Consider the following 139,633-nt stretch of genomic DNA (forward strand, 5'->3'; position numbering starts at 1 on the left):
CATCTCCAACCTCCCTCCTAAGTTTCTGTCCCCCGGCTACTCCACCAAAGTCCTCCTTCTATATAGACAAAGGGAGCTTTCTAGAACTGTCTGGCAATGGCCGTCCAAGCTCCAACCACTTCCTCCAGGGCTGTCAGCCCCTCCCAGAAGGGCCTCTCGTCCTGGCATTCAAGGCCCCACCAACTTCACCTGCCTCATCACCTCGGCAACACCAACTCCCATCTCCCACAGTTGATAACACCTGCCAAAAGTGTTGTAATTCACCACACCCAGGCGGAAACACTGCACTGTTTGCCTGGAATTCAAATGTAACTGGGTGTCGTATATTTCATCTGGCAACCCTAGGCGCAGTGAAAACAACTCAGCCACTGTGAAGCTTTAGTAGAGCTTCTTTAGCATGAGGATGTTCTGAGGACCGGGCAAGGTGGCTCATGCCTGTAGTCCCAGCACTTTGGGAGGTAAAGCGGATGGATCTCTTGAGCTTACGAGTTTGAGAACAGTCTGAGCAGCATGACATAAACCCCATCTCTAGAAAAATTAGCTGGGCGTGGTTGCATGTGCCCGTAGCCCCAGCAACTATGGAGGCTAAGGTGAGAGGATCGCTTGAGCCCAGGAGGCAGGGGTTGCAGTGAGCTGAGATTGCGCCACTACAATCCAGCCTGGGTGAGAGGGCCACACCCTGTCTGAAAAAAAAAAAAGGCCGGGCGCAGTGGCTCACGCCTGTAATCCCAACACTTTGGGAGGCCTAGGTGGGCAGATCATGAGGTCAAGAGATCGAGACCATCCTGGTCAACATGGTGAAACCTCATCTCTACTAAAGATACAAAAAATCAGCTGGGCGTGGTGGCTCGTGCCTGTAATCCCAGGAGGCTGAGGCAGGAGAATTGCCTGAACCCAGGAGGCGGAGGTTGCGGTGAGCTGAGATTGCAACATTGCACTCCAGCCTGGGTAACAAGAGTGAAACTCCGTCAAAAAAAAAAAAAAAAGTTATGTTCTGAGCAATATTCAGAGCAATATTCGGGACATGCTTATACCAAAACATGATTCTTTGTTTATCTGAAATTCAGATTGAACTATGTGCCCTGTATTTTTATGCACTCCATCTGGCGACCTAGTTCCTGTACTCCTGCCAGGGACTTAGGAAACTGCCTGGGTGGGACAACTCCAACCCCGGCCCAAAACTCCGCCCTTGAATCTGCCTGGGAGCCTCCTTCCCAAACTCCCCATCTTGGGCATGGAAGGGCTGGAGCTCAGAGACTCCTGGGGAGTTCCTCCACTACCTTCCTGACTCTCTGCTCTCTATTTATTTAGAGATGGAGTCTCCCTCTGTCTCCCAGGCTGGAGTGCAGTGGTGCGATCTCAGTTCACTGCATTCTTCACCTCGAGGGTTGAAGTGGTTCTCCTGCCTCAGCCTCCCAGGTAGACTATAGGCAAGCACCACCACACCCAGCTAATTTTTTTTTTTTTTTAATAAAGACGGGGTTTCACCATGTTGGTCAGGACGGTCTTGAACTCCCAACCTCAGGTGATCCACCCACCTTGGCCTCCAAAGTGCTTGGCTTACAGGCGTGAGCCACCACAGCCTAATTTTTTGTATTTTTAGTAGAGATATGTTTTCACCATGTTAGCCAGGCTGGTCTCAAACTCCTGACCTCAGACAACATACCTGCCTTGGCCTGCCAAAGTGCTGGGATTACAGGCCTGAGATGCTGCACCCAGCAGACATTCTGCTCTCTGTTGAGCCTCATTTTCCTCCTCTAGAAAATGACTGTTTCAGGCCGGGCGCGGTGGCTCACACCTATAATCCCAGCACTTTGGGAGGCCAAGGCAGGTGGATCACGAGGTCAAGAGATTGAAACCATCCTGGTCAACAAGGTGAAACCCAGTCTCTACTAAAAATACAAAAAATTAGCTGGGCATGGTGGTGCGCGCCTGTAGTCCCAGGTACTCGGGAGGCTGAGGCAGGAGAATTGTTTGAACCCAGAAGGTGGAGGTTGCGGTGAGCCGAGATCGTGCCATTGCACCCCAGTCTGGGTAACAACAGCGAAACTCCGTCTAAAAAGAAAAAAAGAAAATGACAGTTTCTATGTCTTGTCTACCTGCCAGCCTTTCCCAAGGATTAAACTCCTGAGTGGGGTGGGTCAGGGATCCTCAGCCAGCATGCTGGAAGGAAAAGGGGTTTGCAGGGTTTTTTTTTTTTTTGAGACGGAGTTTTGCTCTTGTTACCCAGGCTGGAGTGCAATGGTGCGATCTCGGCTCACCGCGACCTCCGCTTCCTGGGTTCAGGCAATTCTCCTGCCTCAGCCTCCAGAGTAGCTGGGATTACAGGCACGCGCCACCATGCCCAGCTAATTTTTTTTTTTTGTATTTTTAGTAGAGACAGGGTTTCACCATGTTGACCAGGATGGTCTCGATCTCTTGACCTTGTGATCCACCCGCCTCGGCCTCCCAAAGTGCTGGGATTACAGGCGTGAGCCACTTCGACCGGCCAGCAGGGGTCTTTTTTTTTTTTTCCTCCCCCAAAGCAGTTTGTAAACCGGTTAAACCACTTCAATGATAATTGATGCAGGCCAGGATCCTGGATAGATGCAGAAACTATTACAGGAAGTCTACTGGGGATCAGGGCATTCACAGGTTAGCAGAGTAAAAGGTTATCTTACAATGGGAAGGCCTGGCAGGCGCCACCAACAATGGGGCAAGCTGACATCAGATACCTGTACCTCCTGATTCCATCTGTCTCCAGAGTAAAGGAGGCTAAAGAGACTTTCCAAGTAAGTGCAATGCTTGACCTGGGAGTAGAACCTGTATCAGAAAAAAAAGAATAGCTAGAAAGGTTGTAATGGGGTAAACGGGAAGACGGACAGATTTCAGCATCGTGTCCATGTCACGTTTCTTGAATTCAATGATCACACAATGAGACAACGTAGGAGAGCGACCCTGTTCTTGGGAGAAGTGTGGGAAAGTGTTTAGGGGTAAAGGGTCAAGTATCTGCAACTAATTGTCACGTGGTTCACAAAACCAAATGGAGAGATAGGGAGACAGAAAAGCAGAGAGAGAGAAAGAGCTGAAATGATAAACACTGGGGAATCTGATTGTTGTATTTATACTGTTCTTGCAACTACTCTGTACATTAACTATTTTTTCAAAACAGAAGTCTGTGGGAGAATAAATATAAAATATCAGAAGCAGAAAGGGCTTTAAAGACCTCACAGTCAGCCCACCCTCTCTCAGACAGCACCCTGGGAAGGAAAGGTCTTGGCCCATGGTCACTCCGTGAGCCACAGTAGGGCTGGCCAGACCCAAGCTTCCTGACTGCAAACACAAGGCCCCAGCCCTGGGTCTGAGGACCCCCAAGAACAGCAGGGTGGCATCATTCAATGTCATTCCTGTTTCCTCTCCCTGCTCCCCCAGGCTGCCCCACAGTTAGCACCTTGCAAGAGGTGAGCAGCTCCCATGGGGTTCAGGGGAGAAACCTACCCCTCCCTTTCCAACGAAACTGAACCCCTAGCTTCCCTCAGCATGCTCTGCTGACTACACTGGGGAGACAACCCCACCTCCCTGGGTGCAGGCAGGATCAGACCTCAGGGTAAAAAGGAGGGTTCAGAGTAAAAAGGACATTTTCTTTTTTTTTGAGACAGGAGTTTTGCTCTTGTTGCCCAGGCTGGAGTGCAATGGTATGATCTCGGCTCATTGCAACCTCTGCCTCCCAGGTTCAAGTGATTCTCCTGCCTCAGCCTCCTGAATAGCTGGGATTACAGGCATGTGCCACCATGCCCAGCTAACTTTGTATTTTTTTTTGTTTATATAGAGACGGGGTTTCACCATGTTGACCAGGATGGTCTTGATCTGTTGACCTCGTGATCCACCCGCCTCGGCCTCCCAAAGTGCTGGGATTACAAATTTGAGCCACCGCAACTGGCCTCTAACTTTGTATTTTTAGGAGAGACAGGGTTGCTCTATGTTGGCCAGGCTGGTTTCGAACCCGCCCACCCCCCCCCCCCAATCTCAAGTGATCTGCCTACCTCGGCCTCCCAAAGTGCTGGGATTACTGGCGTGAGCCATGGCACCTGGCCTTAGGGAATCTTTTAAAGACAAAGAGAACTCCTGACCTGGTGATCTGCCCACCTCGGCCTCCCAAAGGGCTGGTATTACAGGCATGAGCCACCATGCCTGGCTAATTTTTATATTTTTTAGTAGAGACAGCGTTTCACCATGTTGGCCAGGCTGGTATCAAACTCCTGGCCTCAAGTGGTCCACCTGCCTTGGCTACCACACTGAGCCAACAAATATATATAATAATTTAAATGATGGGCTGGGTGTGGTGTTTCATGCCTGTAATCCCAGCACTTTGAAAAGCCGAGGCGGGCAGATCACGAGGTCAGGAGTTCCCTTTGTCTTTAAAAGATTCCCTAAGGCTGGGCCCCATGGTTCATGCCTGTAATCCCAGCACTTCGGGAGGCAGAGGCGGGCAGATCACTTGAGGTCAGGAGTTGGAGATCAGCCTGGCTGACATGATGATACCCCATCTCTACTAAAAATACAAAAAATTAGCTGGACAGGCATGCATCCCAGCTACTTGGAGGCTGAGGCAGGAGGATCCCTTGAACCCGGGAAGTTGCAGTGAGCTGAGATTGCACCGCTGCACTCCAGCCTGGGTGACAGAGCGAGATTCTGTCTCAAAAATAAAAAAATAGCCGAGTACAGTGGCTCAGGCCAGTTACCCCAGCACTTTGGGAGGCCAAGGTGAGTGGATCACAAGGGCAGGAGCTCAAGACCAGCCTGGCCAACATGGTGAAACCCCATCTCTACTAAAAATACAAAAAATTAGCCAGGCGTGGTAGTGCATGTCTGTAATCCCAGCTACTTGGGAGACTGAGGCAGGAGAATCGCTTGAACCTGGGAGGCAGAGGTTGTAGAGAGCGAAGATCGCACCATTTTACTCCAGCCTGGGTGACAGTGTAGAGCGCCAGAGTAGCTCACCCCCTCTGGGGGAATCAGCAGCAAGGCTGCTGTGAACTTTGAACTCCAGAGAAGTGAAACCCTAATAGGGGAATGTGTATGTCTCAGAGAAGAGCAGAGAAGCCTAGAAAAAGATAACCAGCTCTCACTGATCTTGCTGCAAGATAGTTGTTAGCTGAAGTATGTTAGCTAAAGTTTGAGAATTATAATCACAGGATGGGCCGGGCTCACGCCTATAATCCCAGCACTTTGGGAGGCCGAGGTGGGTGGATCACGAGGTCAAGAGATCGAGACCATCCTGGTCAACAAGGTGAAACTCCGTCTCTATTAAAAATACAAAAATTAGCTGGGCATAGTGGCGCGTGCCTGTAGTCCCAGCTACTCGGGAGGCTGAGGCAGGAGGATTTCTTGAACCCAGGAGGCGGAGGTCGTGGTGAGCTGAGATCGCGCCATTGCACTCCAGTCTGGGTAACAACAGCGAAACTCCGTCTCAAAAAACAAAAAAATTAGCTGGACGTGGTGGTACGTGCCTGTAGCCCTTGGTACTCAGGAGGCTGAGGCAGGAGGAATACTTAAGCCTGGGAGGTTAAGGCTAAAGTGAGCTGTGATCAGGCTCCTGCATTCCAGCCAGGGCAAGACTGAGACCCTGTTGTTGTTTAAAGTATTTATTTAGCACCTACTATAGGCTAGGCTCCAGGCATGTAAGGGACTTCAAATCAGACAGGGCCCTGCCCTCAGGGAGCCCACAGTCCACTGGGATGGGGTGGGAGTGGGGGAAACACGCAGGAGGCACTCAGCTAAGTGGGACAAAGACCACTCCACAGTGGGACCATAGGGTGGGGAGGAGGCTCCGCGCGGGCCGTGCTGAGGCCGCAGCATTTGACCTGGGACGTGAGCAATCAGCACGGGCCAGCCCGACAGGGCTACCCAGGGAACTGCAAGTTCAAAGGCCAGGGGAAGGGCTGCACTGAGCAGCCGCAGGCACAGGCCAGGCCAGGCGGGACGGCCCCGCGGGCTCCGAGGCCTCTTACTCTCGCTCCCATCTGGGGGGCGCCATCTTGCTTCCTTTACGGCTGCAAACGAGGCCCAGAAAGACCCGCGTCCCGCGTGGGGCCGCACACCGGCGGAAGAGCTCCGAGCGCCGAGGGCCGCGGCCTCGGCAGAAGCCGGCGGAGCGACCCGGTCCCCGCCCCCGCGCCCGCCCCCCGCGCGCGCCTGGGCCCTCGGCCCCGCCCCCGCTCCGGGGTGACGCTAGCCGGGGCGCCACGATCAAGGCGGCGGCGGCAGCGTAGCGAGCGCAGCGCGGGACCACCATGGGGGCCCAGCTGAGCACGGTAGGTGGGGAGGGGGCGCCGGGGCCGCGGGGCGTCGCGAGGGACAGGGATCCGGCGGCGAGGGGCGGGCCGGCCTGCGGGAGGGGGTGCGGGACCCCGGCCGCACCTAGCCCCACCCCACCGGGCCGCACCCACTCCGCCCGCCCGACCCGCCGCGCCCTACCTCACCCCACCCCGCCCACCCCTCCCGGCCCGGGCGAGCAGTGGTGACCGCGACTCACGCCCCGACCGTCGGTGGCAGGAACCCAGTCGTCCTGCCCGGGGCCGGGCGGGGGGGGGGGGGCGGGCGCCAGGCCCTGCCCTGGCCGCCGCGGAGTCTTTGCTGCCGGAGGGACCCGTAGTGTGAGTGTGTGCGCCGCTGTGAGTGTGAGCGAGGGTGTGAGTGACTGTGGCTTCAGTGTGAGTCCACAGGACTGTGAGGGTAGAAGTGTGAGTGTGACGGTGGGTGTGAAGGGCGGGCGTGGAAGCCTGTGATGGTATGTAAGTGTGCACGGGAGTATGTGAATGGGCAATGCGACTGGGTCAGAGGGTTTTGCACGTTTTAGCAACAAGGAGCAGAAACCCTATGACACTGGGGCGTCCTCCCAATGTGCAGCAGGCCAGGCTCCCACTCACCCTGCAAGTTTTGCTGGGGACCTCACACTTTGTGGTGTCAGCGCTGTTCACCCCATTTCCCAGATGGGGATTTGCAAGTTAGGCTTGGCCACTGTCTGAAAGTGCCGCCGCCCTAGGGAGCCAGCTCCGTGGGGTTTCAAAGTCCACTTTGGTGCTGTCACTTCGGGGCTGGCCTTAGAGAAACTTTCCCTCCGGGTCAAGCCACCTCTCTCCAGTTTCTCAAAAGTGGACCCTTATGGGGCTGGAGGCTTGTGTTTCTGTGGTCACATGGAGGCTGCAGCTGCAGAGGGCAGCTCCCCCGTCAACCGTGACCTGATGGGCATGGGGAGGCTGGCACAGGAGGAATCAGCCCAGCATTCCACCTCCATACCTGGCATCTGCCACTTGGAGGGCACCTGGGTCCTCCCTCAGGCGCTGGAGGCTCCTCCTTGGGGAGCCAGGCAAAAGGCCTCTTGGCTTTGGCGGTTGTTCAGTAAAGTGTGGCCCAACCCGGAACTTGAGGATGTTCAGGCCCCCGGTGAACCCGTGGGCACTATGCTAGCCTCCATGCACCACCCTGCCCATTTTTCCCCAGAAAGCACCTGCCTCCTTTTTTGAAATGTCCTGTGTCTCTCCACCCCACTCTTCCCTGCTGTTTTTGGTGGTGCTCCTAACCTCCCAGCTGGGGCTTGGATTTATGGCCATGGTGTGCTCAGCACCTGGCTGCTCCATACATTTCTTTTTGAGACAGGATCTCTCACCCAGACTGTAGTGCACTGGCTCTATCGTACATCTTGGGTACAAGTAAGTGATCCTTCTACCTCAGCCTCCTGAGTAGCTGGGACTATAGGATGCACCAACATCTCCAGGTGATTTTTTTTTTTTTTTTGAGACAGAATCTTACTCTGTCACCCAGATTGGAGTGCAGTGGGGTGATCTCAGCTCACCACAATCTCCACTTCCTGGGCTCAGGCGATTCTCCTGCCTCAGCCTCCCAAGTAGCTGGGATTAATATGCACTCACCACCACACGCAGCTGATTTTTGTACTTGTAGTAGACACAGGGCTTTGCCATGTTTGCCAGTCTGGTCTGGAACTGCTGACCTCAGGTGATCCACCTGCCTCAGCCTCCCAAAGTGCTGGGAGTGAGCCACTATGCCTGGCCTAATTTTTTGGATTTTTAATAGTGACAAGGTCTCACTATGTTGCCCAGGCTTGTCACAAACTCCTGAGCTCAAGTGATCCTCCTGCCTCGGCCCCTCAAAGTGCTGGGATTACACGTCTGAACCACTGTACCTCGTTCCATACCTTTCTGTTGAATAGCCGAGCCATCCCCTGTGAGGGGCAGAACCCTGTTTGGGAGTCAGGAGACCTTCACCAACTCCCCATCCCCATCTTTCCAAGGGTGGGTGGGGATTCCCTTTGTGGGTGCTGCTGGGATCCCTGTTTGGCCCAGAATGTCCCCAGCACACTCTGAGCCAGGCCTCCTTGCTCAAGGGCTCCCTACAGTCTGCAGGAGGCTGGCTGGGCGCCCGGTGTACTAGGTATCTTATCTGGGACGTGCAGGCCCTGTGGGAGGCCTCTCCCAACACTTTGAGGGATCCAGGCCTGGGTTTGGCTCTGGACTCTTGTCAGCCACACTGGGAGAACACTGGGGCTTGGCCTGCCATCCTGGACTGTGGTTCCCGTGCCTCCCTGCCCTGCCATGAGTGCTCAGTGACCCTGATAGACTGACAGGTAGAGTCTGCTGGGCTTCCCTACTGTCCATGGCAGCCCCACGCTTAGTTGGTGGCCCAGATCCTAGCTCTGGGTCCAACTGCTCCTCCTCCTGGGTTCCCTTCCCTCACAGTTCCCAGCCCAGCCAGAGCCCCCCACTGCAGGACTTCCTGTACTCCCGCCCACTTCCTCCCACTTAGAACAGGACTAGGAGGGAGGTGCCACTCAGATTCTGGTGGGACCACTGGTGGGCAGGCGGGGGACAGGTAAGCAAGTCACTTGACTGGCTTGTCTAAGCTCCAGGGCAGGGAGCTGACACCTGGGGAGAACTGGGCCTGCCAGGTTGGGGGTCCTGGCAGCTCTCTCTGCCCACCCCAAACCTGGCCTGGGCAGAGTGGAGGCTGGGGTCCCAGTGGGGAATTCCAGAGGTGGGCAGCTGAGCAGGGCATTCTGAGAGTAGGGAGCAGAGCTATGCAGCCCCTCAGCTATGGTGGATGAGGTGGGGGCTCCTTAAAACTCTGGCACCCCATGTCCCTCTTCCACTCTGTGTTATTAGAGCCAAGGAGAGCCAGGGGTGGTGGGTTCCCTGGTGGGGCAGAGCATGGCTTCTGGGCATTAGGTGAGGTCCTGGGAGGCAGCTGTCCCCTGGGCCCCCAGGGTGGCTGGGGTGAGGTGATATCTGTGTGTGTGTGTGTGTGTGTGTGTGTAAGTGTGCACACAGCACAGCTGAGGAGGCACAGGGGCGGGACCTTGGGCTCAGCCATCTGCCTCCTGTTTACTTGGCCCACTGCTGGTGGAGGTGGGGGTGGTGCCGGTGATGGGGGTTGGGGCAGAGCCTCTATCAACCCATGCTGGTGGGAAGAGAGTACATCCCACCATGTGAGTCTGGCAGGGCCTGTAGCTTTCTGGAGGTGAACCCTTTGTCCCCCTACTGCTCCTGGCCGTGGTGCACCTTCTCTGCCGGCATCTGTCTCCCTCATTGGCTTGAACTTGGGTGGGGCCTCCTGGCTTGTGTCCCCTGCATTGGGCATGGGACCTGCCACCTGAGTGCCCACTGGGGTTTGTGGACTAAATGATTGATAGATGGTGATGGTCTGCCCTTCACTGCCTCCCCAGATAAGAGCTTTTACCTATAAAAAGCCCATCCTGGAACTGAAGAATTTACTGGGCAAAGTAACTTGCCATACTGTGTTACAATTTGCTTCATTTCCTTACTATTTGATACATAGTGTGCATTTCTCTGTTACTGTAACTATTGCGAATGACAAATTTTTATCTTACTGCACAGTCAAAAATGATATTGATGGGAATGAACTTCAGAGGCTGGGCCTGAACCGGGAGGTGGTTGTTCAGGCCTGGCGCTCAGCTGCGCGAACTGTGCCACTCAACTTTTGCCCTGTCTGTTAACTATATGCTATATCATTGCCCTGTCTGTTAACTATATGCTATGTCATTAAGTGCTCTTAAATCTAAAACAAACAAATAGCCCACCCTATCACGAGGTCAGGAGTTAAAGACCAGTCTGGCCAATATGGTGAAACCCTGTCTCTACTAAAAATACAAAAATTAGCCATGTATAGTGGCAGTGGCGGGCGCCTGTAATCCCAGCTACTTGGGAGGCTGAGGCTGGAGAATTGCTTGAACCTGGGAGGTGGAGGTTGCAGTGAGCCGAGATCAGGCCACTGCACTCCATCCGGAGCAACAGAGCAAGACTCACTTAAAAAAAATAAAGAAATAAAAATAAATCAGAAGATTGCGACCATCCTGGCCAAGAGGGTGAAACCCCATCTCTACTAAAAACACAAAAAGTTAGCTGGGCATGGTGGCGCATGCCTGTGATCCCAGCTACTTGGGACGCTAGGGCAGGAGAATTGCTTGAACCCAGGAGGTGGAGGTTGGGGTGAGCCGAGATCACACCACTGCACTCCAGTCTGGCAACAGAGCAAGACTCCGTCTCAAAAAAAAAAAAAAAAAGCCCATCCCCTCTCTTTAGTGGCCAGGAGGTGTCCCCAGGCTCAGGTCTGTACCCTGAGACTTGGTTTCCTCACCTGAAGTGGGAGGAGTCAGGAACAGGATTGAGGACTGAAGGAGGTGACAGGAGCCTGGCTGGGGCAGCTCCTGTTGTTGGGAGGTGACACAGGAAGGAAGGCCCCTGACACTCCTCCGCTGCCCACAGCTAGCCGGGCCTTCTGAGCAGTGCCTGACTCCTACCCGGCTCAGCCCCGGAAGCTGTGCATGGCCTCTCCCGGTGCGGGACAGGCCTCGAAACTGCTTGCAAGCGGATCCTAAGCCCACTTCTGAGGCCTGTGCTCTTGGAGGGCAAGCAGGGTTTTCTGACAAACAGGATAGGCTGTGCCCCACCCTCACCCAGGAGTCTGGGCTCTTGTCTTGGTTCTGGAAACTTCTAAACAAAATAAAAAGGTTGGGAGTCTGTTGTCCCGTCATGAATTCATTCCATGAATATTTCTTGAGTGCTTTCTGCGTGGAGTTTGGGGATACAGTGGTGACGACAGATCTCAGGGTCTACTCCAGGGCCACCTCTGGATATTCATGGGGAGCTGGCGCCTGGGGTTGGAGGAAGGTCTTTGCAAGGGCTGAGGCCCACACTCGGGGACTTGCTGTTGGAGCCACTAACACATGGGTGTCTTTTTCTTGGCCCAGCACTCCCCCAGGCTCACGTCCGTGGGTTTAGGTTTAGGGCAAGTGAGGGATGTGGGATACCAATGGAAAATCAGAAACTAAAGCCCAGGCTCCATGCTGGGCCTCCCTGAGCTGTGTTTGTCCCCTCATTTGTCACATGGGGAACATGGTTGTTCCTACCTTGTGCCACTGTGGGAGGGCCAGGGAGGAAAAGGGGGAAGGTGCTTGGCAGCCTGTGAAGCCAGCTGCCCTCCGAGGGGCCTTGAGCTGGGCTGTGCACCGACACAGCTGCGCTGGGAAAATAGAACTCCAGGGAGCACCAAACACAGCTCCAGCTCCTCATGTCATTCAAGTTTGTTTCCAGGGCTCCCAACAGTGGTCATTTCCTGCAAATGTAACTTGGGCCAACTTTTCCCCTAGACTCTGTTCCCCATGGGTGTGGTTTCTGTGACTGAGGGAGGAGTTGAAAGCACAGGAATCATCGGAATGGCCCTCACCCCAGGGAGATTCCAGAGGGGACCAGTGGCTGTGAAAAGTCTACCAAAGGGCCTGGTTAGCTAGGGAAGGGCTCATTCCGGAAGATTTGATGTTTGAGCTGGGCTCTGATGGATGAATAGGAGTTTGCTGTTGGATGAGCGCAATGGAAGGGCTGAGAAGAGAGAGAGGCAAACACCTAAAGCAAGGTGAGCTTGATATTGAGAGAGCAGAGAGCTGGGAGGAGGTGAGTCCAGAGTTGGGGCCATAGAGAGGGTGCCTTCAGGTAGGCAGTGGGGAGCTATAGTGGGTATTTGAGGAGGGGGTGGAGCCGCCTGTTGGTTTGGGGCCCCCTGGCGCTAGAGGCAGGTGCTCATGCCTCACTGGGAGGTAGGATATTAGACTTGGGCTGTGGGCTCTGTGACTGGAACACAGAGAGGGCACCTGCCCTGGGAAGAGCAGGGCTTTGGGCTAGACAGACCTGGAGTCCAATCCTGACCCACCCCGTGTGGCTGCATGACCTTGGCAAATCACTTAATCTATCTGAGGGACAGATAACAGTGTCATGTGCTGAGCGGTTCTTGGAGGGCCGGCTTTGGTGTAACTCGGGGTAGGTCACTCCCCTTTCCTGGCCTTGGTTTCACGTGTGCTGCTGCTGATCACTGGCCTCAGCCTAGGGTTGAGGTGGGGAATGTCCCGGGAAACCCACGGCCCCTACTCGGAGCAGTGCCAGCTCAAGGGCTTTGGTCGCTGTGTGCCTCGTTCCTCCCACCCTCTTCATCCTCCAGGTGGGCCTGGGGAGGTGAAGCGACTCTCTTGCCGTCCTGAGCTGGGACTCAAACCCTGGTATCAAACGCAAGTCCACAGCTGTCAGGCAGGGCCTTAAAGGAGGCCCAGGATGGGTGACACACCTGGGCCAGGCTGATTAAATGGGTGGTGGCCAGAGACCCTAACTGGGTGGCCCTGGGCATGGGTGGGGGTGGGCTCGGCACCCACAGCCCTTCCTTTAGACCAATGGGCCAAATACCAAGGGCCCCATGGAGGGTGGCCTTAGCTGCACCCAGCGTGGAGGCCCTGCCTGGGAGAGAGGCATTTTGTTTTGAGTCCAACAAAGGGCCTGTAACTGTAGCCGGGCAGCTTGGAGCTGCTGGGCTGGTTTGGGGGCAGGGGCCAGGCCTGGCGTGAGGTTGTAGCACCCCTGCCCTTCCTTCACTTGGCTATTCCACCTCTCAGGTGTGAGAGGCCCCATGAGGGTAGCAGGGAAAGCTCCTGAGTGTGAGCCGGCACTTCCCAGGTTATAGGCCCTACATGACGTGGGCACCCCCATCTCATCTCACAGCTCCTGAGAGAGAGATGGGCCAGACAGTGGCCCTTGCCTTCTACAAACAGGACACAGGGTTCCTCCAGAGCACCCTCCCAGAGTTGTTGGAGAGTAGGGAGTCCTGGTAGGGTTCCAGAAGGGGAGGGGCGATGGGGCTAGGCCTTGAGAGGTAAGGAGCATCTTACCTGTCCCCGGATGGAGCAGGGGCACTTCTAGTCTGTGTTCTGCAGGATACACTACCTCAAGAGGCCCATAGCAGATCCCACAAAGGAAGCAGAGCAACCTGCACGAATGCAAGAAACTTGTTTCTGAGCTTCCTGGCAGTCAAGGAGAAAAGGGAACTTGTAGGGCAATGATAAGAAGAGAACACACATGCACGTTGACCGAGAGAACTGTAGTTGGGGAGGTATACCTTGATGTTCAGAGGGTGTGTAAACAAGCGGTGCAAAGCTCTCCTGAGAGCCTGTGTTTTCTGGGAACTTGGGGTTCTCAGTCTCTCTAGTTGAAATACTAGTATGGGCTTCACACACTTTTTTATTTTGAAATAATTTCAGAGTTACTGTAAAAGAGCTTTTATGGGCTGGACACGGTGGCTTAACACCTGTAATTCTAGCACTTGGAAGACTGAGGCTGGCGGATCACTTGAGCTCAGGAGTCTGAGACTAGCCCGGGCAACATGGTGAAATTGCATCTCTACACATAATACAAAACAATTGGCAAGGCCTGGTGGCACGTGCCTGTAGCCCTAGTGACTTCGGGGAGTGAGGTTGGAGGTTTGCTTGAGTACAAGAGGTCAAGGCTACAGTGAACCGAGATGACGCCACTGCAGTCCAGCCTGGGTGACAAAGTGAGACCCTGACTAAAAAAACAAAGCTCTTTTTTTTTTTTTTTTTTTGGAGACGGAGTTTCGCTCTTGTTACCCAGGCTGGAGTGCAATAGCGTGATCTCGGCTCACTGCAACCTCCGCCTTCTGGGTTCAGGCAATTCTCCTGCCTCAGCCTCCTGAGTAGCTGGGATTACAGGCACGTGCCACCATGCCCACCTCCTGAGTGCTGGGATTACAGGTGTGAGCCACTGTGCCTGGCAAAAAACAAAGCTCTTTTGTATGCTTTACCCAGATGTACCTAATGTTATCATTTGCTACATTTGCTTTATTTCTCTCTATACAGCATGTATCTAATATATATTAGATATACTAGATACTACATGTGTGCATATGCATTCAGTGGATGCTTGAATGACACGGGGGTTAGGGGCTGACCTGTGCAGTTGAAAAGGCTGGCACGAAGGCTGGGTGCGGTGGCTCAAGCCTGTAATCCCAGCACTTTGGAAGGCCGAGGTGGGTGGATCACGAGGTCAAGAGATCGAGACCATCCTGGTCAACATGGTGAAACCCCATCTCTACTAAAAATACAAAAAATTAACTGGGCATGGTGGCTTGTGCCTGTAATCCCAGCTACTCAGGAGGCTGAGGCAGAATTGCCTGAACCCAGGAGGCGGAGGTTGCGGTGAGCCGAGATCACGCCATTGCTCCAGCCTGGGTAGCAAGAGCGAAACTCCGCCTCAAAAAAAAAAAGAAAAGAAAAGGCAGGCACGGAGGCTTTTGCGGGTAATCCCAGCACTGTGGGAGGCCAAGGCGGGGGGGGGGGGGGGGATCACTTCAGGTCAGGAGTTCGTGACCAGCCTGGCCAATGTCGTGAAACCCTGGATCTACTAAAAATACAAAAATTGGCCGGGCAAGGTGGCTCACGCCAGCACTGCAGAAGGCTGAGGTGGGCAGATCACCTGAGGTCAGAAGTTCGAGACCAGCCTGGCTAATGTGGTGAAACCCCATCTCTACTAATCAAAAATTAGCCCAGCTAATTTTTGATTAGTAGAGATGGGGTTTCACCACATTAGCCAGGTGCCTGTAATTCCAGCTACTCCGGAGGCCAAGGCAGGAGAATTGATTGAGCCCAGGAGGGGGGGTTGTAGTGAACTGAATTCTTGCCATTGCATTCCAGCCTGGGTGACAGAGCCAGACTCTGTCTCAAAAAGAACAATACAAAAATTGGCTGTGTGTGGTGATGTGCGCCTGTAATCTCAGCTACTTGGGAGGTAGAGGCAGGAGAATCACCTGAGCCCAGTAGGTGTAGGTTGCAGTGAGCCAAGATCATGCCACTGTACTGCACTCCATCCTGGGCTAGACCTGTCAAAAAAAAAAAAAATCCATGTATAACTTCTGATTTCCCCAAAACTTCACTACTAATATACTATTGACTAGAAGCCTCACCAATAACATGTTTGTATATTGTATGTTTTATGTATGTAAATATATATATAATTTTTTTCTTTTTTCTTTTTTTATTGAGACGGAGTCTCGCTCTGTTGCCCAGCCTGGAAATGGCATAATCTCGGCTCACTGCAACCTTCACCTCCTGGGTTCAAACCATTCTCCTGCCTCGGCCTCCCAAGTAGCTGGGATTACAGGCGCACGCCACGATGCTCAGCTAATTTTTTTGTATTTTTAGTAGAGACAATGGTTTCCCCATGTTGGCCAGGCTGGTCTCTAACTACTGACCTTAGGTGACCCTAAAGTGCTGGGATTACAGGTGTGTGCCACCACGCCTGGTATATATATAACATTTTTATGGTAGAGTAAGCTAGAGAAAAATGTAATTTTAAAAATCATAAAGGGGCCAGGCGCGGTGGCTCAAGCCTGTAATACCAGCACTTTGGGAGGCTGAGGCGGGTGGATCACGAGGTCAAGAGATCAAAACCATACTGGTCAACATGGTGAAACCCCATCTCTACTAAAAATACAAAAAATTAGCTGGGCATGGTGGTGCGTGCCTGTAGTCCCAGCTACTCAGGAGGCTGAGGCAGGAGAATTGTTTGAACCCAGGAGGCGGAGGTTGCGGTGAGCCGAGATCGCGCCATGGCACTCCAGCCTGGGTAACAACAGCGAAACTCCATCTCAAAAAAAAAAAAAGAGGAAGCAGATCCTCATAAAGGTCTTCATCCTTGTTCTCACGTTGAGTAAGTAGGCTGAGGAGGAGGGAGGGGTGGTCTTGCTGTCTCTGGTGGCAGAGGCGGAAGAAGATCCTCATGTAAGTGAACTCACACTTCCAACCCATGTTGTTCAAGGGTCAGCTGTGTCTATCTTTTCAACCATTGGAGAGTAAGTTGCCCCTTTGCCCCTAAATATTTCAGTGTGTATATTCCAAGAACAAGGACATTATTTCGTGTAACCATAGGATAATTATCAGGAAAGTAACATTAATATAGCGCTATTATCGAATCCACAAGCCTTATTCAAATGCCTTTTTTTTTTGAGACAGAGTCTTGCTATTGTTGCCCAGGCTGGAGTGCAGTGGCGTGATCTAGTCTCACTGCAACCTCCGCTTCCTGGGTTGAAGCGATTCTCCTGCCTCAGCCCCCCAACTAGCTGGGATTACAGATGTGTGCCACCACACCCAGCTAATTTTGGAGTTTTAGTAGAGATGGGGTTTCACCCTGTTGGCCACACTGGCCAACTTTCATCATTTGTCTCAGTATTGTCCTTTGTAACAATTTTTTCATGGCCGGGTGCTAATCACTGGGAGTGATCACTCCACGTGCTGGAGCCAGTCATTCTGTCTGGCCTCTGTACTAGTTTACCAGGGCTGCCTTAACAAATTTTAAGCACCCTGGGCAGCTGAAGACAACAGAACGTTACTCTCTTACAGTTCTGGAGGCCAGAAGTCTGAGATCCAGGTGTCTGCAGGGCAGGGCTTTGCTCCCTCTGCACTGTAGGGGAGGATCCTTCTACCTCCTTCAGGTCCTAGAGGCTGGCAGCAGTTTTTGTGTTTTTTGCGGGGTGCAGAGGTTTTTGAGATGAAGTCTTGCTCTGTCTCCCAGGCAGGAGTGAAGTGGTATGATCTCAGCCCACTGCAACCGCTGCCTCCGGGGTCCAAGTGATTCTCATGCCTCAGCCTCCTTAGTAGCTGAGATTACAGGCGCCTACCACCACGCCTGGCTAATTTTTATGTTTGTATATATTTATTTATTTTTTGATGTGGAGTCTCACTCTGTCACCCAGGCTGGAGTGCAGTGGTGTGATCTCTGCTCATTACAATGTCCACCTCACGGGTTCAAGCGATTCTCCTGTCTCAGCCTCCTGAGTAGCTGAGGTTATGGGCACCTGCCACCACGCCCAGGTAATTTTTTGTATTTTTTAGTAGAGACAGGGTTTCTCCATGTTGGTCAGGCTGGTCTCCATCTCCTGACCTCAGGTGATCTACCCGCCTCAGACTCCTAAAGTGCTGAGATTACAGATGTGAGCCACCGCCCCTGCCCCGCCCCCCCTTTTTTTGAGACGAGTCTTGCTCTGTCGCCTAGGATAGAGTGCAGTGGCACAATCTCAGCTCACTGCAACCTCTGCCTCCCAGGTTCAGGCGATTCTCCTGCTCCAGCCTCCCAAATAGCTGAAATTACAGGCGCCCGCCACCACACCCAGCTAATTTTTGTATTTTTGGTAGAGACGGGGTTTCACCTTGTTGGCCAGGCTGATCTTGAACTCCTGAACTCAAGTGATCCGGCTACCTTGGCCTCCCAACTGGGATTACAGGTGTGATCTACCATGCCTGGCCCTTTTTCTTTTTTTGGATATGGAGTCTTGCTCTGTCACCCAGGCTGGAATGCTTTGGTGCCATCTTGGCTCACTGCAACTTCCTTCTCCCAGATTCAAGCGATTCTCCTGCCTCAGCCACCTGAGTAGCTGGGATTACAGGCATGAGCCACTGTGCCCAGCCAGGGATTCAGGTTTTCTAACCAACCGTTAGGGATTTTTTTTTTTGAGACGGAGTTTCGCTGTTGTTACCCAGACTGGAGTGCAATGGCGCGATCTTGGCTCACTGCAACCTCCGCCTTCTGGGTTCAAGCAATTCTCCTGCCTTGGCCTCCCGAGTAGCTGGGACTACAGGCGCGCACCACCATGCCCAGCTAATTTTTGTATTTTTGGTAGAGATGGGGTTTCACCATGTTGACCAGGATGGTCTCGATCTCTTGACCTCGTGATCCTCCCACCTCGGCCTCCCAAAGTGCTGGGATTACAGGCGTGAGCCACCGCGCCCGGCCCCCCTTTTTTTTTAAATAGAGACAGAGTTTTGCCATGTTGCCCAGGCTGGTCTCAAACTCCTGGGCTTAAGCAGTTCTCCTGCCCCTGCCACTCAAGTAGCTGGGACCGCGGGTGAGTGCCACCGCAACTGGCTAACTTTTTATATTTTTTCTAGAGATGGAGTTTTACCATGTTGCCCAGGCTGGTCTTGAACTCCGGGGCTCACGCTGTTTGCCTGCTTTGGCTTCTCAGAGTATTGGGATTACAGGTGTGAGCTGCTATGCCCGGCCCCTGTTTTAGGGCCTTTGTGAGGCTGAGATGTGGGGGGTAGGGGCTGGGAAGGAACAGCCCCTCAGGGCCATGTGGCAGGGTCAGCTGGGCCTGAGGTTTCCCAGCGTGGTTTGAGGGAGGGGTGGACTCCGGGTCGGCTTCCCACCTGCCAGCTGTGTGATTGGGTGAGTCGCTTTGCCTTTCTGGGCCGTTTCCTCATCTGTGAAGTGGTGGTCAGTGCCTACCCCATGGGTTGCTCTGAGGGCCGGGCCTGTGTGGTGCTGGTATCCCTGAGGCTGCTGGCCTTGGTGATCTGAGCAGTAGAGTGTCAGCTCTGGGGGCCTTGCAGATTACCTGATCCAGTCAGGTTGAGAGGGGAAGGGACTTTCTCGGGGTCACACTGCCAGTGAGCTTCCCAGTGCCTGGCTCAGTGCTTCACTCCCCCTTATACCTGACGGCACAACCCCAGGGCTCAGGGACACTCATGGATGTCATTTGTGGGAAGTGGCTCAGTTTACCCAACTTCACTGGCTTGTTCTAGTTTGCTCTGTGGGAGACCAAAGAGGAGAGCTTCAGTCCCAGTGGCCCCAAGGGACTGAATTTTTCTCTTTTGGAGATGGAGTTTTGCTCTTGTTGCCCAGGCTGGAGTGCAGTGTCGTGATCTCGGTTCATCGCAACCTCCACCTCCTGGGTTCAAGGTATTCTTGTGCCTCAGCCTCTTGAGTAGCTGGGATTATAGGCATGTGCCACCACCCCCAGCTAATTTTGTATTTTTAATAGAGATGGAGTTTCTCCATGTTGGTCAGGCTGGTCTTGAACTCTTGACTTCAGGTCACCTTTCAAAGTGCTGAGATTACAGGTATAAGCCATCCCGCCCGGCAGGACTGGATTTAAAGGTACCGTAGAACCATTTGGTCAGTGTAGGCCTTTCAGATAGATTCTGAGTTGGGGTTATTATTTGTCTGTTTGTCTAAATTGAGCTAGAACTTGACATCACTTAATAAGACCAGGGAAGTTGACTAGAGGAAGGAAGAGACAGATGGAGCACAAATATATTATGCTCAAGGTTAATTTTACTGACCAGGCATGGTGGCTCACCCCTGTAATCCCAACACTTTGGGAGGCTGAGGTGGGTGGATTACCTGAGGTCAGGCGTTCAAGACCAGCCGGACCAACATGGAAAAACCCTGACTCTACTAAAAATACAAAATTAGCCAGGTGTGTTGGTGCATGCCTGTAATCCCAACTACTTGGGAAGCTGAGGCAGGAGAATCACCTGAACCCGGGAGGCAGAGGTTGCGGTGAGCCAAGATTGTGCCATTGTACTCCAGCCTATGCAACAAGAGTGAAACTCCGTCCATCCGGGCCTGGTGGCTCACACCTGTGATCCTAGCACTCTGGGAGGCCAAGGCGGGTGGATCATCTGAGGTCAGGAGTTCAAGACCAGCCTGGCCAACGTAGTGAAATGCTCTCTCTAAAAAAAAATTAAAAAAAAAAAAAGAAACTCCATCTCAAACAAACAAACAAAAAAAATTAGTTTTACTCTGAGCTTCCTAGTAGCCAAAGTGAAAAAGACTATGCGCTTTGATACTTAGCAATTTTTGGTCCCTGCTCCTCCGAGGAAATGGAACTTTTTCTCATGGTACTGAACCTAGAAGCCTGGGTAATGCTCAGTGACAGGTGTCAGGAGTCTTGTCTTTATAGCTTCTCGTGGGCACTGAAATGGATGATGAAGTTCTCAGGATGAGGGTGGTGGGGAGAGGGTGCACCCGGCAGAGGGGGCCACGTAAGCCACAGCCTCGTGTGTGGCCGAGCCGGCGTGTGCAGGGGAAAGGCAGGCTCCTGCGCTGACCCTGCGGCTCCCTGTCGTTTCAGTTGGGCCATGTGGTGCTTTCTCCAGTCTGGTTCCTGTACAGTCTGCTCATGAAGCTGTTCCAGCGCTCCACGCCGGCCATCACCCTCGAGAGCCCGGACATCAAGTACCCGCTGAGGCTCATCGACCGGGAGGTGAGTGCCACATCCTTGTCGGCATCACAGCGTTGCTCCGGCGCCTACTCTGCGCTCAGGACATGGTCCGGCTCTGAAGTAGCTACTGTTGTCTGCCCATTTTACAGATGGAGAAAGCAAGGTGATGTCCCTTGCTAAGGCCATCAGGAAGTGGCAGAGGGATTTAAACCCCAGTCTCTATTCTGTTCTCTGAACCACACTCACTGCCTCATGGAAGGTCAGAGTGGAAGGAACCCTCAGAACATTTAGGCCCAGTCCCCCCTTTATCGGGTAGGAAAGCAGGGGGTGAGAGATTTGAAGATAAGTCCTCCTATGTCCTCTCCGTCCTCCCCATCCTCCCCTCCCCCGGCGTCATTCCCCACAGCCTGGTACTGCTGGGCCTGGGTGCCTTTTACCTCTGTGCAGATTCCCTGGGTGCTGTCAGCTGTTTGGGATTCCTCTGCCCTGTTTGGTCCTTCCCTCTCCCGCTATTCCCCGCCCCCCCCCCACCCGCCACCATTCCTCCACTCCTTCACCTTCCTTCCCCATTCCCCCCTTTCTCCTACCCCTCCCTCCCCCTCCCCTCCCTCTTCCTTCTACCCTTCCCCTCTCTTCCCTCTCCTCTCCTTTTTCCTTTCCTTTTCTTTTCCATTTTTCCTTTCCTTTCTTTTCTTTCCTTCTCTCATTCATTCTTTTATTTATTTATTTATTTGGAACATCATCTTGCTCTGTGTCCCAGGCTGGAGTGCAGTGGTATGATCTCTGCTCACTGCACTTTCTGTCTTCCAGGCTCAAGCGATTCTCCTACCTTAGCCTCCTGAGTAGCTGGGATTACAGGCGTGCACCACCATGCACAGCAAATTTTTGTATTTTTTGTGGAAGTGGGGTTTCGTCCTATTGCCCAGGCTGGTCTCGAACTCCTGGGCTCTAGTGATCCGTGCACCTCCACTTCCCAAAGTGTTGGGATTACAGGTGTGAGCCATGGTGCTCGGCATGACTCCTTTTTTTCTTTTTCTTTTTCTTTTTTTTGAGACAGAGTTTCGCTCTTGTTATCCAGGCTGGAGTGCAATGGCGCCATCTTGGCTCACCACAACCTCCGCCTCCTGGGTTCAGGCAATTCTCCTGCTTCAGCCTCCTGAGTAGCTGGGATTACAGGCATGCACCATCATGCCAGCTAATTTTTGTATTTTTAGTAGAGACGGGGTTTCACCTTGTTGACCAGGATGGTCTCGATCTCTTGACTTCATGATCCACCCGCCTCGGCCTCCCAAAGTACTGGGATTACAGGCGTGAGCCACCGCGCCCGGCCTTGAACCTTATTTTTTGTTGTTGTTTATTCATTTATTCATCTTCATCTCTATAAGAGATGGCATCTCACTATGTTGCCCAGGCTGGTCTCGAACTGCTGAGCTCAAGCAATCCTCCCACTTTGGCCTCCCAAAGTGCTGGGATTACAGGCGTGAGCCACCGCACCCGGCTGCATGACTCTTTTTTTTCAAATCTCGCATTGTGATTTAATACCATCCTCTCCCTCTTTGCCTTGCTGCTCAGTAAAGGCTGCTTCCCTCTGTTACTTGCCTCTTCAGAGCGCCTCCCTTGCTCTAATTCTGGCCACCCTTAGCAGGCAAAGGAGGGGTGTGGCAGGGAAAACTGAGTCACAGCAGAGAGAGTCATCTGTCATAGCCCCAGTCTCCACCCCAGGTGTTGCCTGATGTGTCTGACTCGGGCGTCACAGGAATCCCAGGCCGCCGTGGCACGGAGCTGGCTGCTTCCTGTAACTGTTGGGGCAAGTGTCTGTAATTGTCCCGGGAATTCACAGAGAAGTTGACAACCAGAGAGAAGAAAAAAAGTGCAAAATAAAAAGTAAATTACTGGCCAGGCATGGTGGCTCACTCCTGTAATCCCAGCACTTTGGGTGGGCAAAGCGGGTAGATCACCTGAGGTCAAGAGTTTGAGACCAGCCTGGCCAACATGGTGAAACCCCGTCTCTACTAAAAATATGAAAATTAGCCTGGCATGGTGGCAGGTGCCTGTAATCCCAGCTACTTGGGAGGCTGAGGCAGAAGAATTGCTTGAACTTAGCAGGCACAGGTTGCAGTGAGTCAAGATCTCGCCATTGCACTCCAACCTGGGCGACAGAGCGAGACTCAGTCTCAAAAAAAAAAAAAATCAGGTTATCAAAAAAAGAAACTGAGTGTGTGCACACCCACCCCTCCACACATTACTGTGTATGAACATAATACCTAGATGGGGTCTGGCAGGCTCAGGCTGAGCTATGACCTGGGCTCTCTGCACAGGGCTCTGGGATGTGGCAGCGGGGCAGGGGTGGAGGTCGTACTTCACAGAGTTTTTGTTGTGAGCACATATAAATCACACATTACTTCTGGAATTAAGAAACAACAAAGCCGGGCGCGGTGGCTCACGCCTATAATCCCAGCACTTTGGGAGGCAGAGGCGGGTGGATCACGAGGTCAAGAAATTGAGACCATCCTGGTCAACATGGTGAAACGCTGTTTCTACTAAAAATACAAAAATTAGCTGGGCACAGTGGTGCGCACTTGTAGTCCCAGCTACTCAGGAGGCTGAGGCAGGAGAATTGCTTGAAGCCAGGAGGCGGAGGTGGCAGTGAGCCGAGATCATGCCATTGCACTCCAGTCTGGGTAACAACAGTGAAACTCTGTCTCAAAAAAAAAAAAAAGAAAAAAGAAACAATAGTAGGGCCGGGCGTAGAGGCTCACACCTGTAATCCCAGCACTTTGGGAGGCCAAGGCGGGTGACCTCACTTGAGGTCGAGAGTTCAAGACCAGCCTGACCAACATGGAGAAACCCCATCTCTACTAAAAATACAAAATTAGCCTGGCGTGGTAGTACATGCCTGTAATCTCAGCTACTTGGGAGGCTGAGGCAGGAAAATCAATTGAACCCTGGCTATTTTTGGTATTTTTGTAGAGATGAGATTTCATCATCTTGGCCAGGCTGGTCTTGAACGCCTGACCTCGTGATCCACCTGCCTTGACCTCCCAAAGTGCTGGGATTACAGGCGTGAGCCACGGCACCCAGCCAATAACCTGATTTTTAGCCAGCCAGACAACATGCATCCTTTTAGTATTTCATCCTGGGGATGTTATACAAGGGCCCCTCCAGGCCCCTTTGATTGAGCGTGTGGCAGATGTCCTAGGATTGCAGCTTTGTCCCATGTTGTGTCCGTAGTGGCTTTGCGGGGCCTGCAGTGGGCTGCGCTGGGTGCCCTGTGCTGCATCCCCCAGCTGCCCTGCTGGAGGCTGGTCGGCACCATTGTTTCCATCTCTTGTCCTCACTTCTGTTCTTCCTCCGAATATTTTCTGGCATGTGGGTGTCTGACCTTGGCCATTAGGACCAATTGCTACTCCTGGAATCCACTTCCAGGAGGCATTGGGGCTCTGTTTGCCCCTAGTGCAGAGGCTTCCTATGGAGTCAGCTTTGAGGCCTGGGCTGCTGCGCGGAGGTTGGCGGGCCGCCTGCCTGACTGATCCTGAGTGGCATCTGCACCGTCTTTCCTGTGATTTGCCTCTGCTCTCACACTCAAGGACAGGTCTTTCCTTGAGGTGGCTGCTCTGTGCTGGAACACTGCTGAGGTCAGGGAGTTTGTTCTCATACTGAGCCAGGATGGGCATCTGTGATGTTCTGCCCCCTTGGAGAGGTCTGTTGTCCCCCTCTAAGTGCTGACACTGTCTGTGTGTGGACTTTGCCACATTTGGATGTAAGACACACTCAGTAGTGCCCACCTTTTGTGTGGCTCCTCCACTCTCCCTCTCCTGGGTGTGCGAGTACCAGAGACCCCACAGGGAGTGCACCCTCAGGGCGCTGGACTTGGTTCCAGCTCTCACTGGAACTCGTTATGTGATTGTCCCTGGCCTCAGTGTAAGACCCACTTAGTAAGACCTCACAGGCTTTAGTCTCAGCTCCATCCCTGGCCCGGCCTGGCTGTTAGCTAGCCCCTCGCTCCCCGTTTCCTCTGCCACTGTCCCAGCCACTGACCATGCCCCGATGCTCACCCTGTGCAGAGTGGAAGCCTGGCTTTGGGCTCTTGGAGCTCCTGGGCAGGGAAGGCTTGCACTTCCTGCCCTGAAAAGCCACCTCAGTCCTGGCTGCCCCATTTTCCAAGGGGCTCTCAGTTGCAATGGCCTCTGTAGCCCCTCTCTTGGGGTATAGACCTGCACATGTGCAGCCTTGTCTAGCTCTGCTCCAGTCTGCGCATCTAGCCGCCGAGTGTGTCCTGCTATTTCAGGCCACTGCTTGAGCTAATGGCAGAGGTGGATTCCTCTCTCCCTGTCCTGGAAGTTTTTTGGGCTGTCTGGTGTCCTCCCTTGGGGAGCCTGGGTTCATTCCCTACTCTGGCCACCTTGCATGTGGCCCCTCTGGGCCAGCAGGACAGACATACCCGGCATGCACCTGACCTCAGCACCTCACATGCAATGTGCGGGTGTGTGCATGGCACACGGCATCAGTGTCACTTCTTACAAGCACTGGGAAAGGGTGGGGACCCTGGGAAGGAGTGGGATGGGGGCTCTGAGGCCTGGGAGCCCCTCTGCCCTGAGGGCTGTCCCGCAGCTTTGGGCCTCTCTACAGATCATCAGCCATGACACCCGGCGCTTCCGCTTCGCCCTCCCGTCGCCCCAGCACATCCTGGGCCTCCCTGTCGGTGAGTCCTGCCCCTGCCGGGCCCACACGGAGCTGATAGGTAGCTGGGGCACTAGATCAGAGAGAGGGGAGCTTTATATGTCCACCAGGGAGAGAAGGGAAGGCTTCAGGCGGAGGTGACAGCTGCCCTGGGCCTTTGAGGGTGAGTCTATCAAATGAGAATGGGAAGGCCCAGGGTCCCTGGCAGGGGCACAGCAAGAGTGAAGGTATGGAGGCCGGAAGCTGGGATGTGAGGGGAGTCCCCGGGAGGGGTGGTGGGAGGGGCCGTGGGAGCTGAGGCCAGGCCAGGCTTTGAATGCCGGGCATGGTGCAGGGCAGTGGGTTGACAAGACCCAGGGGTCACCTGCAGGGATGATCTCTGACATGGAGAGACCCCGTCCTGTCCTGCAGGCCAGCACATCTACCTCTCGGCTCGAATTGACGGAAACTTGGTCATCCGGCCCTACACACCTGTCTCCAGCGACGATGACAAGGGCTTCGTGGACCTGGTCATAAAGGTGAAGCCTCTGGGTCATGACTGTGGAGGGGTGGGTGGGTGGCCATGGCAACAGCTCACATCCCACTTGGACCCCCTGGACAGGGAAGGCCCCTGCTCCTGCCCTGCGCAGCCCAGCCTCAGTCATGGCCGCCCACTTCCCCAGGGGCTTGCAGGTATGGTGGCTTCTGAGCCCTCTCAGGCCCCCGTCCCCCAACAGCCTGGTCTCTAAAGGCCCAGTGCTCCCTATGCTGGTTTCTGAGTCAATAGCAAGTCATGGTTTACCAACAAAAGCCATGGCCTTGGCAGAGATCAGGGCCAGGGCTCAGGCCAAGCGCCTTTAAACAAGGACAGGTGCCTGCAGCAGAGGTGCTAGGAAGGAAGGCTGGTGGTGCAGACGCTCCTGCTGCGAGGTGTGATGGCACAGCCCCACCCCGGCACTCAGGCTAGGAGATCCCTGGCTCCCGAGTGTGGGGTGAGGAGCCACTCCACCATGGTCAGCGGCTGGGCCTCCGTGACATGCAGGCCCTGTTCTTAATTGTTTCCTTGAGAAATGTGCCCCAGGCCTGCTAGGGCAGCATGTGAGGGGCTCATGGGATGTTGTCTTGGAGCTGGGGTGCTGGGCTTGCTGGGGTCCATCTCCGGGTTGAGGTGGAGGTTCACAGGAGAAGATGTAGCCATTAGGAGCCGCAGCCCAGAGCCTAAAACACAAGCTGAGTGGAAGTCAGAGGCAGCCTGGCGGCCCCAGTGGGAATGTTTTTTATGCGAATTAGAAATACAAGATTTCAGCTGGGCTCAGTGGCTCACACCTGTAATTCCAGAACTTTGGGAGGCCAAGGCAGGCAGATCATCTGAGGTCAGGAGTTCAAGACCAGCCTGGCCACCGTGGTGAAACCCCATCTCTACTAAAAATATTAAAAAATTAGCTGGCTGTGGTGTCACACAGCTATAATCCCAGCTACTTGGGAGGCTGAGGTAGGAGAATTGCTTGAACCTGGGAGGCAGAGGTTGCACTGAACCAAGATTACACCACTACACTCCAGCCTGGGCAATAGAACAGGACTCGATCAAATAAAGAAAAAAAAATACAAGCTTCCTACAGAACAGCAGATGAGAAGCAGCCTAGACCAGTGGCTGTGGGGCTCCACAGCCTCCCTAGCCCAGCACCCTCAGGTACCCCTAGAGCTCCCTTGCTGGGCCACAGCTGAGGCCATGAGTCTCGCCAGGTCTGGGGGCAGGCACTGGATCTCGAGGAGGGGAGGGGCACTGGGTCTGCCTGGCCTGGGCTCCTTCCTTGCTGGGGCGTCCAGGCCTGGCCTCAGGAGCCTGTCTGACTGGAGAACACTGAGCACATGGTCATGGGGAAGCCGGTGCTCCCTGCAGGGGACAGGTAGCTCTGACTGAGCTTCCAGGGCCACCAGGGAGATGGGTGGGTTGGCTGGTGAGAGTGGTTCCCTAGCAGGTGACAGTGACGGTGAGATCTGGGGCTGAGCAGGTGAAGGAGGAAGAAAAGGAGCTTGAGGTGCAAAGACCCTGAGGTCAGCAGCAGGCTCGAAGATTGACGTGGTTGGAGGGTGGGGGCAAGGGGTGGGAGAGGTTAGTGGGGCCACACAGGGCCTTGGAGGCCCCAGTAAGGTTTGGAGCTTTGTCTAGAAGCACAGAGGTGGTGATGAGGGCTCACACATCTGTTCACATTGAAGTCTCTCCAGCCAGATGTGAAGAAGCTATTGGGAGGATTCAAGTTGGGGGTGAAAAACTCACAGTTGACCAGGCCCCTGCTAGCTTGGAGACCGTGCTGGCTCTCTTGGTCCTTGGTAAAGGTCAGAGTCCTGGCCTGGCACCCTGGGCCCAGAACAGTGGGCTCTGCCTGCATCTCCCTGGCCCTCCTCTTCCCTCTGCCTCCATGCCCCGTAGCCACCCTCTGTGCTGAGGCCACAACAGGCTTGTTCCCCTGAGGCCCTGTACACACACTGTTCCTCCCCCAGCTGCCTTTCCCTTCTGCATCCATCAGACTCCCTGGCCAGGGCAAGCCGCTCCTCCTCTGTCTCCCCATCTCTTTGTGCGTGGGTCGGATTGAGGCACTTCTCTTTTCTAAGACAGTAATCCCAGAGAGTGCAGGGCAGGAGGTAGTTCCAAAGTGAACAAGGTTTTTACGACAGCACTAAACAGAAGGGACCCAATGGCCTCCAGGAGGAGTGTGGCTGAGTGGGCCTCCCAGAGCCTTGACTTTGCTGACGGGTGTCATTGTCTCCCACTGGGAGGGGCCCCAGAGATGGTGAAATGTGAGTGCATCCAGCCGTGCGGTTGGAGCCTTGCTTTCCCCGGGGATGTCAGGTGGAGGCTGCCTCCTGGAAGGATGGGTGCAGGACAGGTACGATTTGACAGCTGGGTGGATGGGGCCACACAGGAGAAGGCCCCGTGTGAGCCTGAGAAGAGCCTCGGAAGAGGCACTTCCTCTGCTGTGGGCAAGCCCGGGAGCCAGACTGAGGGCTGTGGGGGTGTCTTGCAGGTTTACTTCAAGGACACTCATCCCAAGTTTCCCGCCGGAGGGAAGATGTCTCAGTACCTGGAAAGCATGCAGATTGGAGACACCATCGAGTTCCGGGGCCCCAACGGGCTGCTGGTCTACCAGGGCAAAGGTGATCCGGGTCGGAATCCCCTGATTACAGAGCAGGCTCAGAGAACTGGAGAGCTTGGGGGTGCTGGGTGCAGGCCCCTGGCTCTGTGTAGAAGGGTGACTCTCGTTGGGCCAGCTGTCCCTCTCTGAGACCTGAGTCTCCCTGGCTGTAGAGGGGATAAGTTGTCAGCACAGGGGTTTTGGATGGGTGGCTCCTGGGGGCCACAGCTCACCCGTTGCCAGGCTGTTTGGTTTTCTCAGCATCTGAAACAAGCAAGCAAGGGGACGGAGCTGGCCCTGGGTCCCCAGCCTCTCTGCTGCCCCTGCACCATCCTGACAGCTGGAGTAGAATGGCAGCCACCTCCATCCACCTCCGTCCTCAAAGTGTGGGGACAGGTTCTGCAGCCTCTCCAGCCCCCACGCATGGCACGCCTGACAGTTGGCCTCACCCCTTCTTTCTCCCCAGGGAAGTTCGCCATCCGACCTGACAAAAAATCCAACCCCGTCATCAAGACGGTGAAGTCTGTGGGCATGATCGCGGGAGGGACAGGTACGTGGAACACCCCACTGAGGCGCCCGGTGACAGATGTTAGGGGTGGGGTCGGGAGTGGTCCTGGCCCCTTTCCCCCTCGTATACCTGAGCAGGGCGGTGCCTGTGAGCAGGCCTCGCTCAGCACGTGGGGGTCTGGCCGGCTGTCTTGCAGGCATCACCCCGATGCTGCAGGTGATCCGGGCCATCATGAAGGACCCTGACGACCATACTGTATGCCACCTGCTCTTTGCCAACCAGGTCAGTGGGCATCCCCCGATATGCAAACTCAGCTTTCCCTGAGGGGACTCGGCCCGTCAGGTGCTGTTGAGGCATCTGCATGGCTCTGCTGAGATTCTGGGAATGACCAGAGTGGGAGGAGGGGTCTCAACGTTCTTGGTAGCACATGGGGGGCAGGTCTTGTAATGCAGAGCCTGTGTCCGGCTGAGGGGGCTGCCTTGCAGGGAGCTCCCTGAACACCCCCTCCCTGGCGGCTTGCTCTCCAACTCAGAACTTCCTTCACCGTGAACACCGTTTGGAACCCACCGGTGGAGTGGGAAGAACACTGGCCTGGGCTTGGGCCAGTGTGAGTCTGGAGATGGAGGGGCCCATCTTACAAATGACCAGATGTTTGCACGAAGTCCCTGAGCTACAGGGTGTCAGGGCAAGATTTGAATGTTGGTCTCTCTGGCTCCTGATCCATATCCTTGTCTTCAAGCCCACTGCCTGCCTGCCCTGGCCTACTGTGTGGCCTTGGACCAGCCGCTTTCCCTCTCTGGGCTTCACACCCTCATCTGTGGAATGAGCTGATGAAATAGGGTTGTTGCAAGGTCTTTCCAGGGTCAGTGTTTTGAGACTGATGACGTGGATTTCAGGGAGAAGAAGATACTTGCCTGAGGGCCTTGGATGTTCGTCCTTGGCCCACCCCGCCCTGCAGCTACAGAAAACAGCCCCAAGGCAAACCGAGATGGCCCTGCTAGGCCCAGGGGAGAAAGAGCCCGAAATTGCAAGCTGGCTGGTGTGGAGGGAGGGAGGGCAGCAGAGGCTTGGTGGTGCTGGGTCAGAGTCTGTGGAGGCCATCAGACCGTCTGTCACCTATACTGGCCGTCTTAAGGGCGGTGTGGTCACCTCATTTTGTACCTCGGCACACAGCCTCTGAGAGGGGCTTGACTGCGCATGTCTCATAGGAAGTGCTGAAACCAGGGCGTATTTTTATTTTTTTTAAAACTGTATTTTAGAAAACATTTTGTTTTACATTTTTGCCAACCTTAGAGGTCTGGCTTCACAGGACCGCTAGATTCCTGTCTGCTTCTGCACCCCAACTATGTAAGGCTGCAAGTCACACAGCCTCTCCTGAGAGCAGGAGTGAAAAGTACCAACAGTGTATCAGAATTATATGAAAACCGTTTGGCCCCTGGGATTCTCTGTAGGGTCCCGGCCCCAGGGGTCCCCACGTGACACTCTGAGAACTGGGTCAGTAGGGTCCTTGCCCCTCCTTTCCTCTCCTTCCTTCCTCCGTGACCTCAGTACTTTGTGTTGAGCTGGGAACCCCTAAAGTCCCATCCCTCTGTTCATCTGTCACATGGGTCTCAGCGATAGCCACCTCACAGGACGGTGGTGAGGATTGAAGCGTGAGATGCACTTTGGCTCAGTAGGAAGACTTAACTTTTTTTTTTTTAATTTTTATTTATTTATTTTTTAAGATGGGGTTTCACCATGTTGGTCAGGCTGGTCTTGAACTCTCGACCTCAGGTGATCTGCCCGCCTTGGCCTCCAAAGTGCTTGGATTACAGGCGTGAGCCCCTACGCCCGGCCAACTTTTTTTTTAAATTGAGACTGAGTTTCACTCTTGTTGCCCAGGCTGGAGTGCAATGGCGTGATCTCAGCTCACTACAGCCTCCACCTCCCAGATTCAAGCGATTCTTCTGCCTCAACTTCTTGAGTAGCTGAGAGTACAGATGTGCGCCACCATGCCCAGCTAATTTTTTATATGTTTAGTACGGATGGGGTTTCATAATGTTGGCCAGGCTGGTCTCAAACTCCTGACCTCCAGTGATCTGCCTGCCTCAGCCTCCCAAAGTGCTGGGATTACAGGCATGAGCCACTGCGCCCTGCCTAGAAAGAAAATTACACATAGTTAACAGAAAAAGGACAAAAGTTGGACCCCAAAATCCTGACACTTATTCTTTCTGAAGAGTTTCAGGTACTTTTTCTTTCATACTTTCTGCATTTTTTTTGTCCTTGAGCTTGTCTAGCCCAAAGCCTGTCCCTGTCCCTGTCCTTACCCCATTAGAGTAGGAAGGGCCCTCAGCCTCCTATCCTCAGAAGCTGGTTCAACACCCTGCCTTTCCTGAGACATGTCGAAGCTCATGCCTCACAGCCCATCTCCTGGAGAGGAGCAAGGAGGAGCTGCTTGCATTTCCCCACCCTTGCGATTCCCATATTCAGGTGCCTCAGGCCACAGAGAGAGTGGGTGCTGTTCCCCAGCCCTGAGAACAGAGAAGTCATGCCTCCTAGGGAGCATCCACCCTGCCCTCGCCCAGCCTGGGGAGCGTCCACCCTGCCCTCGCCCAGCCTGGGGAGCGTCCACCCTGCCCTCGCCCAGCCTGGGAGCTTAGTAGCAATTTATTAGTGGGCAGCCCCTTCTGGGTGGCAGTGCTCTTTGGCCCCCGGTTTCTGTGAGTCTCATGAGGTCAGTGACACTGCACACCGGCCTGAGGAGCCCCATCTGTCCCTGTGTGACTTGTAAACACCTGGCAACAGCCAATGATCAGAAGGGGAACAGGTGTGGGAGCTGAGTCAGGTAGGGGATTCAGGAGGAGATCCCTGAGAGCCCTTGGGGGGGTCCAGGATGACGTTGGACTGAGTTCTGTAGGGCTCTGTGACAGCTGGGTGGGGGTGCGGGAGTCTCAGGCCAGCCAGGGGGATGGGTGTCCAGGAGGGCCAGGTGGGGTGGGGAGTGGTGTCTGTACTTCCTGGTTTCTGGAGGTACAACCTGAGTGAGTTCCCAGAAGGCAAAAAGATGTGCTGGAGGGCGGAGGGTGGCACACCCAGAGCTTTTCACAGGCCTTTGCTTATTATCTGTTAGAACCCCGGCTGACTGCCTGGACTTCCCGGCGCCCTTCCCGTCTCTTCGTTTGCTTGTGCCCGGCTCTGCCGACTTTAGTTTTCCATTTTTCCCGCTCTCAGGACATGCACGTTTCCCCACATCAGAAGCAGTTCACACACTGAGTTTGTAGCGAATGCCTTCGTCCCTTCGTCAGCAGCTGTGAGAGGCTCCGTAGGCTAGAGCAGGAGAGAGGGGTGGTGGATGAGCTCTGGCTGAGGACCCTCCTGTAAGCTCCACGGGCATGTGGCTGTGGTGGGCGCAATGAACAGGCTCATCTCTGTGGAGTAGTCTCTGCCACCCATCCCTCCTGACCGCCTGGCCCTGTCCCCTGCAGACCGAGAAGGATATCCTGCTGCGGCCTGAGCTAGAGGAACTCAGGAACGAACATTCTGCGCGCTTCAAGCTCTGGTACACGCTGGACAGAGCCCCTGAAGGTGAGCAAGGGAGGCCCCGCGCTGGGTGGGTGTAGGTGCTGACCTACAGCTCATCTGTGCCCAGCCCTTTGCGGCCTTGAGCCTTTGCACGATCTGTGGCACTCACTGTGGCCCTGTGGGAGGGAGGTGGTGTGGCCCTTTCTCAAAGATGAGGAACAAGGGTTCACTGACGCCACACAGCTGAAACCACCACAGCCCGGCGGGGAACCTGGGTCCTTGCCTCCAGAGGTGGAGTCCTTTCCCAGGCGCGTTGCACTGTCTGGCTGGGCGGAGAAGGCCGGGGTCCTCTCCCTGGGCTGGGCAGGGAAGGCTGTGGTCCTCTCCCTGGGCTGGGCGGGGAAGGCCGTGGGTGGGGAAGACCGGGTCCTCTCCCTGGGCTAGGCGGGGAAGGCCGTGGGTGGGGAAGACCGGGTCCTCTCCCTGGGCTAGGCAGGGAAGGCCGTGGGTGGGGAAGACCGGGTCCTCTCCCTGGGCTAGGCGGGGAAGGCTGGGGTCCTCTTCCTGGGCTGGGCGGGGAAGGCCGTGGGCGAGGAAGGCTGGGGTCCTCTTCCTGGGCTGGGTTCACTTCTCGGCAAGTCGGGGCAGCAGTGGCGGCTGCTGCTTCCACTTCCCAGCCTGCACTCTCTCCAGCGCTGTGGGATGCACCAAGGCCATCTTCTCTCCCATTGGCAGTCCTGGGGAGTGGGCTGGGCCGATATTGGGGTCACCCTTGTTCCATCTGGCCAGTGGCTGAGCTGCTTGCCAAGGGAGTTGTGGGGGAGCCAAGACTGCGCAGGAGGCAGTGAGAGAGGGCCACCACTTGCAGTGACGTTGCCCTCTGGGAGTTAAAGTGCCCTTCCCTTTTTGGCTTCAGATAAAGATGTAGGTATAAGGAATATCACAACTTCTTCTTTGCTCTAAGGAAAGCAAAGCTCAGGCTTCTGAGGGATCATTCAGGTGATGGTTGGCTTCAGAGCTGAGAGCCTATAGGGAGAGGTGGGGACTGTGGTAAATCGGAGCGCTTCTGCCAGGTCCAGAGGACACAGCCCCGTCCACCATGGGCAGTCCTGCTGGGGAGGTGCACAGCCCTATGTGGCCAGGGCTTCTGCTTTTCAAGAGAAGCTGTGGACCTGTGCCTGCATTTTCTGGGAAATTTCTAAGTGTTAGAAATTTCGGTCCCTGCTTTGCCTCCAGCACCTCCTGCAGCCCAGCTGTTCCCCCAGGACTCATCCACAGCAGGGGGCACATACCCTCTGCTGATGAGGGAGCTCTGCCCACACCACTCTCCGCTCTTCCCTTTCACATGGGCTCCTTGGCTGGTCACCTGGGTCCATCCCTGAAGGAGGAGCCGCCCTCCTCAAATGACCAGCTTGGATCCCAGGCCCTCAGGCTGAGAGCCAGGCCTGGGGAGGGGGTGGATGCGTGGGTTGTCACAGTGTCCAGCCTCCAGCAGGACCCGCAGTCCTCGGTTAGCCCATCCCGTGCAGGGCGGCCCCTCCACCCGGTGTGCTCACGAAGTCAACCTGGCTGCACAGCTGACATTCCGGTGGGGGAGGCTGAGGACTAATGGGAAGCACATTTCTTAGTAAATTACCACGTGTGTATAGTGCTGAGGTTCGTGTAATGCAGGAGGCTGAGCAAAGCCAGGCAGCAGGTGGAGCGGAGGTCAGCCAGGGCACTGGTTCTGGGAGTCCAGCTGCCATTTCTCTTCTAGTAAAGAAAGGAGCATTTATCCTGTACCCATGTGTCCATCTAAAGGGAGGAAATGACAGGCAGCTTCGCTCCCTTCTGAGTGCAGTTTCTAATATCGTGGGCAAGGCCAGCTCCTGCAAGGCAGGGTTTAGCCTGCTCCCTATCCAGGATGAGAGTGATCCCAATCGTGGGTGCCTGCAGGAGCCCCTGCCCTGTCGTCACAGCAAGGCCTGGTCCTGCAGGGAGGGGCCGATGCTGACCCCTGGTGGCAACACACAGCAGCACCACCGCCTAGGGACAGTTACCTGCCAGTGAGAGGAATAGTTGGGTGGTCTCCTAGCATTTATTTATTGCCACCATGACCCACAATTCAAGGTTAGTTGAGGTACTGCTGTATTGTAAGATGTATGCTGAAATTCCAGAGGTTGAGAAAGTGGTGATAGGCCAGTCTGGCTGTACCATAGCTAAGCGGAGGATGAGGAGAGCAGTGAGGACTCCAGACGGGTTCAGTGACTGTTTTCCCCACAGAGCCACTTTCAGGACAGGTATAGAAAAAAATGCACTAAGAGGCTGGACACTGTGGCTCACGCCTGTAATCCCAGCACTTTGGGAGGCTGAGGTGGGCAGATCACCTGAGGTTGGGAGTTCGAGACCAGCCTGACCAACACAGAGAAACCTCATCTCTATTAAAAATACAAAATTATTTAATTAATTGCTTTAATTTTCCATGGCTTAAAATAAAAAAATTAAATTAAATTAAGAAAAATACAAAATTAGCCAGACATGGTGGTGCATGCCTGTAATCCCAGCTACTTGGGAGGCTGAGGCAGGAGAATCGTTTGAACCCAGGAGGCGGAGGTTGCGGTGACCCAAGAATGTGTCATTACACTCCAGCCTGGGCAACAAGAGTGCGGCTCTGTTTAAAAAAAAAAAAAAAAAAAAGAAAGAAAGGAAAAACACACTGAGCCAGGCACAGTGGCATGCACCTGTAGTCCCAGCTACTAGAAGCTGAGGCAGGAGGATCACGTGCGCCCAGGAGCTCTAGGATGGAGTGCATTGTGATTGCACCTGTGAATAGCCACTGCATGTCAGCCGGGGCAACGCAGCCAATTCCCATCTCTTAAAAAAAAACACTGAAAAGAAATCCTTGTGAAATTGAAAGATGTCTTATATACCTGCACATTTTACACACTAGCAAATAATTTATTCCCATTCAGTTTTTTTTTTTTTTGAGACGGAGTTTCGCTATTGTTACCCAGGCTGGAGTGCAATGGCATGATCTCGGCTCACCACAACCTCCGCCTCCTGGGTTCAAGCAATTCTCCCGCCTCAGCCTCCTGAGTAGCTGGGACTACAGGCACGTGCCACCGTGCCCAGCTAATTTTTGTATTTTTAGTAGAGATGGGGTTTCACCATGTTGACCAGGATGATCTTGATTTCTTGACCTCGTGATCCACCCACCTCGGCCTCCCAAAGTACTGGGATTATAGGCATGAGCAACCGCGCCCGGCCCCCATTTAGTTTTTACCAAGTACTTTCAGATCCACTTTAGATCCATTGTCCAGCTGTAAAAATACTTTCCATGCTTTGCCTTGTTCCAGAAGGATTTTAGGAGGCTTACAAAGACTCGTCCGGTGAGTCAGAGTGGCACAAATGGAAAGTGGGAGTGAAAGGAAAACAAGGGCAAGGCCATAAAATGAAGGAATCAGGAATGAGGTTTGTACAGAAACATGGACTGTCATGCACGCTTGCTGTGAATGGGCCATGCATATCACTCCAAGCTTCCCAGCAGCCAAGGTGAAAAGGGAAATGTAGTCAGTTACTTAGCTCTGGTGTCCATGAGATAAAGAGGACCCCATTGCTCAGCATGGTTTACTCTTTCTGGTTCCAGGGCAAGCTGGGACTGCTTTGGCCCCTCCCCCTCAGGACCTCCATAGCATGGGCTGTGATGCTGTAAACTTTGGCGGTCTAGGCAAGGTGTCTGTGTCACCTCCTGGCATGGGGCTTCAGCAGCTTTTCTGTTGGTGTTGAGGGCTGTGGGGTGGCTGTTTCTGGTTGCTAAGGATAGAGACCAGCCATATTGTCGTGGGTGCTCAGGGCTAGAGGAGGCAGGACACACAGCTGTGGGTGAGACTCGGCTCTTCATGGGCCAACGTCCTTGTGGGGGTCACAGTGGGCTCATGGAGGTGGGGGCAGTTAGAAAGTGTTACCCTGACCAGCCTGGGGCAGAGCACCAGCCTGGGGACCCCGGATCCTGGAATGTGCATCTCAGTCATGTCCCTGCCTTGTTGTGTGACCTTGAGCAACTCAACTCTGGGTCTTCTGGGCCTCAGTTACCACATCCATAAAATGGGATTCATAACCCCTGCCGTGTCTACCCACTTGGTTGTTCCAAGGGCCACATCAGAGGCCAAATGGAAGCAAAAGGCTTTGTAAAGTCCAGTGAGGGCAACTGTGACAGGCTGGCATCCTGGTTTCAGGCTGCAGGGCCTGAGGCCACAGGCTTGAGTCAGGGTTGGGGGCAGGGGATCCTGGTGAGGGTTTGCTAGGATCAGCCTCTCCTTTTTTCAGCGTCTGGGGAATTCACAGCCTAGGGCTGCTCGGTCAGCAGGTTGGTGGTGACTCAGCCACACGTCAGCTCACCTGGTCTCTCACCCCACAGCCTGGGACTACAGCCAGGGCTTCGTGAACGAAGAGATGATCCGGGACCACCTTCCACCCCCGGAGGAGGAGCCACTGGTGCTGATGTGCGGCCCCCCACCCATGATCCAGTACGCCTGCCTGCCCAACCTGGACCGTGTGGGCCACCCCAAGGAGCGCTGCTTCGCCTTCTGAGGGTCGGAGACAGTCACACGGCTACCTGCCCTGCGCGCCGCGCGCCCCACACCCCGTCCACACTCACCCTGTCACCTCCCCACATCGCACACTGGGGCTCCGGGTTCAGCCTGGCCTGCCCGTGTCCTGGTGCGTCACCCGGCTCAGCAGGCTTCCTGGGGTCCCTTTGGGAGCAGGGCTCTTTTCCAGGTGGGCCACAGCTGAGCCTTCAGGATGGGTTCTGCCTGGCACTTACTGGTTCTTACCAGAGACGCCCTGCCCCATCCCTGTCCTAATGACCCCTTGTCCACCCCCCACACACACTACAAGGCTGAGGGCTACCAGCAGCTCCCTTGGCCCACCCTTCCCGGCCTTGGTCCACAGTCAGGATGTCAGCAGATGCGGACGGGCTGTCCACAGCTGCAGGTGCCAGGGCCCACCCCAGCCTCACCTGCTGCCACTACTCCCGCCTCAGGGCCCGTCGCAGGCCTCAGCACCTGACACTGCGTGAGACAGCGACACCAGAAAGCCCTCTTGGGGGCGCTGCTCCCCACCCCGGTCTCTGGCCAGCCAGGAGCTTGGCTCTCCTCTGGCTAGAGTAGGAAGAGGGGGCTGGCCACGGAACCTCGGCATTTCCTTCCAACTCATCCAAACACAGAGGCAGCTTTGGGAGCCCAGAGCTGTGGGCTGGGCAGCCCACTGCACCACCTGGTTGTTTTGGGGTCCTGGGCTGGGGCCACCATCCCCGGCGGCAGGACTCCCATAACTACATGTATTTATTCCTCTGTCCTACACCGTCCCCTCCTGCCCTCACCCCCAGCAAGGGGGGATCCTGAGCAGTGCCTCTCGTCTGAGGGACATATTGGTGACCTCGACATTGCCTTTAGACTATAGTTGTGTTAGCCTCTTGCGTATCGGCTTTTCCAGTCATTTATGAGCAGAAAAAAAAAAAATTAAGTAAAACTTTGCTAACATTAACCCTTCTGTAGCTCCTCAAGGGTCTGTGACCTGCATCACAAGGGGTGGGGGGACAAGAAAGGGCTGGAAAGACCCAGCATTTCTTTTTTCTTTTTCTTTTTGAGACAGAGACTCCCTCTGTCACCCAGGCTGGAGTGCAGTGGTGCGATCTCAGCTCACTGCAACCTTTGCCTCCCAGGTTCAAGTGATTCTCCTGCCTCAGCCTCCTGAGTAGCTGGGATTATAGGCACACACCACCACAGCCAGCTAAATTTTTTTTTTTTTTTTTTTTTAGATGGAGTTTCGCTCTAGTTACCCAGGCTGGAGTGCAATGGCGCGATCTCGGCTCACTGCAACCTCCGCCTCCTGGGTTCATGCAGTTCTCCTGCCTCAGCCTCCCAAGTAGCTGGGATTACAGGCACGCGCCACCATGTCCAGCTAATTTTTGTATTTTTTAGTAGAGACGGGGTTTCACCATGTTGACCAGGATGGTCTCAATCTCTTGCGCCTGGCCAAATTTTTTTTTTTTTTTTTTGAGACAGAGTTTCGCTGCTGTTATCCAGGCTGGAGTGCAATGGCGCAATCTCGGCTCACCGCAACCTCCACCTCCTGGGTTCAGGCAATTCTCCTGCCTCAGCCTCCCGAGTAGCTGGGATTACAGGCGTGGGCCATTATGCCCAGCTAATTTTTTGTATTTTTATTAGAGACGGGGTTTCACCATGTTGACCTGGATGGTCTCGATCTGTTGACTTTGTGATCCACCCGCCTCGGCCTCCCAAAGTGCTGGGATTACAGGCTTGAGCCACCGTGCCCGGCCTCAAATTTTTGTTTTTTAATTGACAGAGTCTTGCTCTGTCGTCCAGGCTGGAGTGCAGTGGTGTGACTCAGCTCACTGCAGCCACCACCTCCCAGGTTCAAGCGATTCTCCTGCCTTGGCCTCCTGAGTAGCTGGGATTACAGGTGCATGCCACCACACCCAGCTAATTTTTGTTTTTTGTTTTTTTTTTAGTAGAGATGGGATTTCACCATGTTGGTCAGGCTGGTCTCAAACTCCTGACCTTGTGATTTGCCCGCTTTGGCCTCCCAAAGTGCTGGGATAACAGGCGTGAGCCACCATGCCTGGCCAACTTTTTTGTATTTTTAGTAGAGACAGGGTTTTGCCATGTTAGCCAGGCTGGTCTCAAACTTCTGACATCAAGTGATACACCTACCTTGGCCTCCCAAAGTGCTGGGATTACAGGTGTGAACCACTGTGCCCGGCTTGGCATTTATTTTTGATGTATGTTAGTGGTAGAAAATTTGGAAAGTACAGAGAAGTATGCACAGGAAAAAAAATTCCCAGCACCCAGAGGCAAACCAGCTGAAACCAGGCAACCCCAGTCCACCACAAGGCTGCTGCCTCCCATCAGTGTCAGATGAGGCTAAAAGAAAGGATACCATCTGCACGTGGTGAATTACAGAGGTGATGAGGCACGCTGGCATAGGGCTATTCTTAAAATGGGGCAGCAGGTGGCCGGGCGCAGTGGCTCAAGCCTGTAATCCCAGCACTTTGGGAGGCCGAGGTGGGTGGATCACGAGGTCAACAGATCGAGACCATCCTGGTCAACATGGTGAAACCCCGTCTCTACTAAAAATTACAAAAAACTAGCTGGGCACGGTGCCGCGTGCCTGTAATCCCAGCTACTCAGGAGGCTGAGGCAGGAGAATTGCCTGAACCCAGGGGGCGGAGGTTGCGGTGAGCCGAGATTGCGCCATTGCACTCCAGCCTGGGTAACAAGAGCGAAACTCCGTCTCAAAAAAAAAAAAAAAAAAAAAAAATGGGGCAGCAGGGCCGGCCGCGGTGGCTCATGCCTGTAATCCCAGCACTTTGGGAAGCTGAAGTGGGTGGATTATCTGAGGTCCGAAGTTTGAGACCGCCCTGACCAACATGGAGAAGCCCTATCCCTACTAAAAATACAAAATTAGACAGGCATGGTAGCGCATGCCTGTAATCCCGGTTATGCAGGAACCCAAGAGGTGGAGATTGTGGTGAGCCGAGATAGCGCCAATGCACTCCAGCCTGGGCAACAAAAGCGAAACTCCGTCTCAAAAAAGGGTCGGGGGAGCAGGAAAGCCCCAGAGAGTTGGATTTGTGCTGGGACAAGAAGAGAGGGAGCTGGCCCTGCCAGAGTGGGTGGGTGTTCAATTGATGGAAATGGCAGGTGTGAAGGCCCTGCTGTGGGAACCAGCTTGTGGAATAAACTTTCAGAAACAGATCAAAGAAGACGGTGGCTGGAGGGGGCAGTGGAGATGAGGCTGGAGAGGGAGGCAGGGCTAGGCTGGTGCTCCGGAGACTTACTCGGTGACCCCCAGGAGCACAGCAAGGCCAGAGTGGCTGGAAGGGAGTGGGGAAGAAGAGGGAAAGGGACAGGTTCACAGGAAGGAGGGCCCGAGACCAACCCCGGGGGCTGGGAGAGCCCTGTCTCCTCTCACCTCTCACCTGTTCTGTCTCTGGCCCCTTCACTCCCTACTGGGGCAGTAAAAGGAATCTCAGACCCAAAATGGCCTTCTCCACACTGGCTGGGGACTGTGCTAGCAGTGGACACGTGTTAGGTCTCGTCCTCATTTCTGTCCTTGTCTGAGGCTGGAAGTCTCAGGATTTGAACACATTCCTGCCTGAGCCCACAAGAGGCTGCCTCCAGGACCTGGGAAAAGTGATGAGCTGGACCTGATGCCTACCCGCTCCAGGTCCGTTTCCCTTTCAGAAAATGGGAGAGGGCTCTAGGGCAACCATTCTCCACTCACACACGACACCTTTGTGTATTTATTTATTTATTTGAGACAGAGTCTTGCTCTGTCTCCAGGATGGAGTGTAGTGGCACGACCTCAGCCCACTGCAACCTCCGCATCCTGAGTTCAAGCAATCCTGTCTTAGTCTCCGGAATAGCTGGGACCACAGGCATGCGCCACCACGCCCAGCTAACGATCTCTTGACCTCTGATCTACCCGCCTTGGCTTCCCAAAGTGCTGGAATTACAGGTGTGAGCCACCACGCCCGGTCTGTTTATTTATTTATTAATGAGATGGAGTATTGTGCTGTCTCCCAAGCTGGAGTGCAGTGACGCAATCTCCACTCACTGCAACCTCCATCTCCCAGGTTCAAGCGATTCTCTTGCCTCAGTCTCTGGAATAGGTGGGATTACCAAGCCGGCGCCACCACATCCAGGTTTTTTTTTTTTTTTTGTATTTTTCATAGAGATGGGGATATCACTGTGTTGGCCATGCTGGTCAAACTCCTGACCTCAGGTAATCCACCCGCCTCGGCCTGAACAGTTCTCGGTCTGAGAAAAAGAGAGTCAGTTTTAGCTGGCAAAAAAGGTTATCACAAACACACGCTGGGTCACGAACTGAGCTGCTATGTGAGGCTTGACAAACATGTTTCATCAACCAGAAGCACATACAAGTGGTTACCCGGAGAAGTTTCAGAAAACTGGGTATGGGTAAAAGGCTGCATATATGGAAATAGCCAGTTTCCTGAGTCATAACGTTAACATCATGAGTAACTTTAGACTGGCTCACACGCATTTGGGGGAAACAATGGTTAAGCGTCGCGCTCGATCTATTTTTTCGGCATAATAGGGTCGGGCAGATCGCGACTCCCAGGCATCCCGCAAAGTAGGCGGGTCACCTCAGGGACGACCTTTACCCGTTCAAAAATTCGTCTCACATTAGCAGTGAGGATTCGGGCGTCACCCCGAATCGTTATTTTCCTTACTCATAAGTTTAAGGCATAAAACTATATGGCGCTCATTTCCAAAGTAATAAGCCGTATTCTCATTAGGCGTACGATGAGTATCGTAGTTGACTGTTAAAGTGCATGATCCGGTTCCTTTGACGTTTATCTTACTTGTTGATGAATCTATTTTGTGGCTTTTCATTTAATCACTTTGTCGAGGAGAAAAATAATTCATAATGTGCCGATTCTCCGTATGCAGATAAGCAGCCAGCACCGCGAAGGCTCACGGGGGTGGCGTCCCCGCCCCTTCCGGTTCTTGGCTGCTTCGAGCTGGCTGTCGCGAGAGTTGGTCGGCGGACGCCGGAAGTAGTTCGTCGCTCCGTAGCGGCCGAAGGGGCGGGCTTGCGGGCTGGGGGCTTCTCGGCTGCTTTCGGCTTGCTCGGCGGCGCAAGATGGCGGACATCTCCCTGGATGAACTCATCAGGAAGCGCGGGGCTGCGGCGAAAGGACGGTGAGAGGCCTTTTTTTCCTTCGGGGTTTAGGGTCCGCGACCTAGTGGAGCTCGAGGCGGGGGAGGGAGCGGCCCGGACGCGACGCGGAGGACCGGGTGCGCCCGCCCCCAACCGCAGCCGCGCTCCTCATTGGCCGGGCCGCCGCCGTCGCCACCGCGGCCCAGTCGACCGCCCGCCCACTGGCCGAGGCGCAGTCCCTCCGGCGGGCTGGGTAGGCTGACGGGACCGCGGCGGGGTCGGATGCCAGGCTCGTGGGGCTGAGGGGCTGCCCCCTGGGGCTCTCGCGTTTCGGGGTCCGGGGGTCTCGGCGGCGTAGCCCCCTCGCCTGTCTGGACTGGCATTTGGTCCCCGCTCGGTGATCTCGGCGCTGCCTGGTCTCCACCCATTTTAGAGTTGAGACAACCGAAGTTTAGCAAGTGACTTGCTCTGACCGCCGCTGCTGAGGCGCGAACCCAAATCCTGCGCCCGTTTCCTGACTCCACGCGGCCTCTGTTAACACTCGCCTCCCTTTGTTCCTCGTTTTGAGTTTTCTAAGCCCGTTCATATACACGATGGATCATTTAACCTTTTACTGTCGTGTTACCTGCTAGCTATTCACGTTACCCACTTTTACTGATGGGAAACTTGAGGCTGGGAGAGGTAGCGCGACTTGCCCTAAGCCACGGAGAACTGAGCGGCGTGGCTGAGTGCTTTATAATTGCTGGCTGAGTTGGCCTCGTTGGAGGGCTAGAAAAACAGGTGGGCTGGACTGGAGATTGGCCATTTCCTTAGAGAGGAGAAAGTGCTTGAGCTACGTGAGGAGCCACGTAGGTGGTTTGCGTTCGTGTCTCCCAAACTTCCTCGAGACCCTGAAATGTTATTAGTCTTGCCTTTGTTTGCCGAGTTCACCTGATTGAAAAAGTGAGAACTTGCCCAGTAGTTTCCCAGCACGCATTACATAAGTTTAAATGTCTTTGGAAACAGCCAGGCTGTTGATATGTTAGATATTGTTTTCTCAGACATTCGTTCTCTTAGCAGATGTTTATTTTTATTTCATTTTGTTTTTTTGAGACAGAGTCTTGCTCTGTCGCCCAGTCTGGAACTGCAGTGGTGCGATCTCGGCTCACTGCAACCTATGCCTCCCAGGTTCCAGCGATTCTCCTGCCTCAGCCCCCCGAGTAGCTGGGAGTACAGGTGCACACCACCACGCCCAGCAAATTTTTGTATTTTTAGTAGAGAGGGGGTTTCACCGTGTTGGCCAGGCTGGTCTCAAACTCCTGACCTCAAGTGATATGCCCGCTGCGGCCTCCCAAAGCGCTGGGGTTACAGGCAGGAGCCACCGTGCCTGGCCAGAAGGTATGTTTAAAGTTTGTGCTATGTAGCAAGTGTTCAGCAAAGGTTGGTAATAATCTTGGACTTTCCCTTAAAGGAATAGAAGCACAAAATACCCTTAGAGCACAACAGGAAACCACTGGGGCTTTAGAGTCAGACTGCTGAGGCCCCAATCCCTACTTCTCCCACTTTCCATGTGACCTTCTGCAAGTTACTTAACCATTCCTTGCCTCTTTCCTTATCTATAAAACATAGGTAATACTTCCTTTATTAGGTTATTGTCAGGACTAAGTGAATTCGTATACCTAAAGTGCATGGAAAAACTCCTGCCCAGGGCACTAAGTGCTCAATAGATGTTAGCTTTTGCTATTGTCATTATTGAAGGCTTTTTAAAATCAAGGAGTAACATGATCCAGGTTTTAGCATGAGAGTATTGATTTGCCATTGCGTGGGGATCGGATTGGGGCAAAGAGTGCGGGCAGAGAGACCGGCATGGAAGACTTGGAGTGCATGCTGTGTTCTAGAAACTCCTTTTTTTATTTCACTTGCACAGCCAACAGAGAGAAAAGCTAGATCCATGGGTCCCTGTTAAGATAATGTGAAGGGCCTAATTCAGTAAACAGATGTCATTACCTGCAGTAAATTTATTTTATTTTGTTCCTTTGAGTTGGATGCTCTGTCGCCCAGGATGGAGTACAGTGGCGCGATCTCAGCTCACTGCAACCTCTGCCTCCTGGGTTAAGGTGATTCTCCTGTCTCAGCCTCCGGAGTAGCTGGGAGTACGGGTGCACGCCACCACGCCCAGCAAATTTTTTGTGTTTTAGTAGAGATGGGGTTTCACCATGTTGGCCAGGATGGTCTCAATCTCCTGACCTCATAATACACCTGCCTTGGCCTTCCAAAGTGTTGGGATTACAAGCATGAGCCACCGCGCCCAGCCAGTTTATTTTATTCCTTTTTTTTTTTTCTTTGAGACGGAGTCTCACTCTGTCGCCAGGTGCCAGACTGGAGTGCAGTGGCCCAATCTCGGCTCCCTGCAACCTCTGCCTCCTGGGTTCCAGCAGTTCTCCTGCCTCAGCCTCCTAAATAGCTGGGATTATAGGCATGTGCCACCACGCCCAGCTAATTTTTGTATTTTGAGTAGAGGCAGGGTTTCACCATGTTGGTCAAGCTGGTCTCAAACTCCTGACCTCAAGTGATCTGCCTCAGCCTCCCAAAGTGCTGGGATTACAGGTGTGAGACATGGCGCCTGTCCATATATTCTTTTTTTTTTCGAGACAGTTTCGCTCTTGTTACCCAGGCTGGAGTGCAATGGTGCGATCTTGGCTCACCGCAACCTCCGCCTCCTGGGTTCAGGCAATTCTCGCCTCAGCTTCCTGAGTAGCTGGGATTACAGGCACGCACCACCATGCCCAGCTAATTTTTTGTGTTTTTAGTAGAGACGGGGTTTCACCATGTTGACCAGGATGGTCTCGATTTCTTGACCTCGTGATCTACCTGCCTCAGCCTCCCAAAGTGCTGGGATTACAGGCGTGAGCCACCACGCCCGGCCCTCATATGTTCTATTTTATATACTGCCTAGAAGAAATCTGCATACTTGGAACTTTGGTTTTAATGTTTCATGGATATTCCAGGAATAATTTTATTGTTAATTTGGGAAGAACCTTGACTATCTAAGAATGCCTTTTTCCTCTTAGTAGAAATAGATGAAGATCCAGTTTGTGGAGTGTAAATAACCTCTTTCTGCACCACTGTGATCACTGTTTCCTGTGATCACAAGGATCACATTTGTGGAATGTGCTTGTTCTCAAAGCAGTCATTCTGTTTTGTGTTCCTCACACTTTGTGAGTCGAGAAAAGGGTCTTAGCTGGATGCAGTGGTTGCTCATGCCTGTAACTCCGGCTGTTTGGGAGGCTAAGGCAGGAGGATTGCCTGAGCCCAGGAGTTCAAGACTGCACCACTGTACTCCAGCCTGGTTGGTAGAGGAAGACCTCATCTCTTTAAAAAAGAAAGAGCTGGGCACGGTGGCTCACACCTGTAATCCTAGCACTTTGGGAGGCTGAGGTGGGTAGATCATCTGAGGTCAGGAGTTCAAGTCCAGCTTGGCCATGATGGTGAAACCCCATCTTTAAAAAAAAGAAAAAAATTTTAAATAAAAAAGAAAGAAAAGACGGTGGCTCATGCCTGTAATTCCAGCACTTTGGGAGGCCGAGGCTGGTGGATCATGAGGTCAGGAGTTCAAGACCACCCTGGCCAAGATGGTAAAACCCCATCTCTACTAAAAGTACAAAAATTAGCTGGGCGAGGTGGCAGGCGCCTGTAATCCCAGATACTCAGAAGGCTGAGGCAGGAGAATCGCTTGAACCCAGAAGGTGGAGGTTGCAGTGAGCCAAAATCCCGCCACTGTACTCTAGTCTGGGTGGCAAAGCAAGACTCCGTCTCAGAAAAAAAAAAAGGAAAAAGAAACAAAAGAGTCATTACCATTACTATTACCTAGGCCTCCAATTAATTATTAAAAGGTTTCTTGATTAATGGAAATGATAGAACCAGAAGGGGGTGGTTTTGAGTCATACCTTCCTCCATGATGAGATAGATGCTACTTTCCTCACCACTGCGCATCTCCAGTGACTTCAGTTGTGAAAGATCCATCGAGTCCTCACGATAGCATTAGGCACCAGTTGCAGTGCCGGCCTGACCCTCGTGTTGATTTTTTCCTTTATTTATTTGAAACGGGATCTTGCTGTGTTGTCCAGACGGGAGTGCAGTGGCAAGATGGTGGCTCACTGCAACCTCTGCCTCCTGGGCTCAAGCAGTCTTCCTGCATCAGGCTGCCAAGTAGCTGGAACCATGGGCATGTGCCACCATGCCTGGCTAGTTTTGTATTTTCTGTAGAGACAGATCTGGCCACGTTGCCCAGGCTGGTCTCAAACTCTGGGACTCAAGCAATCCTCCTGCCTCCGCCTCACAAAGTGCTGGGGTTACAGGCATGAACTACTGCGCCCAGCAGCTTCTTACTTTAGATATGAGGGCATCCCCAGTTAAGTCAGTTGACATGTCCTCTCTTGTTGGTTTGGTGAGTGTAACTCTCAGCAGATAGCTTTCTGTCCGCAGTTCAACCAGTGAACTGCCTCCAAGCAGTTCAGTGTGGCAGCCTTGAGTGTGCTGGAGGCTGGAGTGGAGCAGCTCTGGGCCAGTCACCTGATCTGGGGAGTCCTTGGAGCTGGAAGTGGGAGGTTGTAAGAGAAGGGGGCATTGTAAACTTTGCAGTTCAGCCCAGGACTCTGATCCTGGTACTGATTGCTGGTTTCCTTGTTGAAATAAAATAAAGGAAATGTAGGCCTAAAGGCTAAAAGGAGGAAATTAGTTGTTACGTAATTCCAGGCAAAGAATTATGTTTTAAAATGAAACATCTGCACAGGACTCTTTAGTAAGGGGATAGTATTTTAATGTCTTGTTTTTCTTTGTGTCTTAAATCACCAAATTCAGAATTGACCCTTAGTGATAGAATTAAGCTGTTTTCTCTCTATAAAAATAACCTCAACACACACACTCCCTAACCGAGAAGATATTAAACCCATGGGTTAAAAATCTACTTTATAGTAATCCAGGGCCCCACTTCTTGGGCCTGGATGCTTTGGACCGGACATCTGTCCAGAGCTCGCTGCAGCCCTGCCCTCCACAGACAGAGCCAGGAGGGTGAGATATTCCTAGCCCAGACAGACCCTCCCCGCTCATCACATGAATGCCAGGTTCCAGTTGGGGCTATGAGGGGGAGAATTTGGGGTCCAGGTGGCATTTGCCTTCTCACCCGCCAGTGGCACTCTTCACAGGACTTCGAGGAATACCTGGCGAAGGCTCGCAAGCAATTCCAGAGCTGTAGTTTGGGCGATGGAGGTGGGGCAATTAAGAGACTTGCTCAAAGCCTTTCTCCTTCCCCCTCCCATTTACTGAGGATAAAAGTGCAGGATGTGTTTTGGGAATGTCAGTAGTCTCTACAGTGGGAAGTGAGGCTGCAGCCAGACGCTGGGGCCAGACCTGAGGCTCCCCCCAGGGGTTGAGCTTTGTTAAGGAGCCCTCAGCAGTTCTAGGAGCGGGAGGGTATCATAATTGAGTCTATGTTTTAGAGACCTACCCCTAGCAGGAGTGTTTATTTGAAAAATTTCCAATGACTAATGCCTGCCTGAAACCAGTACTGCTGCCTGCTGGGATGAATAGCTGTCTTTTCATGCAGGAAGAGCAGCCGTGATTATAAAAAGCCTGAATGCTGAAGCCCCCTAAAGCTGTTCATGAAAGAAGTTGAAAGCACTGTGGGACCAGGGAACTGAGTGCATCAGATTAGGGGAAATAGCTTACTCCCTTCCACTGTGAGGAGCTCCTACTACATCCTCAACTACTGTTACCTCCCGCCCCTAAATGTGCCTTTTAGGCTGTTCCAATAGATAAAAATGCCAGCGCAAGGCATCTTGGTGGTCTCTCCTGCCAGGCAGGCACTGTGGTGTGTGAGGTCTCTGTGCGCACTGCCCACTCACTCACCTTGGTACTTGTGCTCACCGTTTAGTCTCTAGAAAGTGCTCTGTATCCCTGGGCATGACTGGAGACCTAAGATTTTTTTCAGCCTAGGGAGAGTGTTCACCCTTCCTTTTCATATATATAAAATAAATTTTTTTTTTCTTTTTTTTTGAGACAGAGTTTCACTCTTTTGTCAGGCGCCAGGCTGGAGTGCAGTGGCATGATCTTGGCTCACTGCAACCTCTGCTTCTCAGGTTCAAGCAATTCTCCAGCCTCAGCCTCCCGAGTAGCTGGGACTACAGGCGCGTGCCACCATGCCCAACTAATTTTTGTATTTTTAGTAGAGACGAGGTTTCACTGTGTTGACCAGGATGGTCTCGATCTCTTGACCTCGTGATCCGCCTGCCTTGGCCTCCCAAAGTGCTGGGATTATAGGCGTGAGCCACCGCTCCCGGTTATATAAATTTATTAAATAAATTTTTAAGGGTTAACAACATATTGAAACTAAAATACCAGACACTAATAATAAGGAAGATTGTTTCTTTTTGTTTTGGTGGTGGTTTTTGGTTTTGTTTCGAATTTCTTTGATTTTCTTTTTGTTTTTGAGATAGGGTCGTCTTCTGGTCTCATGCCCATTGCTTGAACACCTGGGCTCAAGCAATCCGCCTGCCTCAGAACCTCCCAGAGTATCTGTATTACAGGCGTGAGCTACTGCTCCTGGCCTTTTTTATTTTTTTAAGTTTTTTCAGGGCTGGGCACGGTGGCTGACACCTGTAATCCCAGCACTTTGGGAGGTTGAGCCGGACAGATCACCTGAGGTCGGGAGTTTGAGACCAGCCTGACCAACATGGAGAAACCCTGTCTCTACTAAAAATACAAAAAGTTAGCTGGCGTGGTGGCGCATGTCTGTAATCCCAACTACTCAGGAGGCTGAGGCACGAGAATCACTTGAACCCAGGAGGTGGAGGTTATGGTGAGCTGAGATCGTGCCATTGCCCTCCAGCCTGGGCAACAAGAATGAAACTCCATCTCAAAAAAAAAGTTTTTTCTTAACTCTTGCAGTTCTGGTCTTTATTTTTGACCCTTGCTTATTTAGTAGATGCTTTCACCAGATACAGTGAAGTTCACGTTCATTCCTTACCCTTAGTAGCTCTTGGGGTAATCTCCTTGGTTCTGAGCGTCCTCTTTTATAAAATGTGAATAATAACCTAATTCATGGGGTTGTAACATTTAAAAGAAGTCTAAAGCTGGGCATGTTGGCTCAAAACTTAGAAGACTGAGGCAGGAGAATGACCTGAGCCCAGGAAGTCAAAGCTGTAGTGAGCTATGATTGTACCACTGCACTCCAGCCTGGGCAACAGAATGAGATTATTTTTTTATTTTTTTAATATATTTCTGGACAGGGTCTTGCTCTGTTGCCCAGCCTGGGGGATAGTATCAGGACCCTGGCTCACATTGTTCTCTGGGGCTCAGGAGACCTTCCTGTTTCAGCCTCTGGAGTAGCTGAGACTACAGACTCATGCCCAGATAATTTTCTACTTCTATTATGATAGAGACAGCATCTCACTGTGTTGCCCAGGCTGGTCCTGAACTCCTGGGCTCAAACCATCCTCCTGCCTCAGCCCTCTAAAGTGCTGAGATTACAGATGTGAGCCACCACATCCCAGGAGTCTTGCTGTGTTGCCTGTGCTGTTGATCTCCTGGGCTCAAGGCATCCTCCTATCTTGGCCTCCCAAAGTGCTGAGATTACATTCATGAGCCATTGTGTCCAGCCTTGTCTCTCTTTTTTTTTTTTTTTGAGACAGAGTCTCACTCTGTTGCCCAGGCTGGAATACAGTGGCACAGTCTCGGCTCATTGCAGCCTTCACCTCCTGGGTTCAAGCATGCCTCCTGGGTTCTCCTGCCTCAGTCTCCTGAGTAGCTGGGATTACGGATGCCCACCACCACACATGACTGGTTTTGTATTTTTAGTAGAGACGGGGCTTCACCATGTTGGCTAGGATGGTCTTAAACTCCTGACCTCAGATGATCCACCTGCTTCGGCCTCCCAAAGTGCTGGGATTACAGGTGTGAGCCACAGCACCTGGTAGCCTTGTCTCTTAAAAAAAAAAAAAAAAAAAAAAAAAAGTGTGCCAAAATAGTCAGCCTAAATGAGCAACACTCAAAAATTTTCATTCATCATGTTCTTTATTTTTGTTTTTTCGAAACAGTCTTGCCCTTTCTCCCAGGCTAGAGTGCAGTGGTGTGATCCTGGCTCACTGCAACCTCCATCTCCTGGGTTCAAGTGATTCTCCTGCCTCAGCCTTCCGAGTAGCTGGGATAATAGGCTCATGCCACCACATCTGGCTAATTTTTTTTGTTTTTATAGAGACAGGTTTTGCTGTGTTAGGCTGGTTTTGAACTCCTGACCTCGAGTGATGATTCACCTGCCTTGCCCTCCCAAAGTGCTGGGATTACAGGAGTGAGCCACCATGCCCGGCCTAGCTGCAGGTTTCTGAGGTCACTTGAACGCATAGCCCCAGTTGTCCATGGCCTGCAAAGCCATGGAACATGAAGCCTAGGGTAGCCCAGTCCAAGGGAGTGTGAATGCCGTCTACCACATGCAAATATTTCTTTCTCTCTAATCGTGTGTGCCAGCCCCTGAAGACTCCCTTCCTTTGGCCCTGCTTTCTCTAGTGCCTCCATCTCCCACAGTCCTCACATTAAAATTAAGGCAGGGATGGCAAGTAAACCTTAAGCCTTGTCTGGTTAATTTTATAAATGACCCTTCCACTCAGAACCCACTGGAAAGTATTTAAATCTTAGTTTGCCATTTTCCAAAGAGAAAAATGATAGCATGCATCACTGCCTGTTTTTTTTTTTTTGAGATGGAGTTTTGCTCTTGTTACCCAGGCTGGAGTTCAATGGCGTGATCTTGGCTCACCTCAACCTCTGCCTCCTGAGTTCAAGCAATTCTCCTGCCTCAGCCTCCCGAATAGCTGGGACTATAGGCATGCGCCACCATGCCCAGCTAATTTTTGTATTTTTAGTAGAGACGGGGTTTCACCATGTTGACCAGGATGGTCTCGATCTCTTGACCTTGTGATCCACCCGCCTCGGCCTCCCAAAGGGATTACAGGCATGAGCCACTGCACCCGGCCCACTGCCTGTTTTAATCTGTTTAGGCTGCTATAAGAAAATACCGTAAGCGTGGGTAGCTTATAAAAAACAGAAACTTCCTTCTCACAGAGAGTTCTGGAAGTCCAGGGTCAGGGTGCTGGCAGATTCCATGCCTGATGAGGACCTGCCTGCTTCCTGGTTCTGGATAGTCTTTCTGCTGCGTCCTCACATGGCGGAAGGGGTCAGGGAGCTTTCTGGGGCTTCTTCCTTATAAAGGACACTAAAGCCATTCATGCAGTCTCTGCCCTCATGACTTCATCGCTTACTGAAGGCCCCCACCTCCTACTACCATCACGTTGCAGATTAGGTTTTAACAGAGGAATTTTGCGGGGACACTGATGTTCAGTCGGTATTGCTGCGTTAGGTCTGTCTCTGGCATATTGGAGGCAGCAGGTGTTTTTTCATTATTTGAGGGATAACAAAATGAAGGTCTGGGTTTGCTTTTATTGGTACCAGGTAGACTCACTTTTGGCTGCACGTCTGCTATTTATTAGCAGAGGAGCTGACAGCCAGTCTCACTCTAGCCACTTGAAGAATGCAGCAGTGGGAGAGTACCAGTGACTTGCCCAGTACGAGAGATGCCCCCTGGGAGGTCCGGGCAGTGAGGTGGGAGGCAACGTAGGAACTTGTTTATGCAACAGAGTTTACCCTCTAACATGAGGTCAACATGGCTCTTCTCCAGAATCACCCTCGGAGCTAAAAATGCAAATTCCCAGGCTTCCCCGCAGATTTTGGATTTAGTATCTAGGGTGGGATCTGGACAGCTGTGTATTTAAGAAGCTCCACAGGAGTTTCTGACACTCAGCCAGGGCTCGATGCTGCTTAGGAGGTACTGGGCCCTGAAAAAGGACTGAGCCCCCATTCTTCTCTCCCAGCCCCATCCAGGGTGGGGAGAAAAAAAAGGAAACAAGCAGGTGTAATAATAGGCACAGGGGAGAGTTGGCTTGGAGGAATCAGGGAGGGTTCCCAGAGAGGACACCTTGACATAGGAGTCCCCCATCTGCCACAGGAGTAGCTGTTAATGGCAGCTACAGTAGGCCTGGGGGTGGGAGGAGACAGAAGCAGCCCAGAGATCTCGGGGAGGATCTCCAGTGCTGCACTCAGGAGGGCCTTCTGTTCACTTTCAAGCTACTGCGGACCAACAGAGGAACCTGAGAAAGAGACCAGCCCTGTTTAATGGAGTTTCTTTCGTTTCCAGTTAAAAACACATGTTTTATTTTCAATTCCAGGCGTACATGTGCATGTTTGTTCCATGGATTATATTGCGTACTGGGGAGGATTAGGCTTCTGGTGCACCCATTACCCAAATAGTGAGTGAACCGTGTACCCGGTCATTTTCAAGTTCAGTGCTTTCTGTATTTGATATTTTTGCTATTGCAGAGCAGCTTTAGTTTTCTTTTCTACACGTCTTTATGTCGTCTGTTTTCCTCTAGCCCTATGCCAGACCCACATGTTTTCTCTCTTGGTCCTAGCCCAGGACATGGTGTCTGCCTTCCTTAGAGATAATCTTTGTTAATCATTGGGCATCTCCAAGCCTGCTTCTCCTACTGTAAAGTGGACATAGTAAGTACTTCTCAGGGTGCAGAGGGCTGAGTGAGAACATGGTTGGGGAAGGGCCTTGGGAACTAAAGTTGCTGTTCAGATGGGTGGGATTCTATTTGGGGGATGTTTATTTTATTTGACTGGCATCGTTAGGAGGTTGTTGTCCATGTTGGTGTCTCAAGATACATGGTCTAGGGAGCAAAACAGTCTTACTTAGTGATAAAACTTGCCAGATTCTCTCTCTTAATTTTGCTTAAATTGCAAAATTAAAAGCCATTGGCCGGGTGCGGTGGCTCACGCCTGTAATCCCAGCACTTTGAGAGGCCGAGGCGGGTGGATCACAAGGTCAAGAGATCGAGACCATCCTGGTCAACATGGTGAAACCCCGTCTCTACTAAAAACACAAAAAATTAGCTGGGCATGGTGGTGCGTGCCTGTAATCCCAGCTACTCAGGAGGCTGAGGCAAGAGAATTGCCCGAACCCAGGAGGCGGAGGTTTTGGTGAGCTGAGATCGTGCCATTGCACTCCAGCCTGGGTAACGAGTGAAACTCCATCTCAAAACAAACAAAAAAAAAATTGAAAGCCATTATGAAACCAGGAAAGGAGTCTTCATGTAGGCATCGTTGTTTACTCAGGCACGGGCAGGGAGTTGCTTTCTGATTCTCCAGGACCTCCTCTGTCCCCGGTGTTACCACAGTTCTACTTTCATAGACTGCTGTGCTATCCAGATCCATTTAATATTGATTGCGATTTATATTTGCAGGCTTAATGCCAGACCGGGAGTTGGAGGTGTCCGATCTCGAGTTGGGATTCAGCAAGGCCTTCTCAGCCAGTCAGCACGCACAGCCACCTTCCAGCAAAGATTTGATGCCCGGCAGAAGATTGGCCTCTCAGATGCCCGGCTGAAACTAGGAGTCAAGGATGCTCGGGAGAAGCTTTTGCAGAAAGATGCCCGGTTTCGGATCAAAGGGAAAGTACAGGATGCCAGAGAGATGTTGAACTCTCGCAAGCAGCAGACCACGGTGCCCCAGAAGCCGCGTCAGGTCGCTGATGCCCGGGAGAAGATCAGCTTGAAGAGGAGTTCCCCTGCTGCCTTCATGAACCCACCTGTTGGGACAGTGACTCCTGCCCTGAAGCTCACCAAAACCATTCAGGTATGTTGTGGCTTTTGTTATGAATTCCTAGAAAGCTAGTAACAAAGGTAGATTTAGAGGCAAGGAGCTGGGCGTAATTGGGCAAAAATACAGTCCCCTCAAGTGTTGGTATAGCACTTTGCTTCTTACAGAGGCTTTAAGTACGTCATAGCCAGGTAACCATATGAGGAAGGAAAGGTATTATCTCAGTTTTGTAGAAAAGAAAGGGGAGGGCCATAGAAATTTAGTGACTTTCCCAGGTGAGATATGGTGGAAGAAAGAGAGGGAAAGGACAAAACACTTATTGATTGTACGGTCCTCACCCCACCCCTAGAATTGTGACCCTCGTTTTAAAAAAGAAGAACCTGAGTCTCAGAAATGTGAAATACTGTGCCCCCAGCATCATATACCAGGCAGTGGCAGGGCCAGGGTAGGAGCCCAGTGGGATTTGGCCCCTGGTCCAGGGCCCTGGTCACCCTCCATAGCTGCCACCACAGAGGGAAAAGAAACAATGTCATTTAGTCTTCATAGCAGCTTTAGTAATAGGAACAGCAGCGGCCGCAGCAAACATTGATTGAGCCAAGTCCGTTAAGTCCTACATGTGCGTTAGCAGTGTGATCACTGGGATGATGATTCTTCTGTTATTACCTACTATGAGGGATAAAGCATTCTGTAGTGCCTTTTACCAAAGACCAGAGCTGCATGCCCACCATGTGTCAAGTTCAGTAACCACCTCCTTAAAGAGAATGCACGTGGACCCTGTGGGATGAATTCTGACCACTGAGTGTTTCCAGGTTCCACAGCAGAAAGCCATGGCACCACTTCATCCCCATCCTGCTGGAATGAGAATCAATGTTGTCAATAACCACCAGGCCAAACAGGTAGAGTGAGTATATGTGTGTGTGTGTACATAAAGAACATGTATGTGTGCACGTGTTTTGATGAGGCCTGCTTGGGTGGATCGACTGAGGCTTGCTCCAGGGTTCACAGTTTGTAATATTGGAGGCAGGCCGAACTTTTTGCAGTTTGAGTTTAAAGAAGAAACTTCTTAATAGAAGAAGGGATCCATAGAGGGCAGAGAGGCTAATAAAGTTTTTTTTTGTTTTTTCCATAAAAGTTCTAAAGGGCCGGGCACACTGGCTCATACTTGTAATCCCAGCACTTTGGGAGGTCGAGGTGGGCGGATCACCTGAGGTCAGGAGTTCGGGAGCAGCCTGGCCAACATGGTGAAACCCTATCTCTACTAAAAATACAAAAATTAGCTGCTCATGGTGGCAGGTGCCTGTAATCCCAGCTGCTTGGGAGGCTGAGGCAGGAAAATTGCTTAATCCCAGGAGGTGGAGGTTGCAGTGAGCCGAGATTGCTCCACTGCACTCGATCCTGGGAAACAGAGCAAGACTCTGTCTCAAAAAGAAAAAAAAGTTCTATGTGCTTAATACAGAAAACTTGCCAAAAAGTCCCTCAAGTTCCTATTTTCCAAAGCCAATCACTGTTGAAATTTTGCCGTAGTTCCTTACACGTCATTATTTATTTTAATTACTTCTGAGACAGGGTCTCAGACTGATCCTCTACAGTCATTCTGTCCTCCAGGCTGGAGTGCAGTGATTGCAGTCATGGCTCACTGCAGCCTTGACTTCCTGTGCTCAAATGATCCTCCCACCTTAGCCTCCTGAGTAGTTGGGTTCACAGGTGCATACAACCACATCTGGCTAACTTTTATAGAGATGGAGTCTTACCATGTTGGCCAGTCTGGTTTCGAACTCCGGAGCTCAATTGATCCTCCCTCCTGGGCCTGCCAAAGTGCTGGGGTTATAGGCACAGGCGTGAACCACCATGCCTCACATTATTTTACTTAACGCAGATTTGTGGTTGTGGTTACATTCTGATCCAATTTTGTATAATTCGTTTTTACTTTGTAACTCAAAAATTTTTCTTTGACATTTCACATTTACTGTAAACGTTTTTAGTAACTGCAGAATCCATTGAGTTGGCATTCCAGTTTTATTGAAACCATTTTCCCTGCTAAAAATATTTCTGCTAGCTGGGCGCAGTAGCTCAGGCCTGTAATCCCAGCACTTTGGGAGGTTGATGTGGGTGGATCCCCTGAGGTCAGGAGTTTGAGACCAGCCTGATCAAAATAGAGAAACCATGCCTCTACTAAAAATATAAAATTAGCCGGGCGTGGTGGTACATGCCTGTAATCCCAGCTATTTGGGAGGCTGAGGCAGGAGAATCGCCTGAACCTGGGAGGCAGAGGTTGTGGTGAGCCAAGATCGTGTCATTGCACTCCAGCCTGGGCAACAAGAATGAAACTCTGTCTCAAAAAAAAAAAAAAAAAAAGGGCCGGACGCAGTGGCTCATGCCTGTAATCCCAGCACTTTGGGAGGCTGAGGCAGGTAGATCACGAGGTCAAGAGATCGAGACCACCCTGGTCAACATGGTGAAACCCCGTCTCTACTAAAAATACAAAAAATTAGCTGGGCATGGTGGCACGTGCCTGTAATCCCAGCTACTCAGGAGGCTGAGGCAGAAGAATTGCCTGAACCCAGGAGGCGGAGGTTGCAGTGAGCTGAGATCGCGCCATTGCACTCCAGCCTGGGTAACAAGAGTGAAACTCCGTCTCAAAAAAAAAAAAAAAAAAGAAATCCTTCTGCTATGAACATCTTTGTAGATAAAGCTCTTTCTAGGGTTTGGGTTTATTTCTGTAGGCCGTATTAACAAGGATGGACTTTCCAAGCAAAAGGATATGAGTAAACATTTTAGGGACTGTGGATTGATACTGCCCACTGGGAAAAAGGGACTTCTGGTGTGCCTGTAAGTTGTAGGACTTCCACTGCAACTTATGGGCAGGGAGTCAGCCTGTCAGGACTTGGGCCCCAGTCTCCCCAGGCACCATCATGCCTGTGCCCACTTCTTTGGTCCCTTTCTCCAGCAGCCATCTCCTTGCCATGCCTGTTCTAGATGTCTTTTGAGGGCCCACAGGCATATTTACTTATATTTCTTTATATTCTCAGAATTTATATGATCTGGATGAAGAAGATGATGGTATAGCTTCTGTTCCTACTAAACAGATGAAGTTTGCAGCCTCAGGTGGCTTTCTCCACCACACGGTATGGCATTTCACCTTTTTCTTACAGTGTGTTTGATCAGGCAGGTGGGAGAGGTTGTGGTAAAGAGAGCCTTTCAGTGCAGAAATATTTCTTTGTTTGGACCGTAAGATTTTCAGAGCTGGAACTAGTCTGACCCCTTAGTTTTATAAATGCTGAGACTGGGTTGCCTACTGATTTAAGGTGTCACAGCAAGTAGAGTACAGGGCCACAGCTCCCAGTTGCTGTGTTTGACACAGTATAGGGAAATGTGAGTGACCCCACAGTGGGGGTCTGTTCTTTCCTTGGTGGCTGGCCATTCTGCATGCTCGGTGACTCTCTGTGGTCAGCAGGTGTGGCGCTGCTCTTGGAATCTGGATTCCCTTAGTTGGCGTTAGCAGGAATACATGTCACCCGATCTGTGGATTCTACCAGATGCAGCCTGCATGCAGGGAAAGCTTGTTAGACTAGAGTGCTGGCCAGACATCCAGAGAAGGAAAGAAAACAGCATATGGGAGCATCGGGGAGGTCCGTGCTGCTCAGCCCTGTGGTATAGCCAAGTGTCAGGCAGGGAGGCCAGTGGGCTGCCAGGTAGGTCCTTGTGTCAGGCACCTCTTTAATGTTGCCTTCAGAAGCTCAAAAACTCAGTTTTGGTTACTATTCTGAGTATGTGAACCGGTCTCCTGGTTACTAATTAAGAGAAATGTGAAGTTGGCGGAGTGCAGTGGTTCACAGCTGTAATCCCAGCACTTTGGGAGGCCTAGGTGGGCAGCTTACCTGAGGTCAGGAGTTTGAGACCAGCTTGGCCAACATGGTGAAATCCCGTCTCTACTAAAAATAAATAAAATTAGCCAGGTGTGGTGGTGGGTGCCTGTAATCCCAGCTGCTCGGGAGGCTGAGGCAGGAGAATCTCTTGAATCCGGAGGTAGAGGTTGCAGTGAGCCAAGATTGTGCCACTGCACTCCAGTCTGAGTAACAGGGCGAGACTCTGTCTTAAAAAAAAAAAAAAAGATACATTGTGAAGCTGAATGATGCCAGTTGTTTCTTTACAATGGGACCAGGCCTTTCCAATAATTAGACTGCTCAAAGCCTGCTACCAAGGGAACTGTCAGCTTGCTCAGTGAGTCTCTATCCCTACTTGATACCCTAATTAAATAAATGTCATATTTATACTAACACATATTGTACCCAGTGAGATGGGTACTGTTGATTACCCTCTGTGGATGAGGAAGCAGGCATGGAGAGGTGAAATCAGCCTGCTCGACATCACTGAGCTGAGGAGAAGCCATGGGTCTGAAATGGAGCCTGAGCAGTCTGGGTCTTGGGGCACCGTGTGTAATCACTGTGCAGTCCTGGTTCTGGAGACTCAGAAAGCTGTGAGGAATGTGGAACCCAGCATGGGATCACTCAGACTTGGAGAAGCGTGGTGAATTGCCCCTGCCCATGCTCTGATCTGCCTCTCTTGCTGCATTCCTCCCATCTCCCTGGGTCAGTGCCTATTAACACTGCCCTAAGTCAGCAGGGCCCCCTGTCACTTCTGCTTTATGCACTGTCTTCCTCAGACACATGAATACAGGGGAGTTTGTTTCCAAAGGACCACATCTAGATGGGAAGGTCTGTTTTTGGTTATCTGCACTGCTGACTGCCAGCATGTCCCTGACAGTCTGGGAGCTGATGAGGCCAAGGCTGTGTGTGGTACCACTGGATGGTCAGAAGAGGAACCAAAAAGCTGAGTTCTGGTCACTCTTAAGAGTGGTGATCAGTACATTGTGATAGAATCATATCTAGGAATGAATTTACCTCAAACTTCTGGCATTTCAATTTTTTTTTAAGCAAAAGCAGGTTTATTAAAACAAAGGAATAAAAGAATGGCTGCTCCATAGGCAGAGTGGGTCTTTTACATTTTTTGTAGAGATGAGGTCTCACTGTGTTGCTCAGGTCCGTCTGGAACTCCTGGGCTCAGCAGTTCTCTCACCTCAGCCTCCCAGAGTGCTGGGATGACAGGTGTGATCACTGTGCCTGGCCGAGCTTTTCGCCTTTTGACCAGCCTCAAACTGTGGGTTTTTTTTTTTTTTTTTTGAGACTAGTTTCGCTCTTGTTACCCAGGCTGGAGTGCACCGCAACCTCCGACTCCTGGGTTCAAGCAATTCTCCTGCCTCAGCCTCCCGAATAGCTGGGACTACAGGCGCGCACCACCACGCCCAGCTAATTTTTGTAATTTTTTTTCCTTTTTTTTTTTTTTTTTTTTTTGAGACTGAGTTTCGCTCTTGTTACCCAGGCTGGAGTACAATGGCGCAATCTCGGCTCACCGCAACCTCCGCCTCCTGGGTTCAGGCAATTCTCCTGCCTCAGCCTTCTGAGTAGTTGGGATTACAGGCACGCCCCACCATGCCCAGCTAATTTTTTGTATTTTTAGTAGAGATGGGGTTTCAGCATGTTGACCAGGATGGTCTCGATCTCTTGACCTTGTGATCCACCCACCTCAGCCTCCCAAAGTGCTGGGATTACAGGTGTGAGCCACCGCGTCCGGCCAATTTTTGTATTTTTTTTTTTTTTTTTTTTTTTTTTTTTTGAGACGGAGTTTCACTCTTGTTACCCAGGCTGGAGTGCAATGGCGCCATCTCGGCTCACCGCAACCTCCGCCTTCTGGATTCAGGCAATTCTCCTGCCTCAGCCTCCCCAGTAGCTGGGATTACAGGCACACGCCACCATGCCCAGCTAAATTTTTGTATTTTTAGTAGAGATGGAGTTTCACCATGTTGACCAGGATGGTCTCGATCTCTTGACCTTGTGATACACCCACCTTGGCCTCCCAAAGTGCTGGGATTATAGGCGTGAGCCACCGCACCCGGCCTAAATTGTGGGTTTTTTAGAAAGTCTTAAGTGGTATGGATGAGCCTGTGGCTCCTAGGTAAGTTTCCAGGCCACTGGTGTCTGGAAGCTTCCTGCCAGGAGGGTCCAGCTCTGTAGAGAGTGGCTTCTGTTAGTGTGTGCTCAGACTGGGTGCTTTTCTCTCGTCCTGTCCCTTCCCTCTGATGGCTGGGAGGCATCAAAGGTTCATGCTCTCAGCAAGCTGTCAACTCCTTGGGGCTTCTTCAGAACATTCCAAGTCTGGCTTCTCAGGTTTCTTTCTGTCTCTGTTTAGGCTGGGCTAAGCAGTTCCAAGCTTTCCATGTCCAAGGCCCTCCCTCTTACCAAAGTGGTTCAGAATGATGCATACACAGCTCCTGCTCTCCCCTCCTCTATTCGAACAAAAGCCTTGACCAACATGTCCCGGACACTGGTGAACAAGGAAGAACCCCCCAAAGAGCTGCCACCTGCTGAGGTGAGATGACGGTGGTGACCACAGCAGTTAGGGGTCAGGAGGGCTGTATGCTCTGTGTATCTCATTGCATCCCCATAACACCTTTGTGAGGTGGGCATTGCCACCCCCATTCTATAGATGAGCAAACCAAGACCTAGGGACTCTTGCCCTCAAAGCTTTCAGGCTAGTGGAGATAGCAGACCTGCTGAAAGATTGTGGTATCTGGTGATATGGTAGAGGCTCTCCTAGAAGAAAGTTGTTAGGAGTGCTGAGGACAGAGCATCTCATTCCAGTTGAGAAGTCTGGGAAAAAGGACTCTCTTAGCTGAGTGGGTCTAGAAGCATGAGCCATTAGGTAGATCCTTCTAGGCAGAGGCTCAGGGCCTGAGAGGCTTGCGTATTTGGGAGATGGGAGAGGGTCCATGCTTTTAGCATAGAGTGGTGGGGCCATAGTGGACACTGAATTTCGGGGGGCCCAGTTGTGGTAACTCCATGGAGCTTTCCTCTGGGCCTTCCTGGTTACGTGCCTGGAGGAATTTCTGTTGTGGGAGTGCTCATGGTAATGCTCTTGTCTCTGTGACAGCCTGTCCTCAGCCCATTGGAAGGCACCAAGATGACTGTGAATAATCTGCACCCTCGAGTCACTGAGGAGGACATTGTTGTAAGTACTATGACCTACCAGAAATTTAAATCTCAATCAACCTCTGTGGCAAAGGTTTCTTAAGACCCCCCTCTCAGGTTTGATGACTGCTGGGACTCACCAAACTCAGCATATAGTCACACTCAGGGCTGAGACTAACAGCAGCAAAGGATGCAGAGCAAATGACTCATGGGGTGAAGTCTGGGGAGACCAGGTGCAAGCCTCCACAGGCCCCTCCCAGTAGAGTTGCACAGGATGCTGGGTGCAGCTTGCAGTGTTGTGACAATACATGGGACACCAGGGAGGCTCATTAGGGTACCCAGGGGTTTTACTGGGGACTGGTCACTTCGGCATTCTCTGTGTAGCATGTACCAAAATTCCAGACACCCAGAAGGAAAGCAGGTGTTGGAGCAGAAACCATGTTGTTTGCACAGGTCAGGCACCGTGAACTGTGGGATGGCAGGAGCCCTCCTGAGATCTGCGTTTCCAGATGCCAGCCAAGGGCCACCCCTGGAATCGGGCCTTTCAAACAACAGCAGTCAGGCCAGCTGCTTCACTGTTCTGCACGGCTCTAAACCAAGGCCAAGTGCCTGGCCTGAGTCTTAGAAATTAGGGGATATCTGTGCTGTAATGGGTCCTAAATAGGATCCTTTCGTCCCATACTGGCAATGTCCAGTAGTTGTATTTTCTTATGAGTCTTTGGAACTTTCTGTGTCCTTTGGAGATTTTATGTGATGATTCCGGAGTGAAAGAAGGGAGATGGATTGGTGGTCCCTGCCTTCCTGGTCCATCCTGTCCCACTGCATGGCAGTCATGGGCAAAACCTGTCAAGTGCCTGCGAGTGGGGTTCTAGATGCAGCTAGGACTTCTTTTCAGTATCATTTTCACTCCGGCACCCAAAAGAGCCAGTAGTTTAGAAATCCAGGCATCCTTTGACCTGTCAGATCATGAAATGACTATAGTTGGAGAATCCAGCCTCTCCCTGCAGCTGAACCCCAGACTAACAACCCACACTGGTCACCACATTTGTTAATTTTTTTTTTTTTTTTTTTGAGACAGAGTCTTGCTCTGTTGTCCAGGCTGGAGTGCAGGCTCACTGCAACCTCCACCTCCCGTATTCAAGCGATTCTCATGCCTCAGCCTCCCAAGTAGCTGGGATTACAGGCATGCACCACCAGGTCCAGCTAATTTTTGTATTTTTAGTAGAGACAGGGTTTCACCACGTTGGTCAGGCTGGTTTTGAACTCCTGAACTCATGATCCACCTGCCTCAGCCTCCCAAAACGCTGGGATTGTCGGCGTGAGCCATCACACTCTGCCTTTTTTTTTTTGAGATGGAGTCTTCCTCTGTTGCCCAGGCTAGAGTACAATGGCACGATCTCGGCTCACTGCAACCTCCGCCTCCCGGATTCTAAGCAATTCTCCTTGCCTCAGCCTCCTGAGTAGCTGGGATTACAGGCGCCCACTACTACTGCCTGGCTAATTTTTGTATTTTTAGTGGAGACAGGGTTTCACCATGTTGGCCAGGTCTCGAACTCCTGGTCTCCTGGTCTCCTGGTCTCGAACTCCTGATCTCAAATGATCTGCCTGCCTCAGCCTTCCAAAGTGCTGGGATTACAAGTGGTTAAATCTTAATTGTGAAACACATGTGCTGTGAGATGGATGTTAGAACTAAGCAGGCTCACTGGCATGTCCTCCTCCTGTAGCAGGGACAGTGCTATGAATGGTGCACATGAGGATGGAAACTAGCCTATTTTGTGTAATACTTGACAAGTCATAAAGAATTAAAGCTGATTACTGGGTGCAGTGGCTCATGCCTGTAACCCCAGCACTTTGGGAGGCCAAGATGGGTGGATCACCTGAGGTCAGGAGTTCAAGACCAGCCTGGCCAACATGGCGAAACTCTGTCTCTACTAAAAGTACAAAAATTAGCCGAGCATAGTGGCGGGTACCTGTAATCCCAGATACTCAGGAGGCTGAGGAAGGAGAATCGCTTAGAACCCGGGAGGTGGAGGTTTCAGTGAGCTGAGATTGTGCCATTGCACTCCAGCCTGGGCAACAGAGTGAGACTCGGTGTCAAAAAAAAAAAAAAATTAGAGCTGTTTATAAACGTAGTAACTACTGCCATTTATTGAGCACTTGCTATGTGCCAGGCACTTTAGGCAGACTGTTGGAAGATACATTATGGTGGAAAACTAAACGCCAGTCATGCTCGGCGCTCCGAGGAAGTCACTTCTCTTCTACCCAAATAGGCAGTGTTGAGAGGCTCAGGGTAATAACATTGGAATTACACCCAGTATTTATAGTTGGCCCTCCATATCTGTGGCTTCTGCATCCCAGAACCACTGAAAGAAAATATTCATTAACCAACCACTGAATGAAAGTACTCAAAATTTTAAAAATAACAGTATAATGAGAAATATTACAAATTTTAGAACTACAGTATAACAACTATTTACATAGCATTTACATTGTGTTGGGTATTACAAGTGATCTAGAGATGATGTATACTGGATGAGGTGCACAGGTTATATATAAATACTACAGCATTTTATGGCAGGGACTTGAGCATCCACAGATTTCAGTATCTGCGAGTAGTTCTGTAACCAGTCTCCTGCAGATGCAGAGGGACATCTTGTTTTGATATTTACCAGTAAAAACAAATCATGTTAAGGGCCTTTTCATAAACCTTCTCTTTGCCCTCACAGCAACCTGTGAAGGCAGTTGGAGGTGAAGAAGTGGCATGAGTGCTAGTCACCCTCTCTCCGTCTGCACATTCTGCTCCCTCTCTGGCCTTGTCTAGAAAATGAGGTGGAGATTGGAGTCAATGATGTGTGCAAAGCACTGCCTTAAAAATGATCTCAGTTGAGCTTTCCAGTAACCCTGGGAAGTGAGCTAATCCTTTTTATTTTCAGAAGAGGAAACAGGCTCAGAGAAGTTAAGTAACATGCTAGACATTTCATAGCGGATAGGAAGCAGAGCCTGGGGATCACACTCAGGACTCTCCAACTTAGAGTGACCGACTGTCCCACTTTTGTTAGGGACTCTCCTGGTTTTAGCACTCAAAGTCCCATGTCCAGGGAAACCCTTCAATCCAGCCAAACCAGGACTCTGGGTAGAACTACAGAATTTGTATTTCCAACAGATTCCTAGGTGACGTATTGCAGCTGTCTTTCTTTGTATACATTCATTCTCATGACAGGGCTCTCTGATTTTCATAACTGTTGTATCTCTGTTGTTGAGGTGGGCACTGAAGATTGGTGGTGGCTTCCTGGGAGGTCTCAGGTGATACAGGGCTTGTAAGTCCAAGCCCATTTCTCACTGCTGACCTCATTTGGTGCTGTGTTGAGGCCTGTGGATGCCTCAGGAGCACCACCTACAGTGGAGCCTCTCTGCAGTCTCGGGCACAGGGGCATATTTAGCTGCAGTGGAGCCACCACACCCCAGGGCCTTCAGCATGCGTGAGTGGCAGGCTGTCAGAAATTCTTCCCTAATCCCAACCCCTCTTGTTCTGTGCAGGAGCTTTTCTGTGTGTGTGGAGCCCTCAAGCGAGCTCGGCTGGTCCATCCTGGGGTAGCAGAGGTGGTGTTTGTGAAGAAGGACGATGCCATCACTGCATATAAGAAGTACAACAACCGGTGTCTGGACGGTAAGTTCTGGAGAAAACAGCCCCTGACCCTCCCACTCCTCTCTACTTGCTGTCAGGTAGCAGGCCTTCCTGGGGAAGTCTCTGAGATGGGTGGAACCCATCTCTGGGGCCTCCTCTGCATCAGGAACTGCTGTGCAGTCCCTGAGTAGTGCTGAGCTGTGGGTTACACAGGGCCCTGGGTTTTCACTCAGCCCTTAAGCTTTTGAGCCTAGGAAAAAGAAAAATACAATTTCTCCATGGATGGTTCTCTTAAGGGGTCCTGCCAGGGAAGTCAAGAGCCACAGCTTTTCCCTTCCAGATGTTGGTCTGCTCACTGCTAGGGCAGAGGTTCCTCAAAGGCCTGGAGTTTTGTCTGAATGTTGGCACCTGGGTGAGAGCTGCTCCTAGTGGGTAAACAACAGACCTTATTGACCAGGTTCTTACTTTTCATCTCTAGACAGCCTGTAGAGAAAAATTCTGTCTGCCATGCTCCTTTTCCACTCATTTGTTCTTTCAGTATGTATTGAGTGCCTACTGTGGACCAAGGCCCTGTGCTAGAAGTGGAGAAGCAGAGACTAATAAAACAATACAACAGTAAAAAAATTACAAATAAAAGACCTGGAGCCTTGGCTAAATCTTGGCACCTGGGTGAGCTCCCCTGGGTGAGTCAGTGGAGTTCTGATTTGATTTCCCCATGGCTAATGATGCAGAGCACCTTTTCATGTGCCTATTGGCCATTTGCATGTCATTAAAAACATTTATTTTTTTATTTTTGGTTTAGTTTTAAATTTTAATTATCTGTTGTTTTTGATTTTTATTTTTTGTCATATGCTTGGATGTGGAAAGACACTTATTTTTCTTCTTCTTCCTCTTTTGAGTCTCACTCTTTTGCCCAGGCTGGAGTGCAATGGCACGATCAGCTCACTGCAACCTCCACCTCCTAGGTTCAAGTGATTCTCCTGCCTCAGCCTCCTGAGTAGCTGGGACTACAGGCACGCGCCACCATGCCCAACTAATTTTTTGTATTTTTAGTAGAGATGGGGTTTCACCATGTTGGCCACGCTGGTCTTGAACTCCTGACCTCAGGTGATCCACCCACCTCAGCCTCCCAAAGTGCTAGGATTACAGGCGTGAGCCACTGCACCTGGCTGTCTTCTTTGGAGAAAAAAACCTATTCAGAATCTTTGTCCACTTTTTAATTAGGTTCTTTTTTATTATTGAGTTGTAAAAGTACTTTACATATTTGTTAGTCCCTTATCAGAAAAGTGATTTACCAGTATTTTCTCCCATTCTGTAGGTGTTTTGGATTCTCCTTTTTAATGTATTCATATGCTGTATAATGACTTTTTGGTCAACAACAGACCACATATATGACAGTGGGCCCATAACATTATAATACCATATTTTGATGGTACTTTTTCTGTGTTTAGATGTGCAAATACAGTTGCCTGCTATATTCAGTAGAGTAACATGCTGTACAGCCAGGTGTCGTGGCTCAAGCCTGTATCTCCAGCATATTGGGAGGCAGAGACAGGAGGATTGCTTGAGCCTAGAAGCTGGAGACCAGCCTGTGCAACATGGCAAGACCCTTTCTCTACAAAAAATAAATTAGCTGGGCATGGTGGCGTGTGCCTGTAGTCCTAGCTGCTGGGGAGGCTAAGGATCACCTGAGCCTGGGAAGTTGAGGCAGTAGTGAGCTGTGATCCTGCCACTGAACCTGGAATGTATTCCTATGGTTAAGTGATACATGACTGTATGTGCATTTATAGCTATATAATATCTTCTAAGCATTGCTTTAACTGCATTCCATGTTTTGGTCTATCATACCTTCATTTTTGTTCATCTTGAATTATTTTCTAATTTTCTTGTGATTTCTCCTTTGAATCATTGGTTATTTAGAATTGTTTTAATTTCCATCTATTCATGCATTTCCCAGATTTTCTTCTCTTTGAATGTTTAAGGAGAATATATATTTTGTTGTTGTTAGGTGGAGTGTTCTGTAGATGTCTATTATGTCTAGTTGCTTTATAGTGTTAAAGTGCTATTTCATTGTTGATCTGCCTGGTTCTATCTAGTATCCAAAGTGAAATATTGAGGGGTTTTTTGTTTGCTTGTTTGTTTTTGAGCTGGAGTTTCCCTCTGTTGCCCAGTTGCAGTTGCTTGGCCTCTGCTCACTGCCAACTCTGCCTCCTGGGTTGAAGCAATTCTCCTGTCTCAGCCTCCTGAGTAGCTGGGATTACAGGCGCCTGCTGTCACACCCAGCTAATTTTTGTATTTTTAGTAGAGACGGAGTTTCACCACATTGGCCAGGTTGGTCTAGAGCTCCTGATCTCAGGTGATCTGCCCGCTTAGGCCTCCCAATATGCTGGTATTACGGTGTGAGCCACCTCACCTGGTGAGATCGTTATTACTGTTTGTCTGTTTCTCTCACTTCTGTGTATTTTTATTTTATGTATTTGAGGCTCGTTAGTTGCATAAATATTTATGATTGTTTTCTTCTTGATGAACTGACCCTTTAAATTCCCTCTTTATTGTTAGTAACATTTTTTTGGTTTGTTTTAAAGTCTATTTCAGTTTATGTTAGTAATAGCTAATAAGTAAAACACCAGCTTTTTTAGGGTTGCTATTTGGGTGATACATCTTTTTTCACTCTTTTTTGAGATGGAGTCTCTCTCTGTTGCCCAGGCTGGTATGCAGTGGCGTGATTTTGGCTCACTGCAACCTCTGCCTCCTGGGTTCCAGGAAGTCTTGTGCCTCAGCCACCTGAGTGACTTGAGACTACAGGTGCGCATCACCACACCCAGCTAATTTTTAGTATTTTTAGTAGAAACAGGGTTTCTGCCATGTTGGCCAGGTTGCTCTCAAACTCCTGGCCTCAAGTGATCTGGCCACCTCAGCCTCACAAAGTGCTGTTATTACAGGCATGAGCCACCGTGCCTGGTCCACTCTTACTTTCAATCTTTTTCTCTCATGGACTGTAAAAATGTATCTCTTGTAGAGATAGTGTATAGTTAGATCTTACTGGTTATTTTTATTTTAATCCAGTCTGACAATCTCTGTCTTTAGATTGGATTATTTAATCCACTCATATTTAACATTGATAATTAGGTTTATTCTTCCATTTCACTTTTTGGTTCCTCTTTAGTGGCTTTTCTTTTGCATTACATGAATAATTTTTTCCTAACATTTTAATTCCTTTAATGATAAAAGTAAGATATGGAAATATTACTTCTACATGGCCTTATTCCTTCTTCCTTTTTTTTGTGCTATTACTGTTACACATGTGACATCTTATATACAGCGGGAGTGTGGTCTTCCTAGCAGTTCATCCTTTGTAGACAGAGTAGAATCCTGTGCATAATGCCTTTGGTTGTCTTCACTTGATAGCAGAACCCTTTTCCCTTACTACTGGGTTGGCTTCTCATTGATCTCCTTTCTCCCTCACTTCCACTCATCTCCTGTACGAAGCAAGGTTTGTTGCCACTTTGCCTCTTGGAGCCCCCATTGCTGAGGTTTCCTCATGCCCTGGGATTTTCTTAGTGTCTGGCTTGACTGGAACCATGCAGCCCTGTCTCCATCTGTTGAGCCAGAACCGCCAGTGGTGGGTGCTTTGACCATTGATGATGGAGGTACAGCCTTTGTCCTCTTGTGTGCGGAGCAGAGGTCTCATAGCAGAGCCTTTTTCTCTCTGTTTTTTCAGGGCAGCCGATGAAGTGCAACCTTCACATGAATGGGAACGTTATCACCTCAGACCAGCCTATCTTGCTGTGAGTTCCAAAGGCGGGGTCCTGGGGAGAGGGAGCTCCCTCCATCTCTTTTTATTCTAATGGTAAACTGCCTGCATCACAGCTCTCCCTCATTCCCCCATTCCGTTTCCTCTGTTCCAATGGCAGCTGGTTGTTTCAAATCCTTAAACTTGACTAAAATGGTTTGCTTTGTCATTTCCCCAGTGGTTGACCCTACAGGGGCTAGCATTATGATCTGGTTCTCAGCCTTCTAAACATCTGAGCGGAGAATGGAGGGAGGCGGCTTGGGTCTCACGCCTGTGTACATTATCCGGGAACACAGACTCCACCTCATGATTGGCTCTGATGGAGACACCACCAGATGCCACCTCTCATTTTGTTCCCCAATGGGTTTTTTTTTTTAAGTTATTTTGAGAATCTCAATGTGTTGCCCAGGCTGGTCTCAAACTCCAAGCAACCCTCTCGCCTCAGCCCCCTGAGGAGCTGAGACTACAGGCGCTGAGACTACACTGCCACGCCCAGCTGGATTTGGCTTTAAGTACAATGGGAAGCCATTGAAGGCTTTTGTTATACACAGTTGAGTATACCTGTCTGGCCCAGGACTGAGGGCTTTTTTGAAGCCTGAGATGCATAAAATGTGGAGACTGTGAGGACGTCATATTCTAGATAAGGTGGCAGATACCAGGGAAGAGCTTAGACTTGGCAAGGTGAGTGGAATAGTGTGGGCAGGCCTGAAATAGAGTTTGAGATTTAAAAAGACTAGGATTTGAACCCTGGGTAATGAATTGTGCGATGAGTTCCTTAAACTATGTACCAGGAATAAGTTGTATTCTAACAAGTTTGGAAACCACTGGGCTAAACAGAGTTAAATCTGTTTCACTTTTGGGTTTCTCAGGTTGTGAGATATCTTAATGATATGCTAATGTATGTTACCATCCAGGAGGAACATGCAGTGTTTCCTAAACGTAAAACCTCGATTAGCCAGGAGTGGTGGAACGCACCTAGTCCTGGTGACTTGGGGGGCTGAGGTGGGAGGATCTCTTGAGCCTGGAAGATGGAGACTGTAGTGAGCCACAATCATGCCACTGAACTTCAGCCTGGGTGACAGTGAGACTGTCTCTAAAAAACCCTCATAAAACCCTAGAACATAGCACTGCCTGTGTCTCCGTTTTCTCGTCAGAAAATAAAAAAAAACACACCCTGGGCCACATGGCAAGACCTGGTCTCTACAGATAATTTAAAAATATTTGTCAGACATGGTGGTGCACGCCTATAGTCCTAGCTCCTCAGGAGGCTGAGGCAGGAGGACCGCTTGAGCCCAGGAGATCAAGGCTGCTCTGAGCCATGATGGAGTTTGCTGCAAGATGGAATGAGATGAAGGGGTCTGGAAAGTGCTATACTCAGTGCCTCGCTGATGACAGATGCCCAGTACATGGTGGGTCCCTTTCCGGTCGAAGGAAAAACTGACAAGAACTTTTGCCTGTTCTCTGCTCTCCACAGGCGGCTGAGTGACAGCCCCTCAGTGAAAAAGGAGAGCGAGCTGCCCCGCAGGGTGAACTCTGCCTCCTCCTCCAACCCCCCTGCCGAAGTGGACCCTGACACCATCCTGAAGGCGCTCTTCAAGTCCTCAGGGGCGTCTGTGACCACGCAGCCCACAGAATTCAAAATCAAGCTTTGAGCAGGGGAGTGAGGCAGCCAGAAGTGGGGGCAGAGGAGGGTGGCTCTGTTTCCCCAAGACAAAGCTTGTGACCAATGGGCCATCGGACTGGAGACCCCTGAGCGTGGGCAGGGTCGCTGGGGTAAAGCGCTTCCTCACTGGATGGGACCCGCCTTTCTGTGTTGTGTTCTGCCCTGTGCTCTTCTCTGTTAATGTTTCCTGTAGTATGTTTCTTCTCCATCTCATCACCAAGGTAGGCTTGTTTTTCTCAGAGCGTGCCTCTCCCAGCCTCAGCCCCAAGTGGATTTTTTATTTGGAAATGGTACACTAAATTCTCTGGGTGGCTTTCTTGTGGCCCCATAGGATGCAGGGCAGGGGCTGTGTGAAGGACCCTGGTTTTTCCAGGGGCCACGGGGCTGCCTTTCCTTTGTGTACGTTAAGCTTTTCAAATAACACGGGATGGAAAAACCTGCCATCCTGATAGGAACCAGGTCGGCCTGAGAGCTGTGTCACTCTTCTGCCTGGTCAGTGGAGATGCCTGGGTGGGGAGCAGTTCTCAGGCCTCTAGTCCCCTCTGCATTAGCTCCAGGCCTCACTAGTGGCAGGAGCAGGATGAAGCTGCACCTCTGGGAAGACTCTGTCCAGGAGCGTGCTTGGCTTGGAGGCCCACACTGCCTCTGCCCAGAGGTTGTTCTCCAGAGTTCACCTTGCCCTTGAGTTGTGCTGAATGCCCCACCCCAGGTCTTTTTTCCTTCTGGGTGTCACTGCTGGGAGGGGAGGTTGTGTTGTGAGCCCTCCCGGTTCTCACCTAGCCTGGCAGGTATCACACCCTCATTTTGGTGCAGCTGCCAGCTCTCCTCTGGTTGGGCCTTTCAAAGGCTCCACCTCCCATTATGCAACACAGCGGGGCTGGGGCTTATTTGAATGCAAGAGGTCAGTTTGCTCCTGGCTCTCCATTTCTAGCTTCACTTGTCTACAGGACCAGTGGTCAGGGATGCCCAGAGGCATATATCTAGCTGCCACCCAGCGTTCCCACTTTTGGGAGTGACCCATCCGTCCATGACCAGTGGGATATTTTTCTGCCTTGGCAGAGGAGGAGGAGTCAAGGGAACAGGGCAACTCTATGAGGCAAGCTGTTTCCCCAGCGTAGGTGCCGGCAGTGGGCACACAGCTATAGAGCCCAAGGGCCATCCCAGAATTACCAGGCCGGTGTTGCCTCTGGTGTCACTGAGTGGTCCCCTGCTGGTTTGTTGGAACTGAAGGGAATCCAGGTTGGTAGAGTGGAGCCAGTTGGAGAGCAGGATTCTCAGAGCTCTGCAGAATCAGTTGCAAGTGCTGGGAAAGGTGCATGCTGGAGACAGAGTGCCCGAGACTTGCTTGAGGCTAGCCCAGTGAAGAAGAACCCAGAAACTATGTTTCCAGAGGTCAGTCTGTCAGGCAGGAAGGACCCAGGGTTTGAACCCAGCTTCAATCCTCAGGCTTGCCCAGGCCAGGAAAGGCCAAGGAAGGGGCCTGGTGGTGCTCCACTTCCAGTTCTTTAAAGATGCTGCTTTTTATTCTCTTAATCCCTTCAAGTGGGTGCAGACTGACTTCTAGTTAGCAGCTGGAAGACATTCCTCCTACACTTTACCTTTTCTGGCCCAAGAGAGCACCCAGAAGGCAGTAGGACCTGGTTTTTCAGGTACTGGGAACGGGGCTCACTGCTTGGACTTTGCTTAGGGTTGGGACAGTAAATATCCTGCCACGGGGCTTTACCCCCCCCTCTAATCCCAAAGCTGATATATTCTGGTTGTCACAGTTTCGTTGAGCCCAGCTGCAGCCATCTGGAGCTGGTGCTGTAGGTGATCTTCTGGTACATTGAGGGGACCTGTTTGCCTCCTCCACCGTATAAGCTGTCACCTTGGGAGACAGGGAAGAGAAGGTGGTGGGCCAGTCCTGTGTCCTCCTCCACCTCCACTTCCCATGCCCCTGTGTTACCAATCTATGTTTCTTGTACAAAAAGAGAGGAAGAGGCATTAAGGGATGAAGGGTGATTATGTACTACTTATCCATTTCTGAATAAACGTTTGTTATTCCTACCTTTGAGTTGTCTTTTTTCTTTTCTTTTTTGAGACGGAGTTTCGCTCTTGTTGACCAGGCTGGAGTTCAGTGGCTCGGCTTACCGCAACCTCCACCTCCTGGGTTCAAGTGATTCTCCTGCCTCAGCCTCCTGAGTAGCTGGGATTACGGGCATGTGCCACCACACCTGCCTAATTTTTTGTATTTTTAGTAGAGACAGGGTTTCTCCTTGTAGGTTCAGGCTGGACTTGAACTCCCAACCTCAGGTGATCTGCCTGCCTTGGCCTCCCAAAGTGCTGGGATTATAAGCGTGAGCCACCGCAACCAGCCTTTTTGTTTTTCTTTTTTTGAGACAGAGTCTCATCTGTTGCCCAGGTTGGAGTGTAGTAGCACAGTCTCAGCTCACTGCAACCTCCTCCTCCCAAACTGAGACAGTCCTCCCACCTCAGCCTCCTGATTAGCTGGGACTACAGGCAAGTGTCACCACACCTGGCTCATTTTTGTAGAAATGGGCTTTCACTATGTTGCCCAGAGTGGTCTTGAACTTCCGACCTCAGTGGTCTGCCTGCTTCAGCCTCCCTAAGTGTTGGAATTACAGGCATGAGCCAGCATGCCCAGCCAAGGGTTTTGATCTTTAGGGATTTCAGCACTTGGGGTGCAACTTAGCATTTAAAAAATAGAGACAGGTTCTTGCTATGATGCCCAGGATGGTCTTGAACTCTTGGGCCCAAGTGATCCTCCTGCTTCAGCCTCTGAAAGTGTTGGGGTTTACAGGTGTGAGCCACTGCTCTCCACCCGGGATGCAAATTATATGAAATTCCCCTCTTTAGAAGGTGGGGTCCTGTTCCCCTCCTGATTTCAAGTGGGCTTTGTTACTAATGGCAGCTGCTGACGGAAAATCGCAAACCCTCACCCAGTTTCTAGGCCTAACCCAGGCCTCAGACCCAGAGGCCACTGATTGAAAGGGAGGCTGGAGTGCAGTGGGGCGATCTCGGCTCACTGCAATCTCAACCTCCAGGGTTCAAGCGATTCTCTTGCCTTAACCTCCCCAGTAGCTGGAATCACATGCTGGGCTAATTTTTGTACTTAGAGACGGGGTTTCACCACGTTGGCCAGGCTGGTCTGGAACTCCTGACCTCGTGATCCGCCCCTCTTGGCCTCCCAAATTGCTGGGATTGTAGACATCAACCACTGCACCCGGCCCCTCTCAAAACTATCCATGGCCAGTCCCGCGTGTTTCTCCAGGCCTGACATCTTTGATGTTTAGTTTCATATCTAACCATCCACCTGACATCTCCCCTGAGTGGCCTAATGGGCATCTCCACATGGCCCACAGAGAACTGATCTCGATTTTCCCAAGCTGGCCTCTTTTCCCAAGCTGGCTATAGACTGAAAACCTAGCAGCCATGCTGGATTTCTCTCACACTGCTTATTTAGTGTGTGAATGCATGAGTGGAAGGTTGAGTTCGCACTCGTGACTGACTGGGGTCAACGCCGTCATTCGCTCCCACTTTGCGCGTGCTAATTTGACTCAGCGGAGGAAGATTGGGCCCTGGCGGCCGGGCCCGGGAGGCGGGCCTGGAGCCAGGGGGGTGGTGCAGGCGCCATGGAGATGCGCTCGCGCCGGCGCAGAACCAGAACTCCCGGCGATCCCCGCGCTCTTGGGCGGCAAGATGGTGGCGCGCAGGAGGAAGCGCGCCGCGCGGGACTCTGAAAACCGGATCCCTAGCCCTTCTGGCTATACAGGTGAGGGGTTCGGGGACGCGAGACTGGGGACTGTCAGGCATCGCCGGGAGGTGTTTGGGGGTTGGCAGCGGCCGGGGGTCCCCAGGAGCGGGCGTACAGTTGGGTGTGAGCCCCGGCGTCCCTTGGTCCCAGGCTTGGCAGGTTGTGACGCCCACGCGGCGCCCTCCTCTATGCCCACTCGCCCGGAGCGAGCCCGTCTTGGCCCACGGTTCTTTTGAGTGAGCCCACTCCTGCCCACACTCACACTTAGGGCAAACCCGTCTCCGTCCACAGCCGCTCGTCCAGGTGAGCCCATCCCCTTCTCCTCGCCTCTGCTGTTAGTCCAGCCCACATGTGCTCTTACCTGGGCTCTTATGGGCCCTCCTGCTTGCTTGGCCTCCTTCTCCTCTTGCCCTTTTCTGTTCTCCACCCAGGTGCCAGAATATTTTTAAAGGGCATTTAAATTAGATCATGCTTCACACCCCCACGATAGCTCCCACACCTACTGCATTTCCTCCAGTGGCTTTATAAGGTAGCTTCTAAAACAAGAACCAGACTTCTAAATCTGTGTGTGTGGCCTACGTGGTCTGGCTGATGCTGACCTAAAGCTCTTTCTGTTCTTTTAAGGCAACATGGCTTTTCCTCTTCCGGATTTTTGCATGTGCTGTGCCAGTTTGTTGCACAGTGGCGTTCTAGTCTTGTTTTTTTTTTTTTTTTTGAGACGGAGTTTCGCTCGTTACCCAGGCTGGAGTGCAATGGCGCGATCTCGGCTCACCGCAACCGCCACCTTCTGGGTTCAGGCAATTCTCCTCCCTCAGCCTCCTGAGTATCTGGGACTACAGGCACGCGCCACCATGCCCAGCTAATTTTTTGTATTTTTAGTAGAGATGGGGTTTCACCATGTTGACCAGGATGGTCTCGATCTCTTGACCTCGTGATCCAGCCACCGTGCCGGCTAGTATGAGTTTTAATGCTGTCCTCAAAGAGGCCATCCCTGATGGCCTGTGGAAAGACGACCTCTGCCACCCTATCACCCTGAATGTTTCTTTCATCACTGATACAAGCTTGCTGTGTGCTTGCTTATTGTTAGTCTTCTCCATTATTGCAACTGAGCTTCCTGGGTTCAGGGACCGAAGCTCTATCCCAAATGGTACTCTGATGGAGGTGTGAGGAAAATAGCAGTTCCCAGCTTTATGAGGATTACAGCCATGGGTGTGCCAGTGAGTAACCAAGGAATCCCATCATTATAGCCTACAGACTGTTAGAGAAGCTGTGAAGGCACAGGCACACCTGGCTAGAGGAGCTGGGGGAGATGCTAGGGCTCCCTTGAGAAGAGAGGTTTGAGCTAAACCTGAAGGTTAGGGGGAGGGAAGAAGGTGACGTGCCAGATAGAGACACCAGCTTGTGTGAGGCCCTGGTGTTACCCAAGGGGAACAGGGAGAATCCAAGGTGGTAGGGGAAGATGGTATGAGAAGAGGCCACAATGGCAGGCAGGGTCTCACCGGGCTTGCAGCCATGGTTAGGATTTTGGTGTTCACTCCAAGAGCCGCAGGGTTTGAGCTTCCCTCTTCTTTGTGCCGCCATTTGTAATCATTGCCCATTTATCTTCTGCCCACACCAGCTTGGGAGGCCCTCCTGGGTGGACCCTTACAGCCCACACAGGCTTTGCCAAAGGGTAGGGTAGGGGGTTCGGTGAATGGACGGATGGATCAGTGAGCAGATGGGACTAGACAGGGATGTGGACAAAGGAAGTTGTGTGAATGTCTTGCTGGACTCAGCTGTTGTGTAGTCTTACTCCAGCAGTGAGAGTATGTCTCAAAAAAAAAAAAAAAAAGTATAATCTTAAGTAGCCCAAAGCTTTTTAATATATTACCCAAAGTTGTTTGAATTACATGTTTTCTTCCAAATTATACATGTCCATAATTTAAAAGTAGGAAAGTATAAGAAAATAAGGAAGTTGTGTGAATATCTCACTGACCTCAGCTAATTCCTCCCCTCCAATTTCCTTTCCAGCTATTCCAATCAAGTTCTCCGAAAAGCAGCAGGCTTCTCACTACCTGTATGTGAGAGCACACAGCGTTCGAGAAGGCACCAAGTCCACCTGGCCTCGGAAGAGGACTCTTTTTGTCCTCAATGTGCCCCCATACTGTACAGAGGTGAGCTGGTGTCTGGGAGGGGACCTGTGGGCTCAAGGTGGGGGCTCCCATGGCCTCCACGAAGTCCTTAGTGGTGAGACAGACACAGCTAATGGGAGCTCCAGAGGAGAGTGTCAGGAGGGCTACCTTGATCTCAAGTCAGGAACCTGGCTTTTTAAAGATGTCTTTAAAATTATAATCCTGCCAGGCACAATGGCTCATGCCTGTAATCCCAGCACTTTGGGAGGCTGAGCCAGGCAGACCACCTGAAGTCAGGAGTTCAAGACCATCCTGGCCAATGTGGTGAAATCCTGTCTCTACTAAAAAATCCAAAAAATTAGCCCAGCATGGTGGCATGCGCCTGTAGACCTGGCTACTCCGGAGGCTGAGGCTTGAGAATCCCTTGAACCCAGGAGTTGGAGGTTGCAGTGAGCCAAGATTGCACCACTGCACTCCAGCCTGGGCAACAGAGTTAAGACTCCGTCTCAAAAAAAAAAAAAAAAAAAAAAAAAAATTTGGCCAGGTGCAGTGGCTCACACCTGTAATCCCAGCACTTTGGGAGGCCAAGGCAGATGGATCACGAGGTCAGGAGTTGGAGACCAGCCTGGCCAATATGGTGAAACCTGTCTACTAAGAAAAAGCAAAAATTATTTGGGCATGGTGGCATGTGCCTGTAATCCCAGCTACTCAGAAGGCTGAGGCAGGAAAGTTGCTTGGACCTAGGAGGCAGAGGTTGTAGTGAGCCAGTATTGTGCCACTGCACTCCAGCCTGGGCAACAGAGTGACACTCTGTCTTTAAAAAAAAAAAAAGTATAATCTTAAGTAGCCCAAAGTTGTTAGAATTGCATGTTTTTTTCCAGGTTATACATGTCCATAATTTTAAAGTAGCAAAGTATAATAAAAAGTGCCATTAATTCTATCCAAGCACAATTGTTAATTTTTTTCACAGAAACGAAACTAAGGGAATTGCTGGATTTTCTTTCCTTTTTTTTGAGACAGAGTCTCTGTTGCGTTGCCCAGGCTCGAGTGCAGTGATAGCTCACTGCAACTTCCACCTCCCGGGTTCAAGTGATTCTCTTGCCTCAGCCTCCCAGGCAGCTGGGACTACAGGCGCCCACCACCATGCCTGGTTAATTTTTGTATTTTTAGTAGAGATGAGTTTTCACCATGCTGGCCAGGTTGGTCTCAAACTACTGACCTGAAGTAATCCACCCACCTCAGCCTCCCAAAGTCTTAAGATTACAGGTGTGAGCCACTGCGCCTAGCCCAGGGAATTGCTAGATTTTAGATGAATTTTTTTTCCCCCAAAAGAAACCCTAATTTGTAAAAGATTGCTCTAAACTTAGAGAGAAAAAGCAGCATGGAGAACAAGAGGTGTTAGTTCTGACCCTTATTGAAGTGCAGCATGTGTGCAGGGAAGGTCCCTGGCTGCAGGTGTCCAGCTCGCTGCATCCCAGAGACAGAATGCTCCGGTGTAGTCGGCAGCCAGGTGGGGAGACAGCAGTACGTCTCAGAAACCCCCTCCTGCCTGATTGACAGACCACCACCATCCTGATTGTCATAGCATAGTCCGACTGCTTCTGGCTCAGATGGTAAAACTTAGTTGTTGGCAAAATCAATACCAGTGAGAATATCCCCACCTGTCTTGCATGAGCGAGCAGGAATATCCAGGGCTGGGTGGCTGATGCCTGTAATCCCAGCATTTTGGGAGGCCAAGGCGGGCAGATCACCTGAGATCTGGAGTTCTAGACCAGCCTCGTCAATGGGGTAAAACCCTGTATCTACTAAAAGTACAAAAATTAGGCCGGTGTGGTGGAGGGCACCAGTAATCCCAGCTACTCGGGAGACTGAGGCAGGTTACAGTGAGCTGAGATCACACTGCAGCCTGAGCTACAGAACAAGACTCCAACTCAAAATAAGAGCAGGAGTAAAAAGAAAACAGAAAGAAAAAAAAAAAAAGAGCAGGAATATCGACCTCTGTACTGTCCCCTGGGGAACAGGTCAGAGGGCACGGTGCCCATAGGTTCCCCATGTGGGCAGATGTGGCAGTGGCTTGGAGTCCTTCAGGGGCACTGGAACCCTGGCAGCGCCACCCAGGGTAGAGGGAGGTTTGGGGACGGCCCTGTGGATGCTCACACTCCACTTCCCTCTCACCACGGCAGGAGTGCCTGTCCTGCCTCCTGTCCTCCTGTGGCCCTGTCCAGTCTATGGAGTTGCAGGACAAGCCGGACCTGGCCGAGAGCCTGAAGGAGCCAAGGTCGAAGTTTTTTCATCCAAAGCCAGTTCCGGTGAGCCCCCCAAGCACAGGTTCTCCTAGAGTGAGGGGGGTGGGGCATCATCCCCAGTATGTGGGGGGAGCTGGCAGTGGGATGTCAGAGCATTCTCTGTGGTCCTGAGCCCATCCTCACTGTGTGGTCTAGGAGGCGGTCCGGGTGACAAAGCCTGCGATTCGGTCTCAGATTTGCCACATCCTTGCATTTCCTGCCTTGCCTTTTCTTTCCCAGGTTAAAGCTCAGGGACCATCTCTGCTGGCTGCCTGCAGGGCCTCCCCCAGGTCCCCTCCTGCTTCCCCCACTGAAGGAGCTCCTTCCCCAGGTTCTGGGGCTGGGTCTTCAGGAGCACTGTTGTTCACAGCTTTCCCAGTGGCCCTGGAGCCCATGCCTGGCTTCCAAAAACCTGCCCTGGCCCAGGGCAACCCCTGCTTCTCACTGCATTCCTCCTGTAACTGGAAGAAAGGAGGCCTGCCTGTCCCCTCTTCCTGGGGAAGAGCTGGGAACAGATGTCACTTCCCACAGAAGCAGGATAACGAGAAGTGTGGCTGCCACGACCTGGATTATGGGATGGCCTCTGGTTCTGTGACGGCTCAGGAATAGCCTAGTATTGTCTCCCCTGGTGTAGCCACTGGCTAGGCTGAGGGCAGGCCTGGAGACCTTGTTCCAGATGTGGGAAGGAGACCCCACCCTCTGACATCTCTCTCTCTCTAGGGGTTCCAGGTAGCGTACGTGGTGTTCCAGAAGCCAGGTGGGGTGTCAGCTGCCTTGGCCCTGAAGGGCCCCCTGCTGGTGTCCACAGAGAGCCACCCTGTGAAGACTGGCATTCAGAGTCAGTATCTGAGAATGGGTCTGGTGCCTCTTTCCTGGGCTCTGGGTTGGCGGGACATTATGGAGACAGTTTTTGAATGTCACAAGCCACATCCATGCTCCCTAAGAGCAGTGGTGGAGGGCTGGGCCGAGGGGCTATGTCTGGGCCCCCAGGGAGTCGTTAGCCTGAGAGCCTGGCACCGAGTGGCACGGGCATACTGGGCAGGCAAAGGCAAGGTCCCAGCTTGCAGGCACGGGGATTTCCTTCGCATCTGTGCCCCAGGCCATGTGTGAAAAGGTCCCAATGTGCCTGGCAGGGGCCCAGTGCCAGGCCTGAGGAAGCCTGGCTCCCTTTTCCTCAGAGTGGATCCGTGACTATGCAGACTCAGTGCCCGACCCTGAGGCCCTGAGGGTAGAGGTGGACACATTCATGGAGGCGTATGACCAGAAGATCGCTGAGGTAGGGGTTCTGAAGGGACAGCCAGGCAGCGCAGCGCCCATGTGGCTGTGGGAAGGTGGCACCCCGGGAGGGCAGTGGTGGCCTCTCCCTGGCTACTCTGTAGATGCCAGGCTCCCCTTTTTCCCTGCTGGATCCTGGGCTGCCTGGCTGAGTGACATCTAGTCTCCACATGGTCTGTAGTGGAGGAGGAAAAGGCAGCGCCGGCAGGTCTGTGCCCTCCCCGCCATCCTCAGCTCCAGCGCCGTGCTCGGAGGTGGCGAGCAGCCTTGCCCCTGTAGGGGTACAGCACAGTTCTGACTCTGGGAGGAGGGCATGCTGCTGGAGACTGCAGGAGGGCCCAGGAGCCTGCCGGACAACAGGGTCACCTTCCCTGCAGGAAGAAACTAAGGCCAAAGAGGAAGAGGGGGTCCCTGATGAGGAGGGCTGGGTGAAGGTGACCCGCCGCGGCCGGAGGCCTGTGCTCCCCCGGACGGAAGCAGCCAGCCTTCGGGTGCTGGAGAGAGAGAGACGGAAGCGTGCCCGAAAGGAGCTGCTTAACTTCTATGCCTGGCAGCACCGCGAGAGCAAGATGGAGCGTAAGCCATGCCCCCAGCCCATCCTCAGGCCCCATGGCTTTGGCCCCAGCTGTGGATGAGGCCTGTGGTTAGCACTTCAGAGGGAGGGTGTCCCTAAGCACAGGGTGCCCACCAGGCTCTGTGGAAAGAGGCCCAGCCTGGTCACACCCTGTGTGGCAGCTGGGTCGCCCCATCACCCAGCAGAGGCAGCTGCATTTACTCAGTGGGTGGGGACCCTGTGCACTTAGTGCTGGCGCTTGTCAGCCTCTACCCAACAAGGAGTCCAAGTGCAGAGGGCACTTAGACATCCACTGTGAGTGCAGAGAGGGTGCTGCAGACGGTGTGGCCCTGCACGGGACCCTCCCATGGTTGAGCACCTGTGGGCCAGTCCTGGTGCTGCAGCTGAGCCCTCTGCCCCACTGCCTAGTGTCCCTGTCTGCAGGACAGCTTGCCTGTGCGCCTGGGAGAGGGTACTCCTAGCCTTGGCTGGGGCACGGGGATGGGCTCTGTGGCATGCCCTGAGCCACCTGCCCAGTCACTCATTGGCCCTCTTGGCTCCCGCCCATGCTCACTGTGGACCCTCAGCTTCCCCCTCACGTCTGCCACTTGGTGACCAGAGTTGCTGTCTGCATTTACCAGCACTAGGGGTGGAGTCCCTTTATCCATTCCCAGGGTCCCTCCAGGCTGAGTGGTCCGGACTCCTTTCTTCCCCTTGGGCAGGGGCAGGTTCGGGTGCCTTTGCTTGGTCGCTGGGGCTTCATCTCCAGGCTAGCCCACTTTGGCCTTGGACTAGGCCTGCAGCTGTGTTGTTTTGTTTAAGGGAGCCAGACTCTGCTTCCATAGCAGAGCTGGGAAGGGGGATGGGTTGGTGGGGGAAAGACGTACCCGGACAATAACTGGGAGGAGGGGTGGAACATGAGCGATCTGGCTTCCCCTGGGGCATGCTGACCCGGCCCCTTGCTTTTCACCCCCAGATCTAGCACAGCTGCGCAAGAAGTTCGAGGAGGACAAGCAGAGGATCGAGCTGCTTCGGGCCCAGCGCAAATTCCGACCTTACTAAGCTGGGAGAGCCACACCAGAAGGATGGAGATGCAGGCTCGGGAGGAACTCGAGGCCAAGGTGGGCCCCAGGTTGAGGGCCACCGTGTCCAACAGCCCCCATCAGAGGCCACACAGCTGGGAGTCAAGGACCGTGCCACTCCTCAGGGCTTGTGCTTCAGCAGTCCTGGGAGTACCCAGAGGAGGATCTGCCCCTTCTGCCTCCATACCTTCCTCTCAGGGACCCTTCTCCCCTTCTCAATGGAAAAGCCCCTGCTGGCAGCAAAACAGCCTCAAAAGCAGTGAGAATGCCAGCATCTTGTATTTTCCATTCAGTGGGGCCACAAGGAAAGGCCTAGGTGGGCCTACCCCATCCCCCACCCTTGCTTCCTCCAGCTGGCTGATGATTAGCCAGGAGATGGCAGCCTTCCAAACCCAGACTCTGTCTCCCTCTTGAGGTCATGGATGTTCAAGTTGGAATCTTGCTCCCTTCCCCCTGAAGCTACCATCCTAGGCTTCCAGACCAGTGAGCCTTTCCCCACCACGCCTGGCCTGCTTGCAGGGCTCGGGAACTCAGAGTCCCAGTGCCGAGTCCGGGAGCATGAGGTCTTCATAATTCCAGGCTCAGAGCTACAGCTGGTTTGGGAGCCTGGGTTTGCTCTGTAAAAAGGAGCTGATGATACTGGCCACCTGCTGGGGTTCGTTCATGTGGACATAGTGAGTGCCCGGGACTTCCACAAACTGGAACCGCTGGAGAGGGGGTGTGTGGTGAGATGTGACCAGAGGTGCCTCAGGAGCTCCACAGGCTCCCAAGGTGCACTAGGCCCTCCCACAGCCTTCTGGCTCCCTGTGCCTCCCACAGTGAGTTTCCCCACATTCAGCTCCTTGAGCCCCACCAGTCCACAGCACCCCCAGGGTTGTCCAAGCCCTGGGGTTTTTGAGGCCTCCCAGAGGTCTAGGCCAGCTGACTTTTGAAATTGCATAGCAGGGACAGGGAGGGGCAATGACCAGGGCTGCTGTGACTATCAGAGGTCTGCTTGAGATAAAATAATGAGGTGGGGGTGTGAGCAGCCTGCAGCCTTGTTCCTGCCTTCAAACCCCGACTGGAAGGCCTTGCCTGCCTAGGCACTGACCTGGCAGCTGGCCAGCCACAGGTGGGTTTCCCTTTGTGACAGTGCCTAGAAACCTGCAGAGGCCCCCGGGTCAGGTGTTCATGGGTAGATGACCATGAAACGCCAGGTGCTCCGAAGAACCTAGGCAACAGCCACCCCCACCTACAGCCAGCATGCCCACTGGTGTGATGGGCAAAGGGAGGCAGCAGTCAGGTGTGCTGCTGTGGCTTGGGAGCCTATAAAATGTGAGATAGTCTGGGCATAGTGGCTCCCACTTGTAAAACCAGCACTTTGGGAGGCCAGGGCGGGCAGATCACCAGGTCGGGAATTCATGGCCAACCTGGTAAAACCCCATCTCCACTAAAAAATACAAAGATTAGCCAGGCATGGTAGCATGTGCCTATAATCCTAGCTACCCAGGAGTCTGAGGCAGGAGAATTGCTGGAACCTGGGAGGCAGAGGCTGCAGTGAGCCATAATCATGCCAGTGCACTCCAGCCTGGGTAACAGCAAGACTCCATCTCAAAAAAAAAAAAAAACAAAAAAACAAAACCTGGGGGCTGGGTGCAGTGGCTTACATCTGTAATGCCAACACTTTGGGAAGCCAAGGCAGGTGGATCACTTGAGGTCAGAAATTCAAGACCAGCCTGGCCATCATGTTAAAATCCCATCCCTACTAAAAAATACAAAAATTAACTGGTTATGGTGGCAGGTGCCTGTAATCCTAGCTATTTGGGAGTCTGTGGCAAGAGAATCACTTGCACTTGGGAGGCAGAGGTTACAGAGAGCTAAGATCATGCCACTGCACTCCAAGCTGGTGACAGATCAACACTGCCTCCAAGAAACAAAAAGTGGGGCTACTAGCTGGGATGATGGCAGGCACCTGGTAGTCCATTACTCAGGTCGCTGAGGTGGGAGGATCATAAGCCCAGGAGTTTGAGGCTGCAGTGAGCTACAACTGAGCCACCGCACTCCAGCCTAAGTGACAGAACGAGACCCTGTTTCTCAAAAAAATTAAAAATGTGAGACTGTCTGGCATTTGGGTCACCGAATTGTGTCTGGCCTGAGGAAGGAGGGGTGGGTACGTGAGGACTATAAGAGATTTGTTTCTGTTAAGTGAAAGGGCTATAAAAAGAATTTTTTAAAAAGATTTGTTTCCTAAATTCTGATTATATTTGTGCCCAGGCCTCTGGGGACTGACCACAGTGGAGAGTGATGCCTGATAGCTCCTGGTGGTCACCTGTTCGGCCTGGGGTCAGACCAGGGGTTTTCCCAGTGCAAAAGAAATGGGTGAAATAACAGACACCAGCTGCCTGAGCCCCACACCTTACCTCTTTGAGGGTGGATTTCAGCATGCCTATTACGAATGAGAAGGGCTCCTTGTCAGCGTCATTCTCCCTTCTCACATCATAATATCCGTGGACTGCTCTGGAAAGCGAAGAGTTGGGGTTATTGGGGTTCATCTTAGAACTGCCTCCCAGCAGTGTCCTTGTCCTGCCCTGCATTCAGGCCTCTGAGGAGAAACAAAAGCCTGGGCTGCCTCAACTCCCACAGCTGGGTCCCCTAACCCTAGACTGGATTTGAGGCTCAGTTAATCTCAGCTTATACTCAGGTGGCACAAGCAAATGCTTCAGGTGCACCCTGCAGGGGCACACGGAGTTCAGGACCTGCCAGTCAGAGCCCAGAATAGCAGAGCTGGGATCTCAACAGGCTCTGGAGTCCATACTTGGCTGAGAGAATTTACATGTCTTACCACCCTCCCATTCAGGGTTGTGAGACCGTCATTACAATTACAGAACATGTTCATCACCCCCAAGAAATCCCAAACCTCTGTGCTTTCACACACCCCACAGGCCTCCCTGCCCCGCCGCCACAGGCTTCCTGTCCTGAGCAACCATGAACTGGCTCTTCTCTGCAGGGTGCTGTTTGGACTTTAACATGAATGCAGTCCTACAACATGTAGACATTTATGTCTGACTTCCTGGTGTAGTTTCCAAGGTCCACCCATGCTGGAGCTCATGTCGGTGCTTCATTTCTGCTTAAAAATTGTCTATGGTGGGTCAGGCATGGTGGCTCATGCCTGTAATCCCAGCACTTTGGAAGGCCGAGGTGGGTGGGTCATGTGGTCTGGATATCAAGACCAGCCTGGCCAACATGGTAAAACCCATCTCTACTAAAAATACAAACATGAGCTGGACATGGTGGCGGGCGCTGGTAGTCCCGGCTACTTGGGAGGTTGAGACAGGACAATCGCTTCAACCCAGGAGGTGGAGGCTGCAGTGAGCCAAGATCATGCCACCGCACTCTAACCCAGGCAACACAGCGAGAGTCCATCTCAAAAAGAGTCTGTGGTGTGGGGTGGATCACGTTTTGCTTGCCTATTTATCCACTGGTGGACATTGGGTCCTCCACCTATTTTCTTTTTTATTTGGAGACAGGGTCTTGGTCTTTCACCCAGGCTGGAATGCAGTGGTGCAGTCACAGCTCACTACAACCTCCTGAGTAGTTGGGACCACAGGCATGTGCCACTGCTCCCAGCTAATAGATTTTTTTGTATCTTTTGTAGAGATGGGGTTTTACTATGTTGCCCAGGCTGGTCTCAAAACTCCTGGGCTCAAGTGATCTGCCCACCTTAGTCTCCCAAAGTGCTGGAATTATAGGCACGAGCCACCACTGAATGCGTTTTCATCTCCACCATTAGTCTATTACAGAATGCTGCTACAAACATTCGTGTTCAGGTTGTGTGGACATGTTTGCATTTCTCTTAGGGATGCAAGGAGAAGTGCAGGTCACATGGTAACTGTTCAGTAACTCAAGAAGCTGCCAGAACAGTTCACAGCCCCACAGCAGTGCGTGAAGGTTCTGACTGCTCCACATCCTCGCCACCTGTTACCTATTTGGTTCTAGCCATCCCAATGTGGTGAGGTGGTTTCTCGCTGTGGTTTGGATTTGTGTTATTTTATTCTTTGAGATGGAGTCTCTGTCACTCAGGCTGGAGTGTAGTAATGTGATCTCAGCTCCCTGCTACCTCTGTCTCGAGTTCAAGCAATTCTCCTGCCTCAGCCTCCCATGTAGCTGGACTTACAGGTGCTCACCGCCACACCTGGCTCATTTTTGTATTTTTATTAGAGATGGGGTTTTACCATGTTGGCCAGGCTGGTCTTGAACTCCTGACTTCAGGTGATCCACCCACCTTGGCCTCCCATAGTACTGGGGTTACAGGCCTGAGCCACCATGCCTGGCCTGCATTTGTGTTTCTTGAGGTCTGCCCATCTCTGCCTTCTGTGGTCTGGTTATAGAGGCTTACCTGGGCATGCCCCCAGCTGACACCTGTGGAAAGGCGTGGCACAGCCCTGGCCCATCCTCTGCTGCCTGAGCCCTCCCCTCCTTTGACAAAACTTTCTATGTCCATGACGCTGCTGCCAGGAGGGCTTCCCAAAAAAGATCTCCAGCCTCAGTGGTGTGGTCACCATGCAGAGAACTTGGAGCCACACGCCAGGGCTCCCTCCCGGAGATTCCTGGCACCCATGTCTCTTCTGGGGGTGACTGGAGGGCGCCTGGTCGTCTTACTTGATGAGCAGGACGTGGGCCTGCAGCTTCCTGATGAAGTGGGCAAACAGCTCCCTGCTGATGAAGTCACAGCTGAGCTCTGGCTGCAGAGACAGAAGCACGGTGAACTCTCATCACAGGGCGCAGGCACTCATGGGCCTGTCTTGGGGTGGCTAAGCCCCAGCGAGGCCACCTTAGCCATCCACTCTAGGATCGAGCCCAGGACCCCAACACATCACTGCCTTGTCGAAGACTCTTTAGCCTCCCATGGCCAGAGACACCTGCCCTCTTCAAGTCTATTCTCCCCTCTTCCTGGGCTCATGGCTACCCACCCTGACTGTATTTCCCATACTCCTTTGCCACCAGGTATGGCTGTGTGATTAAAGGCAGAGAAGTGATTTAGGCCACTTCTGGGCCTGGGTTTTAGGACTGAAGTGTATCCCTTCCACACCCCTTTCCCAGTCCATAGGATGCACTGCACGCTGTCCCCTGCCAGCCAGGGTGGTGCCCTTGACTGTGCTAAGCAGAGTGTGAGGCATTGCCAGGAGGAAGAAACCTGCTGGGACCATAGTGCAGGATTAGCACTCCATGATGGCCCCTGCCAGCCTCCTCCGTGGTCCTGCCCGCCCTGTCTCGTGACTATTTCACATCTGCATGGCAGGGATGTGGCCAGCTTGAGTGAGATGTGCTATAGGTGTGCCACAAAGCTGGATTTGGGAAACTTAGAATGCAAAATGATGCAATCAAGTTTCAGGTTGATTACATCTGAAACTACATCTTAAATGTTAAATAAAAATATGAGAACGGTTGATCGGGCCTGTTTCCTTTTTCACTTTTTTTTTTTCCTTTTTGTGGAGAACCAGGTCTCGCTGTATTGCCCAGGTAGGTCTCCAACTCCTGGGCTCAAGCTTTCCTCCCGCCTCTGTCTCCCTGAGCTGGGATTACAGGCGTGAGCCACTGTGTGTGGCACTGTTTTACTACAGCTGCTAGACCATGTCAAGTTCCACCAGGCTCATGCTCTGCTTCCACTGGACTGTGCTGCTCTGATCTGGGGGCTCTAAGGGCAGGAGCCCTCAGCATTTTCTCTATCCCTAATTCTCAGCAGCAGAGGAGAAGCTTCATAAATGTGTGCTGAGTAGATTAATTCCAGGAATCCTGCTGTAAGGACTGGCTCCATAAAATCACACCCAATACTCCCTTCCCACACCATCGTGAACCTAAAATTCCTGTGAACACATACGCGCGCACACACACCTGTGAAAACTCACTGCCCTTGTTCTACCCTGGCTGTCCTAGTTCTACCCTGGCCCTCAAGCTATTTTCTGCTTCGCAGACTAAAATGACCTCAGGTGCCTTCCCCAAAACGGGTTCCCATACTGTCACCAAGATCCATGTGCTCTCAACATGTCAGCTGCCACATCTTACAGCAGGGTGTGACCAAGCCTTTCAGGCCTGCACACGAGAGGGGCTTCCTAGGCACAAGGTGAACAGGCAAACTCAATCCTGTCTCTACTAAAAATTAAAAAATTAGGCTGGGCACAGTGGTTCACACCTGTAATCCTAGCACTTCGGGAGGGCAAGGTGGGCAGATCACCTGAGGTCAGGAGTTCAAGACCAGCCTGGCAAATGTGGTGAAACCCTGTCTGCTAAAAATACAAAAAATTAGCCAAGCGTGGTGGCACATGCCTGTAATCCCAGCTACTTGGGAGGCTGACAGAAGAATTGCTTGAACCCAGGAGGCAGAGGTTGAAGTGAGCTGAGATTGGGCTACTGCACTCAGCCTGGATGACAGAGTAAGACTCTGTCTCAAAGAAAAAGAAAAACATAATGAATAAATAGAATCTGGATGCTTTGCTTTGGCAGCATATATACTGCCAAATTGGAACAGTACAGAGAAGATAAGTGTGGCTGCTGCACTAGAATGATACAAAAATTTCCTAAATGTTCCTTTACAAAAAGAAAAACTTTTAGATCACCTGAGGGCAGAAGTTCGAGACCAGCCTGCCCAACATGGTGAAACCCTGTCTCTACTAAAAATACAAAAAATTAGCCAGGTGTGGTGGTACATGCCTGTAATCCCAGCTACTTGGGAGGGTAAGGCAGGAGAATTGCTTGAACCCAGGAGGCAGAGGTTGCAGTGAGCCAAGATCACGCCACTGCACTCCAGCCTGAGCAACACAGTGAGATACCATCTCAAAAAAATAAAAATTATAAAAAAGCCTCTCTGGGTAGGGAGGCCCACCCAAAAACTGGTATTGGAATAACTAGCTGTTCATCTAGAAAAACAATTACAATGGCTGGGCGCCTGTAATCCCAACACTTTGGGAAACCAAGGTGGGAGGATAGCTTGAGCCCAGGCATTTGAGACCCTCCTGGGCAATGTGGCAAGACCCTGTCTCTACAGAAGTAAAAATTCTAGCTAGGTGTGGTGGCACACACCTGTAGTCCTGGCTACTCGGGAGGCTGAGGTGGGAAGATCACTTCAGCCCAGGAGTTTGAGGCTGTGTGAGCCATGACTATGCCGTGGCACTCCAGCCTGGGTGACAGAGATCCTGTCTCTAAAATTAAAATAGACTGGATGCAGTGTATTTTACATCTGTAATCCCAGCACTTTGGGAGGCTGAGGCTGGCGGATCACCTGAGGTCAGGAATTCAAGACCAGCCTGGCCAACATGGCAAAACCCCATCTCTACTAAAAATACAACAATTAGGCAGACGTAGTGGTGAGTGCCTGTAATCCCAGCTACTTGGGAGGCTGAGGCAGGAGAATCACTTGAACCTGGGAGGTGAAGGCTGCAGTGAGCCGAGATCATGCCATTGCACTCCAGCCTGGGTGACAACAGCAAGACTCCATATCAAATAATAACAAAAATAATAAAAGTAATGAAAAGTTTTCAAACATGATAGAAAAAAGGGAACAAAGAAAATGAATCCCTAAGATCGATCCAAGATGGCCGACCACTAACAGCTCAGGATTGTAGCTCCCAGTGAAAGCCCAGAGAACGAGACGACGCCACACTTTTAGACGAATTTTCGTCACTCACCGATCAGCTGATTCCCAGTGGAGGAGCCCCACGGGTCGCCAGCGCGACTCTTGTGGCCGCCGCAGCGGTTTTGCCGGCGTCTCGGCGCAGCAGCCCTTCATGCAGAGCCAACGGGACTGCTTCCCCTACTGACCGGAGTTTGGAGCTCCGGGAAGTCAGAGCGGCTTGTTGCGGACTCAAGAGGGAAGCCAGACCAGAGATTCCCGGGCAGAAGAGCACCATCAGTCTTACCGCTGCTATTTAGGCTGCCACAGCGGGTTGCTCGGATCCCAACACTGGGAATCAATAAGTCGGACGTCGACTCAGAAAACTAATTAGAAAGGCGGTTCATCTACAATGAAGGGGAAAAAACAGCCTAAGAAGGCCGAGTATACTCAAAATCAGAACCCATCAGCAACGGAACAAGCCCTGATGGAAAAGGACTCATCAGCAACCGAACAAGCCCTGATGGAAAGGGACTCATCAGTAACGGAACAAGCCCTGATGGAAAAGGACTGTGTTCCATTATCTGAAGTAGGCTTTAAAAGGTGGATGATAAGAAACTTCTGGGAGTTAAAGGAACTTGTTCTAACCCAATGTAAAGAAACTAAGAACTTGGAAAAAAGGTTTGATGAAATGTTGAAAAGAATAGACAATATAGAGAGGAATACAAATGAACTTATGGAGCTGAAAAATACAACACGAGAACTTAGTGAAATATGTACAAGCTTAAACAGCCGAATGGATCAAGCAGAAGAAAGGGTATCAGAGGTCGAAGATCAACTTAATGAAACAAAACAACAAGACAAGAATAGAGAAAAAAGGATAAAAAGGAATGAGCAAAGTCTCCAAGCAATATGGGACTATGTGAAAAGACCTAATATACGCTTGATTGGTGTACCTGAATGTGACGGAGAGAATGAATTCAAGCTGGAAAATACTCTCCAGGACATTATCCAGGAAAATTTTCCTAATTTAGCAAAGCAGGACACTATTCAACCCCAGGCAATACAGAGAACACCACAAAGATATTCCTCAAGAAGACCAACCCCAAGGCACATAATCGTTAGATTCACCAAGATCGAAACGAAGGAGAAAATATTAAGGGCAGCCAGAGAGAAAGATCAAGTTACCCATAAAGGTAAGCCTATTAGGCTTACAGCAGATCTCTCAACGGAAACCCTACAAGCTAGAAGAGAGTGGGGGCCAATATTCAATATACTTAATCAACAGAACTTTCAGCCCAGAATTTCATATCCTGCCAATTTAAGCTTTACATTTGAAGGAAAAATAAAATTTTTTAGGAACAAGCAAGTACTCAGAGATTTTATTACCACCAGGCCTGCTTTACAAGAACTTCTAAAAGAAGCACTATACACAGAAAGGAACAACCAGTATGACCCTTTCTAAAAATACACCAAAAAGTAAAGAGCATTAACATAAAGAAGAATTTTTATCAACAAAAGGACAAAATAGCCAGTTAATATCAAACGGCAGCAACCCTAAATTTAAATCGACCAAATCTCCCAATCAAAAGATACAGACAAAATCTAACGGTATATCCAAAGATATACATAGACTCAAAATAAAGGGTTGGAAAAAAAAAACGTACCAACCAAATGGAGAGCAAAAATAAATAAATAAAAAGCAGGAGTTACAATTTTCACATTTGACGAAATAGATTTCAAAGCTACAAGGATAAAAGGATTAATGTAATAATAAGAGATCTTAACACCCAGATACATAAGACCCATAATGAGATTTAGATTCAACGAGACAGAAAATTGATAACGATATTCAAGACTGGAACTAAGATCCAGAACAAATAAACTCAATAGAGCTCTCCATTTTAAACACACAAAATATACATTATCCACAAAATCTAACGATATATCTAAAGATATACAAAGACTCAAAACAAGGGGATGGAAAAAAACTTACCAACCAAATGGAGAGCAAAAATAAATAAATAAAAAGCAGGAGTTGCAATTCTCACACTTAATAAAATAGATTTCAAAGCTACAAGGATGCAAGGGTAAAAGGATTAATGCAACAATAAGAGATCTTAACACCCAGATACATAAGACACATAATGAGATTTAGATTCAACGAGACAACATATTGATAACGATATCCAGGACTTGAACTCAGAGCCAGAACAAATAAACACAATAGAGTTCTCCATTTTCAACACATAAAACATGCATTAACCACTTTAAACACTCAAAATATTGATCGGCCATTATTGAAACCCATTCTAGGAATGAAGTAATATTCCTTTTTCCCTCTTTTTCTTTTTTTCCCCTTAAAAAAAAAAAAAAAGTATACATGGGACTGGGTGCAGTGGTAAAAAAAAAAAAAAAAAAGAAAATGAATCCCTACCTCACACCATGCTCAAAAACAAATTCCACATGGATCAATAAACACATTAACATTCCTGGACCCTTGGCTGATGCCCTGGTCCAAGCCTCTTCTCTAGGCCTGGGCCCGGGCAGCAGCTCTCAGCAGTCTCCTTGCAGTTATAGCTTCCTCACCTCTAATGACAGTGTCTTATATGTGTACAGTGTTCTACCACTTTTGAACAATCACAAAATAGGATAAGCCATGAGCACCTGAAGTGACAGCACTGTGCAAGGCCACTCAACACACATGACCTTAGGTAGTCTCAACAACCACCTTTCAAAGTCAGGCCCAGGGCTTGGCTCCCCTGGTCAAGTTGCTGATGAACCAGCTGAATGAATGAAAACACTTTCTTTTTGCACGGAGACAACCAAGGCTCGGAGAGGGTAAGCACCTTGCCCAAGGTCACATAGCCTCTTGGCAGAGATGGCCAAGTTTCCATTAATACAAAGTTTCCAGGCCTCCAGATGGGACACTGGTTTTGAAGAACTTTTCTCATCCTGCCCCTCCCTCTTTAATCTCACAGCCTCTATCAGGAATCCCCCTCTCAACAGGTGCACCACACTGACTCTGAGCTTTTACCTGGGTGGCAGCCAGTGCCTACAATGTCTCCCTCCCCTACTCACCTCCATCAACTGTATTTAATGCCACTGAAGTGCACACTTACAAATAGTTAAACTGACAATTATGTAATCTATGTAATTTTTTTTTTTTTGAGATGGAGTCTAGCTCTGTCGCCCAGGCTGCAGTGCAGTAGTGTGATCTCAGCTCACTGTAACCTCCGCCTCCCGTTCAACTGATTCTCCTGCCTCAGCCTCTGCCCAGAGTAGCTGGGATTATAGGCACGTGCCACCACACCTAGCTAATTGTATGTGTGTGTGTTTTTTTTTAGCAGAGACAGGGTTTCACCATGTTGGCCAGGCTAGTCTTAAACTCCTGACCTCAGGTGATCCACCCACCTCAGCCTCCCAAGGTGCTGGGATTACAGGCGTGCGCCACCTGGCCCAGCCTGTAATTTTCAACAACAACAAAGATGCTAACAGGCAAACTGTGGCGGGGGACCCAGAGCCAGCGGCACTCACCAAGGTGATCCTCCTGTCTCTGTTCAGCACCAGACCTGGAGGCAGAAGCACAAAGACAGTGGCCTCAGTGCTGTCCATCAGGGTCAGGGACGCTCACGACTTTGCTGAGGGCCCCCAGGCCTTTCCAGCCAGGGCCCATTTCTCCCACCTACCCCCGATGTCTTCAGCTGCCCAGGACTCCCCATACTAGTATCTAGCTGGAGCAGGGCTCGACCATGGCCACCTGGCCACCGACCTGTCAGCCCACATGGGCCCTCACTGGCCACCCCAAAGGGCCGGTGCAGAATGAGGGCAGGAGCTTAGGGCTAACAGCAGTGTGGACGGTGGCACTCTCATCTCTGAGAAACCTGACACACTCATTCATTCCTTTAATCACTAGGAAGAAGCAAATAAGTAACAATCGTGTCATCATTTGTTGAGAAGACACTGAATGAAAAAGGAAACGTGAGGCTGTGGGACGTGGTGGCTCATGCCTGTAATCCCAGCACTTTGGGAGGCCGAGGCGGGTGGATCACAAGATCAGGAGTTCAAGACCAGCCTGGTCAAGATGGTGAAACCCTGTCTCTACTAAAAACACAAAAATTAGCCAGGTGTGGTGGTGGGTGCCTGTAATCTCAGCTACTCCAGAGGCTGAGGTAGGGAATTGTTTGAACCCAAGAGGCAGAGGTTGCAGTGAGCTGAAATTGCACCACTGCACTCCAGCCTGGGTGACAGAGTGAGACTCTGTCTCAAAAAAAAATTTTTTTTAAAAGAAAAAAGAAATGAGCAGAATTTCGAGGCCTGGGTGGTGCCCAGCTTCAGCAGTGGGTGCAGATTTGGTTCTCTGCCCCCATCCCGATGGTGGCCAACAACTCAGCCCCACCTGCAGACTGAACACCCAGCAGTTCCTTCCTGGGCAATGTCTCCTCAAGAACAGCCTGTATGGCAGCATCTAGGAGGGGCAGAGGGTCCCCTGTGACCCTGTGGGTAATCACAAGCTGGAAGCTGCTGGTAGTTGGAAGGGATGGAAACATGAACTGAGGGGTGGCTGTACGGGACCTGTCCGGCAGGACACACGCAGGACTAGAGCCGCATGCAGGTGTCCACAAGGGTTAAGAAGCAGGGCTGCTCCCTCCCCCATACAAATCTTTCTCAAAAACCTTCATGGCCAGGGCTCCCCACCACCCCTTCTTATTTTTCTCCACAGCACTTTTTTTTTTTGAGACAGTCTCTGTTGCCCAGAATGGAATGCAGTGGTGTGATCTTGGCTCACTGCAATCTCCATCTCCCAGGTTCAAGCGATTCTCCTGCCTCAGCCTCCCGAGTAGCTGAGATTACAGGTGTGCGAGACCACGCCCGACTAATTTTGTATTTTTAGTAGAAACGGGGTTTTGCAATATTGGCCACACTAATCTCAAACTCCTGAGCTCAAATGACCTGCCCACCTTCCAAAGGGATTCCAGGTGTGAGCCATTGCACCCAGCCTCCATCACACTTTCTGAGGCACTCGATCCTTTGCTTACTGACTGCTTCTCTCCTCTGCTAGAGTTCAGCTTCCACGAGGACAAAGTTTGGTCTGTCTTGTTCACAGCTGTGTCCTCAGGACCAAGAACTGCGCCTGCCACATAGGAGGTGCTCACAAAGTGCTTGCTGAATGAATAAACAGTAAATAAATGACTCTGGGTAGGGTCCAGGAGGGGCTGGAGAGGTTCAAAGGAATAGGTGCTGTGACACTGTTTTAGCTGTGTGTTGGGCACACAGGTGTTGCTGTTATTGTGACTACTAACACTAGTATATTATTTAAACATGCATATATGGGCTGAGCGTCATGGTACACACCTATAATCCCAGCACTCCTGGAAGGCTAAGGCAGGCAGATCACTTGAAGCCAGGAGTTTGAGACCAGCCTGGCCAACATGGTGAAACCCCATCTCTACTAAAAGACCAAAAAAATTAGCCAGGTGTCATGGTGGGCACCTGTAGTCCCAGCCACTAGGGAGGCTGAGGCATGAGAATTGCTTGAACCTGGGAGTCAGAGGTTACACTGAGCCGAGATCATGCCACCTCACTCCAGCCTGGGCAACAGAGCAAGACTCTGTCTAAAAAAAAAAAAAAAAAAAAATCAATCAAACAAAAAAACACTAAAAAACCATACATATACGATATACGATTTTTGGTGGAGACCCTAAACCACCCGATTCTCAAGTTCACATGGAAAAATTAAACAAGCAAGAACAGCAGGAAGTCAGGTGCCTGTAATTCCAGCACTTTGGGAGGCCAAGGCGGGAGGTCGCTTGAGACTGAGTTGAGACCAGCCTGGGCAACAGAGCAAGACTCTACACACAAAAAAAAACTGAAAAATTCGCTGAGCTTGGTGGTTCACGCCTACAGTACCAGCTACTAGGAAGACTGAAGTTTAAGCTGGGAAGGCAGAGGCTGCAGTGAGCTGAGATCCTGCCCCTGCAATCCAGCCTGGGCAACAGAGCAAGACCGTCTCAACAAGCAAAAGAAAAAACAGGAGTAAAAAACTCTATAAAAGAGCCATAAAAGGAGACTGTTCCATCAGATATGAAAATCCTGTTGGGCCTCAATTTTTTTTTTTTTTTTTTGAGTCGGAGTCTCACTCTGTCATCCAGGCTGGAGTGCAATGGTGTGAACTCGACTCACTGCAACCTCTGCCTCCGCCTCCCAGGTCCAAGCAGTTCTCCTGCCTCAGCCTCCCAAGTAGCTGGGATTACAGGCACCCACCACCATGCCCAGCTAGTTTTTTGTACTTTTAGTCGAGATAGGGTTTTACCATATTGACCAGGCTGGTCTTGAATTCCTGACGTCAGGTGATCCACCTGCCTCAGCCTCCCAAAGCGCTGGGATTACAGACATGAGCCATCATGCCCAGCTGTCAGGCCTCAATTTAAAACATGTTGTACAAAGCTGGGCGTGGTGGCTCATGTTTGTAATCCCAGCACTTTGGGAGGCTGAGGCAGGCGGATCACCTGAGGTTAGGAGTTCGAGACCAGCCTGACCAATATGGTGAAACCCCGTCTTTAAAAAAAATAAATGAAAAACAAAAAACAAAACATGGTACAGTAAAATCATAGACAGTCAGAGACATCAGAGACAGACGAAGTACAGACGGGCATTCAGTGTCTGACCAAGGCAGCCCCCTTACATCAACAGGGTAAAGAAAGACTTTTCTAAAAATGGCATTAGGCAGCTGACGAGCCATCTGGAAAAAGATGTAGTCAGTCAAACGTCACCCTGTACACTAGATACGGATCCAATGTAAATATTTAAATGCAAATACTAGACCCAAAATAATATTAGAATCAAGCATGAGCTTTTAACTAAATTCCAGAAGCCACACAGAAGACATATTTCCTTTCTTTTTTTTTTTTGAGACAGAGTTTCACTCTTGTTGCTCAGGCTGCAGTGCAGTGGCAGCACCTTAGCTCATTGCAACCTCTGCCTCCTGGGTTCTGGCGATTCTCCTGCCTCAGCTTTCTGAGTAGCTGGGATTACAGGCATCCGCCACCACACCCAGCTAAGTTTTTTGTATTTTTAGTACACCATGTTGGTCAGGCTGGTCTTGAACTCCCAACCGCAGATGACTCACCCACCTCAGCCTCCCAAAGTGCTGGGATTATAGGTGTGAGCCACTGTGCCTGGCCCAAAAGACATATTTTCAATTGCATCCAAACAAGCAAACTCAGGACTGCAAGAAAAATAAACAACCTAAGCAAAGTCAAAAGATAAATGACAAGCTAGGCAAGAGTATTTGCAATTCAATCTCGCCAGCATGTGAAAAGTTCCCACAAATTGAGCAAGGCCAATAACCCAAGAGAAAGTCAGCCAAGAGGATAGGAAGGTAGGATGCTCAGGGACAGACACACACGGGGCTGATTCTTCCCATAAAACCACAACAGAAATTAAAACCACACTGAGATACCATTTCTCACCCATCAAATGGAAAAAATTCCAAATGAGTGACAGCTGGGGACACAGACCTCTCAGTAGCTCAGGCCAGGCTGCCAAGTAACAGCCCTGGACACTGCCTGGCAAACACCTTCACAGCCCGAGGACCTGGACCCCTACTGGGAGACGACATCTGAGGTGGTTTTCATTCTCCTGCCTGCTCCTCATCTGTAGGTCTGGGCACTTCTGCAAAGCTGAGAACCATGCCTATGCGGTAGGCATTGCCTGTAACAGCAAAGACTGCAAAAAGTGCCTCCCACAGCAAGCTGGATAAGTTAGCTCAGACACCCACGGGGAACACTGTAAAAAAGATGTCGATGGCCAGGTGCCGTGGCTCACGCCTGTAATCCCAGCACTTTGGGAGGCCAGGGTGGGCGGATCACAAGGTCAGGAGATAGAGACCATCCTGGCTAACAAGGTGAAACCCCGTCTCTACTGAAAATAAAAAAATTAGCTGGGTGTGGTGGCATGAGCCTGTAATCCCAGCTACTCGGGAGTCTAAAGCAGGAGAATTGCCTGAACCAGGGAGTTGGAGGTTCGCCAATGCACTCTAGCCACGAAACACAGCAAGACTCTGTCTAAAAAAAAAAAAAAAAATGTAGGCTGGGTATGGTGGCTCACACCTGTAACCCCAGCACTTTGGGAGGCCAAGGTGGACAGATCACCTGAGGTCAGGAGTTTGAGACCAGCCTGGCCAACATGATGCAACCCCGTTGCTACTAAAAATACACAGAAAAATGAGCCAGGCATGGCTAACTCCTCACCTCAAGTGCTGGGCAGGTGCCTGTAATCCTGGCTACTCGGGAGGGTGAGGCAGGAAAATCACCTGAACCTGTGAGGTGGAGGTTGCAGTGAGCCGAGCTCACGCTGCTGCACTCCAGCCTGGACAATTTGGAGGTAAGGTGAGGAATAAAGGGAATGGGATGAAATCCAGTGAGGTGCACATTTTATCCCTCTGTGATTTTTTTTTTTGACTCAGAGTTTTCGCTCTTGTTACCCAGGCTGGAGTGCAATGGCGCGATCTCGGCTCACCGCAACCTCCACCTCCTGGGTTCAGGCAATTCTGCTGCCTCAGCCTCCTGAGTAGCTGGGATTACAGACACACACCACCATGCCCAGCTAGTTTTTTGTATTTTTTTTTAGTAGAGACGGGGTTTCACCAAGTTGACCAGGATGGTCTCGATCTCTTGACCTCGTGATCCACCTGCCTCGGCCTCCCAAAGTGCTGGGATTACAGGCTTGAACCACTGCGCCCGGCTGTCCCACTGTGATTTTTAAATCATGTGAGCTAGCCCCTGCCCAGAATAGGAATATTAAATTTAAAAACAGCCTGGGCACAGTGGCTCACACCTGTAATCCTAGCACTTTGGGAGGCCGAGGGGGGTGGATCACGACGTCAGGAGTTAGAGACCAGCCTGGCCAGCATGGTGAAACCCTGTCTCTACTAAAAATACAAAAAAAATTAGCCAGGCATGGTGGTGTGCGCCTATAATCCCAGTTACTCAGGAGGCTGAGGTAGGGAGAATCGCTGGAACCTGGGAAGCAGAGGTTACAGTGAGACAAGATCGAGCCACTGCACTCCAGCCTGGGTGACAGAAGGACACTTTCTCAAAAAAAAAAAAAAAAAAAAAAAAAATTAAAAACAAAACTGAAAGGACAGCTAGGTTGGTGCCTTTGCCTGGCCCCTCTGCAAACTATCAACCCCATTAGGACGTTCAGGGAGGAGGTGTGGGCCGGGAGGGAGGGAGACATGAGGCTTCCCTGCTGGAAAACCACTGTTTGAACATAGATGTGGCTCTGGGGGAAACCAACTATGGAACATTAAGAAAAACTATTTTCTGTAATTATAATGTTTTCCCCTCTAATTAGGAATTTTAGAGCTTTTAGATGAGACAGTTAGATGGGAAGTGTAGACAGAGGTTCTTAGGCATTTTCGACTCAGAATACTTAGCAGGACCGTGTAACCGGAAGAGTTTCTGGTTGCTGAACTCTTAGATCATCTCAGTCTAGTGAAACCTAGCAGAGGCCCCCGCCTTCCTCGGCTCTCACCGCTGTATCGCGTACACAGATGACGGGCCCTCCTTGCGAGGGCGGGACAAGGGGTGACCGTTCGGCCCAGGCCCCCAGCAGGGCTCACTGCCCTCTACTCCTCCAGACCTGGAGCCGGTACCTAGAGGGTCTAGCCTCCTACACACTCAGGCTATATGGGATAGCCTGTTGCTCCTAGGTTATAAACCTCAACGGCATGTTACTCTCCTGAATACTGTAGGCAGCTATAACATGATTTAACCTTTAACCTTTCCTGTGGTGCCGATACAATTTGTATATCTAAACATAGACAAGGTACAGGAAAAATATAATATAATATTATATATATATATATATTTTTTTTTTTTTTTTTTGAGATGGAGTTTCGCTGTTACCCAGGCTGGAGTGCAATGGTGTGATCTCGGCCCACTGCAACCTCCGCCTCCTGGGTTCAGGCAATTCTCCTGCCTCAGCCTCCTGAGTAGCTGGGACTACAGGCGTGCGCCACCATGCCCAGCTAATTTTTTGTATTTTTAGTATAGATGGGGTTTCACCATGTTGACCAGGATGGTCTCGATCTCTTGACCTCCTGCCTCGGCCTCCCAAAGTACTGGGATTACAGGCGTGAGCCACCACGCCCGGGCTATAAAAGATTTTTAAAAGGTATACTCGTATAGGGAGGCTCTATTATAATCTTTTTTTTGAGACAGAGTTTTTCTCTAGTTGCCCAGGCTGGCGCAGTGGCGCCTCATTTAAGAGACAGGGTCTTACTCTGTAGCCGAGTCGGAAGTACACTGGCACGATCATAACTCACTAAAGCTGTGAACTCTTGGGCTCAAGGGATCCTCCCACGTCAGCCTCCAGTAGCCAGGACTACAGGCATATGCCACTATACCAATTTTTTTTTTTTTTTTTGAGACAGAGTTTTGCCTGTCACCCAGGCTGGAGTGCAGTGGAACAATCTTGGCTCACTGCAACCTCCACCTCCTGGGTTCAAGTGACTCTCCTGTGTCAGCCTCTCAAGTAGCTGGGACTACAGGCTCACACCACCATGCCCAGCTTATTTTTGTATTTTTAGTAGAGATGGGGTTTCTCCATGTTTGTCAGGCTGGTCTCAAATTCCCGACCTGAGGTGATTCCCCTGCCTCAGCCTCCCAAAGTGCTGGGATTACAGGTGTGAGCCACTGCCCCCGGCCCTGCAGGGGGGTCAGGATGGATGATATCACCATCAGCCGCATATGTGCACAGAAGGCAGAAGGGAGGCCCTAGATCCTCTCTGGTCTCAGCTTCTTCATCTACAAACAGACTGAGCCCCAAGGGCCTTCACTGCAGCCTTTGGGTGATATGGGTCAACTCCTGGCCCTTCTGTGGGTGACAATGTCATCAGCTCTGAGCAGACAGGGTCCTTGCTGCTGCCACCCACAGGCCTGAGGAGTGTTAGCACATCCAGCCTGGTGCCCTGGACTTTCTAAGGAACCACAGGGCAGGCCCAGAGAACTCAGAAAACCTTTCACTCCCTTCCCTCCCGCTGGGTCCTCCCAAGGTCACAGACTCAGATGCCAGCAGAGGCCTGCCAGACTGGGCACAGTGCCCATCACACAGGCAGTGGAGTCTCTGTGTGGTCAGCTGTTGCCCATAGGGAATAAAGAATGTATTGCCAGATTGAAGAAACCGGAGGCTGGGCATGGTGGCTCATGCCCGTAATTCCAGCATTTTGGGAGGCTGAGGTGGGTGGACCAGGAGGTCGAGACCATCCTGGCTAACAGGTGAAACCCTGTCGTGGTGGCATGCACCTGTAGTCCCAGCAATTCAGGACGATCAGGCAGGCAAATCGCTTGAACTCAGGAGGCAGAGGTTGCAGTGAGCTGAGATCGCACCACCATGCTCCAGCCTGGGCAACAGAGCGAGACTCTGTCTCAAATAAAAAAAAAAAAAAAAAAAACAAGGAACTGGAAATCTGTATTTTTACATAAAATCTTTCTATTTAAAATAAAAGCCCTTCTGCCCTTCCTCCAAAATATAAAAAGAGTAAAATAAAAAATAAAATAGGGGCAATTTATTCAAAATTCCCCATGCCAAATGTTTTTGTTTAAACTGCGCAAGTTAAATCCTACCTGCAGCCTGAATCCAGCCCAGCTTATGACGAAGAATTGTGCATCCCCCCCAGCAGGGGGCTTCAGGGGTCAGATAATTTTGTTTTGAAGACATGGTAGGCTGGGCACAGTGGCTCATACCTGTAATCCCAGCACTTTGGGAGGCCGAGGCAGGAGGATCGCTTGAGTTCAGGAGTTTGAGACCAGCCTGGGCAATATAGCGAAACCCCGTCTCTACCAAAAAAGACGAAAATTAGCCAGGTATGGTGGTGCACACCTATGGTCCCAGCTACTCAAGAAGCTGAGGGAGGAGGATTGCCTGAGCCCACAAGGCCGAGGCTGCAGTGAGCCATGATCGTGCCACTGCATTCTAGCCTGGGTGACAGAGCAAGACCCCGTCTCAAAATTAAAATAAAAAAGGAAAAAGGGTCTTGGTAGAGTACAGTGGCACAATCATGGCTCACTGCAGCTCTGACTCCTGGGCTCAAGTGAGCCTCCCACTTCAGCCTCCCAAGGAGCTGGGACCACAGGTGTGCTACCACGGCATTTATTTTTGAATTTTTTGTACAGATGGGGGGCATCTCCCTATATTGCCCAGGCTGGTCTTGAACTCCTGGCCTCAAGCGATCCTCCCACCTGGCCTCCCAAAGTGCTGGGATTACAGGTGTAGGTGAATATGCTTGGCCAGGGGCCAGATGCTGGCAAAGACTGTCCCTCTGTCCTTAGGGAGCTCCAGGCAGAGCGGGATCCTCCCTCCTTCATGTAGAACACCTGGAGACTGTTTCCAGAAAGCCAGTACTGTGGGGCTTGAACCTCGTCTCCTCCGCTCTCTCCCCATCCTGCTCACACCTCCAGGCCTGTCCTGGAAGCTCCTTTCTCCTCCTGGAGTCTGTGAGCAGCTCCCGCGCCTGCACTGCACTGCTTTGCTGGAAAGTCACCTTCTCATGAGGCCCACCCAGACCCTCCCATTCAAAAAGAGGACCTGGAACTGCAGCCTCTCGGGCATGCTCTGCCCCTGACACTCCGCATCCTCCACGAGCCCTCCCCTCCTCATGCACTCTGTAACCCACCAGGAGAACCTCACAGACAAGCCAACGGGCACCTGCGGCTCCCACCGGCCAGGGAGGCAGAAACAGATTCTCCCTCACAGCCTGGACCCTGGACCCTGGCCTCCGAACTGTGAGGTAATGCAGCTCGGCTTTTTTGTTTGTTTTTTGAGACAGTCTGGCTCTGTCTCACTGCAGTGCAGGCTGGAGTACAGTGGTGCGATCTCGGCTCACTGCAACCTCTGCCTCCCGGATTCAAGCGATTCTCCTGCCTCAGCCTCCTGAGTAGCTGGGACTACAGATGCCCGCTACCATGCCCAGCTAATTTTTGTATTTTTAGTAGAGACAGGGTTTCACCACATTGGCCTGGATGGTCTCCAACTCCTGACCTTGTGATCCACACACCTTAGCCTCCCAAAGTACTGGGATTACAGGCGTGAGCCACCGTGTGAGGCCACGTCTCAGTTGTTTAAGCTCTGGATTCTGGATGATGGGGTGCAAAAGGGAGGTTGTCCCAGTCCTCTGCCTGGCTCCAGAACAGTAGGCGCTCAGGTGCTCTGGAACTGGGAACTGGAGGGGAAGGATTTGGGAGGAACCTACATTGTCCTTGAGGCACTGGGTAGGTAGTTTGGGTATTGTCTTTTTTTTTTTTTTTTTGGAGACAAAGTCTCACTCTGTTGTCCAGGCTGGAGTGCACTGGCCCCATCTCAGCTCACTGCAACCTCTATCTCTAGGGTTCAAGGGATTCGCCTGCCTGAGCCTCTGAGTAGCTGGGATTACAGGCACCTACCACCACACCCAACTAATTTTTGTATTTTCAGTAGACATGGGGGTTTCACTATGTTGGCCAAGCTGGTCACCGCAACCTCCGCCTCCTGGGTTCAGGCAATTCTCCTGCCTCAGCCTCCTGAGTAGCTGGGACTACAGGTGTGCACCACCATGCCCAGCTAATTTTTTGTATTTTTAGTGGAGACGGGGTTCCACCATGTTGACCAGGATGGTCTCCAACTCCTGACCTCACAGGATCCATCCGCCTCAGCCTCCCAAAGTGCTAGGATTACAGGCAGGAGCCACCACGCCCAGCCCAGTACTGTCTTTCTAGGTGAACGCTGGGTCCCAAAAGGCCAGAACTGCTGCAGAGGGGTGGTCTGCACACAGCGTTCCAGCCACCTGCCCACTTCCCCAGACCCAGGATCACCCCGTTCTCAGCCCTCCCTCTCACCTGTTCCCTCACCCACCCACACAGGGGTGCCTGGTCAGCGTCCTGCATTCACCGTTTCCTGTGACCTGGTCCTAATCGGATTCCCCAGGCTCATTCCAGATTAGCCCACTTCAGCGCCTGGGGCTCCCTACATCAGCCATCTGTGTGGGGCACTTCTAAGAAGCCTGGACCAGGGGTCCTTGACTCCCCTTCTCCATGATGGGTTTGCAGGGAGGCAATGTAAGGGTTCACGGATGGTCACAAAGACTCACAAAAACTGGCAGCCCAAGGCCAAAACAGCCGACAGGTGCAGCTCCTTAGACCCTCAGCAGGTGCTGTCACTTCAGGACTCATGACACCCAAAAAATGTAACTCAGCACATCAACTGCAGGCTAAACAAGTGGAAATTCTAACCGCAAGAGACTGAATTCCCACCTGATGAGCACTGGCCCAGAGGCCTGCCAGGGAGGGCTGGCTCCAGCTCCAAAGTCCCTACACATCCCACAGCCTCCATCCGAGCCGGCAGGGTGACATCCACAACACGCCCCACCCCATCACCAGGTGCTGGATTTCTGACCCCTGCCTCACTCGGCACTTTAAAAAGGGAAGGCACATGCCCACCTCGCCTGACCCGATCCGCAAAAATCCCAGACCTTGTTTGTCATCTGAGCAAACTGGGGGAGTCTAAAAAGGGAGAGGGGACTGTCCCAGATCACGCAGCTGGCAGTATCAGGAAGCCAGGCTGTTTCACCCAACTTAGCACATTTTCCATCTGACGACTCGATCTCCCTCCAGCTGTTCCCTCACCCTGGAAGAGCTGCTTCCTAGACTCCCCCTCTGGAGCAGCTGCCACCATGGGTCTCTTCCACGGCCTGTGCATTTCCTTCGTTACATCTAGAGAATGTCTCACCACTTATGTACCTGTTCACCTGTTTTATCTCTTCCCAGAACTGAGGCCCCTGCCAGGACTCCTCTTTGCCCAACTCCAGGGGGGCGCCATTTCCCTCACTGTGAGCAGCAGCCCCAGGAGTTGTGATGCTGGAGGCCCCACCGAGAGAGGAACACTCTGCTCCTGCTCACTGCAGCCTCGCTGAGCCGGGCATGTAGCGAACCCTTAGAAAAGATTTCCTGAGCCAGGCACAGTGGCTTACACTTACAGTCCCAGCTACTCAGGAGGCTGGGGTGGGAGGATCTCTTGAGCCTGGGAGGTGAAGGCTGCAGTGAGTCATAATGGTGCCATTGCACTCCAGCCTAGGTGACAGTGAGACCCTTGTCTCAAAAAAAAAAAAAAAAAAAAAAGCAAAGGAAAGGAAACAGGAAGAAATTGCCTAGGTAAAAAGCAAAGTACAGAAATTGCTTGTGCCAAAAGCTGCTCTGAAGTCGACATACCAGCTCCACCTCTCCATTGTGAAAAGCCTCTCCCAAGTCACTTGACCCCTGGGATGTCCTCACAACCTGCCACTGGTGCTGGGCACCCATCCCAGGTCCAGCAGAGCATGGCCACAATTCAGCAACATTTAGTCCAAGACACCTGACCAGACCCTCCCAGAGCGTGGCTTTCTGGGATGGGCGGTAGCTGTATGACCTCGCTTACCAGTTGCTTAGCAGTGCCGAGCCTCAGTTTCTCCTGCTGTAAACGGGATGAGGATGAGGCAGGAGGGGGATTCAGCAAGACGCTGTTTGCAAAATGCTTAGTATCCTGCCTGCAAGTCCTTGACATCCTCAGTAAGAAGAGTAACAAATATACAATGGACAGCGAGTCCCTTACCTGTGGCCACCTTCGTGGTTCCTCTCTGCAGGAGGAGCTCGCCACACTTCTCACTCACGTGGCTATTGTTCTTCAGGAACCTGCGGGAGACAGACGGATGCTGGGTGCCTCAGGCTGATAAAAAGGAGGTCAGATTAAAAAGGAGCGGAGGGCCAGGTTCGGCGGCTCACACCTGTAATCCCAGCACTGTGGGAAGCTGAGGTGGACAGATCACCTGAGGTCAGGAGTTTGAGACCAGCCTGGCCAACATGGTGAAACCCCATCTCTATTAAAAATATAAAAATTAGCCGGGTATGATGGTGTGTGCCTGTAATTGCAGCTACTTGGGAGGCTGAGGCATGAGAATCACTTGAACCCAGGAGGCAGAGGTTACAGTGAGCCGAGATCGTGCCACTGCACTCTAGCCTGGGGAATAGAGCGAAACTTGGTCTCAAAAAAAAAAAGAGAGCAGAGCAGCAAAAGGGAGGTCACCCACAAAGGATACACGGGTCCTGTGTTTGTTTTTATTTTTTGAGATGGAGTTGGCTCTTGCTACCCAGGCTGGAGTACAGTGGCGTGATCACGGCTCTCTGCAGCCTCTACCTCCCTGGGCTGAGCAATCCTCCCACCTAAGGCTCCTAAGTAGCTGAGATCACAGGCCTGTGCCACTATGACCTGCTAATTTTTGTTTTGTTTTGGTTTGGTTTAAGATACAGGGTCTCACTATGTTGCTCAGGCTGGTCTCCAACTCCTGGGCTCAAGCTGTCTTCCTGCTTCAGCTTCCCAATGTGCTGGGATTACAGGTATAAGCCACTGCACCTGGCCTGTGTCCCGTGTTTCAGTGGCACATTTGCAGGGGCTGTGTGTGTGTGTTTATGGTAAGGCAGTGGGGTGCTTCTACTCCTTTAAGCAACAAGTGTTTATGGAGCTCTGACCTACCAGGGCCACCGCCAGATGCGGGGGGTACAACATGGCCAAGTCAGCCACAGTGGGGATTGCGGGGCTCACAGCCTCAGGACAGCAGGGCAGTCAGCAGGCTCTTATTGGACAGTGTGGTACCTGTAGGGCAGGGAGGGGCCGCTCACCTGGGGGTGTCAGAGCAGGCTTCCCAGCTGAGGCCCCAAGGATTGGGATAGCCAGTGAGCAAGGGCAGGGGAGAATTCCAAGTAAGGGAGAGAAGGTGTGGAAGCAGCGTGTGCTTGGGGAGGGGTGGGTGGCGAGGGGTGCAGGGAGGGTGTTGGAAGTAAAGGGCATGGTTGCAACAGGGGCAGAGGGAAAGGCGGATGTGTTCCTGAAGACCCTGGGAAGCCTGGTGCTCAGTGTGACCCCAGGGAGAAACAGGCTTGTTGGGCAAGAGGGAGAAGGAAGCTTCCCCACGTCTCACGGGTTGTTCTCCCTGGACCCTGTGACTCTGCGCCTCGCTCCCTGCCCACACTGGACACTCACCCCTGCAGCATCTCCTCCGGGCTGACCACGTGCAAGGGCTTCTGGGAGGCCTCTACCTGCAGCGTGTGCTCTATGGCTCTTCGCTTGTAGGTCAGCAAATTCTCCACTTCCTAAGGAGGCCAGTTGCCTGGGTGAGCAGGGCTCTGGGCCGCAGACGAGGCCCCACCCTTCCAGCCCTACCCTGTACTCTCAGCTGAGCCCCTCGGCAAAGGGGGACACAGACCCAGCCCCGGCTAGTCAGCCCCAAGATTCTGAACAAGTCCTCCTCTTCGTCTCTCACAGCCGGCCTGGCCCTGCCCGTGGCCAGGGACAGTTGAGAATCGGGTGGGATGACGGAGAGGAAGGGGAATCTCTGTCAACTGCCAAGTGCTTTGCAAAGGCCTGAAATTAGGGTCCAGAGGCCATGGACCATCTGGGATTGTCGATTTCATCTGCTTCAACAAATGCCATCATTCTCAATGGCAGGAGTGCAGTCCTGGAGCTGCCAAGCTCCCCCACCACACGTGGCTCACTCTGTGAGGACAGCCAAGGGCTCGCAGCCTGGGGGTGCCGGAGTTGGGGGGAAACTCCCATCCACCCACCCCTGAGAATGGAGGACAGGAGGACCAAATGCCCCCTTTGACTCACCCAGGAGGAAGCCCTAGGGGTACTACGCTTGTTAATTCAGTTGGTGAAACGGACAAAGAAGGGAGTGTCCGCTGCCTGCCATCTGTGCATTGGGTCCTTACAATGGCCTCTGAGCTTGCCGAGCTCTTGGAGGGAACACTGACTGAGCCCTTACTAGGTGCCAGGACTGGGGAAATGGTGACAAAGAGACAGACGTCATTCTTGCTCTTATGGGATCTGTGGTCATTCTATGGACAAGAAAACTGAAACTGAAGAGAGTTGTGTCACAATCAGGAGACTGAGCCCTGGGCAAGAAAGTGACAGGATGTCAGAGTTGGCCAGGTCATTGAGTCCAACCTCATTTTACAGGTGAGGGAACTAAGGCCCAGAGAGGCAAAGTAACTTGCCAAGGGTCACCCAGCAGGTAAACAACCAAGCCAGGACTCGGGTTCAGGGACAGTACTGATAACTGGTAGTGGTGGCAGAGGGGTCAGTACTTGTCCCATCAGTCCACACTTAGGGCTGTCATGTGTGCTTGTGCAACGTGTACACAGTGCAAAGGCATGCGACTGGGTGTGACTGCACAGTTGTGTGGCCTAGAGTGTCCTTCACCCACGGCTCCTGCCCTCTTCCACCACTGCCACTGCATGACCAGCCTGGCATTCCGCAGCTCCCAGGCCACACGGTTTCCAGGGGGTCCCCCGCAACCCTTCTCCTGACCACTCCTAGGGGTCTAAGCAGCAAAAGGCTGTCCTCTGTTGGGAGGCAAGTCCCTGACTCCCCTTTCCCCCCTCTGCCATCTCCTCCTGCTTCCCTAGTGTCCACCAAAGGAGACAGGGCTGAGAGGACTGCCCGGGGCCCAGGTCTTCCCCCGACTGACTACATGCATGAAAGCCCAGCTTCTCACATGAAAGTCCAGGACAAATGGTGACGACTCCAGCAAGATGAGTTTATCTACCATCTCCGGAAAGGTACAGGAAAACTGAGAGGACGCCAGAAGGGGAGAATGAGTGGGGGAAAGAAGCAAAGGCCACTCCCTGCTTTCCCTGAGGACCCTGGTGCTTCCTGAAACATCTTTTAGGCTGGGGGAGGGTGCTGACCAAGAGATCAGAAGGAGAATCTTCTATCCCATGGTGTGCCTTCCCCCACCCCCCAGCTCTGCACCCAGCACTGAGCTCCAGACCCTGGCCGGACTCCAGGGTGCTCTGGGACAGGGTATGGGGCTGGAAGCATTAACTCCACCAGGAGTCCCCACCGTTTACACCAACTTCCTAGTATAACTATCACTGAGACCAGAGGAGGCACTTCCTGGGAGACACTTCCCGGGTACCTTCCCCTTTCTTCTCTGCACTCCCCACCCCACTCAAGGGACCTCCAATTGACCAAAGCCATCTACTTACCATCCCGGCCACGAAGCCACCTGGGGGACAACAGAGCCGTGGGTGACGTTCCCTCCCTCCCCAGCTGCAAACCCTCAAGCTTCTTCCCAGTTCCCTCCTTCCCTCCCCAGCTGCAAACCCTAACCTAAAGCTTCTTCCCAATTCCCTCCTTCCCTCCCCAGCTGCAAACCCTAACCTAAAGCTTCTTCCCAATTCCCTCCCTCCCTCCCCAGCTGCAAACCCTAAAGCTTCCCACCCGGTGGCAGGGACAGGGAGCTCCATATGGGTGACTGGAGGCTCAGTATCGGAGCCCTGATGGCCTCTTCATCTTATTTCCCTCATCCATGTGTCCCTTGCCTGAGGTCAGAGGGCACACAATCTCTGACTGACACTCTCCTCTCTTTGCAGTTCTCAGTTCAGGGGAAAGGGGTGAGGCAGCAGCTCCCATCCTTCCTTCCCAGCCCCACCTCAGGCCCAGTCAGCTCCTGGCCAGTGCACTTACCGAAGCTGTGACCCATGATGGAGAACCGATTCCATTTCAAGGCTGGAAATGCAAGGAGCCAGAAGGTCTGACCGGGTACAGGCTCAGCCCGCCCACTCGCTGCCAGTCCCTGGGCTCAAGAAATCGCTTCCCAGCCTCTGGGGTGTCCACCCAGGAGACTAGCTTGGGGGACCCACTGGAGGAAGCAAGCTCTTCTCCAACTTGCCCAAGGAGTCCCATGAATTGCTGGCAGATCTAAGGCCAGAGCCCAGGCACCCACTCCCAGGCTGCTTCCTACCCCCACACCAATGATAAGAGGGCGTATCCCAGAGCAACCCCTGCAAAAGACACTCTGTTTCTTACCTGCCGAAACCCTTCGGATCTCATTCACAAAGTTCTGGTGGTAATATGGGACACCTGGGCTGTAATGGGATGAGAGCCCATGACCCCCGAAATCCAGGGCAACGTAATACAAGTCTGAAACAGAGAGAAGCAGGTTGGAGGGTAGGAACAGGTGTCTACCCCAGCTGTCTCACGGTTTTCCTTGTTCCCGTGCAGACCTCCCCCCTCGCCCTCTTGGCTCCCAGCCTCACCTTGCGGGAGAAGAGGGATGAGTCTGTCGAAGGAATTGGCATTGTCCAGCCAGCCATGTAGGCAGAGAACTGGGGAGCCCTTCAGGGAGCCCCAGGCTTTGGCTGCGATGTGGCCCCAGGGCACAGCCAGCCTCAGCTCTGAGATCAGACCTGAAAGACAGAGCCAGACTTTCATTCCTTCAATCGTTCATCCATGAAACTGGTGCTCCCTGAGCTCCTTATTTCTGTCTGATGGGCTTGAGTCGGGGGCTCATGCCCAGAGGGACTCAGACCCTTAGCTGCCCCCAGAGGGTATTAGGGAGAGAGTGCCAGACATGGGTGAGGGGACTCCCAGAGGAGGGAAAGATAAGCTGGGCTGGAAAAACCTGGGACAGCCCTCACAGCATGCACCCCATTTAAGCTGAGGCAGAACCTTCTAGAATGTGCTGGTAGCGGGGGTGGGGGGTGTGTTGGCCAGGCCTGGACCCTACCACTTGCTGACTAGGTGACCTTGGGCAAGTTACAAAAACTTGTTTCCTTTCCCGTAAAACCGGAGTAAAAAAGGCTTAGTTTCCTAAGCCTTTCCTAGGGTCCGGAGGGATGCCGCACCCTCACTCCCCAGAGCAGGAAACTGAGGCACTGGGAGCTGCACTACACGCCCAAGGTCACACTGGGGGACAGGGACAGAGCGAAAATTTATGGCAGGCGGAGGGACTGCAGGGCTGAAGACCTCCACGCCCCGACACCCACGCGCACGCTCGGCTAATTCGGGTTCCCAGAACCCTGCGAGGCCACGTGCGGCCGTGTCTCGGGGGCCCCCCAGTTCCTGGCCGGTCGCGCTCTCACGCCCCGGGACTGCTCAGGAAAGAGCTGCTACACCCAGGAGGGCGACGCGGTCGGCGAACCCTCCCCTCCAGCCCGTCCTCCTCCACGATCCCAAACAGGTGGAAAGGCTCGCGCGAGGCCTCTCCGTCCCACTCGAGTCTAAGGGGCCCTGGTAGGGCGTTTTCACCCATCGCTCTGGTCCGGCGAATGTGCGGCCTTCACTCCAGCCCAAATAGGTCGCGGGAGGGGAGGGACGTCCACAGTTCCGAGCCCCGCCCCTAGGCCACTCCGCCCCATCCCAGGAAGGCCACGCCCAATCAGATCCCGCCCCCATTCACCAGGCCCCGCCTTCGCACCGCTCTGGCCGCGCCCACCGGCTGGAGCACATCAGGGCCCCCGCCCCCGGACAGTCCCGACAGCTGCCACCGAGCCCGCGTGGGATCAGGAGCTGCTGGCCCAGGCCCAGGGAGCAGCCATAGCAAGTTAGGCCTATGGGGGCTCGCTGGCCGGCGCCGCAGGGTTGAAGGCTACTCTTTGTTTAGTGGCTTACTGGCCCCTTTGACGGACGGACAGCCTGTATCCACTGTGTCCCTACCGTGTCCTGGGGTCCTCAGCAGAGCCTGGTACAAGCTAGTCTAACAGTTGTACAGGTGAGCAAATGAGTGTGTAAACTGGGGACGTGGAGGAACCCTCCAGGTGAGGGATTACAAATATCTGCCCGGAAAGGATCAGAAACCCCAGCTTCTGAAGAGGACGTTTGGGGTGAGCAGGTTCATGCACTAAATCCCGCAGTGAAGGAGGGAAAGTGCACCCTTTGAGTCAGAAAGTGGCAAGTCTAAGACAAGTAAGAACAAGTACTTGTAGTGAATTCTTAGGACTTTATTCTGCCTTGGCGTGCGTTTTCATCAGGCATCCAGATCCTGGGGTGACAGTGGAATTGACCATGTGAGTTGGTCTCTTTCCTCTTCTGCCCTGCGGACCCATTGCCACACCCTCTTCACTGATGACACATTTACGCTATCAGATAACATTTTGATCAGATCTAAACTTTTTCTAGCAGAAGCAGGGCTCAGTCACCCCTTGGCCCAGTTTTCAGGCCAAACCATGCCCAAAATGACTGCAGAGATAAGAATTTAGAGGCCTGACAGGGTGCTATTAGGCTCAGGCCTGTGATCCAAGTCAGAAAGATTGCTTGAGGCCAGGAGTTCGAGACCAGGCTGGGCAACATAGTGTGACCTACCCCCTCCCCCACCACTGCACCATACCACAACCACTTAAAAAGAAAAGATCTAGAAAATCCCCCAGTCTCAGTCCCCGCCCCCCCAAAAAAAGAAAAAAAAAGAACAGAACACTTAGAGGCATCGCTCCCGCCTAGCGGACTGCTCTCCTGCTACTTCCTTTAAAAAGAACAGTCAGGCATTTGGCCAGCAAACGTGCTGACCCATGACCTCTTCCCTTCTATCTACTGTTACTTGCCACGCGCTCTCATCTCTCTCTGCCTGACTCTTCACTCCTGCCTCCTGTGCCCAGGGACGAGGACTTTCCTCCAGTTTCATTACACCTTCCTTGCCCAGGTTCTCTATCAAAAATCTTTGGACTTGCTCCCTGCTGGAGTGGTGGGTTGAATTTGCACTTTTCATCAGAACAACCAGGGGCTGCCCTAGGCCAGGCTCCCAGTGCCAGAGCCAGGTGGTCAGGCAACATGAACTGGACACGGACGTTTCCAATGTCAGGGACCTCTGGTCACTGGTCAGACACTAGGCGTGAGGTCGTCCACTAGGTACAAGAAGTGTCCCGTGAGAGGTGTGTTGGGAGCAGGCCCTAAGCTGGCATAAACAGGCCTTAAAGATACAGGCTATCAGTAGCACTGAGATACTCGTGATGGCAGAGACGCACATTGCTAGAGGTAGTTGGTTTACTAGAGCGAGGGAAAGAAATACCTGGCCAGCTCTTGGGCAGAAGACTGCTTGGGGTGCTTCTGAACCACAAACAATAGCAGGTTCTTGCCTTAACGACATGCTCCAGATGCAGTGGATAAACACCGGAGCCTGTTTCTTTCCACTCGTATAGAATGCTTTGTTCCCTGCGAAGAATGCTTTTAGTTAAATGATTATCTTTTTTTTTTTTTTTTTTTGAGACAGAATTTCGCTGTTGTTACCCAGACTGGAGTGCAATGGCATGATCTCGGCTCACCGCAACCTCCGCCTTCTGGGTTCAGGCAATTCTCCTGCCTCAGCCTCCCAAGTAGCTGGGACTACAGGCACACACCCCCATGCCCAGCTAATTTTTGTATTTTTAGTAGAGACAGGGTTTCACCTTGTTGACCAGGATAGTCTCGATCTCTTGACCTCGTGATCCACCCGCTTCGGCCTCCCAAAGTGCTGGGATTATAGGCGTGAGCCACCGCGCCCGGCCTAAATGATGATTATCACTTGTTTGCTGTCAATAAATGTGTGAGGCTCTCAGCTGGGAATGCTGAGGTTCCCCTGTCGTCCCACACCTTTATCATCCAGCCCAAAATGTCATGTCCCCCACCTTTTCGCTCTCTATCTCTGTGTCTGTTTCTTCATTCCTTCAGCGCCGCCTGGGTTGGGGTCCCCGCGACCGAGCTGGTCTCAGCAGAGGTGCACTGCTCACACCCACATCTAGCCCCTACTTTTCCGCCGAGGGCAGGTTGCTGGCTGCTCTGGTACTGGAACCCCAGTCTAGCTGGGGGCTCTCAAAATGGGACTTCCTACCATTTGCTGGTTGGAAGCCCTGGGAGCAAGTGGGATGTGGCCCCTCTGGCTCCAGCCCAGCAGTGCCAGTGAAGGAGCCACAGCCCAGCACGTGGCGGTGGGGAGAGATCCCTACAGCCAGTTCTCCTGGTTTGGGACAGGGGAGCCAACCCTTGGGCTGCAGAAATTAAGAGGCTTCCTGGGGGAGCTGCAATTCAGGGGAGGTTGTCAGTGGCTAGAAAAAGTGGGCAAGGTGGGCGATGGACTGTGGTGGCACTAGGTTGTGATGGGCCTTGCCTGTGAGGCCGAGGAGCTTGTCCCGTATTCTGAGTGGCAGGGAGGCTAGGAGCTGGGAGATGAAAAGACCGCTTCTAGAAAGGTCCATGCATGGTGCTGTCCATCAGCTCAGTAAACAGTTTGGCTTTCCATGGGCCTGGACCCCTTTCCAAGTTATGCAAGGGGTCAAAAATCCTGGGGTGACAGGCATTGAGGATATGACCCCTGTGAGGTGGGTCAGTCTCTTTCCTCTTCTGTCCTGAGGACCCCTTGCCACCTTCTCTTCACTGACGATGCCACATTTATGCCTGGCCACCAGGCTCCAGCCTGACCCCAGCATGGGGACCTGACCTCCAGCACCTTCACCTCAACAGCCCCTTCAACACAGACACCCCCTCCTCTGCCCAGAAGATTCATGGCCTCAGTCCCCTGACTTCCACCCCCAGCCTCAGCCTCACACTCACATCCTATTATCACACTTTCCCCATCTGCCTCTCACTTCCATTCCTGGACCCCACCCTCCCTCGACCCCCTGGGCTGGCTCATCACCCCAACAAGACAAGAGAAATCACCTCGCACCACACCACCAGCTCCCCCCTGGAGCTCAGCTGGAGCTCTGATCTTACTTGGCTGTGTGGAAGTCTCTGGTGCTTCTCCCTGCCTGCTGGAGGGAGGTGGATTCCTGCCCTGGCATTCAAAGCCTTCTTTGGGGTCCCCTCTCTCCTCGATAACACATGCAAGTCCAGGAATGTTGGGCTGCCCATTCTCTGCAGCTGCCCCCAACGTTCACACCTCTGTATCTTTGTTATGCTGTTTCTTCAGCCCAGAACACAGCTCCCTTTTGCCTTTACCCTTGAAATCCTCCCTTCTTTTAAGGCATGGTTCAGTCACCTGCTCCAGGAAGCCCAGGTGAAATGCATCACCCCATCTCCTTCACTGCTGCTGCGACCTGCCTTTCACCTCTACAAGGTGTTGCAGTCCCTGGGGTCTAGGCTGCCTCTCTGGCTGGATGTCTGCCCTAAAAAGTGGGAAAAGGTCTCATTCAACTTTGATTTCCTCCATAGCATCTACCAGAGGACCATGCACATAGTAAGGGCTCAGTAAATGTCTGCAGATTCAATTGGCGGAGAGCTGCTAAGAACATTCTCTCCCGGTTTCCCTAAAAGGGCTCACAAAAGCAGCAGCAAGCAGGGTGGGGGAGGGCGTGGATTCTGGCGGGAGGTTGTTTTTTTTTTGAGACGAAGTTTCGCTCTTGTTACCCAAGCTGGAGTGCAATGGCGTGATCTCGGCTCACCGCAACCTCCGCCTCCTGGGTTCAAGCAATTCTCCTGCCTCAGCCTCCCGAGTAGCTGGGATTACAGGCACGCACCACCACGCCCAGCCGAATTTTTGTATTTTTAGTAGAAACAGGGTTTCACCATCTTGGCCAGGCTGGTCTCGAACTCCTGACCTCAGGAGATCCGGCTGTCTCCAAAGTGTGGGATTATAGGCATTAGCCACTGCACTCGGTCAAAATGTACAGTCCTTACTGAGCGTGTTTTGTTCTCTTCCAACTTGCTTTACCTTTTCTTTCGTTTTGAGAGACACGGTCTTGCTTTGTCACCCAGGCTGGAGAGCAGTGGCGCAATCATTGCTCACTGTAGCCTTGAACTCGTCGGTTCAAGCGATCCTCTCATCTCAATCTCCCAAGTAGCTAGGGCTACAGGAATGGACCACGATGCCCAGCTAACCTTTAAAGATTTTTTTTTGTAGAGATGGGGATCTGACTGTGTTGCCCAGGCTGGTCTCCAACTCCTGGCTTCAAGCAATCCTCCTCCTGCCTCAGTCTCCCAAAGCTAATTAAAAAAAGAAATTTTGGCTGGGTGGTGGCTCACGCCTGTCATCTCAGCACTTCGGAAGGCCAAGGCAGGTGGATCCCCTGAGGCCGGGAGTTCAAGACCAGCCTGATCAACATGGAGACACCCTGTCTCTACTAACAATGCAAAATTAGCCAGGCGTGGTGGCACATGCCTGTAATCCCAGCAACAAGAGTGAAACTGCATCTCAGAAAAAAAAAAGAAAGAAATTTTGTTTCCAAATCATATATTTATCTAAAACATTTTATATTCAGTTTTCTTTCTTTCATTTTCGACAGAGTCTTGCTCTGTCGCCCAGGCTGGAGTGCAATGGTGTGATCTCATCTCACTGCAATCTCTGGCTCCTGGGCTCAAGCAGTTCTGCCTCAGCCTCCCAAGTAGCTGGGATTACAGGCATGCACCACTATGCCCGGCTAATTTTTCTATTTTTAGCAGAGATGGGATTTCACCATGTTGGCCATGCTGGTCTCGAACTCCTTACCTCAAGTGATTCGCCCACCTTGGCCTCCCACAGTGTTGGGGTTGTAGGTGTGAGCCACTGCGCCTGGCCAGTTTTTTTTTTTTCTTTTTGCAGAAAAGGTCTTGCTCTGTCACCCAGCCTGGAGTGCAGTGGTACAATCACAATTCACTGCAGCCTCAAACTCTTGGGTTCAAGCAATCCTCCCACCTGAGCCTCCAGAGTAGTTGGAACTACAGGCATGTGCCACCTCTTCCAGCTTCAATACATGCATTTAATGCTCCAAATTTCTTTTCTTTTTCTTTTGAAACAGGGTCTCATTTTGTCGCCCAGGCTGACTGCAGTGGCACAATCACGGCTCACTGTAGCCTCGACCTCCTGGGCTCAAATGAGTCTCCTACCTCAGCTTTCCAAGTAGCTGAGACTACAGGCATGCACCACTGTGCCTGGCTAATTTTTGATTTTTTGTAGAGATTGGGTCATGACCTCGTGGGCCCAAGCAATGCTCTCTCCTTAGCCTCTTAGCTGGGATGACAGGAATGAGCCACCACACCAGCCTAATGTTCTAGCTTTCTAAAAAAGCAATTTTAGCTGTGTTCCATATAATTTGGCATGCTGTATTTTCATTTTCATTGAGTTATTTTATTTTATTTATGATTGTTTTTGAGACAGAGTCTGGCTCTGTTGCCCAGGCTGGAGTGCGGTGGCATGATTGTGGCTCACTACAACATTCACCTGTCAGGTTCAAGCGATTCTCTTGCCTCAGCTTTTCAAGTAGCTGGGATTACAGGTGTGTGCCACCATGCCTGGCTAATTTTTATATTTTTAGTAGAGATGAAGTTTCACCCTGTTGGCCAGGCTGGTCTCAAACTCCTGATCTCAGGTGATCCACCTGCCTCCACCTCCCTAAGTATTGGAATTACAGGCGTAAGCCACTGTGCCCAGCCTATTTTTTATATCTTTGGTGGAGACAGAGTTTCACCATGTCGCCCAGGCTGGCCTTGAACTCCTGCGCTCAAGTGATCCACCTACCTCAGCCTCCCAAGGTGCTGGAATTACAGGCATGAGCCACCGCGCCTGGTCTTCATTTAGTTTTACATGTTTAATTTTTTAGAAGGTAATGAATTCATGTGGTTCACAGATAAAACAGGCCTAAGATGTACAATGGGCTATATATATATATATTTTTTTTTGGTTTGCGTTTTTTGAGATGGAGTTTTGCTCTTGTTGCCCAGGCTGAAGTGTAGTGGCACAGTCTCAGCTCACTGAAACCTCCATCTCCTGGGTTCAAGCGATCCTCCTGCCTCAGCCTCCTGAGTAGCTAGGATTACAGACACAGGCCACCATGCCAGGTTAATTTTGTATTTTTAGTATAGACAGAGTTTCTCCATGTTGGTCAGGCTAGTCTCAAACTCCCAACCTCAGGTGATCCACCCACCTTGGTCTTCCAAAGTGCTGGGATTACAGGCGTGAGCCACCACACCCAGTCGTCATCCACCCTATTTTCGCCACCCACTTTAAGAAACTTCCTCTTTGGGAGACCAAGTTAGGAGGTCTTCTAATCCCAGCACTTTGGGAGACCAAGTTAGGAGGATCACTTGAGCCTGGGAGTTTGAGACTAGCCTGGGCAACATAGAGAAACCCTGTCTCTACAAAAAATATAAAGATTAGGGCCGGGTGCGGTGGCTCACACCTGTAATCCCACCACTTTGGGAGGCTGAGGCGGGTGGATCACAAGGTCAAGAGATGGAGACCATCCTGGTCAACATGGTGAAACCCCCTCTCTACTAAAAATACAAAAAATTAGCTGGGCACAGTGGCACGTGCCTGTAATCCCAACTGCTCAGGAGGCTGAGGCAGGAGAGTTGCTGGAACCCAGGAGGCAGAGGTTGCCATGAGCCGACATCATACCACTGCACTCCAGCCTGGGCAACAGAGTGAGACCCCATCTCAAAAAAAAAAAAAAAAAAGAAAGAAAGAAAAAGAAAAGTAGGGTTCGGGTGCAGTGGCTCATGCCTGTAATCCCAGCACTTTGGGAGGCCGAGGTGGGTGGATCACGAGGTCAAGAGATCGAGACCATCCTGGTCAACATGGTGAAACCCTGTCTCTACTAAAAATACAAAAATTAGCTAGGCACGTTGGTGCGTGCCTGTAGTCCCAGCTACTCCGGAGGCTGAGGCAGGAGAATTGCCTGAACCCAGGAGGCGGAGGTTGCGGTGAGCCGAGATCGCGCCATTGCTCTCCAGACTGGGTAAGAAGAGCGAAACTCCATCTCAAAAAGAAAATGAAAAAGAAAAAGTAGGTTAGCTGTATACGCTGTTCTGCACCTTAGCAATATATTCCTGAGCTCCTCCTATATTTGTCAAAGAAAAAAAATCACAAAACTGCCTCATTCATTTTCATACTTGTGAAGTCTTCTGCTGGGTCTTCTGCTGACTATTCCACGGTTGTATTTATCTGCCCTCTACAGAGAGAATATTGGAAGCTTTCCCACTTTTTGCTTTGCAGACAATGTTTCAGTGAATAGCACAGTCACAGATAACCGTGAGATAACTTCCCAGAGGTGGGAGAGCCAGGGCAAAGGCTAAACACATTTGTCATTTTCTGCATGTTTCCGCATCACCAGACGGCCTCATTTTCCTTCCCTCCTGCACTAGACAAGCCTGCCTCCTTCCCCGTGGCAGATGAGAGCATCCGGCTTTTGAAAGTGTGTCAATTTGATAGATGAGAAATTGTATCTTATGGTGCTTACAATTTTTTTCTTTTTATAAATTGGCTTAATCATCTTTTTATATATTTAAGGATCATCTGTATTTTTAAGGTCCTTTCTCTTCCCCCCTCCCCTGGATTTCTTAGAACTTTTTTTTGAGACAAGGTTTTACCTTGTCACCCAGGCTGGAGTGCAGTGTCGCAGTCGTGGCTCACGGCAACCTCCACCTCCCAGGTTCAAGTGACTCTCCCTGCCTCAGCCTCTGGAGTAGCTGGGATCACAGGTGTGTGCCACCATGCCTGGCTAATTTTTGTATTTTTAGTAGAGAAAGGGTTTCACCATGTTGGCCAGGCTGGTCTTGAACTCCTGACCTCAGGTGATCCACCTGCCTTGGCCTCCCAAAATGCTGGGATTACATGTATGAGCTACCGCTCCTGGCCTAGAACTTTTTTTTCTTTCTTTTATTTTTTTAGAGACAGAGTCTCGCTCTGTCGCCCAGACTGGAGTGCAGTGGTATGATCTCAGCTCACTGCAGCCTCCACCTCCCGGGTTCAAGTGATTCTCCTGCCTCAGCCTCCCAAGTAGCTGGGACTACAGGCACCTGCCACCATGCTTGGCTAATTATTTTTCTTTTTATACTTTTAGTAGAGATGGGGGTTTCACCATATTGGCCAGGCTGGTTTTGAACTCTTGACCTCAGGTGATCCACCTGCCTTGGCCTCCCAAAGTGTTGGGATTACAGGTGTGAGCCATCGCGCCCAACCTAGAACTCTTAAATATTAGAGAGAGGAGTTCATTTTTCGTAGTGTGAACTGCATACATTCTTTCAAGCTGAGGCTGATTTGGAATTGTCATTAACTTTTGGGGTAGATGGTTACACAGTCATAGGTCTCCAGAGAGGAGAAGAAGGCCTTGAGCTGCTTTTCCTTGGAGGCTTTTGCTGTTGAACTTGAGCTTCAACTTTTCTTGTCCTGGGGAGCAGACAGAAGACCAAGCCTGAGCCCCTAGCAGAGGTGGGGGGTCTAATAAGTGACTCTCCCTATGGAAACTGGGACCCTCCAGGGCAGAGAATGGTAGAGCCATGGGCAGCTTGCACCCAGAGTCTGGAAAAGCCGCAGACACTCAACTCCAGCCCGTGAGAGCAGCCACGGGGCTGCACCCTGCTCAGCCACAGGGGCGGAGCTGCCCGAGGCCTTGGGAGCTCACCCCTTGCACCAATGTGTCCTGGATTCAGGACAGGGAGTCAGGGATTATTTTGGAGCTTTAAGGTTTAATGCCTGCCTTTCTGGGTTTTGGATTCATGTGGAGCCTGTTGGCCCTGCCTTTTGGCAGATTTCCACCTTTTGGAATGGAAATGTTTACCCATTGCCTGTACCCCCATTCCATCTTGGCAATAAATAACTTGCTTTTGATTTTTACAGGCTCATTGGTGAAAATTTGAGTCTCAGATGAGACTTTGGAGTTTGGACATGGGCCTTTTGAGTTAATGCTGGAACAAGTTAAAACATTGGAAGATATCGAGAAGAAATGATTGTATTTTGCAATGTGAGAGGTATTTTGCAAGGTGGCTGTCTTCCTAGCATAAGCATGAACTAGGACAGCTGATCTTGGTGGCACGTTCCCATAGTCCCAGCTGCTTCAGAGGCTGACTCCAGAGGATGACTTGAGCCCAGAGGTTTCAGGCTGCTGTGTGCTATGTTGCATCTGTCCATAGCCACTATGTTCCAGCTGGGCAACATAGCAAGACCCCATCTCTGGAAAAAACAAAAGTAAGAACCAGGAGAAAAAAATCCACTTTAACCCTCGCCCTGACCCTTGGAGACCCTGACTCTTAGGAGACAGCAAGGTTTCCTTGGTTCTGAGCAGATCAGGAAGAAAATGTCAGGGAGATGCTGCGATTACAAGCTAGGCCCCTGACACGTTGACAAGAGCAGGAAGATCTGTGTGAGCATTGCTGATAAAATCACCCAAGGAGTTCTCAGAAGAAAGGGAACAACTAGGGCTGGGCGCAGTGGCTCACGCCTGTAATCCCAGCACTTTGGGAGGCCGAGGTGGGTGGATCACGAGGTCAAGAGATCGAGACCATCCTGGTGAAACCCCGTCTCTACTAAATATACAAAAAATTAGCTGGGCATGGTGGTGCGTGCCTGTAATCCCAGCTACTCAGGAGGCTGAGGCAGGAGAATTGCCTGAACCCAGGAGGCGGAGGTTACGGTGAGCCGAGATCGCACCATTGCACTCCAGCCTGGGTAACAAGAGCGAAACTCCGTCTCAAAAAAAAAAAAAAGAAAGGGAACAAGTCTTTTAGCTCCAGTAACTTGTGGTGATTTTATTTTCAATTCCAAATAAATATTAACTTGTGTATCTGACTTGCAGATTTTTTGTTTTCCCTTCCTTCCTTCCTTCCTTCCTTCCTTCCTTCCTTCCTTCCTTCCTTCCTTCCTTCCTTCTTTCTTTCTTCCTTTCTCTTTCTTTCCTTGTTTCTTTTCTTTTTTTTTTTTTGTGATGGAGTCTCACTCTGTTGCCCAGGCTGGAATGAAATGGCAAGACCTTGGCTCACTGCAACCTACATCTCCCAGGCTTAAGCGATTCTTCTGTCTCAGCCCCACTAGTACCTGGGACTATAGGCATGCACCAACACACCCAGCTATATATTTTTTTCTTTTTGAGATGGAGTCTCCCTCTGTCACCCAGGTTGGAGTGCAGTGGTGTGATCTTGGTTCAAGCAATTCTCGTGCCTCAGCCTCCTGAGTAGTTGGGATTACAGGCGCGCAACACCACACCCAACTAATTATTGTATTTTTAGTAGAGATGAGGTTTCACCATATTGGCCAGGTTGGTCTCAAACTCCTGACCTCATGATCTGCCTGCCTCAGCCTCCCAAAGTGCTGGGATTACAGACATGAGCCACCATGCCTGGCCTATAATTTTTGTATGTTTACTAGTGATGGTGTTTTGCCATGTTGGCCAGGCTGGTCTTGAACTCCTCACGTCAGGTGATCTACCCACCTCTGCCTGCCACAGTGCTGGGATTACAGGCATTACAGGCTGGGATTATTGGCCTGAAAGTAAATTTGAAGGCATTTTTTTGTAACTAATTAAGAAAACCCAAACAGAACCAGGTTGCAGCCAATCACAAACAGCCAACCAGCCATTTGGTTATTTAACTAGGGACCACTTACCGACCCATATTCAAATAAGTCAAATGCCCAGCAGTAGCCAATCAGGTAGTTTCTTTGCCTTGTTTCTATGTTCAGCCTATAAAAAGTCACTGAGTGGCCGGGCGTGGTGGCTCACGCCTGTAATCCCAGCACTTTGGGAGGCCGAGGCGGGTGGATCACGAGGTCAAGAGATCGAGACCATCCTGGTCAACATGGTGAAACCCCATCTCTACTAAAAATACAAAAAATTAGCTGGGCATAGTGGCGCGTGCCTGTAATCCCAGCTACTCAGGAGGCTGATGCAGGAGAATTGCCTGAACCCAGGAGGCGGAGGTTGCGGTGAGCCGAGATCGTGCCATTGCACTCCAGCCTGGGTAACAAGAGCAAAACTCCGACTCAAAAAAAAGAAAAAAAAGGCACTGAGCTAGGCACAGTGGCTCACGTCTGTAATCCCAGCAGTTTGGGAGGCCAAGGTGGGTGGATCACCTGAGAGCAGGAGTTTGAGATAAACCTGGCCAACATACTGAAAGCCTGTCTCTACTAAAAATACAAAAAATTAGCTGGGCATGGAGGTGGGTGCCTGTAATCCCAGCTACTCAGGAGGCTGAGGCAAGAGAATCACTTGATCCCAGGAGAAGAAGGTTGCAGTGAGCAGAGGTTGCATCATTGCACTCCAGCCTGGTCAACAAGAGTGAAACTCCACCTCAAAATAAATAAATAAATATAACAACAGCAACAACAAAAACCCAGCTCACTGCCCGTGTTGCTGGGGTGGAGCTCACACCCTCCTTTTGGTTTGGTGCTTCCTGATTCATGAATTTGTTCTTTGCTCAAATAAACTGTTACATTTATTTTGTCTAAAGTTCTTCTTTTAAGCCTGTGAAGGTATTTGGCAGCTGTGGTCAAAGTTAGCTATGAGCAGACATTAAGTAGAAATGACCTTTCATAACCTGGGTGGGCTTCAACCAGTGAGTTGAAGACCTTAAGAACAAAAGCAGAGCTGGGCGCACTGGCTCACATCTGTAATCCCAGCACTTTGGGAGGCCGAGACGGGTGGATTACAAGGTCAAGAGATCGAGACCATCCTGGTCAACAATGTGAAACCCCGACTCTACTAAAAATACAAAAATTAGCTGGGCATGGTGGTGCGCACCTATAGTCCCAGCTACTCGGGAGGCTGAGGCAGGAGAATTGCTTGAACCCAGAAGGCAGAGGTTGCAGTGAGCCGAGATCACGCCATTGCACTCCAATCTGGGTAACAACAGCGAAACTCTGTCTCAAAAAAAAAAAGAAAAAAGAACAAAAGCAGAGCTGGGCACAGTGGCTCACACCTGTAATCCCAACACCTTGGGAGGCCAAGATGGGTGGATCACTTGAGCCCAGGGGTTCAAGACCAGCCTGGACAACATAGTGAGACACTGTCACTACAAAAAAATACAAAAATTAGCTGGCATGGTGGTGCACACCTGTTGTCCCAGCTACTCAGGAGACAGAGGTGGGAGGATCACTTGAGCCTGGGAGGTTGAGGTTGCAGTGAGCCATGATTGCATCTTTGCACTCTAGCCTGGGTGACAGAGTGAGACCGTTTCGGGAAAAGAAAAAAAAGAGAGAGAGAGAAAAGCATAGGTTTGTTGGAGAAGACTGTGACCTAGAATTCCTGCCTGAGTGTCCAGCCTACAGCCTGCCTACAGATTTCAGACTTGCCAGACCCCACAGTCTGTGAGCCAGTTCCTCAAAATAAACCTCAATCTCTATCTCTCTCTCTTTGTGTGTATATATATATATATATATACACACACACACACACACACACACACACACACACACACGTATATATACGCACTACTGGTTCTGTTTCTCTGGAGAACCCGGAATGATTCAATCACCTACTCATCTTGCCATCTAGATCATGTGGCCTATAATGGCGGGAAATGACCATTAAAGTTTTCGACAGGGCTTTGGACTGAATTGTGTATGTCCACCCTCTCCCCAAATTCACATGAAGCCCTAGTCCCCATTGTGATTGTACCTAGAGACGGGGTCTTTAGGAGGTAAGTGAGGTTAATTAAGTCATAATGGTGGGGCTCTAGTCCAATAGGACTGTGGTTTTCTAGGAAGAAGATCTCGGTCTCTCCTCGCCTCCCCCACGTGAGGAATCGCAGGAAGGCAGCAGTCTGCGTGCCCGAGAAGGAGTCCTCACCAGAACCTGACCCTGCCGGCACCTCCACCTCGGACCTACCATCTTGAGAACTGTGAGAAAATAAATTTGGGGTTTTTTAAACCCATTCAGTCTAGGGTATTCATTATGACAATCTGAACTGACAGAGACAGACAGCAACACTTTCTGTCAGAAAAACTGGATTAATACATTTAGGATACTCAAAGAAAACACAAACGGAGCCAGGATTTTATATCTGGTCAAACTAACTTTTAAGTATAAAAGTAGCAGATTCTCAGTCTGGACGCAGTGGCTGATGCCTGTAATCCCAGCACTTTGGGAGGCTGAGGCAGGTGGATCACTTGAGGTCAGGAGTTCAAGACCAGCCTGGCCAACGTGGAGAAACCTCATCTCTACTAAAAATACAAAAATAGCTGGGCGTGGTGGCACATGCCTGTAATCTCAGCTATTCAAGGGGCTGAGGCAGGAGAATTGCTTGAACTTGGGGCAGGGCAGAGGTTGCAGTGAGCTGAGATTTCACCACTGCACTCCTGGCTGGGTGACAGAGGGAGACTCTGTCTTAAAAAGAACAACCAGAAAAAAGATGCAGGAACCCAGAGAATATTGTTTCCAAAGCCTTTCCTGAGGAATTACTAGAAAATGAGATTCAGACAACAAAAGTAACCAAAAAGATGTTGACATTAGCCTGGTGTGAACGTTACATGTACATTTACATGGATAACTAAGAGAAGATGAGCAGTAATAGGGAGAGAATGGAGTGTAATGTTACATTCGCCAACAACGTAGACACAGCAGACCTATAAATCGGGGGGAGAAAATGGTGTGGGCATATGTTTACAATGATTTTTTTTTTTTTTTTTTTTTTTGAGACAGAGTCTCGCTCCATCGCCAGGCGCCAGACTGGAGTGCAATGGCGTGATCTCGGCTCACCGCAACCTCCGGCTCCCGGGTTCAAGCAATTCTCCTGCCTCAGCCTCCTGTGTAGCTGGGATTACAGGCACGCACCACCATGCCCAGCTAATTTTTTGTATTTTTAATAGAGACGGGGTTTCACCACGTTAACCAGGATGGTCTTGATCTCTTGACCTCGTGATCCACCTGCCTCGGCCTCCCAAAGTGCCAGGATTACAGGCATGAGCCACCGCATCCTGCAAGTAAATGTGATTTTCAAATTTTATCATCCCCAGTGGCCAGATAACTGAATTCTTGGTGTAGGGAAAAGGAGTTATAGATATGAAATGGAAGAGAATGAGTAACATCCTGTCTCCTGAATTTGAATCAGAAGTATCAGTATGCTTCATGAGGCATCTTATCTTAAAAATTATATAAATTCACATATGCACACAGACAAACATACACACACCTTGTAGTTGTGTACTCTGAAAGAGTCTTAACAAAAACAGAAAACCTTAATCTGATTAACACTCTAAACACAATGACCAATTTATAGGCAAAAAAGACACGTGTGTCGGGCACAATTGCTCATGCCTGTAATCCCAGCACTTTGGGAAGCTGAGATGGGCAGATAACCTGAGGTCAGGAGTTCGATACCAGCCTGGCCAACGTGGTAAAACCCCGTATCTACTAAAAATACAAAAAGTAGCTAGGTGTGATGATGGTTGCCTGTAATCCCAGCTACTCAGGAGGCTGAGGCAGGAGAATCACTTGAACTCGGGAGGCAGAGGTTGCAGTGAGCTGAGATTATGCCATTACATTCCAGCCTGGGCATGAGTGAAACTCCATCTCAAAAAAAAAAAAAAAGAAAGAAGAAAGAAAGAAAGAAAGAAAGAGACTTGTTTGTTAACCTATACCATAGGAATGTAATTAGCAAAATCCAAACTATGGGAAGCAATACAAATTAATCATTCCAAATGTTTCAGTAAAAACTTGCAAGAGAGAAAAAAGAGATGCAGGGGAAATCTACAGATTTAAAGATACTCTTTTTTTTGACAAGGTTTCTCCATGTTGGTCAGGCTGGTCTCAAACTCCCGACCTCAGGTTATCCACCCTCCTCTGCCTCCCGAAGTGCTGCTGGATTACAGGCATGAGTCACGGTGCCTGGCTTAAAGAGACTCTTAACAGCAGCTGGTACTAACTATAACATCTACGGAGACTATATAAATTTTCTATGCTATGCAACAAATCGCTACATAATTAGCGTTTTTTTTTTTTAAGTGACAAGGTCACGAGGCTGGGGTGCCATGGAGCAGTCACAGCTCACTGCAGCCTTGAACTCCTGGACTCAAGCCATCCTCTTGCCTCAGCCTCCTGAGTAGCTGGGACTACAGGCACACACCATCACACCAAATTCAACAGCTTCAAATAAGGCTCATTGTTAGCTCACAATTGGGTAGGTCTGTAATGGATTGAATTGTGACTTGTTCCCCCACCAAATTCATATGTTGAAGTTCCAGCTGCCACCACCTCAGAATGTCATCTTATCTGGAGATAAGGTCCTCTCAGAGGTGAACAAGTTAAAATGAAGACATCAGGCTGGGCCATGTTCCAATATGACAGGTGTCCTTACGAAAGAGGGAAATTTGCATATACACATCCAGAGAGAACATCAAATAGAAATAACGTGGTTATTTATTTATTCAGATGAAGTTCCACTCTTGCTGCTTCGGGTGGAGTGCAACAAGGCCACGTCGGCTCACTGCAACCTCCAGGTTCAAGCAATCTCCTGTCTCAGCCTCTCGAGTAGCTGGGATCACAGGTGCCCACCACTATGCCCGGCTAATTTTTGTATTTTCAGTAGAGACAGGGTTTCACAACGTTGGCCAGGCTGGTCTCGAACTCCTGACCTCAGGTGATCTGCCCACCTTGGCCTCTTGAAGTGCTGGGATTACAGGCGTGGGCCTCTCTCTGTGTTTTCACATCATCTTTCCTCTGTATGTGTCTCTGTGTCCAATTTCCCCTTTTTGTAAGGACACCAGTATTACTGGATTGAGGCCCACCCTGATAACTTCATTATAACTTGATGACCTCTGTTGAAGTTTTGTTTTCAGGCTGGCCAAGGTGGCTCATGCCTGTAATCCCAGCACTTTGGGAGGCAGGCTGTTCCGGGCCAAGGGAGCAGGAAGTGCAGAGGCCAGAGGGGAAGGTCCCTGGTGTCCCTGAAACTGTATGCAGCCGCCAGGGCTCTGGGGCAGAGTCAGCCAATGGAGGTGCAGGAGATGGGTCAGGGCCACCATGCCAAGTCAGGCATAGGCCACAAAGAGACGTGCAGGCCATCAGGACATGACCTTCGCACTGTGTGAAATGGAAGCCATTGGATGGTTTTGAGCAGAACAATGTGTGAGCATCATTCTAACTGGATCCCCTGTCTGGGAGGTAAGCGGGCCAAGGGAGCCAGAGCAGGGGTGTTGTTTGGACCAGTGGGGGTGCCAAGGTGGTCAGGTTCAGAATCTATTGTGTGTGTGTGTGTGTGTGTGTGTGTGTGTGTGTGTGAGAGAGAGAGAGAGAGATGGAGTCTTCCCCTGTTGCCCAGGCTGGACTGCAGTGGCAAGATCTTGGCTCACTGCAACCTCTGCCTCCTGGGTTCAAGCCATTCTCCTGCCTCAGCCTCTTGAGTAGCTGGGATTACAGGCACCTGCCACCATGCCCAGCTAATTTCTTCTGCATTTTTAGTAGAGATGGGGTTTCATCATGTTGGCCAGGCTGGTTTCAAACTGCTGACCTCAAGTGATCCACCCTCCTCGGCTCCCCAAAGTACTGGGATTACAAAGGTGAACCACAGAGCCTGGCCCAGAATCCAATTTGAAGTGGAGTCAACAGGATTTGCTGATGGGTGTTATGAGAGTGGGAGCAGTCAGGGATGACCCAAGAGCGTTGGCCCCAGGAGCTGGAGGAAGTGGTATCCAGGAGCTGTGGACACAGCCAGAGCTGGCTTTGTTGACTGTTTTCTCTAATGCTGATCAGCCACTGACCTACTCTTCCTGAAGGTACATTGATATATCACACTGAGGGCCCGCGGGCTTTGCCGGTCTGAGATCAAGTGCCCTTTCTCTTGAAGTGTTTGCATAATCTCTGCTTTAATGCACGGTAGGTGGTGTGCACATAGAGTTTCGCTTTCAGGAGGAAATTTATTCCACAACTGTAGCTGCACGTCTGCTCAAAGATATTAACTTGCTGTGTTACTGACTCTTGGCATTCCTTATGACCGTATGGCTTTGAACTTCATCTGAAGCTTCTACACTCTGTGGCTTTTTTTTTTTTTTTTTTTTGGTGGAGTTTTACTCTTGTTGCCCTGGCTGGAGTGCAATGGTGCCATCTTGGCTCACTGCAACCTCCACCTCCTGGGTTCAAGCAATTCTCCTGCCTCAGCCTCCAGAGTAGCTGGGATTACAGGCATGCACCACCACACCTGGCTAATTTTTGTATTTTTAGTAGAGATGGGGTTTCACCGTATTGACCAGGCTGCTCTCAAACTCCTGACCTTGTGATCCACCTGCCTTGGCCTCCCAAACTGCTGGGATTACAGGCGTGAGCCACCACAACCGACTATATGAATTGTATTTTACCCAACCTACCCAGAACATTTTTTTTTTCTTGAGACAGAGTCTTGCTCAGCTGCCCTGGCTGGAGTGCAGTGGCATGATCTCAGCTCACTGCATTCTCCACCTCCTGGGTTCAAGCAGTTCTCCTGCCTCAGCCTCCTGAGTAGCTGGGATTATAGACACCCACCATCCTGCCCAGCTAATTTTTCTATTTTAGTAGACACAGGGTTTCACTATGTTGGCCAGGAGGGTCTTGAACTCCTGACCTCAGGGGATCCGCCCTCCTCAAAAATACTATCTTTTTAACATGCAATCAATATGAAAAGTATTGGAATGCTTTACATCTTTTTTTCCCTTTACACCAAGCCTTCGAAATCTGGTATTTTATACTTACAGCACATCTCCATTCGGACCAACCACATTTCTTTTCTTTGGAGTTTCACTCTTGTTGTCCAGGCTGGAGTGCAATGGCGAAATCTTGGCTCACTGCAACCTCCACGTCCCTGGTTAAGTGATTCTCCTGCCTCAGCCTCCAGAGTAGCTGGGATTACAGGCATGTGCCATCATGCCTTGCTAATTTTGTATTTTCAGTAGAGATGGGGTTTCTCCATGTTGGTCAGGGTGGTCTTGAACTCCCAACCTCAGGTGATCCACCTCCCTCGGCCTCCCGAAGTGCTGGGAGTACAAGCATAAGCCACTGTGCCCGGCCAGACCAACTACATTTCACAACTTAACGGCCACACGTGGCTAACTGCCACTGTTTAGCACGGTGTATTTCCAGGTACTGAGCTATCCCCACAGTGGTCATGCACAATCAGCATCCGTCTCAGCTGGAAGCTTCTTTGCAATGCAGAATCCCAGACCTACTCAGCCAGAATCTGCTTTTTAACAAGATACTCAAGTAATTTACACACAGGTTAAAATGTGAGATGCATGGGCCGATGGCCGTTGTTTTGCTCGTTCTGGAAAGTATGCTTGTGTTTTTCAGACTGCGTGTCTTCATTTTGGCTCTGAAAGCACAGTCACTTCCACTGTGATGGCATCTGTATTAGAGTCCTCCAGGGAAGCAGAACCAATGGGATATATAGAGAGAGACATACAGGCAGAGGTTTATTTATTTATTGAGACATGTTCTTGCTCTGTTGCCCAGGCTGGAGTACAGTAAGGCAGTCATGGCTCACTTCAGCCTCCACCTCCCAGGCTCAGGCAATTCTCCTGCCTCAGCCTCCTCACTAGCTGGGACCACAGTATGTGCCAACATGCCTGGCTAATTTTTACAAATTATTTGTAGAGGCTGTGTATGGTGGCTCACACCTAAAATACCAGCATTTTGGGAGGCCAAGGCTATCAGATTGCCTGAGGTCAGGAGTTCAAGATCAATCTGGCCAACATGGTGAAACCCTGTCTGTACTAAAAATCCAAAAAAAAATACCCAGACGTGGTGGCATAAGCCTATAATCCCAGCTACTTGGCAGGCTGAGGCGGGGAATTACTTGAACCAGGGAGGTGGAGGTTGCAGTGAGCCAAGATCCTGCCACTGCATTCCAACTTGGGTGACATAGTGAGACTCCATCTCAGAAAAACAAAATCATTTTCCCGTTCTCCTGTTACGCAGGCTGGTCCAAACTCCTGGGCTCAAGGGACCCTCCTGCCTCGGCCTCCCAAAGTGCTGCATTCCAGGCATGAGCCACCACGCCCAGCCACCGAAATGATACTCTAATAAAGTTTAAAGACAAGGCAAAGAACTCCGCAAAACATGCACCCTATGCCCCAAAGACAACTCTCAAAAGTTCGGTCAGTGACATTGCCGCTGACTTCACTGCAAAGCCTCCCTGGGCTCCTTGGAAGGACCGGGCCTGTGCACGTGAGCATGCCAGCCCCTCTTGGTAGGTGGCCTATGTTTCTCGGTCACTGTAGGGCTGTGGCCCTGGCAGGGGCCAGGGGCATCCACTGTTCTGCAAGCCTGGGAGAGACGTGGTGCCCTCGGTATGGAGCAAAGATCCCCCCGTGTTTAGGGCTGCTGCTTCCTTGGACAAACGGTGAAGAGAGATGCTCAGGGGAGGTGGGTTGGGGGTGGGCATGAGTCCCATCTCGCTCCCAGGCCTTCACCCAGCGTCCCACACATTGGGACTCCTACTGTGATCCGTGCCACTGCCACCACGACTGCGCATTAGCTCGAGTGTGTAGCGCCGTCCCCCCATCAGCCTCTGATTTCCTTCAGATCCGCTGCTTCCGGCTGAAGAGCCTTCTCATACTTCATGGGGAGGCCCCTGGAAAGGATTGTAAAAACAACAGACTAGCTCCATCCACCGAGATGGCGGCATGGGTGAGCACCAGGCCCACCACAGCCCGAGCATCAGGAGGACAGCAGGCAGGACGGGCTGGGGCCTTTCAGCTGTGTGGAGGAATAAGACCCGCTGACACCAGGACTGGTGCCCAGCTGGGACACTGGCTGCCAGCCAGAGAATGCGCACTGCTGGGATGCGAGTCTGTGTGAGTAATCCGTTGCAAGGCGGTAGCATCCTACTTTAGGGCCCCTTCTAGACGGCCCAGACCAATCTTGCAGTTGGTATTATTATTTACTTTTGTAGAGATGGGGTCTTGCTATGTTGCCTAGGCTAGGTCTTGAACTCCTGCCCTCAAGCAATCCTCCCCCCTTGGCCTTCCCAAGTGCCGGGATTACTGACATGAGTCACCACACCTGGCCTGTTACTTTTATTTTTTACTTTTTGGGATGGAATCTTGCTCTGTTGCCCAGGCTAGAGTGCAGTGGCACAATCTCAGCTCACTGCAATCTCCGCCTCCCAGGTTCAAGCAATTCTCCTGCCTCAGCCTCCTGTGTAGCTGGGATTACAGACACATGCCACCATGCCCAGCTAATTTTTTGTATTTTTAATAGAGATGGGGTTTCACCACGTTGACCAGGATGGTCTCGATATCTTGACCTTGTGATCCAGCTGCCTCAGCCTCCCAAAGTGCCAGGATTACAGGCGTGAGCCACTGCACCCTGCAAGTAATTGTGATTTTCAAATTTTATCATCCCCAGTGGCCAGATAACTGAATTCTTGGTGTAGGGAAAAGGAGTTACAGAGGTGAAATGGAAGAGAATGAGTAACATCCTGTCTCCTGAATTTGAATCAGAAGTATCAGTATGCTTCATGAGGCATCTTATCTTAAAAATTATATAAATTCACATATACACACAGACACACACACACCTTGCAGTTGTGTACTCTGAAAGAGTCTTTAAAAAAACAGAAAACCTTAATCTGATTAACACTCTAGACGAAACGACCAATTTATAGGAAAAAAAGACACGTGTGTCAGGCGCAATTGCTCATGCCTGTAATCCCAGCACTTTGGGAAGCTGAGATGGGCAGATAACCTGAGGTCAGGAGTTTGATACCAGCCTGGCCAACGTGGTAAAACCCCGTATCTACTAAAAATACAAAAAGTAGCTAGGTGTGATGATGGTTGCCTGTAATCCCAGCTACTCAGGAGGCTGAGGCAGGAGAATCACTTGAACTCGGGAGGCAGGGGTTGCAGTGAGCTGAGATTATGCCATTACATTCCAACCTGGGCATGAGTGAAACTCCATCTCAAAAAAAAAGAAAGAAAGAAAGAGACTCGTTTGTTAATCTATACCATAGGAACGTAATTAGCAAAATCCAAACTATGGGAAGCAATACAAATTAACCATTCCAAATGTTTCAGTAAAAACTTGCAAGAGAGAAAAAAGAGATGCAGGGGAAATCTACAGATTTAAAGATACTCTTTTTTTTGACAAGGTTTCTCCATGTTGGTCAGGCTGGTCTCAAACTCCCGACCTCAGGTTATCCACCCTCCTCTGCCTCCCGAAGTGCTGCTGGATTACAGGCATGAGTCACGGTGCCTGGCTTAAAGAGACTCTTAACAGCAGCTGGTACTAACTATAACATCTACGGAGACTATATTAATTTTCTATGCTATGCAACAAATCGCTACAAAATTAGCGTTTTTTTTTTTTAAGTGACAAGGTCACGAGGCTGGGGTGCCATGGAGCAGTCACAGCTCACTGCAGCCTTGAACTCCTGGACTCAAGCCATCCTCTTGCCTCAGCCTCCTGAGTAGCTGGGACTACAGGCACACACCATCACACCAAATTCAACAGCTTCAAATAAGGCTCATTGTTAGCTCACAATTGGGTAGGTCTGTAATGGATTGAATTGTGACTTGTTCCCCCACCAAATTCATATGTTGAAGTTCCAGCTGCCACCACCTCAGAATGTCATCTTATCTGGAGATAAGGTCCTCTCAGAGGTGAACAAGTTAAAATGAAGACATCAGGCTGGGCCATGTTCCAATATGACAGGTGTCCTTACGAAAGAGGGAAATTTGCATATACACATCCAGAGAGAACATCAAATAGGAATAATGTGGTTATTTATTTATTTAGATGAAGTTCCACTCTTGCTGCTTCGGGTGGAGTGCAACAAGGCCACGTCGGCTCACTGCAACCTCCAGGTTCAAGCAATCTCCTGTCTCAGCCTCTCGAGTAGCTGGGATCACAGGTGCCCACCACTATGCCCGGCTAATTTTTGTATTTTCAGTAGAGACAGGGTTTCACAACGTTGGCCAGGCTGGTCTCGAACTCCTGACCTCAGGTGATCTGCCCACCTTGGCCTCTTGAAGTGCTGGGATTACAGGCGTGGGCCTCTCTCTGTGTTTTCACATCATCTTTCCTCTGTGTGTGTCTCTCTGTCCAATTTCCCCTTTTTGTAAGGACACCAGTATTACTGGATTGAGGCCCACCCTGATAACTTCATTATAACTTGATGACCTCTGTCGAAGTTTTATTTTCAGGCTGGCCGAGGTGGCTCATGCCTGTAATCCCAGCACTTTGGGAGGCCGAGGCAGGTGGATCACCTGAGGTCAGGAATTGGAGACCAGCCTGATCAATGTGCAGAAACTCTGTCTCTTAAAACCAAACCAAAACAAAAATTATTTAAAAATTGTTAAAATTAGTTTAAAAATGATTAAAAACACTGCATAAAATTACCTTCAGGTGGCTGGGCGCTGCGGCTCATGCCTGTAATCCCAGCGCTTTGGGAGACAGGCCAAGGGAGCAGGAAGTGCAGAGGCCAGAGGGGAAGGTCCCTGGTGTCCCTGAAACTGTATGCAGCCGCCAGGGCTCTGGGGCAGAGTCAGCCAATGGAGGTGCAGGAGATGGGTCAGGGCCACCATGCCGAGTCAGGCATAGGCCACAAAGAGACGTGCAGGCCATCAGGACGTGACCTTTACCCTGTGTGAAATGGAAGCCATTTGATGGTTTTGAGCAGAACAATGTGTGAGCATCATTCTAACTGGATCCCCTGTCCGGGAGGTAAGTGGGCCGAGGGGAGCCAGAGCAGGGGTGTTGTTTGGACCAGTGGGGGTGCCAAGGTGGTCAGGTTCAGAATCTATTGTGTGTGTGTGTTTGTGTGTGTGTGTGTGTGTGTGAGAGATGGAGTCTTCCCCTGTTGCCCAGGCTGGACTGCAGTGGCAAGATCTTGGCTCACTGCAACCTCTGCCTCCTGGGTTCAAGCCATTCTCCTGCCTCAGCCTCTTGAGTAGCTGGGATTACAGGCACCTGCCATCATGCCCAGCTAATTTCTTCTGCATTTTTAGTAGAGACAGGGTTTCATCATGTTGGCCAGGCTGGTTTCAAACTGCTGACCTCAAGTGATCCACCCTCCTCGGCTCCCCAAAGTACTGGGATTACAAAGGTGACAAAGGTGAACCACAGAGCCTGGCCCAGAATCCAATTTGAAGTGGAGTCAACAGGATTTGCTGATGGGTGTTATGAGAGTGGGAGCAGTCAGGGATGACCCAAGAGCGTTGGCCCCAGGAGCTGGAGGAAGTGGTATCCAGGAGCTGTGGACACAGCCAGAGCTGGCTTTGTTGACTGTTTTCTCTAATGCTGATCAGCCACTGACCTACTCTTCCTGAAGGTACATTGATATATCACACTGAGGGCCCGCGGGCTTTGCCGGTCTGAGATCAAGTGCCCTTTCTCTTGAAGTGTTTGCATAATCTCTGCTTTAATGCACTGTAGGTGGTATGCACATAGAGTTTCGCTTTCAGGAGGAAATTTATTCCACAACTGTAGCTGCACGTCTGCTCAAAGATATTAACTTGCTGTGTTACTGACTCTTGGCATTCCTTATGACCGTATGGCTTTGAACTTCATCTGAAGCTTCTACACTCTGTGGCTTTTTTTTTTTTTTTTTTTTTTTTGGTGGAGTTTTACTCTTGTTGCCCTGGCTGGAGTGCAATGGTGCCATCTTGGCTCACTGCAACCTCCACCTCCTGGGTTCAAGCAATTCTCCTGCCTCAGCCTCCAGAGTAGCTGGGATTACAGGCATGCACCACCACACCTGGCTAATTTTTGTATTTTTAGTAGAGATGGGGTTTCACCGTATTGACCAGGCTGCTCTCAAACTCCTGACCTTGTGATCCACCTGCCTTGGCCTCCCAAACTGCTGGGATTACAGGCGTGAGCCACCACAACCGACTATATGAATTGTATTTTACCCAACCTACCCAGAACATTTTTTTTTTCTTGAGACAGAGTCTTGCTCAGCTGCCCTGGCTGGAGTGCAGTGGCATGATCTCAGCTCACTGCATTCTCCACCTCCTGGGTTCAAGCAGTTCTCCTGCCTCAGCCTCCTGAGTAGCTGGGATTATAGACACCCACCATCCTGCCCAGCTAATTTTTCTATTTTAGTAGACACAGGGTTTCACTATGTTGGCCAGGAGGGTCTTGAACTCCTGACCTCAGGGGATCCGCCCTCCTCAAAAATACTATCTTTTTAACATGCAATCAATATGAAAAGTATTGGAATGCTTTACATCTTTTTTTCCCTTTACACCAAGCCTTCGAAATCTGGTATTTTATACTTACAGCACATCTCCATTCGGACCAACCACATTTCTTTTCTTTGGAGTTTCACTCTTGTTGTCCAGGCTGGAGTGCAATGGCGAAATCTTGGCTCACTGCAACCTCCACGTCCCTGGTTAAGTGATTCTCCTGCCTCAGCCTCCAGAGTAGCTGGGATTACAGGCATGTGCCATCATGCCTTGCTAATTTTGTATTTTCAGTAGAGATGGGGTTTCTCCATGTTGGTCAGGGTGGTCTTGAACTCCCAACCTCAGGTGATCCACCTCCCTCGGCCTCCCGAAGTGCTGGGAGTACAAGCATAAGCCACTGTGCCCGGCCAGACCAACTACATTTCACAACTTAACGGCCACACGTGGCTAACTGCCACTGTTTAGCACGGTGTATTTCCAGGTACTGAGCTATCCCCACAGTGGTCATGCACAATCAGCGTCCGTCTCAGCTGGAAGCTTCTTTGCAATGCAGAATCCCAGACCTACTCAGCCAGAATCTGCTTTTTAACAAGATACTCAAGTAATTTACACACAGGTTAAAATGTGAGATGCATGGGTAGATGGCCGTTGTTTTGTTCATTCTGGAAAGTATGCTTGTGTTTTTCAGACTGCGTGTCTTCATTTTGGCTCTGAAAGCACAGTCACTTCCACTGTGATGGCATCTGTATTAGAGTCCTCCAGGGAAGCAGAACCAATGGGATATATAGAGAGAGACATACAGGCAGAGGTTTATTTATTTATTGAGACATGTTCTTGCTCTGTTGCCCAGGCTGGAGTACAGTAAGGCAGTCATGGCTCACTTCAGCCTCCACCTCCCAGGCTCAGGCAATTCTCCTGCCTCAGCCTCCTCACTAGCTGGGACCACAGTATGTGCCAACATGCCTGGCTAATTTTTACAAATTATTTGTAGAGGGTGGGTATGGTGGCTCACGCCTAAAATACCAGCATTTTGGGAGGCCAAGGCTATCAGATTGCCTGAGGTCAGGAGTTCAAGATCAATCTGGCCAACATGGTGAAACCCTGTCTGTACTAAAAATCCAAAAAAAATACCCAGACGTGGTGGCATAAGCCTATAATCCCAGCTACTTGGCAGGCTGAGGCGGGGGAATTACTTGAACCAGGAAGGTGAAGGTTGCAGTGAGCCAAGATCCTGCCACTGCATTCCAACTTGGGTGACATAGTGAGACTCCATCTCAGAAAAACAAAATCATTTTCCCGTTCTCCTGTTACGCAGGCTGGTCCAAACTCCTGGGCTCAAGGGACCCTCCTGCCTCGGCCTCCCAAAATGCTGCATTCCAGGCATGAGCCACCACGCCTGGCCACCGAAATGATACTCTAATAAAGTTTAAAGACAAGGCAAAGAACTCCGCAAAACATGCACCCTATGCCCCAAAGACAACTCTCAAAAGTTCGGTCAGTGACATTGCCGCTGACTTCACTGCAAAGCCTCCCTGGGCTCCTTGGAAGGACCGGGCCTGTGCAGGTGAGCACGCCAGCCCCTCTTGGTAGGTGGCCTATGTTTCTCGGTCACTGTAGGGCTGTGGCCCTGGCAGGGGCCAGTGGCGTCCACTGTTCTGCGAGCCTGGGAGAGACGTGGTGCCCTCGGTATGGAGCAAAGATCCCCCCGTGTTTAGGGCTGCTGCTTCCTTGGACAAACGGTGAAGAGAGATGCTCAGGGGAGGTGGGTTGGGGTGGGCATGAGTCCCATCTCGCTCCCAGGCCTTCACCCAGCATCCCACACACTGGGACTCCTACTGTGATCCGTGTCACTGCCACCACGACTGCGCATTAGCTCGAGTGTTTAGCGCCGTCCCCCATCAGCCTCTGATTTCCTTCAGATCCGCTGCTTCCGGCTGAAGAGCCTTTTCATACTTCATGGGGAGGCCTCTGGAAAGGATTGTAAAAACAACAGACTAGCTCTGTCCACCGAGATGGCGGCATGGGTGAGCACCAGGCCCACCACAGCCCGAGCATCAGGAGGACAGCAGGCAGGACGGGCTGGGGCCTTTCAGCTGTGTGGAGGAATAAGACCCGCTGACACCAGGACTGGTGCCCAGCTGGGACACTGGCTGCCAGCCAGAGAATGCGCACTGCTGGGATGCGAGTCTTTGTGTGAGTAATCCGTTGCAAGGCGGTAGCATCCTACTTTAGGGCCCCTTCTAGACGGCCCAGACCAATCTTGCAGTTGGTATTATTATTTATTTTTGTAGAGATGGGGTCTTGCTATGTTGCCTAGGCTAGGTCTTGAACTCCTGCCCTCAAGCAATCCTCCCCCCTTGGCCTTCCCAAGTGCCGGGATTACTGACATGAGTCACCACACCTGGCCTGTTATTTTTATTTTTTACTTTTTGGGATGGAATCTTGCTCTGTTGCCCAGGCTAGAGTGCAGTGGCACAATCTCAGCTCACTGCAATCTCCGCCTCCCGGGTTCAAGCAATTCTCCTGCCTCAGCCTCCCGAGTAGCTGGGACTACAGGCACCCACCACCATGCTCAGCTAATTTTTGTATTTTTAGTAGAGACAGGGTTTCACCATGTTGGCCTGGCTGGTCTTGAACTCCTGACCTCAGGTGATCTGCCCATCTTGGCCTCCTAAAGTGCTGGGATTGCAAGTGTGAGCCACCATGCCTGGTCCTGTTATATTATTATTATTTTATTTTTTTGAAACAGAATCTCGCTGTGTCACCCAGGCTGGAGTGCAGTGGTGTAATCTCAGCTCACAGTAACCTTGCCTCCCAGGTTCAAATGATTCTTCTTCCTCACAGGCATGTGCCATCACGCCTGACTAATTTTTGTATTTTCAGTGGAGACTGGGGTTTTGCCATGTTGGCCAGGCTTGTTTTGAACTCCTGACCTTCGGTGATCCTCCTGCCTCAGCCTCCCACAGTGGTGGGATTACAGGCGTAAGCCACCGCGCCCGGCCTGTTATTGTTATTTTTTTAAATAGTGCTTATCCATATAAAGCTTTACAAGGAAGGTTGAAGGCATCTGTTTGATCCTAAACATCCTGCTCCCTTACTGCTGTCCCCATGGAGGGTTTGTGACTCTGCTTTCAACATATTAATTCTTTTCCCACCACACAGCTTTGGAAAGGACAAATGGAGGCTGTTAGTATGTTCTTCTCCCAAAAGGTACCTACAAAATCCGACACAGACCACAAGCAATGGGGAGTGAACTTTTACTGAAGACTTGCTCAGCGGCTGGTGGGCCTCGTTTTCCTGTTAAAGACAGCTCCTCACGTGCCTTCCTTAGGCACCAGGGCAAGTGTGTCCTTTACAATCCCTGCAGCCAGCCAAGGTTGGACCCGGGGTGCTGGTTTCACAACAAGCCTAGGTGTCAGTAGAGGCACGTACATGGACAGCAGGATAGGCGTTTTCCTCTCTCCTTTGCTCCTGGAAAACTGCCTCAGCTCCAAATAGGATATTACAAATATATTAATGAGTAAATAAAAGATAGGAAAGCTGGGCACCTTGGCTTACGCCTGTAATCCCAGCACTTTGGGAGGCCGAGGCGGGCAGATCACAAGGTCAAGAGATCGAGACCAACCTGGCCAACATGGTGAAACCTCGTCTCTATTAAAAATACAAAAAATTAGCTGGGTGTGGTCGTGAGTGCCTGTAATCCCAGCCACTCGGGAGGCTGAGGCAGGAGAATTGCTGGAACCCCGGAGGTGGAGGTTGCAGTGAGCTGAAATTGCACCACTCCACTCCAGCCTAGAGACAGACTCTGTCTCAAAAAAAAAAAATTAGCTAGGCATAATGGTGGGCTCCTGTAATCCCAGCTAATCAGGAGGCTGAGGCAGGAGAATTGCTTGAACCCGGGAGATGGAGGTTACAGTGAGCCGAGATCATGCCACTGCACCCCAGCTTAGGCAACAGAGTGACACTTCATCTCAAAAAAAAAAAAAAAAAGATAGGAAATAGGCAACACTGTCAATGTCTGGCAAACGTTCTCCCAGCACTGAGGGAGACTGAAGGGGAAGATCGCTTGAGCCCAGGATTTTGAGGCTGCAGTGAGCCATGATCGGACCACTGCACTACAATATGGGTGACAGAATAAGACCCTATCTCTGAAAAAGAACGAAAGAAAGAAGGAACAGGTAGATACGTGTTCAGGACGAATGCCTATCGATGGCACTATTCATGCCTTGTGGCAGGGTTAGAAGTTTTCAGTTCCCACTCTCAGTAGCTTCCATCTTTCCATCTTTCTTCACACCACCACACTGGCTATCAAAGTCTTTTTTTCTGTGTGTGAGATGGAGTTTGGCTCTTGTTGACCAGTCTGGAGTGCAATGGTGCAATCTTGGCTCACTGCAGCCTCTGCCTCCCGGGTTCAAGTGACTCTCCTGCCTCAGTCTCCTTAGTAGCTGGGATTACAGGCCTGCACCACTATGCCTGGGTAATTTTTGTATTTTCAGTAGAGACGGGATTTCACTGTGTTGGTCAGGAACCTCAGCCTCCCAAAATGCTGGGATTCCAGGCGTCAGCCACTGTGCCCAGCCAAAGTCATTTGTATGTTTATTATTACTTTTTTCTTTAATTTTAGAGACAGGGTCTTGCTACACTGCCTAGGCTGGAGTGCAATGGCTATTCACAGGCACGATCCCAGCGCACTGCAGCCTTGGACTCCCGGCGTTGAGTGACCCCCCACCTGAGCCTCCCAAGTAGCTGGAACTATAGGCCCATGCCACTGTGCCCAGCTTGTCTGTTTTCTAGGGCCATCGCTTCATTTAGCAAAACTGTGTTGAGTGCCAGTGGAGCAGCAGTGCACCTGCCCATGAGGCCCATGGTGTGAGGCCAAGTCTAAACAGAAAGGGAGAGTCATTTAATGGACTTTTATGAAGTGAGGCCCAAGGTTTGAACAGAATGCACTGGTGAAAGGTTAGATCACAGAGCCCAGTGTGCGTTGAACTCTTAACCTTGTGGAGCAAGAAATGAAGGCCTCCAGATATGAAATGATTTGCCGGGTGTCTCTTGTCTGCAACCTATACATTTTTACTTTAGACCATGCTATTGTATTCTTGATTTAATTTTTTTAAAAAGACTATTTTGGGGGAGTTTTAGGTTTACAGCAAAATTGAGAGGAAGGTACATTTATATGATTTTTAAACCTTGGAGGTAGAGAATTTTTTTTTTTAAAAAAGAGTCTTGCTCTGTCACCCAGGCTGGAGTGCAGTGGCACAATCCCAGCTCACTGCAACCTTTGCCTCCTGGGTTCCAGTGATTCTCCTGCCTCAGACTCCCCAGTAGCTGGGACTACAGGTGTACACCATCATGCCCAGCTAATTTTTGTATTTTTAGTAGTGATGGGGCTTCACCATGTTGGCTAGCCTGGTCTCGAACTCCTAACTTCAAGTGATTCACCTGCGTTGGCCTCCCAAAGTTTTGGGATTACAGGTATGAGCCACCGTGCCCAGCCTCAAAGGTAATAATTTTATTTATTTATTTATTTTTGGACAGAGTCTCACTCTGTCACCCAGGCTGGAGGGCAGTGTCGCAATTGTGGCTCACTGCAACTTCCATCTCCTGGGTTCAAGTTATTCTCCTGCCTCAGCCTCCTGAGTAACTGGGATTACAGGCACACGCCACCACGCCCGGCTAATTTTTGCATTTTTAGTAGAGACGGGGTTTCACTCTGTTGACCAGGCTGGTTTCAAACTCCTGACCTCAAGTGATCCACCCACCT

At 51.1% G+C, this 139,633-nt stretch overlaps 4 protein-coding genes and 2 non-coding genes across 10 annotated transcripts; 4 read left to right on the forward strand and 2 right to left on the reverse strand.

Annotated features, from left to right (window-relative positions):
• The first annotated feature begins 6,201 nt into the window (after positions 1-6,201).
• On the forward strand, positions 6,202-37,677 carry CYB5R3 (cytochrome b5 reductase 3). Of its 3 annotated transcripts, none has more exons than XM_002743813.6 (9): positions 6,202-6,293; positions 20,260-20,391; positions 24,979-25,051; positions 25,441-25,547; positions 28,035-28,164; positions 28,609-28,692; positions 28,847-28,932; positions 32,115-32,214; positions 36,548-37,677. In XM_002743813.6, the coding sequence occupies exons 1-9, from the start codon at positions 6,273-6,275 to the stop codon at positions 36,718-36,720; spliced, it is 906 nt and encodes a 301-aa protein (XP_002743859.1). In that variant the 5' UTR covers positions 6,202-6,272; the 3' UTR covers positions 36,721-37,677. The 3 variants fall into 3 exon arrangements, with proteins under 3 accessions (XP_002743859.1, XP_078190161.1, XP_035121693.1); XM_078334035.1 differs by lacking the exon at positions 6,202-6,293 and adding an exon at positions 8,507-8,623; XM_035265802.3 differs by lacking the exon at positions 6,202-6,293 and adding an exon at positions 8,830-8,868.
• Positions 37,678-41,277: 3,600 nt separating this feature from the next.
• LOC118147916 (U12 minor spliceosomal RNA) lies at positions 41,278-41,427 on the reverse strand. The gene has a single exon (XR_004734617.1). It is a non-coding gene; the product is annotated as a U12 minor spliceosomal RNA (small nuclear RNA).
• A 299-nt stretch (positions 41,428-41,726) lies between these two features.
• POLDIP3 (DNA polymerase delta interacting protein 3) lies at positions 41,727-71,675 on the forward strand. 2 transcript variants are annotated; one of them, XM_002743816.7, is made up of 9 exons: positions 41,727-41,882; positions 53,169-53,559; positions 54,333-54,419; positions 56,553-56,648; positions 59,770-59,949; positions 60,511-60,588; positions 64,086-64,215; positions 67,895-67,961; positions 69,441-71,675. In XM_002743816.7, exons 1-9 carry the CDS (start codon positions 41,824-41,826, stop codon positions 69,616-69,618), a joined length of 1,266 nt encoding a protein of 421 aa, XP_002743862.2. In that variant the 5' UTR covers positions 41,727-41,823; the 3' UTR covers positions 69,619-71,675. The 2 variants fall into 2 exon arrangements, with proteins under 2 accessions (XP_002743862.2, XP_078190142.1); XM_078334016.1 differs by lacking the exon at positions 59,770-59,949.
• A 1,643-nt stretch (positions 71,676-73,318) lies between these two features.
• RRP7A (ribosomal RNA processing 7 homolog A) lies at positions 73,319-82,905 on the forward strand. The gene is made up of 7 exons (XM_002743815.6): positions 73,319-73,401; positions 75,394-75,536; positions 77,678-77,803; positions 78,500-78,617; positions 78,958-79,055; positions 79,432-79,630; positions 80,584-82,905. Exons 1-7 carry the CDS (start codon positions 73,329-73,331, stop codon positions 80,667-80,669), a joined length of 843 nt encoding a protein of 280 aa, XP_002743861.1. The 5' UTR covers positions 73,319-73,328; the 3' UTR covers positions 80,670-82,905.
• Positions 80,950-109,425, reverse strand: SERHL2 (serine hydrolase like 2). Of its 2 annotated transcripts, XM_078334022.1 has the most exons (12): positions 109,374-109,425; positions 108,383-108,532; positions 108,153-108,266; positions 107,811-107,852; positions 107,330-107,349; positions 106,837-106,911; positions 105,324-105,433; positions 103,899-103,978; positions 91,812-91,846; positions 85,328-85,410; positions 83,089-83,185; positions 80,950-81,396 (listed from the first exon to the last, which is right to left on the reverse strand). In XM_078334022.1, exons 1-12 carry the CDS (start codon positions 109,375-109,377, stop codon positions 81,277-81,279), a joined length of 930 nt encoding a protein of 309 aa, XP_078190148.1. In that variant the 5' UTR covers positions 109,378-109,425; the 3' UTR covers positions 80,950-81,276. The 2 variants fall into 2 exon arrangements, with proteins under 2 accessions (XP_078190148.1, XP_035121729.1); XM_035265838.3 differs by lacking the exon at positions 109,374-109,425 and having other exon boundaries at positions 108,383-108,661.
• Positions 87,153-87,258, forward strand: LOC118148324 (U6 spliceosomal RNA). Its single transcript, XR_004735089.1, has one exon. It is a non-coding gene; the product is annotated as a U6 spliceosomal RNA (small nuclear RNA).
• Positions 109,426-139,633: the final 30,208 nt, after the last annotated feature.

This window comes from Callithrix jacchus, chromosome 1 (genome assembly GCF_049354715.1).
Source record: "Callithrix jacchus isolate 240 chromosome 1, calJac240_pri, whole genome shotgun sequence".
Classification (NCBI taxonomy): domain Eukaryota; kingdom Metazoa; phylum Chordata; class Mammalia; order Primates; family Cebidae; genus Callithrix; species Callithrix jacchus.

Excerpts from the sequence above, each read along its gene's own strand:
- SERHL2 (XM_035265838.3), bottom strand. The coding sequence starts at position 108,557 with ATGAAAGTCTGGCTCTGTCTTTCAGGTCTGATCTCAGAGCTGAGGCTG. Across the intron at positions 107,853-108,152 it reads GATCCGAAGGGTTTCGGCAG|CCTTGAAATGGAATCGGTTC; the intron begins GTAAGAAACAGA and ends TTGCATTTCCAG. Across the intron at positions 85,411-91,811 it reads GAGACAGGAGGATCACCTTG|CCAGAGCTCAGCTGTGACTT; the intron begins GTGAGTGCCGCT and ends CTGTCTCTGCAG.
- CYB5R3 (XM_002743813.6), top strand. The coding sequence starts at position 6,273 with ATGGGGGCCCAGCTGAGCACG. Across the intron at positions 20,392-24,978 it reads TGAGGCTCATCGACCGGGAG|ATCATCAGCCATGACACCCG; the intron begins GTGAGTGCCACA and ends GCCTCTCTACAG. Across the intron at positions 28,165-28,608 it reads GCTGGTCTACCAGGGCAAAG|GGAAGTTCGCCATCCGACCT; the intron begins GTGATCCGGGTC and ends CTTTCTCCCCAG.
- POLDIP3 (XM_002743816.7), top strand. The coding sequence starts at position 41,824 with ATGGCGGACATCTCCCTGGATGAACTCATCAGGAAGCGCGGGGCTGCG. Across the intron at positions 41,883-53,168 it reads GGGGCTGCGGCGAAAGGACG|GCTTAATGCCAGACCGGGAG; the intron begins GTGAGAGGCCTT and ends TTATATTTGCAG. Across the intron at positions 56,649-59,769 it reads GTGGCTTTCTCCACCACACG|GCTGGGCTAAGCAGTTCCAA; the intron begins GTATGGCATTTC and ends GTCTCTGTTTAG.
- RRP7A (XM_002743815.6), top strand. The coding sequence starts at position 73,329 with ATGGTGGCGCGCAGGAGGAAGCGCGCCGCGCGGGACTCTGAAAACCGG. Across the intron at positions 73,402-75,393 it reads TAGCCCTTCTGGCTATACAG|CTATTCCAATCAAGTTCTCC; the intron begins GTGAGGGGTTCG and ends TTTCCTTTCCAG. Across the intron at positions 79,056-79,431 it reads ATGACCAGAAGATCGCTGAG|GAAGAAACTAAGGCCAAAGA; the intron begins GTAGGGGTTCTG and ends CCTTCCCTGCAG.